At 33.2% G+C, this 121,896-nt stretch overlaps 12 protein-coding genes and 1 long non-coding RNA gene across 16 annotated transcripts; 4 read left to right on the forward strand and 9 right to left on the reverse strand.

The window, feature by feature from the left end:
* Nucleotides 1-5,791: 5,791 nt before the first annotated feature.
* On the reverse strand, nucleotides 5,792-10,003 carry LOC122591202 (splicing factor YJU2-like). 2 transcript variants are annotated; one of them, XM_043763427.1, is made up of 9 exons: nucleotides 9,972-10,003; nucleotides 8,303-8,556; nucleotides 8,039-8,188; nucleotides 7,086-7,220; nucleotides 6,932-6,997; nucleotides 6,756-6,812; nucleotides 6,552-6,659; nucleotides 6,341-6,428; nucleotides 5,792-6,243 (listed from the first exon to the last, which is right to left on the reverse strand). In XM_043763427.1, exons 2-9 carry the CDS (start codon nucleotides 8,498-8,500, stop codon nucleotides 6,071-6,073), a joined length of 975 nt encoding a protein of 324 aa, XP_043619362.1. In that variant the 5' UTR covers nucleotides 8,501-8,556; nucleotides 9,972-10,003; the 3' UTR covers nucleotides 5,792-6,070. The 2 variants fall into 2 exon arrangements, with proteins under 2 accessions (XP_043619362.1, XP_043619361.1); XM_043763426.1 differs by having other exon boundaries at nucleotides 8,303-8,559.
* A 2,526-nt stretch (nucleotides 10,004-12,529) lies between these two features.
* On the reverse strand, nucleotides 12,530-12,992 carry LOC122591934 (splicing factor YJU2-like). The gene is made up of 2 exons (XM_043764157.1): nucleotides 12,795-12,992; nucleotides 12,530-12,673 (listed from the first exon to the last, which is right to left on the reverse strand). Exons 1-2 carry the CDS (start codon nucleotides 12,990-12,992, stop codon nucleotides 12,530-12,532), a joined length of 342 nt encoding a protein of 113 aa, XP_043620092.1.
* A 4,473-nt stretch (nucleotides 12,993-17,465) lies between these two features.
* On the reverse strand, nucleotides 17,466-19,863 carry LOC122591201 (gibberellin 2-beta-dioxygenase 1-like). Its single transcript, XM_043763425.1, has 3 exons — nucleotides 19,359-19,863; nucleotides 18,820-19,174; nucleotides 17,466-17,883 (listed from the first exon to the last, which is right to left on the reverse strand). Exons 1-3 carry the CDS (start codon nucleotides 19,742-19,744, stop codon nucleotides 17,632-17,634), a joined length of 993 nt encoding a protein of 330 aa, XP_043619360.1. The 5' UTR covers nucleotides 19,745-19,863; the 3' UTR covers nucleotides 17,466-17,631.
* Nucleotides 19,864-32,194: 12,331 nt separating this feature from the next.
* Nucleotides 32,195-35,022, reverse strand: LOC122593134 (cationic amino acid transporter 8, vacuolar). Its single transcript, XM_043765493.1, has 2 exons — nucleotides 34,447-35,022; nucleotides 32,195-33,717 (listed from the first exon to the last, which is right to left on the reverse strand). The coding sequence occupies exons 1-2, from the start codon at nucleotides 34,973-34,975 to the stop codon at nucleotides 32,417-32,419; spliced, it is 1,830 nt and encodes a 609-aa protein (XP_043621428.1). The 5' UTR covers nucleotides 34,976-35,022; the 3' UTR covers nucleotides 32,195-32,416.
* A 19,400-nt stretch (nucleotides 35,023-54,422) lies between these two features.
* LOC122591935 lies at nucleotides 54,423-55,658 on the reverse strand. The gene has a single exon (XM_043764158.1). The coding sequence runs from the start codon at nucleotides 55,656-55,658 to the stop codon at nucleotides 54,423-54,425; it is 1,236 nt and encodes a 411-aa protein (XP_043620093.1).
* Nucleotides 55,659-61,270: 5,612 nt separating this feature from the next.
* On the forward strand, nucleotides 61,271-61,964 carry LOC122593194. The gene has a single exon (XM_043765566.1). It carries the CDS (start codon nucleotides 61,352-61,354, stop codon nucleotides 61,811-61,813), a length of 462 nt encoding a protein of 153 aa, XP_043621501.1. The 5' UTR covers nucleotides 61,271-61,351; the 3' UTR covers nucleotides 61,814-61,964.
* A 2,691-nt stretch (nucleotides 61,965-64,655) lies between these two features.
* LOC122594313 (60S ribosomal protein L18a-like protein) lies at nucleotides 64,656-67,376 on the forward strand. Its single transcript, XM_043766791.1, has 4 exons — nucleotides 64,656-64,964; nucleotides 66,313-66,388; nucleotides 66,861-66,975; nucleotides 67,103-67,376. The coding sequence occupies exons 1-4, from the start codon at nucleotides 64,760-64,762 to the stop codon at nucleotides 67,172-67,174; spliced, it is 468 nt and encodes a 155-aa protein (XP_043622726.1). The 5' UTR covers nucleotides 64,656-64,759; the 3' UTR covers nucleotides 67,175-67,376.
* Nucleotides 67,377-78,247: 10,871 nt separating this feature from the next.
* LOC122592462 (glucan endo-1,3-beta-D-glucosidase-like) lies at nucleotides 78,248-80,767 on the reverse strand. Of its 2 annotated transcripts, none has more exons than XM_043764698.1 (5): nucleotides 80,709-80,767; nucleotides 79,256-79,343; nucleotides 79,061-79,089; nucleotides 78,596-78,830; nucleotides 78,248-78,480 (listed from the first exon to the last, which is right to left on the reverse strand). In XM_043764698.1, the coding sequence occupies exons 2-5, from the start codon at nucleotides 79,308-79,310 to the stop codon at nucleotides 78,455-78,457; spliced, it is 345 nt and encodes a 114-aa protein (XP_043620633.1). In that variant the 5' UTR covers nucleotides 79,311-79,343; nucleotides 80,709-80,767; the 3' UTR covers nucleotides 78,248-78,454. The 2 variants fall into 2 exon arrangements, with proteins under 2 accessions (XP_043620633.1, XP_043620632.1); XM_043764697.1 differs by lacking the exon at nucleotides 80,709-80,767 and adding an exon at nucleotides 79,444-79,513.
* Nucleotides 80,768-82,696: 1,929 nt separating this feature from the next.
* LOC122592461 (fatty-acid-binding protein 3, chloroplastic) lies at nucleotides 82,697-84,604 on the forward strand. 2 transcript variants are annotated; one of them, XM_043764695.1, is made up of 5 exons: nucleotides 82,697-82,935; nucleotides 83,053-83,154; nucleotides 83,292-83,447; nucleotides 83,521-83,735; nucleotides 84,260-84,604. In XM_043764695.1, exons 1-5 carry the CDS (start codon nucleotides 82,743-82,745, stop codon nucleotides 84,416-84,418), a joined length of 825 nt encoding a protein of 274 aa, XP_043620630.1. In that variant the 5' UTR covers nucleotides 82,697-82,742; the 3' UTR covers nucleotides 84,419-84,604. The 2 variants fall into 2 exon arrangements, with proteins under 2 accessions (XP_043620630.1, XP_043620631.1); XM_043764696.1 differs by having other exon boundaries at nucleotides 83,056-83,154.
* Nucleotides 84,582-86,803, reverse strand: LOC122592459 (receptor-like serine/threonine-protein kinase At1g78530). Its single transcript, XM_043764694.1, has 5 exons — nucleotides 86,397-86,803; nucleotides 85,935-86,273; nucleotides 85,435-85,686; nucleotides 84,856-84,989; nucleotides 84,582-84,773 (listed from the first exon to the last, which is right to left on the reverse strand). The coding sequence occupies exons 1-5, from the start codon at nucleotides 86,530-86,532 to the stop codon at nucleotides 84,582-84,584; spliced, it is 1,053 nt and encodes a 350-aa protein (XP_043620629.1). The 5' UTR covers nucleotides 86,533-86,803.
* A 606-nt stretch (nucleotides 86,804-87,409) lies between these two features.
* On the reverse strand, nucleotides 87,410-94,088 carry LOC122590743 (mitogen-activated protein kinase 19-like). Its single transcript, XM_043762919.1, has 10 exons — nucleotides 93,602-94,088; nucleotides 92,353-92,761; nucleotides 92,126-92,253; nucleotides 91,974-92,033; nucleotides 91,564-91,713; nucleotides 90,814-90,969; nucleotides 90,524-90,735; nucleotides 90,334-90,435; nucleotides 88,066-88,232; nucleotides 87,410-87,975 (listed from the first exon to the last, which is right to left on the reverse strand). Exons 1-10 carry the CDS (start codon nucleotides 93,626-93,628, stop codon nucleotides 87,599-87,601), a joined length of 1,788 nt encoding a protein of 595 aa, XP_043618854.1. The 5' UTR covers nucleotides 93,629-94,088; the 3' UTR covers nucleotides 87,410-87,598.
* An 18,014-nt stretch (nucleotides 94,089-112,102) lies between these two features.
* LOC122592596 (ribokinase) lies at nucleotides 112,103-116,674 on the reverse strand. The gene is made up of 6 exons (XM_043764869.1): nucleotides 115,998-116,674; nucleotides 114,541-114,726; nucleotides 113,536-113,731; nucleotides 112,961-113,089; nucleotides 112,415-112,458; nucleotides 112,103-112,327 (listed from the first exon to the last, which is right to left on the reverse strand). Exons 1-4 carry the CDS (start codon nucleotides 116,622-116,624, stop codon nucleotides 112,998-113,000), a joined length of 1,101 nt encoding a protein of 366 aa, XP_043620804.1. The 5' UTR covers nucleotides 116,625-116,674; the 3' UTR covers nucleotides 112,103-112,327; nucleotides 112,415-112,458; nucleotides 112,961-112,997.
* Nucleotides 116,675-119,872: 3,198 nt separating this feature from the next.
* On the forward strand, nucleotides 119,873-120,746 carry LOC122594599. The gene is made up of 2 exons (XR_006323042.1): nucleotides 119,873-120,292; nucleotides 120,496-120,746. It is a non-coding gene; the product is annotated as an uncharacterized LOC122594599 (long non-coding RNA).
* Nucleotides 120,747-121,896: the final 1,150 nt, after the last annotated feature.

Genomic DNA, 121,896 nt, shown 5'->3' on the forward strand with positions numbered 1-121,896 from the left:
CCTTTGTAGCTAAATCCAGGGTTGTGGTTTGCAGAATGGTGACCTTGCGTCCCTGCACATATAAACATTTACTATTAGCAAAAATTGCACATGCCATGTGATTAGAACTGTAGCCATATATTGTGTGCTATTTTTAATTCCATAATATGAAGAGAACTTTTTACCCTGATATGGGTCTCACACCTCTTCTTTCAATACTAAGTTATATTCTCTTAAATAAAAAGATTAGCACACATTAAAATCTTAGAATACATGTTTGACAACTTTTGACCAGTTCAACCCATTTGACCAGTTATAAGTTTGCTAAAGAGTTGGTTTAATCCCCATCCCCTGTTCCAAAAAAACGGGTGCATATTGCTCAAAAGTTACCTTTTCAAATTCTTCTTCAACAGCCTTGGCATTTTCATTTTTTTGCTCAAAAGCATCATCAAGGTTCATCTTTGGATCACTGGTCCTTATAACTTTGAAATTAAAATACATGTTGGTGTTTTCTAACAGCATATATAGATCGTGAAAGGGAAAAAGAAATAATACAAAGGTTTTTACCATAAAAAACATAGGCCAAGCTGCCATCACTTTGGCCAGCACCCGCAACGACCACATATTGAACCCGTTCATTAGTTACCACATGTCTCTAAGAAATACAATGACTTTTTTGGAGACCAAACTGCTATCGCTTTAGCGCACCCACAACAACACGATCATCCCGTTCATCAATGGCCACATGAGCATCGACTTTCTTGGAGACTAAGTTGTCATCGCTTTGACCAGCACCTCGTTCGTTAATGACCAGATGATCACCAACCTTTTTTGGAGACCAGGCTACCATGGCTTAAGCCAACACCCATAACGTCACATGATCACGCATCCTTCATCCATTAATTACTGCATGATCGACTTCGTTTGACATCACGGTTCCATCGCTTTGTTTGTAACATGTATCACTATAGAATCACCATTGTTCACTTCCAAGATAGAACCTTGGAAATGCCCAATACGTTTGATGGAATTGTGAGTTTCGCTAGCCACTAAACTTTTGTTGCTTGAACCTAATCAAAAGATAGTTAGCACATTGGCATTTTTTTATATAATGTATCACAATATATAAAAATTAAAAAGAGACAAACGTTTTATCATAAAAATTATAGTTCTAACCTGTGTCTTATGGTTAATTAATAACCCACATGTAGTTCAGAAAATAAAAAACTTTCTATCAAACATTTTATCAAACACCTTTCATGCACTTCAAAAGAAGATTAAGCCAAACACCAAACATAATTTCAAACCTATGTATATCATGAAGTTTCAAAACTAACCACTATCATAAAACACAAACTCCAAAACAAAATATCAAGCAAGATAGATTATCAAAAACATTGGATTAGCTACCGTATACATATCATGTATGTAAAAATTACAAGGTTTATATTGATTACCTCTTTTTTTCATCATTATAAAATAGAACTATGTGTCCATGAGTTCTCTTTAAACATAAAGGATCTCCTTATGCAAATCCATCGAGTGGCTAAACCGGTATAGAGGATCAAAAATCAGAGGCTCAAAAATCAGAGGCTAATATATTTAATGAAAATCAAATTTCTTGGATTTCAACATTGTTTCTCCAGACTTCTTTTTTATTGTCGAATTGAAAAAATAAATACACATAACATACCTTGAAATAAAAAATTGGAAGGGAAAAAGTCAGTGCCTTAAGATACACATAAGCAATTTGAGAGAACTAGAAGTGTTTGGTTCACATGTGAAAATGGATGGATGGTCGATTAGGTCATGATGAAAGGAATAGGATTTGAGTAAGAAAGGGAGGAAGAAAGGGTTTTTTGAACGGGTTGCGTGAAACAATCAGGGCTATAGGTCATCGTGTTTTTATGAGTTCTTATTTAAACGGCTGAGATGAGTTTTTACAATGAATTTGAATGGCTAAGATTAGTTAATAATTATATTATTTTCTCTCAGCTCTGGGAGCCATAAATATATATAATAAGAAGTGAGTGAAAGTCTATAGTGTATTTAGAATTAATAATCCTTAAAACGCCGTATTTTAAGAACTTTAAAAATGGCAAGTGATTTTTTTACGACTCCATCATACTACAAACAATTCAACAAGACTCTTTTGCCCCCCATTAATTATTTTACTACTACAAATAAATATACAATCAAATATGGAACAAAGCGATGACAACTTAGTCTCCAAGAAAGTCGATGCTCATGTGGCCATTGATGAACGGGATGATCGTGTTGTTGTGGGTGCGCTAAAGCGATAGCAGCTTGGTCTCCAAAAAAGTCATTGTATTTCTTAGAGACATGTGGTAACTAATGAACAGGTTCAATATGTGGTCGTTGCGGGTGCTGGCCAAAGTGATGGCAGCTTGGCCTATGTTTTTTATGGTAAAAACCTTTGTATTATTTCTTTTTCCCTTTCACGATCTATATATGCTGTTAGAAAACACCAACATGTATTTTAATTTCAAAGTTATAAGGACCAGTGATCCAAAGATGAACCTTGATGATGCTTTTGAGCAAAAAAATGAAAATGCCAAGGCTGTTGAAGAAGAATTTGAAAAGGTAACTTTTGAGCAATATGCACCCGTTTTTTTGGAACAGGGGATGGGGATTAAACCAACTCTTTAGCAAACTTGAAACTGGTCAAATGGGTTGAACTGGTCAAAAGTTGTCTAACATGTATTCTAAGATTTTAATGTGTGCTAATCTTTTTATTTAAGAGAATATAACTTAGTATTGAAAGAAGAGGTGCGAGACCCATATCAGGGTAAAAAGTTCTCTTCATATTATGGAATTAAAAATAGCACACAATATATGGCTACAGTTCTAATCACATGGCATGTGCAATTTTTGCTAATAGTAAATGTTTATATGTGCAGGGACGCAAGGTTACCATTCTGCAAACCACAACCCTGGATTTAGCTACAAAGGGTCATTGTATGAGCAGAATTTTGTTGGTGTATTATATCTTGCAAAAGGCCTGGACAGCTGGACTACCATCTGTGACTCTATGAGAGACAAGTTCAAGATTTGGCATTTGATGTTGCTCAGTTCATACAGAAGGGCAAATTGCACTTCACTTTTACATGAATTGTTTGTTCATGGTGGACAAATAACTTTTCCAGATACAAGTTAATGCTACAAAACATACAATTCAATTTTTTTTCAACTATGGATTGTGGTGTTCTTAATGATAAAGCTACTAATCATGGGTTGGAACGTCAATATACTTATTTGAACATGTACAATTCAATCTTTTTTCAACTATTCAATGTTTGAGTTTGTAATGTTTTGTGCTACGTCTTATTAATAATTGGGGATTTCTGCACTTTTGTTAGTTTATGACATCTTTATATATAAAGTTGAATATATTTCGTGTACTTTTTAAGTTTATATATATTGTTTTTAACCCGGTCAACGACCGGGTATAGATCTAGTAAGTAGAGGCTGTGAATTGCACGCAAAGAAATAATATATTTGTAACATGATCTTAGCCATTGAAATTAATAAACAAATAAATCTCAACCATCTAAACTAAAAGTCAAATTTGCCTATTCTATATATGGTAACCTTTTAATGTCAAGACTTCTTGATAATTACTTCGTTTTATTTAACCAAACTTCCAAAACGCGTTTTAGATTTCAACCCATCACTCCAAAGTCCAAACTACGTTTACCACTACCAAGAACTATTGAACATTAATGTAATATTTCTTATGTGGGTTTCTATTAATTTTACATGTTAAAAGTATACTATCAAGCTTAAGCATCGAAGAGAAACATGGATACAATATACAAACCATGCTTTACATTAACTGATAATAATATATATATATATATATTGTTGTATTGTTGGTAGAACTAAGAGAAAAAAATAAATATAACTTTTAATCAAAACCATTGAAAATAAAACACAACTTAATCTTAACCATTGAAATAAAAAATCAACTTTGACTATTTTAAATATGGTAACATTTTTAATTTTATTAAATGTATTATTTTTGTAATCATGTTACACAATCTGTATTGGATATCCATGAATAAATATGCATAATACATACTCTATGAAAAAAAAAAATTGTTCCAAGTGAGGTCCACGTTAATTGTGGGTAAAGTGGAAAAGACCGCCTCTTTTTTTTCCCATCTAACTTGTATATTTAATTCAATTTTTAATTTAACTTCCTCAATTACTATTTGTGTTATGTTTAATTAGAAAAGCTTTTCACGGTTATATTTTTGTATATTTGTCTATTAAGTTTACAATTGAAAGTCTTTAATATGTATTTGTATCAAGCTTATTGTTAATTGATAAATATATATATATATATATATATATATATATTTAAAGTGTATTTTAATCCATATAGATTTAAATTTTAAATTATAGCTATAATATAATTATATCAGATTTGGGTGAACAAGTTGACGGGTTAAAAATACTTAACCCGAAGTTAACCTAATATCAAAATAGACTTGAAAATCTCAACCAAAATTTATCAGCCTAAACTGAACCACCTATCTATAAAAAAATCGGGTTGGTGGGTTAAATTGTTTGGTGGGTATTTCAAGTCATATGGTTGGTGCAAATGACAGATTGATTTCAAGTAAATTGGGTCATGGGTTGTAAGATCAAATGAGTTGGTGGGTTGACTGATTTAAAATATTTAAAATTTAAAATGTTTTTGGATTGGCCGGTGCCTTATTAACCCAAAAAGTCAACCCGACACCGACATCGCCATCGACACCTACCCCCACCCATCAATATAATATAATTATACCAAGTTCGGGTAAATGGGTTGACAGGTTAAAAATACTTAACCCGAACCCGACCTAATAGCAAAATTGGCTTGAAAATCTAAACCAAAACCTGTCATCTCAAACCGAACCACCAATCAAAAAAAAAATAGGTTGATGGTTAAATGGTTTGATGAGTTGATTTCAGGTCATATGGTTGGTGGGTTGGCATATTAATTTCCAACAAAATGGGTTGTAGGCTGTTAGATGAAATGAGTTAGTAGGTCGACTTATTTAAAATATTTATATAAATTTAAAATATTTTTGGGTTGACCTATTAACCCAAGAGGTCAACCCGACACTGACACCGACTTCTACCCCTACCCAAAAAAACTAAGTTGACAGATTATCGGGTCAAGATTTTATAACCCTAACCCATTTTTCCCGGGTGTTTTAAGTGGAATTTGAGTAAGGTCAACTATTGAAAACATTGATATATATCAAATCGTCTCTCTCTCTCTCTCTCTCTATATATATATATATATATATATAAGTTAACTTGGTAACCCGGTCACTGACCGGGTATTAATCTAGTTCTATCAGACCATTAAATTAATCTAACTGAATTAAATTCTTGTTTTGATTTCACTCTGATCAAATAAAAACTAATCTAAAAACACTCATCTTTCCCGGCATCCCTCCTTTCATTTCCTATTGAACATTTATCGTGTACATCCTGCATAGATCCGGATCATTTTGTTGATCATGATTGTAAAATCTTAAGATCAATATCTAAATCTAAATGGCCTTGCTAGTTTAGACGGTTTGGCTACGAATGATATCACAAAACCACCTTACAAAATCTGCTAGAAATCTATGCTTCCAACTGGTTAACTTGAATCATTAACAGACCAACAATCCAATACAAGTGAACTAGAACATCATAAAAGAAAGAAAAAAACATGTAATCATTGTTGCTTGTCGATAGAGTCGCTTAACTACTTGATATATATGTATAGAGAGATATAAGATAAATCTAAAACTAACGATGAATCTAAATTTATATAGCAAAACTAATAGTGCTAGCTACAATGGAACAGAAAATACAACTACAGGTTTTTATAAAACTATATGTGTGCTGTGTTAGCTGGTCATATAAAAAGAACCAGCAAGAGAAACCTGTTATGATAAAACGAATCAGCTACGCTATCCAAATCCAACCAGTTACCCCAAGGGCTGATTAACACGGGATCCAGTTACAAGCAAAACAGAAGCAGAGAATTCTGATAGCAAACATGAAACTTGATTACTCTTGCTTATTCTTCATCACTACTGTCGTCATACTGACATAACGATTGTAATCCATTACCACTTGTAGTTTTGGTCTTCTCGTCTTTTTCACTTGCTTGTGTTTTGACCTCTGGTTGTTTCTTCACAACAGAGAATTTTATCGTTGAAGACTTGAGTGCAATAGTGCCACTTGGAACATCTGCAAATTAAATCGAGACAAAATCGTTAGAATTTTGTTGTATAGTAATTAGCAAAACCATGTGTAGGCACGAAGAACCAAACTCGATTCCGAATACCTTTTTGATTATTCAACTTTTCAACAGTACTGCTTTTCGCTAGGTAATCTGTTGGGTTATCAGAAACTCCTTCAAAAACCTTCCGTTTCTGCATGATAAATAATTAAATGATGTTAGATTGCATTACATTCCCCAGATTAGCTCTTTACAAACTTTCTTAAAATGTAAAACAAACATGTTTAAAGGAATTGTACTTGGACTATCATCATACCTTAGAGCCATTTTGTGAAGATTCACCATTGTCACGACCTGAAAGAATCAAATCATCGTCATCATCAAGTTCATGGTCATCAATTCTGCGGATATATTCTCTTGATCCCTGAGTTAAAATCAATAACATGTTTTCTAAATTAGCAGATCAGCTCATAAGTAGGAAATTAGCATAATCTTAAAAAATAGTAGTCATAGTACTAACCTGGAAGAGGGATTTTATAAGGGCTTCATCTTCCTCTTCAAGGTTGTCCTCCTGCTGCTGCAGAACGATCCACAAACAAATGTAAACAACAATATCATGGTATAAAATACTTCCAGACTATTAACATGTAAAGACTCCTTGACTGTAAACTAGAGCTACCGACCACGTCATCATACCTGTACTGGAGCTGATCGCTGCAAGGCCTCGAGCATATTATCCACGCTTACATGTGCATGTCTTGACTGCAAAACAAAGACAAATTGCATGTTCAGCTATTAACTAATTATTAGCAATATGTAGATATGTATGTAGAGATGTTGTAACAAAGACCTTCATAGACTTCACTTCATCCAGTGCTGCAAGGATGTCCATCTCTCTTTTTGACTCATTTGTTCTATTCTCCAATGACTTCATTGCATCTCCCATCTCTTCAGCATCTCGTTTCCTCTGCTCCTCTTCACCTACCTGGAAAAAAGAGCATATTTACATGTGTGAGGATCCATATGTCATTAATCAATGGAAGAGATGGTAAATGGGTGGACCGGGTAGCGGGTTCTAAGTAAGCATAATTATCCAAAAGATCAGAAAGACAATTTAAGAGGTTATGCCACTATGTCGTAAACACAAGCCAACCAGGGTAGAACCCTTTTAACCAGCTATGCAGTAAAAATAAGGCTGTAAAACTCGGCCAAGTAATTGGACTCAACTAGGGACTCGGATACCAGTCAAGTCAAGTTAGCCCGACTCAAACTACAAACTCGGGTCAACGCAGGTAGATCTCAGCCAATTCGGTCAACTCGAGTCAAAATGGTCAATTACTATTTAAGTTTTTTTACATAAACTTTCATAGAATCCTAAGATCATTTCGAACTTTAGAGTGGTATGTTTATTTTTCTAAACAATTAAGTTTGAACTTTGAAGTATTATGTTATGTTAACGTTTCAAAATAATTATATTTAAGTTGAAGTTCCTAGTCTATTTCTAATTTTCTATTACACATATAATTTCAAAAAAAAAATATTATATACAAAAATCCCAATTCGATCACACCCGAGTCACCAAAAACTCTTAAATTGCCCCCGTGTCGTGACCAGTTAAGTCGCGAGTTACCAAACCTAGAGTAAAAAACAGATTTTGGATGACTTTCAACATGTTCGACTGCTTGCAACTATGCAATTCAATCAGTTTGACCCATCAATTTTGAACTAACTTTGTTTATTTGACCATTTTAAAAGATACAGCACAGCCAAAAGTCCAAAACCAACCCCCTAATAAAATCTTACCTCATCTTCTGCACGCCAAGGCTCAAAATTTCTTGCAGCTCCTGACTCAACAGTGTAATCAGAGTTTTGAGGGTCCGTCTTCATGGTGATCTCAGCTGAACATTTGGTGCACTTGAAATAAAATCTGAATATTTGAATTCCAAGATATGTCTACACATTTGAAGCAAAAGACAAATGAATGTCAGTTAAGATTTATTGTTTCCCAAAATGTCATAACATACACTTGTATATTTATATGTATATGTGTGTTTATCAATAACATACCTCTCCAATAACATCTTCTTTACGTGAATTAAATTTTGTGCCCTTGTATATGTAGTTTCCACATGTGCTGCAACGAATGCTCATGGGAAGCATCATTCTAACCTTTATTTGCTGATTCTTGGGCATGCGCCGCCTTGGAATTTTTGCCGGATCGAAATCCGGCGGATAGTACTTATTTAGTACCTTTCGCTCTGCCATCTCTTCTTTCTTTTTTACTGATCAAACTGATGGATATAGGATGGCTATCTAGTAATCTTCTGTCCAGATAGACCAAAAGAAAATGAGAAATCCAATGAGAAAGAAAAAAAAAATTAGTAAAATACCCATTTGGCCATTTCCAACAATATAGAAAAGACGGTATTCAATGGTCAGCATGAGTTTAATAATTCCAAGTCAGAATGGTCCCATCTATGACAAACAAAATGCCGTCACTCAAATATAGGATTGCTAAAACTGATAAGAAAGCAGAATAGAGTGATAGACAATATTACAAGTGATCACAGTAAAAATAACTATAACAATTCCTGAAGCTAGCAAGAATCTTATTAAATAGACACAACCTGAATGTCACACTTATTAAGAATATCTGGCCTTATAGGGTCTCAAATAAGAAGCTTCAACATTATCAAGTCAAAATCATCGCCAGCAAGTTAAGGATAACAATATACTAAGAGAAATAGCAACTTTCAATGTTCAATACAGTCTAATAGCGGCTAGCCTTAAGCTTTACTAGCTACAACAAGTAATTACTTAACAGAACAAAGAACAACGATCTCTGGTAGTGTGTACACTATCTTCAACTTTAACATACACAAAACTATCTAAATATTACGCAGATATGGCTTCAAAAATTGCATTAACAAGCCTTTTCATTATTTTAAAAATAAGACGTAGCCAAAAAACCTGCATTTGTAAGTTGTAACTTACAATTACACTTCTGATTACTCAATTTTATAGCTTTTAACCACCATCCTTCTCCAAAAAGGAAAAGCCCATTACGTTTTCCAAACTCAAAAAAGTCAAGACAACTAAACACGTTTTCAAAATTTTAACCCGTGTTCAAGAGACAAAAATACACCTTTCATTTTTCTAAAACAACAAACATTAGAAAATCAAAGGAATCTTTTCCGTAACTAAACACACCTATAAATTTGACAAGGTGAGATACTGAAAAATTGAATAATGTGGGCACTCTAAAGATACTATCTTTTTGTACAAATAGTGTCAAAATCTGAAATTTTATGTTAACCTTCTTGGCAAAGGCCGGAGGTCCTAATCTATCATTTAGATGGAACCTGGAAGCAGCCTCTCTACCTAGATAGACGTAAGGCCGTCTACATCTCAACCTCCCCCATACACCGTCCAGGTATTGGGACCCAAAACCCGCGGAAGACAACATTGGGTGTTACATTTTATGTTAACTTTCTTGGCAAAAATTTTACTCCTAAACAAATCTTGAAAAAACCTAGCTTGTAATAACTAAGAGCTAGTCTAATGAACATAAGGAAATAGAAGAGCATATTGGTAACCTAAAATTCGAAATTTGACAATTAAACCCTAACTAGAACACGCAATAATCCAAAAATAAATCGAAACCTTGATGATAATAATAACGATAATAAAAAGTAAATTGTAGAGAAAGAAAATTCGAGAAACAAATAAAACTTACTTGATGAAACGGATGGTGCTGATACAGAAATCTGAACCTATAATACTATAGAATACCCGCGAGGCGCTTTTATATGGCAAAAGTATCAACCTCAAATAACCCGACCCGAAAAAGTTGGGTCAAACAAGATGTTTATTCTATAAATGGGTTGTTATTTGGGTTAACTGCAATAACCCAAAACTTAATGGATTTTGGTTATGGGTTGAAATTTTATAATTCAGATAGCCCAAATAAGATATTACTTATTTATCTATACTATATTATTAAAAATAATCCTATGTTAAAAGTTACATGTTTTAAGATACTCTTAATGATTATATTAAATTATCAGTTCTTTATTTTTTTTAAATAATTCTATTAACTCTTTACATCAATTACTTTTACATCAATTATCTACGTCATCTGACGCCGCCTACCACCAATAGTCGTCCCTCACCACCACATCGTCACACTGTGCGGACACCGTGCTAGTTGATACAAATAACAATAATATTAAGGAAAATAATAAATAAAGCTTTTAGGGTTTCACTTAACGTTCATAAAAAGATTTACATATCAAAAGTACACCATGAATTTATGGTAAGCATACAAGCATTTAATATATTTTAACAAAAGTCTTTAAGGCTTCGTTTAACAAAAAAACCTAATATTAAACATAAAACTTGTTAATAGTGTATATTTTTTCAATGTTGGACTTCCATATATAGATCGAAAAATGATATTTTTACAATAAATTTTGGCCAAATACAACAATTCCTACATTATGTAGTTGTCTATTATTTTTTTTTTTAATAAAAGTTTGTATCTTTGTTCTAGATGGCAAAATTTTTTAAAAAAATTTCAATACCCATATATATAGATTAGATAAAAAACATGTAACATTAAATGATAACAAATAGGGAAAATATAAAATGTTGTTAACAGCAAAGCTGCTACTCTCACAAACAGTCCCTGAATTTCCCACATGATAAATTAATAAATAACCCCCTGTGAATGTGAGGGTAACAGGAGGGAATTAATTTTGTTAGTAGCATATTAGCTAACTCCTAACAAATAATGTTTAAAAGATACAAATGTATCAAACAACCAAAAATATGAATAGTTCAAAAAAAAAGAGAATATGAATTTAAAGTTATCTGGCACTTAATATATCAAACAACCAAAAATATGAATAGTTTAAAAAAAAAGAAAAAAAAGAGAGAAAATGGATTTAAAGTTATCCGACACTCAAAATAGATGTGATTGTTTTGGTCTGCTTCAAAGATAAACCATTATTGACTGCACACCTCTTGAAATCACTGGCTCGATTTCCCCGTCAACGATCTTATTCAATTTTTAGATTTAGTACCTTTGTTATAAGTTATAACCACCTCCTCGTTATGCCCTCGCCGTTCATATTTGGAGCCTTTCTTTATCGATCGGCTCTAGTGACTACCAACATATGGCAACAAGCCTTACTATAATAATCTTGTTGAACTTTGTTGGTTCTAACAAAACTGATGATTACAAAGCTTCTACATGATTATACAAAGTTATCAATGAAAAGTTTCCGGAGTAAGTGCTTTACTAGTTCATCTACAGTGAAAATAACATGTAACATACACTAAATAAATGGCCGAGTTGGATTTTAAAAAGGTAACCTATGGTATGTACATGCATAGAAGGAAAACTCCTATTAGTCAATGACTGTTTATCACTACGTATCCACCAAAATCGAATCAAATAATCCATTTATATACAATAATAAATATCGTAAAAGAGATTGATCGAATGCTAAAATGTATCTTGTTTGTTGTTTACTTTTGTCACTTTATATTATGAATTTAACTTCAAACGCCACCGAAACGAAGATAACGATAAGATAATAACGAGTTCTAATGTTGTTGAGCTTTTGGTTTAGCGATCCAAGATGGAGTTGGAAGGTGTTGTCTCTCTAAAAATCTCAAGTTTAAATTTAAGTACTTGTGTTTAACCACTTTGCAATCTTTAGGCTGGTTTAATCCATGTATGTATATTTAGTTGGCTAGCCGCCTTGAGTATTTATCCGGAAAAACACAAGAGGTCCCCTAAAGGTAAAAGCCCCAAGAAACCAACTCATGTGACAAGTAACAAAATTGGAATTGAAAATGGACCAAAGGCAAAATTGATCAACACCACCTCTTAAATCCACAACGAAGCGGACCCTTGGATCTTTACCCAACTTCTATAATAATATCGTCTACGCATAAAAAGTAAAGATAAATTGTAATCTCTCACGTATCTTTTAACCACATTCTCCATCTTACAAGAGTTTTTTGTCACACGAACAAAAAGAGTCCTGCAAGTGCTATATGTGAATCTAACATCACATCACATGGTTTATACTTTTCACTCATATGAGATCGGGTAACTTTGGTCACATACACCGTCACGCCATTATCACATTTTCATAAACTTTTCTTTTTTAATGTAAATGGATCATGTAAAACTGGAGGAAAAAAAAATTTTAATATTTACTAAAGAACTAAACATAAGTACAACTGCACGATATTGATTGATAAGACATTGTCATCTCAGCATCACCTTGTCATAAAAAAAAAATTTCTTGCAGCTCCCGACTCAACAATATAATCAGAGTTTTGAGGATCCGTCTTCATGGTAATCTCGGTTGAACATTTGGTGCACTTAAAATAAAATCTGAATATTTGAATTCCAAGATACATCTACACATGTGAAAAAAAAAAAAACACAAAATGAATGTCAGTTAAGACTTATTGTTGGCCTATATGTCATTATATACACTTATATATGTGCATTATACATGTGTGTTTATCAATAACATACCTCTCCAATCACATCTTCTTTGCGTGAATTAAACTTCGTACCCTTATATATGTAGTTTCCACATGTGCTGCAGCGAATGCTCATCGGAAGCATCATTCTAACATTTATCTGTTGATTCTTGGGCATGCGTCGCCTTGGAATTTTTGCCGGATCGACATCCGGCGGATAGTACTTATTTAAAACCTTTCGCTCTGCCATCTCTTTTTTCTTTTTTACTAATCAAACTGATGGAGATCGATAGGATAGCTATCTAGTAATCTTGTGTCCAAATAGACCAAAAGAAAATGAGCAATCAAAATGAGAGAAAAAAACATACCCATATCTAACAATATAGATAAAATGGTATTTTTAAATTGCAAGTCAGAATGGTCTCATCTATGACTGGTAAAATGCCGTCACTCAAATAATAGGATTACCAAAACTGATAAGCAAGCAGGATAGACTATATTGTAAGTGATCCCAATGATGATAACTAAAATTATTAGCTTCTTTACAATGTTCAGCCTAGACTAATAGCAACTAGCCTAGTTTTACAAGCGACAACAAGTGAATATGAACCTAACAGAACAAAGAACAACAATCTCTGGTAGTGCGTGCACAAAATCATCAACTTTTAACATACACAAAACTATCTAAATACTATACAGATATGGCTTCACAAATAGAGCGAATAGCATAGCATGAAATAAATTGCATTAACAAGCCTTTTCACTATTTTAAAATAGAATGTATCCAGAAAATTCGCATTTCTAACTTATAATTACACTTCTGATAACTCAGTTTATCGCTTTTAACCATTCTCCTTCTCCAAAAAGGAAAAACCCCTTACATTTTCCCAACTCGAAAAAGTCAAGAAAAAGAAACACGTTTTCAAAACTTTAACCCGTCTTCAAACGAATAGCTATACAAAAAAGGAGTAGTGGCGCAACTTGTTGTCCGCTTGCCTTCTATTTCTATATAATAACTTACTATGTTCAATCTAATGAAAATCTAATCTATCTTAAATTATAAACATCAGAAAATTATAGAACTTTTTTCCCTAACTAAACGCACCCGGAAATTTGACAAGGTGGGATATCTAAGATTTGATAGTATGGGCATTCTAAAGATATTATCTTTCATGTCAAATACTGCCAAATTTTCTATTTTATGTTGACTTTTGTGGAAAAAATTCACTTTTGAACAAATCTTGAAAAAAACTTAGTTTGTACGAGTAATAACTAAGAGCTACTCTAATGAACACATGAAATAGTAGCGCAAATTGGTAACCTAAAATTCGATTTTTGACTATTAAACCCTAACTAGAACACACAAAAATCAAAAAATAAATCGAAACCTTGATAATAATAATAACGATAATAAAAGTAAATTGCAGAGAAAGAAAATTCGAGGAATAAATAAAACTTACTTATGAAATTGCTTGCAAAGTTTTTTGAGGGTTTGGTTTATTTTTACGGATATCTAAATCTATAATACTATTGAACTAGATTATTACCCGCGTAATACGCGAGAAACATATATAATTAATGACATATTAAATTTTCATAAGTATTTAACCACGTAAGAACTAAACCACTAAAAAAATATGAAGTTACATTAATGGTTGTTTAGATTCCGGTTAAAAGTGATCAGGCGGTTAAAAAATGGATACATCATATATTAGAGGTCTCGCTAAGTAAAGTTTTCGTTTCCTTGGATGTCTTTCATTCATCCGGATATGTCTGCGTCGTCATTGTACTTGTGCTTTAACGTTTTGCTCGAATAATTTAGTTATAGACTAAAATTAATAAGCAATTAAATTATCAATTTATATATCGCATGTTTTGTTAATCTAAGTTAGAATTATGCATTGTATTATCGCAATTTTCATAAAATTATTATTCTGATATGTAATTGTGATAGCTTATTAAGAAGGCCGATTTAGTTTTCAAAACATTGATTTAATAAAAACGTTATATGATAAAAATCTTGTACAAAAATTCTAATAGCCAAACTTTATTCGTTATATGATGAAAATCCTATACAAAAATATAATTTAATAAAAACATATTTCATTAAAAAAAAAAATTTGTTAGAAAATATAAATTAATTTTAAAAAAGAATGATGTAAAATATAAGAATATTAGTTTTCAAAGTTATATCATTAAAAATATTAATTATTAATTTTTACAAATTTAAATAAGGAAATAATAATATTTTAAATTTATTAATATAAAATTAAATCTTAAAAAGTTAAATAAGGTATATGACATCATCATTTGATCTAATGACTCTAATTAAAAGTTAAATTTCATCTAAGGGTCCATACTTCTCTAATTATGAATTAAGGTTTTTATTTTATATATATTTAGAGATACCCGAGAGGTGCTTTTATATGACGATGATTAAGACCATCTAGATTCACTTCTGTTGAATATAACCAAAGTACCAAACCCGAATAAACCGACCCGGATAGGTTGGGTCAAACAAAATGTTTATTCGATAAATGGGTTGTTATTTGGGCCAACTGGAATAACCAAAAACTTTAAACATAACCATTTACAACCCAACTCACCCACACTATTCATTAAAAAACTATTTTCTCTCTCCTATATCTACCCAACCCAACTAAACCCAAATTTTACACTCCCATTAATAACCCAACCAAACTATTTATTTAATTAATCTTTTACAATTAACATATACTGGAGGGGTGCACGCACAATGTGACGGCTCCGAATAAGTCACGTATTAATTACGATTTAAGTTGTAGAGGTAGGTTGGTTATTTCGCATATCCAAATGTTATACCTTCAAAAAGAGGTATAGATTCTTTATAATAAGTAATAAAAAATGATACCCACGTAATGTGTCGATATTTTCATAATCAAAGTTAAAAATATACAAATTTAATTCAATTATTTACAATAATTATTAGTTTGTGAATCATTCCATCGATTCGTAAGAGTCTAGACAAAAATAAGTCACCTAACGAGTCGACTCTTTTTTGATTTAAATTGACTCGACTCGTAAGAATCGACTCATGACTAGTAAGAGTTTTTAACAACTATGTGTATAAGTGTATAACTAGTTGGCTAGCCGCCTTGATTATTTATCTGAAAAAACACAAGAGGTTCTCAAAGAGTAAAGCCCCAAGTAACCAACTCATGTGACAAGTAACAAACGTGGAATTGAAAATGGACCAAAGGCAAAATTGATCAACACACCACCTACTAAATCCGCAACGAAGTGGACCCTTGGATCTTTACCCAACTACCATAATGATATCGTCTAATCGTCTATGCATAAAAGGTAAAAATAAACTGTAATCTCTCACCTATCTTTTACCACATTCTCCATCTTTTACACGAGCTTTTTGTCACACAAACAAAAGAGTCTTGTGAATCTAACAACACATGGTGACATGGTTTACACGAGCTTTTTGGTTGCGTACACCCTCACATCATCATCACATTGTCATAAACTATTTCCTTTTTCATTCGAAATAGATCATGAAAAATTTGAAAATATTTACTAAAGAACTTAACTTAAGTATAACCGTGTGATATTGATTGACCGGACAATGTCACCCATATATCACGTTTGTCATAAATTATTTTTTTTTAATCCAAAATGAATATCTTGAAAATATTCAAATAATTAGATACATTGAAAAACCATCACCTACAAGAGGTTCAAGTCTATCTATATATGAGGGTTTGACTTGCGTATACTCGAGTTCAAGTCTAAAGGGGCAGGAATTACCCTTATTAATCGTCGTGCCTTCGAGTAGATTAGTTGGGGGTTTCCCCCCATTGGTTATTTGAAATAGGCATTTCTACTTCGATGGAGCTCTCTAACGTGGATCCGGTTAATACAATGTATGCTAGACCTCACGCTGTCGAATCACAACATGAAGTTTCCATCGAAATTCACCTTTAAAAAAAAAACAAACACAAGGCGAGGTTGATCACATTGGCCTAATCACACTGGCTTCAAAATGTTAATTATTATAATGTGAGGATTAGATTATCATTACAACTGTATGATGGTCAAGGGCGGATCTTTTTAAGGACCTGTGGGGGCCTCGGCCCCCTCCATTTTTTTCCCATAGTACTATTTTATGCGTATTTTGTTCAAAACATATTTTTTTTAGTGCTATTTTTCTGTTCCCGTGACTCCCAACCCCCTCTGTGACTTTCCTCAAGATCCGCCACTTATTGATGGAGATACAAGTACGATTTCTGTTGGAAAGTTCAATAACTTCTGTATTCATCAATAAAAAGTTAAAAACCCTTTCGACATAAACATGTTTCGAATTAAAAGGCTATACATATAATTATCAATTTCTAGAACCCCCTAACTTGATACAAAGTGGTACCATTAAGCCATGCATTGTCAAAGGGCATGGACCGGTATTATTAGGCCATGGTCCATGCATGGCATGGTCGATCGAGGTGCATGAACATCGATGACACGATGCCCCATCCTAGTACAGAAATGTGGGGAGAAATATTTAGAGTTTTTGTTGTTGACATCATTTGGTACCACACTGAAATTGTCGCCAATTGTTCGATGCTCATTTTAATTGCTAAAAACCCACGAACATCAGTTCTTAACAAAAATAAAAAATAAAAACTAGGGAAAATGAAGAACACTTTTGTTATCGGTCCATATATCGGCAAACAAAAAGTTACACGAAACAATTTAGACAACACCCGTGAAAGTCACAAAAGAAATATGAACCAAATGCATCAAATAACAAAAGTTATACACCTATTAGCTAATGTACGTTGTCTAGCTACAACTATACTTTGTTTCACAAACAAATCAAATAAAAAGAACACAACGCTAAAACCCTAAGAAGCAACGATTTTTTCGAATAGGCCAAGCCTGTTATCCGCCAATCTTGTGTTAAACGCGGATTTCTTGTATTCAAACCAAGTGAATTCCTTGTACAAACTATGCTCTTCTTTTTGCATAAGTGAAGGCAATGGTGCAATTTTTTCACTCAATGGTGGTCCTCCAAAATAGATCATTGACAGCCTACTTTTGGTACCATTTGCCACCACTCTATGCTTCACACTCTTGAATCTTCCATTGGTCATCACCTGCATATCCAAAATCTTTTTAATAACCAAACCACCCAATAATTGGAACAAAACATTCGGGATTTTACTAAAATCTCTAATGTTATTCTTAAAGGAAAGTGACTTGTTGGACTACTGAAAATGACTGATTTTGACTAAGGAAACAGACGCATCATATGGATGGAGATTCTACATAGATACATTCGACCTTTATGTATTTATATTCGAAAACCAAGACTAATATTTCCATACAAACTTATATCCATATAGATTTATCTTTATCTATATCTATAATATTCTATATCTATATTTATGTATAATAATAATATTAACTAAACTTGTACATATTTAAGGAATAATGATGTAAAGTAACAATAACAAGCTACTTTTCCAAAAAAAAGTTGAACAATTTTTTGAGGTTTTAATTAACCAACAAACATATAATTGTTGTTCCTTTTTTAACCAATTATGTATGTATGAATCGAATACCGGTAATGAGCGTAAAATCATGTTAAGCTAAGTGTAACATTACCCAACTTAGTTCGTAAAATCAGACAGTAATGCAAGAATTTTTTAAACCTTAGTTGAATGATGTCTTCACGAATGTTAAATATAATCCTTATGGCTACATTTAACTTGTATAAAACTATTGTATCTAATATATAAAAGAACATCCATGAATTTTATGGTAATTATACAACTATTTAATAAAACTACAAAACATTATGTATAGCAAGTTATTTTAATAACTCTAACAATATCAAATCATCATTGTAAGCTAAGTCAAGTCATTGTATCTACCTTTACAAGATTTTACCATCTTTTTTCGGTATTTAAATTGCACAATGGTTAAAAAAAAAATCAAAACTTTAAAAAACAGAGGTTAACTGAAACTTAAAAAAAAAAAAAAAAAAAAAAAAACTGCAAAATATCAAAAAATAACTTTAGAATTCATACCTGTAAAGAGTCACCAACATTGATGAAAAAGGAATCAGAATCAGGAGGAACAGGCATCCAACTTCCATCTCTTAATGAAATTTCAAGCCCGGAAGTATTATTTGATCTCAAAACTGAAATAATTTGAGGGTCAGTATGTTCACCAAAACCCACCAATTTGTTGCCATTTTTTTCATTTTCATGAAACTCAGGGCATGGTGGGTAATGGTTGACCCTGAAAACAGAGTCACTCTGTTCATCTTTTAACAGCTTACTAAACACATTTCTTGGCTGTAATTTCATTTCATCTGCCAGTAATTCCAATATTTCACATGCCATTTTCTTCACTGATGTCACATAATCATTCACAACACCCCTACACATACACACATACAAAAGAAAAAACAGTAAGTCAAACTTGGTCAACGCCGTTCAAAAAATAAAAAAAAAGTCAAACCTGGTCAACAAAAACAGACTTACTTTGAAATTTATTTATTTTTTAAACACTTGACATTATTAAATAAAAAAAAAAGAGAGAGAAGAAAAAGCAGAGTACTTACTTGAAATTTTCCGGGTATGATTCGGGTTTGGTATTAAGAAGAAGGTATTCAACCCATCCAAAATCACCATTTCGGCCAATGTTTTTGTTTCCATAACCAAATGGGTTGGGCGGCCCAAAATGTTCTTTAACAGAAGGTGGTGAAGCAAAGAATTTGACAGCTTCTGTTTCAAGTTTATTAATAAATTTTGTTGGAACACCATGATTAACAACTTTAAAGAATCCAAAATCTTGACAAGCTTTAACAAGATGGTGTTTGGATTCAGGTTTAGAGAGGTCAATGAGAGGAATAATAGGAGGAATGGTTAATGGGCTAGTAGTAGTAGTGTTTGGTTTAGTAGCTTTGATAAAGAACTGTTCAATTGGAGGTTTTGGAACAGCCACCATGGTTGGAAGTTGCAAGATCTTTGTAAAGATTGAAACTTTATGATGAAATATGAAATGGGTCTTTTTCAAATTGAAAAAAGAGTTGAAGGATGCGATAAAGATTGAATCTTTTGAAAGAAGGTAGTGTGTAAAATGAAGAGAAAAAGAGCGGTATATATACACATAGGTTGTGGTTATTGCTTGGATATTTCTAGGTGAGAGAAGAATATAGTCAATATTGACTTAAATGAGTTTATTTTGTAAGAAATTTATAAATAAATAATAAAATAATAGTTAAATATAAGTATGGGGAAGCATGCATGGTTATTGCCAAATGGTCAAAATCTATGTGTTTTCAGAACCACCAAAATTAGAATTAAGAAAATGGATTAAAGCTAATAGTACATCTTATGAATAGTCAATGGAGTGTTAACATTTTCAAACTTTATGCTTTCAAGTTTCTCCTAGTGAAGGTGGACTATCATTTCATAGATTCTAGAAGGAATGTAACACAAGAAAGTTTTTATTTTTCTTTGTCAAACATCACAATCTTTGAAAGATTTTAGTGTTTTTCATTATTGGATTAAAACATGGTTTTTGCAATTTTCTTCTTTACATTTCAAGTTACATTCACTACAATAAAAACCCAAAGTCTATTCAATGAAATTAATGACACAATACGTATACAATCAATCGATAACAAATAATTTGTCCCAATAACAGAAGTTCAACAAGTTTGTTATAAGTGTGACGAAGAATATGACCTAAAGATCATCCCAATATAGAAAAAGGACAACATCCTAATCCTCTTATCCACAATTGACATTTTATCACACAAGCAATAATTGGTAACATAATTTTAACCTTTGGTGGTTGGTATAATCCCAAATCTAGAGGGGCTATTAGTTGTTTGTTAGTGAATGTTAGATGAAATGCCAGAAATTAAACACATTGTTTAATCCAAACACATGGTTAACCTTAATTGCAAACATTGGTAGGAGAATCTCACAACCACTCTTTAGCTACCAAACTTCACTACCTAGATAACTAGATAGAACAATGAAAAAAGCACTTTGACTTTTTTACAAGGATAAGGTTAAATATGTCATTTGTGATAAGGATGAACTCCCATCCATCTTTCAAATCCATAAGATTTTCTTTTTACAATTTTACATATATGTACGCGGTACAATAACGATATGTGATTGCAAGAAATCTTGTAGCTTGTTTGAATCTTTTCCTTGTCTTTTAAACATATAAATTATTAGATTAGATAACGTTCGAAACGCTTTTCTGAGCCGCCGAAACTTTTAGGACACTTTATACTGATGCTTATAATACGATATGGCATCTACTAAATTTACTATTTTAGCCTTTGTAAGTGATAAATATATATATATATATATATATTAGGTTTTTTACCCGCTCGATGTGTGGATTTTTTTCAAAGCTATATAATAAACTATATAATAAAACATGAAAAAAATAGTGATCTCCATACACAATGTTCTCTTGATGATAGAATTTTGTAATGTGAACTCCATAACATAGAAATTAACCTAAATTCATATTGAAATTTGGCATTGAAGACTTTGGCTATACTTTAAAGCATTGTTATAGTTGATCAAATACCCGCAACATAGAATTAGGCCAACAAAATAAAACAATGAAGTGTCGACCTACATGTCAAGTTGAAAGACGTGAATTCGATGTATTGGAGCGCCCAAAAAATATTATCAATAATTAATATTTGGACTCTGGACCAACATGTTTTGCTACCTCTACTATCGTTTATTGCTTCATATAAAGTACATTATTTCCAATTCATGAAGATTGAAACTTCTGACTACATATAGATTGACGAATGTTTAACTATTTGGTAAATATCTATTATATATAATACCCTATATAAAAGGTAAAAATTAGATCTCCAAAAAAAATTAATTCATAACTAAACTATTAATTTATAATTGACCAAACCTATTTTAGCACCTCTTTAGACGAAGATAATACATACGTAAAATATTGATTTTTAAGAAGTGTCAATCAGATACCTCGCCCTAAGTCGATCAAGTATATGCAGAACTCTCATATAGTGATTTTTCTTTGCTTCAAACTCCAATTACAGAGAAAATAGTACGTCTATTCAATTTTTCAAATTAATATTCTACAACAGATTATGAAAATTAACAATTACAAACAAATTTATATCAAAACCCAGTCTATTTTTATGAAAAAAATAATACCTAAAAAGTAAAACCGTAAATACATACAATTCTAATAAATATAAGGAATTAGTAATATATAGTGGATTTGTAATGTAATATTGTTACCAAATTAATGTTGATCGACCCATAAATAGATTGTTTTTGGTATACGATCTAGCTTATTTTATATTTTGTATTTTAAATTTTCTTTAATAAGATTAGTATTGTCAAAAAAAACATGGAGATGCCACATAAGATTTATCCCATGTGGCAATATCTAAGCATAGTTTTGAATTGGAAAGAATGGTTTAGAATGCTATGATTCTTACTGTTTTAATATATATATAGATAGATATATATATATATATATAATAAGAAAATGTCCTTATAAAACATTTTTTAGCCATATACAACACTGTATACATTTAAAACTGTATACATTATACAATTGTACAATACAATCAAATAATGCATATATTGTTGTGTAAGGGATCACCTCTAAAAAAACCATTATAAAGAGCAATTTTTCAAACAGGACCGTTACATGTTACCAGTTCAATAATACTCATTAGGCTAGGAATGATCGAATTGGATCACACTAGATCAAATTAGAACCATGCCAGATCGAACTAGGCCTAGACTATAATTGAACCGATTAACATCATTGTTTTTCTTTTCTTGGTTCACCACTATATTATTATTTGAATGTGTTTAACATCTAAATTAATATTATAATTTTTTTTGCTTATGAATCTTTGTGTTAGAACTTGAATATTATTATTATTGGTTTTTTTTTTTTTCGAATGATGTGAAAACTTAATATTATTGGATTGTTATTGAAATTGGGTTATAATTATTTCAACATTATTATGTTAAATGTACATTTCTTTTTACTTATTGCTTTAACCATATCCAAGCAGTAGAATTTTGATGATATTTCGTCTTAATTAGTGTCAATTCATTATTTAGAAGTTAGAACACTAAAAAATTTCAAAGAAATGTTTTATCCTTACAATATACTTTAAGAAACTCAAATATTACATGAATCAGTCTTTTTTTTTTTTAATTAAAATTATTTATTAGATAATTATTTTTTATACTTGTTATGACTATATAATTTTTTTACACATGTTCTGATGTTCATATATTATTTGTGTATATTTGATCATCAACTATTTTATGAATTATTTATTTATGCATGTATATGCTCATAGCACTATTTTATGTACGTATGTTCTTTTAAATCGCGTGTCCATATAATTGTAAAATTTAAATTTGGTCTAATTAAATAACTCAAAATAACCACCATGTAAAGAATTACAGTACAATGGTAAGAAATTGATTTAGAAAATCTCTAAACATTCATGCTAATGTTTAAAGTTTCTAGCCTAACTTTTAACTTAATCATACATAACAACCGTATGGATTTTTTTATTTATATCCAGTTAAATAAATCTATTTTATTGTAAATAAAAGGGTAATTTGCAACAAAAAAAAATAATATCCAACTCTTTTTCTTTTATCAATAAAAGGTATTTAATTTTTTAAAACATAAAAATAAGAGAGATTTACATATATATCCTACTTTTGAGACATAATTACATATCTAACCAAATCATGCTTTAGAGCATTGTATTTATGCATTAATTAAAACTTACATTTTGGGTAGATATATAATTATGTCTCAAAAGTAATATATATATATATATATATAAATCTTCCTAGAAATGAAACCCTTTTTAAATGTTTTTAACTCTGGTTTTCGTTATGTATTCATACATGGAAAAACCATTATGGTGTTCAAAATCATCCATATCCGAGACCGTAATCTGGATATCTAAAAGCTCTAATATCTAAACTTTAAATATTCGACTTTTGGATTCAAATATTTAGATATTAAAATATATTATCCGAAATTTCAAATAAGTTTTAGGTAAACTACTTTATTTTTCCGTGACAATTTATTTATTCATGTTGTGTTGATGTTGAAAAAAAGAACGGTAGTTGTTGAGCATTTACTAAGTCAGATATCAAAAATTCGGATAGTAAATTTCAATATATGAATATAAATCCGAAAAGTTGGATGTATGAAGTTCGGATATCTAAGACTTCAGATATTTGAGTTTCCGGATAAAACCGAATTGGATTACATGGTTAGATTGGGATAGTTTTTAACACCTCAGTGGTTCATCCGTGTATGAAAACTTTGCAAAATAAAACCACCGTTAGAAGATGTCAAAGTTTTTTTTTAAACAGTAAAAGAAAGGGTTTTTTCTATGTTTTAAAAAAGAAATTGCATCTTTTCATCGATAAGAAAATAATATACCTTAATTAGAAAAGAACAAAGTTGGATTATTTTTATGCAATTTTCCCTAAATAAAATATACTGTATTTATATAATTATTAAAACAATAGTTAACCTAGTCTTTTAAAGGCCTCTTCAAATTTAAAGCTATTTTTAAAAATTGCCACATATGTTTTTATCCTATGTAGCATCTCTATAATTTTTGACAATATTTACCTCTATTTTATATATGTATTTTACAAAATTCAAAAGCAAAGAAAAATAAAATCATAAACTGTATAAACTTAAAATATACTTTTAAAACTGGAAAATATTTAGTTTTCAAAATAGTTATATTCAATCCTACGTATTATAAACTCTAACTATATCACATTTATCATTTGATATATTAATTTAGTTTTCTTTTTTATTATCTTTTTCTTGGTGATCATGTAAAAACAATTTTTTTTTTATTTAATATAAGGTTTTTTTAAAAAAAATTTTTTTTACAAACATGGAGGACTTTTCTCTTTAATTTTAATTTTTATATATGTTCTTATTATTATGATTAAGGTTGAAGGAAATGTTCATCAACTTAGTTGATAAAAACCTCCATAATGCCCAATGAACATTTTGAAAATATTCAAGTGTAAACATCAATTGTTTTCATATTTATTTTTAATAACATTTTGATAGTGATATATTATACCCATATTTAACATTGTTTTATTTATATTCACATGCTTACAAAATTAATTAATAGGAATAATCACATTGAACTAATTAAACAAAATATTTGTTATTGTGTATGTCTACATCAAAATATTTAAATCAACACTAATTGAACAATAACTTATAATAATATGTGGGATAAAATACCTAGTATATATATATATTGTTGTAAAATAACTAAGATATACATAAATCTCCAACCAAAAAGAATTAGGTAACGGGTGACGAAAAGGTTTTGATGTGTGAGGGCCAAGCTGGCAATGGAAAGTCATAAAAGCAACAAGTGGCAAGTGGGGATAAAGGTAAAAGCCGACGTTGGAATGGGCGAATGTGAAGAGGCCACGTGGGTGACAGGGACAACGTTGTACCCGGCCATAACACGCGTCCACGCAAGTGTAGTTTGCGTGTCTTGTGTCTTGGCCATTCCTTAAACACGTGGTATTACTGGAATATATATCGTACATTCTCTCTGCATAAAAGCGGCTCCAATAAGTGCTATTTAAATTCAATCAATTTTTACTTTGATATTTTCTCACAAGGCCGGCCACGTTCTCCATTTCTTTTCTTTTTTTCTTTTCTAAATAAACGGATTAATAGATGAAAATCAGGAAGACAAAGTCTCAATAACTTAAATCTACACGGTTTAATCCGATATTACGTGGTTGTATTGATTTATTTTCTTTAATTATGATTGCAAACTAAAAATTGAGACTTCACATTAATTTAATGGGATAAAAAAATTTAGTCAAGGTAGGTCTGAATTATTTAAAAGGTAAATTACAAAAATCATACATGAAGTTTGTTTAAAAGTACATTGGTCATACCTACAATTTAAAAATTACGTGAGTCATACTCATCGTTGTCAAAAACTTACATTGACCATACCTATCACTGACGGCCGTCAATTTGGCTGTTAAGTCAAGTCACGTGTTGTGCATGTGAGGTATCAAAACCGTAATTTCGTGTATACTTCAGGTATCATTTGTGTAATTCACACTAATAAAAACAATTAAGATATTTATATTTATATTTCATTTATTAAAGTGGGTAGATATTCTATATTAAAATTCACACACACACAAATACACACACATATATATATATTTACTTTTTTAAAAAAATCTATTTCAAAATAATTTTAAAAAATTATAGGATGTCATCATACGATACAAGTTTAGGCTTAGAAATTCTAAGATTAGACTAATGATTAACCCTGAAACTTTAAACACAAAATACTACAAATTGCTTACTTTGAGATATACTCTAAAACCGTAACGAGTATTCGATATTGCTTTACCCATCTAATCTGGGGAGGATGTCAACAAACCATACGAAAAAATTATATTGCTTTTTAAAATTATATTTTTTTAAACAACGTTTTTATTAAAAAGAATAAATTATAAATTAATAATAATAATAATAATAATAATAATAATAATAGAAAAGTGAAAATTTTAATGGTTTTGATGGTTCTCATCCTTGTTATATTCACTCTACACGTATAACAAAATATTAATGACATGTTTAATAATAAATGCATTATTGTATCAACTATTTTTCTCAATATACTTTTCATTATAAAAATTATTGTTTCATAATAAATGTCATATGTGCCCAACTTAATAAATGAAGAATAAATAAAACTCTAAAATTCTTAATAATTATTTTTATAGTGAATTACATAGTACCTGAAGTATGCACGAAATTACATTTTTGATACCTCACATGCATGACACGTGACTTGACTTAACGGTCAAATAGATGGTCGCCAGCAATAGGTATGGTTAGTGTAAGTTTTTGACAACAATGGGTATGAATCACGTAATATTTAAATTGTAGGTATAACCAGTGTAGTTTCGAACAAACCTCAGGTATGATTTTTATAATTTACCCTAATTTAAAGTTAGCTTATATTTGACCCGTTGTCATCCTTTCATTTTGATCATTTTAGATTACTATAATAGATACAAATAAATAATAGACACATTTTCATAAATTTGTAATTACAAATTACATTTAGCTAGGTTAGTCAATTTCATAATTAATCTATCGAAAGCAGGTTAGTTATTTTTTTTTTTCCGAACATTCAATCGGTATGTGACGTTAAGGAAATCTCACCGTGTAATGGTAAAACCTTATACGTACCATAGACAACGAGGTGTTGACCATGAGCCGTTACAAGTATTCGAGGGAAAAAACTCCAAGACTTGCCATTCCTAATTAAGGATCGAACTCAAGACTTTGGGTAAAATCTGGGATGCCTTTGACCAGTTGTACTAGTCATTATTGGCTAGGATAGTTATTTTTAGTTTTGAGTAGATATACGATTTTTCATCTTTAGTTATTTGGGGATGTCATACATTAGATTGTGCAGCAATAAACAAAAAACATTTAAGCTTTTATATTAGTAACTATCTTATAATATAAACAGAAATAGTTATCCACTATATCCAACAACACTCGTTTATAGAGATGAAATAATGTAAGAAAATGAAATGGTTGAAACAGGAATTTGTCTTTGTTCCAAACTTTTATAGCTAAAGAAAGTGAAAAATGGTAAACAATGAGGTTTGAATCTTGATATATGTTAATCCAAATATCAACTTTACTTTGAAGTATGGTTTTAATTTTAGAAGACTTTTATCTTCATTTAACTTAATGTATAATTCAGCGGTTAAGATTTTAATATATTAAATAAAAAACTCCCAACAGTTGGTATGTTATGTATAGTTGTTATAAATGTATGGTAAATACAGGATAAGGTTATGAGAAAAGTAGAAATGATGGTAAAATGGTACGGATGAAGCCAGCTAGTAGATAAGGTTAGCCTTTTCTTTTTCTTATCCGTAACATAATGCTTGCATGCCTAAAGGTAGGTGATATTTGTATCATTGTTTTTCATTAATGTACCATAATGTATAAGTTTTACAGCTAACTGTCTAAGTCAATATTACACAAATGTGGTACATCAATCAAAATAGATGATACTAATATCACTTCTCATGCCTAAAGAAGAGATCGAGGTATATATGATACCCCTTCCGTCCTATTAAATTTTTACGCTTTTAATTTTTTAAAGTTAAACTTTACGAATTTTAACTATATATAGTTTTATTTGTGTTATATAATAGTCGATGAAAATTATACCAATAAAACAAACATTTAAAACACAATCAATTCATATAACTTTTATCAAATATTATATAAATATAAATATAAATATTTATGGTCAAAGTTTAGTAGGACGGAAGAAGGAGAAGTAAAATTTATTGATACTGTAAATGTTGATTTGGCTAATTACATATTGACAACACCACATACACACTTCATGATAACGGTGGGTAAGGCCATTATTATTATTATTGAACACGATTAAAGGGTGCATGCATGCATGCATTCATGCATGGGGTCCGGCCTTTGTCTTCATGATCTAGCTAGTTGCGACGTGCGATGTAAGCCGTACAACGTCAATCAATTATATATGCTACGTTTGACCAGACCAATATAGATTTTAGATTCGGTCAATATATATATGACAGTGTACGTACTGCCACGATACACATGTAGTTTTTTTAACTTTTCACTTTTGTTAGACGATGACACGTAAATGCATTGTAAATGGTCTCACTAAGAATCTAGCTCGCTAGCTAGTTGGCGATGGATAACCACTAGCTTCATTAAAGATGACATAGAATGGTATTGAGCGGCGGTAATAAAAGAAAGATGGGGTCCTAGCTAGCACTTTTTGAAGAAATTTTGTTCGGTTTGACTTGTTATTTAGCATTTGAACTTCTTCATATCATTCCAGAGGAGGCCCGGAGGGAGCCGATGCGACCTTATGCCAATTCACATGTTTGAAGGGGCACAAGTTTGTTAATATTAATTTTCTACGTATATTATATAATTATAAGTTTAATGCGTTATATATATAAATATATTTGATTTTAGTAACTAGTTAATGACTAAATTATAATACTATGATTTGGTTATAGTTATAAAGTCTCATTTATTAAAAACAATTGCTTATATATTTGAATTCCCCAAAAGTTAGGGCATATTTTTTTCGACTCGATCTGGGTATTTGAATTCTCAGAGCCGCTATTGTATAATTCATTTGACTATAACTACTTTTACAGAGTAAATTATATATCATGAAATCTACGTGTATATATATATGTCATCGACCAGTTATATTCTATGGGGGTTTGCTAAACACAGCCCTTAGGGCTGCAATTAACATGCATTAAATAGTTGTACACTTACCATAAAATTCAGCGGGTAAAGCTTTTGATACGGAAGGTACAAATTTTTTATGCACGTTAAATACATCCCCAAGGCTATATTTAGCATTTCCCCTATGTTACAATAACTTAAATAACCTATATTGGATACATATGTTTTACCCAATTCATCTTCTACTAGGCGCATACCGAACCAAAGGTCCAAAACCAACCAGCAACCCGGCCCATAACCAACAAGCAACCTGGCCCATAACCAACCCACCCTTTTTTTTTCCGAACATTCAGTCGGTATGCGACATCAAAGAAACCTCACTGTATAATGGTGAAGCCTTGCATGTAACCTAGACAACGAGATGTTGACCATGGGCCGTTACAAGTATTTGGAGGAAAAAACCCCAAGACTTGTCATCCCTAAGGATCGAACTCAAAACCTTGAGTAAAACCTGGAATGCCTCTGACCAGTTGTGCTAGTCATCATTGACAACACAATAATAATAGTAAGAAAACCACAAACTAGGTCATATATCATGTTTAGAGGCAATGTACGTCGACCTTCACAATTCACATAATAACGCCTAACAGCAATGCGACAGCTAGCCATGAGCATGAAAATAAATAAAGTACTTAAAAATAACATGCATGCTAGACAACATTTCTAAGCTCGGGAATAGAGCAATGACGCGGCTGACCACTGTCACTAGCTATAGTAGAGTTCCAGCAATAGGGGTTCCGGGTCTGGGATGGACTTATAGCAAATCAATTATTAAGGTGGTGCGATCATATGGGTTCTGGCTAATTGAGCCATGTATCGAGCTTGACCAATAGAATTAACCATCATACTACCCACAACAACAGGGTGTAGTAATTAAATTAACACCTTGCGCAAATGAATCAGCTCGAATATGAAAATAGTTTGAATTGGTACTAAACATACTGCGAAGATATGATGGAAAATGATCGAAATAACCCGGCTAGACCCACGACAGCTTCCAACAGAATGTTACCAGAAAAATTTTTCTTAATAGAGTTAAAGGCATATAAAAAGGTCACAGCCAACCCTCGACACCTTCCTCCCTCTTCCTCACTGTCACATCAGTTTTTCTCTCTCCTAAATCACTTCTTCCTCACTCACTACCAACCCCACCTCTTCCTCAAATATATATAATATAATCTATATAAAAGCCACACGCACATACATATAATTTATACAAAATTGGACCCACCTCTCCCCGTCCTCACAATTCCTTCCAACGAAGGGCTTTGAGGAAGAGCCCTTGGAAGAGCTTGTTGCCAATGGTGTCCTCGTCGACACGGTTGAGGAAGAGGCTCACGAAGAGCCGTCGTTGGCCAAGGCCTAACCCAATTTTCTTTCAAGTTAGCATGTTCAAAAATATTCTTGTTATAAACTTGTCTATATAAGTATCAATAAAGACTACAGAGAAGTGTATCTCTTTAGAATTGAAAACGAGCAACCAGCAACAGGTATCTCAACCGCGAACTCAGTATAGCAGAAAACAGAAAAGAGGGCATATAAACCCAAAAACAAGAAGAAGCCCGAATCAACCTATGCCTGAGTCCAATCTGGACAGCCTTATGCCTCAGTAGACAGTCCAGCATTATTTCTTGCCTCAAGGCCGGTTATAGTAAAAATGCCAGACCCAAACCCAAAACCAAACCATATTAAATTAACCCAAGTAAGACATTTTTGCATATCATTTTTGCTTTGTTTCTGAACTCAATGAGCCCGGTTTCATTGGATGATCGGCCTAGACACCAGTCACAAAGACAGTATAGTGTTTGGAAGAAGCAGACTTGTAAGAAGTGAAGTTATTGGAAGATGGTTCTGGATAGAAGTCTAATTTGCTGAAGTGATGGTAGGATTTTGGTGGGCGGTTTATGGTGTCGCCCTGTTAGGGTCAAGTGGTGTGATGAGACTGTCCAGATTAGACGTACTCAGGCATAGGCTGATTCGGGCTTCTCATTGTTGTTTTGATCAAGTGGGATAAGGAGAACCACTAGCTTGAATCTAATAGCAATTTTGTTAGATATATGAAGTCTTTTACTGGGAACCTCTTTCCAAGTTAACTGAAGCAAGTAGTTTTTGGTTTTGATATACACGATCTAACTGGTAATCTGGTATTTATGGCCTTTTCTTACACATTTTTCTAGACTATCCCATTTATTTAGTACGAGTAACATTTAAACCAAATCAATTCCAAGACATTCAAGACGTCTTACCACTAGACCAACTTGGAAATAATTTATGTTAAAAACTTGAAACAAAGATATTTTTTACGAGAATGTCTTCAGACTCCAATACACAATCAACATGAGCAAACAAATCATGATGATATTTTGGAAGAATAAACCATCACCAAGTAGTCTAGTGTTAAAAAGTCATGTTAACAAAAAATTTATGGCTTTTGAAAAAGGAGTTTCTTTCTAGCCTGTTTGCCATTCTTCCTTCCAAAAAGCTACACATCATATCCGCTAGTCAACATGCTTGGTGAAGGTCTACTTTCATGACTCAGTTTCTAGTATTAGATCAACAAAATGTTTTTCCATAAAACATCAATCTATTTAAGAGGCTTTCCCATCCATACATAACAAATTAACCATAGAAAATAAATCATTTTAGTCTGTCAGAAGGTGCCAAATTCAAGCGATTTTGATAACCAATACTTAATAAGTAGTATATATTTGCAGAAATGATCTGTTTTGTTGGTAAAACTAGGGGTGTAATTGAGTCGAGCCAACACAATGCCAAGCTTAACTAATACCACATTCTACCCAACTTGTTGACCCAAGAGGTTTTTTAAATGGAAAAGAAACATGTATACGGGTTCAACTTAACCCGATGGGCAATGATCAGCTCTACATAGCTTTGCCCTGAACTGGACCATTAATAACCATACTAAAAATTACATGCATTAAACCTATAGTCAAATTTCATGAGCTATTACTGGTAATGAAAATCTGAAGGACTTAAACATACTTTAGAAAAAAATAAATCAAAACCTAAAAGGACTATATTAAATTGGCTATACTGCCTATACTGGGACGTCCTTGGAGTACATCGTTTCACAAAATCGCTAAAGCTATCTAAATTTTTTTCCACTAGGACACAATGAAGCTAGTTACCTATGCGGAATCATGATAAATCAAGATATGACCAAACCAAAAGGTCAAATATAGTATGACAAGGAACAAATTGCTATTTACCCGTTCGCTATAAACCATCTCCATTGCCATCAGTATTCTTTTTTCCTTTCTCAAGAGTCGATTCTTTGGCTTCTTGATGAGCCAAATCATAAGTTGCATGAACCCCAACAAAGAAATAGTAAACAAGCATCACCGCGCTGCATATAAAGAACCTCTTAAACGCTATAGTACCTAAAGATCCAATCAAAAACACATTCATCAAAATCGACAATGCAGGCAACCATGGAACAAGCGGAACACCCCAGACCATCGGAAGCCTCTGCTTTGGAATCAACGTCATTCCAATAGTACCCGCAAACCAGCACCCACCTGACACTGCATATCCAACCCACCCTTTCACGTTTGCACCCCAAAGTGCTGTTATTCCAATAGACGAACCAATGATAACAAACAAACAAACCATGAACTTTGCCAAATCACGTGTAGACGTTGTGTCCTTCACATAATAGCGCCTAACTAGCAACGCAACAGCCATGAGCATGAAAATAAAGAGCGTACTAAAGGATAACACACTTGACAAAACATCTAGGCTTGAGAACAGGGCTACAATGCAGCTAATTGTGGTAACCAACAGAGTGGCGTAGATGGGCGTCCCTGTTTTAGGGTGGACTAAAGCAAACCAGGGTGGGATCATATGGGCTCTAGCTATTTGAGTAGTGTATCGAGCTTGTCCCATTGACCCAATCAACATACTTGTAAGCATTCCCTTAAGAGCACATAAGCTTACAACATACTTGGCCCATTTCATCCCGATTTTCTCAAAAGCAACTGAATACGCTGCATCTTTATCTATCTCAGTGTACTTCACCATGGCTGTAAGAGCTAATGCCATTAAACAATAGACCACACTAATTGTAGACATTGAACCAACAAGACCCAAAGGTATATCTCTTGATGGTTTTTTTGTCTCTTCGGCCATGTTAGCAACCATATCAAAGCCAGTATAAGACCAGTAAACAACTGCTGCAGCTTTAAACACCCCTTCTGGCCCGTATGGGAAGAAAGGTTCTAAATTTGAGGACTTAGCATGTATAAACCCAACAATTATGATGAAAAGAATGATCAAAGAACTAATTGCTGAAAGTATCATGTTTGAAGTTGATGTTAGCTTTGTTCCTCTCATTGCCACCATGTTGGCAATAAATAAAATTGCCACGGCAATAGGGTCTAATAAGTTGAAACCTTCTGCAAATGATTTAACCCGAATGCGTAGAATATCTGGATTAGAGCTAAACATACTTGCAAAGTATGATGAAAAGGATCGAGCTAAACCGGCTGCACCAGCAACAGCCTCCAGCAGAATGTTACCTGAAAAAATTCATCAAATTAAAGGATTGTTTGGCAATGTGTTTTCAAATTAAGGATATGACATTGAACCTATTAATGACATAATTGAACGAAAAATGGTTCGATGATCTAAAAGGATATATGAAAACGTGTTGTTCGTTATTCCAGGTAATAAACTTTGTTTAATAAACTGTAATTAACTATTTAAGAGATTACATGTAAAATAAGACTTCAAAAAATCCAATTATGCAATGGCTGCTCAAACAAAACAATAGTACAATAACCATTCTAGTCTATGAGTAGATGGGATGAAACAGTCATACGGTTAGAGATATTGCTTCCAGATTAACCTCCGACAAGAGTGTTTGGCAGTCTAATAACAAACTAACTAAATTGAAAACCGATGGTTACAACAATAGTACAGTACATAATTTGAGTCAAAGGTGGTATATGGGTAGGTGGGATGAAAACAATCATACATACAGGTAAGAGTGTTTGGCAGAATAATACTAACAAACTAAGTAAATCAAAAACCGATGGTGCTCCAAACAAAAAACTAAACGAATAATCCAACGGCACCCGGATAAGCATTTATTCTAATAAGCTAAATTGTAATTTGATATAATCCAAAACCCGACCAAATAACCCCAAACCTACATGAGGTAGCTTGAATTCGATGACAAAGAATCCCCCAAATTAAACATCCCCTAATCAAACTAACAAAATATCAAAGTTAATTTAGTGATTTACCAGCAGCAATGAATGCGAAAAAGTCGCCCAACTCAATCCTCAAAAAGGAAAAAGAGCCACCAGCAATAGGAATCTCAACAGCAAACTCTGTATAACAAAAAACAGAAAACAATGCAGACAAACCCGACAAAACATACGACAAAACAATAGCCGGTCCAGCATCGTTTCTTGCTTCAAGACCAGTAATAGTAAAAATACCAGACCCAACAACAGACCCAAAACCAAGCCAGATTAAATCAACCCAAGTCAGACATTTTTGCATGTCGTTTTCGCTCTGTTTCTTAAGCTCAACGAGCTCGGTTGCATCGGTTGATCGGCCTAGACACCTGTCACGAAGACGTGGTAGAGTTTGGCAGAATGCAGACTTGTAGGAAGTCAAGTTTTGGAAAGATGGTTCAGGGTAAAAGTCTTGTTTGCTGAACCGCCAGTAGGATTTTGGGTCCATGGGTGAATTTGGGTTGAGGGGTGTACGGAGGGTGGATATATAAGTGGGTTCGGATACTACTTGTTGTTGATTTGGGATTCTCATCGTTTTTTTCGGACGCCAAAAAAAAGGAATCCAAGTGATGTATGGATTCTTTTCTCAATGATTCATGATTGAGATGAGATAATCTTTTACTTTGAGTCAACTTTTTCCAAATGATATTTTTCTCCCAATATTTTATTGTTTTATTTTATTATTTGTTATTGTTACCTAGCTGTATTTTTTAAGTTATTAGATCACGTTTTTTATTTATGTAGCCAAAGATATAGTATTAAACTTTGTTGATTAAACATCCAGATATGGAGAACGAGTATATCTTATAAGCGTAAATTACAATTTTAGTTTTTTATACGGTTTTAATCATTAAACTAAAAGAATAAAAACACTATTAATTTTATATATTAAAAACTGAATCTGAGCCAAACTTCAGGTGTTTTGTTAGATATTATCTTTTAAGTTATTAGATCATGTTTTATCGGAGAAAAATGAGTAGGTTATTATACATCCAACTTGGGTGAAAAATCATTCACATACAATTTTTTTAATATTTTTAATAAATGTTTGGGCCCCATGCTTTTTATGTCTTAAAAAAAAACTATGTATGGGGTTTTCCACCCAACTTGGGTGCCTAATAGCCTCATATTCCTCTTCCCCGTTTTATATTCATGTAGCCAAAGATATAGTATTAAACTTTGAACGAGTATATCTTACAAGTGTAAATTACAATTTTAGTTTTTTATACGGTTTTAATCATTAAACTAAAAGAATAAAAACACTATTAATTTTATATATTAAAATTGAAACTGAGCCAAACTTTAGGTGTTTCGTTAGATATTATCTTGGCTGATTAGAAAATTTACATATTTTCTATTGTGTTTTGAAATAGTTTTTTTTTAAGTTTACAATTTAATACTCTATTGGTTATAAGGCAGATTCGATTTAGCTGATAAGTGTTGTTCATTTTTTTTTTAATTTTAGTCTTTTTAAATAAAATTAATACGAAGATGATTTTTCAGATTTGGTTTGTTTTTTATACTTTTGAGAAATTAGGTTGATCTTTTTTGTTATTAAAAGATGTGGTATAAAGTTGATGAAAATGATAATGATAGATATATGTATTTGTAGGTATCATATTTGTTAACTCTAAACGTCTCATTTTAAACGTTTAAGTTTGATTCAGCCGGCATTATCCAGTTTCGTATTGTTTGGCTGTTTGCATATTGCGAACTAATTTTTCATGGGCTCTTATTTTGAATGAACTTATGGGCTTTTTTTACATAGCTTAATTTTCATATGTACATGGGCCGAGCCTGAATCTTGAACTCAAAGGGAAGTAGGGAACTATTTTTGACATCAAAAAATTATTTTGACTCCAAACTTGCTTCTTGAAGTCAAAAGCAATGATATATGTTGAATCGCAAATGCGAGAACACGAAATTGCAATGCAATTGCTTTATTGCGTTCTTATTTTGCAATTTCAAGTTCTTTAGTTTTGATATCCGAAATTTAGTGGCGACTTTAGCTATCTTGTTGATCGACTGAAAATAATTGGTTGAAAGTAAAGTTGTATATTATATAACATTTGAAATCACTCATGTTATTTTCATTTATATATATCACTATAGAGAAATGTTTATTTGAAGCTAAAATTCTAGTGAAAATCACAAAACTTATCATCAAATCCACATCATTCCTATATTCGTCTGAATTTTAACCCCTTTATAAATGCCTCGAGTTAGGCTACCGAGAAGAGCAAAGCCCCCTTGGAACGCTGCAACTGTTTGATTAAGGGCTTCACCCATATCATATCACAATTTCTGGCAATGGTGCTGCTGTTAGGCATGTATAAACACATTGTGTTATGTTTCAAATCACAGTGTGTTTGGTTAGTTTTTTTGATTTTCTCATTAGTTTTAGTTTTTATGATCACAACTCTATAGTTATAATAAAAAGACGTAAAATAATGGAAAACTTAAAATGTTTGGTGGCCATACTATTTCACTAATTTACTTGCTCATATGTCCTCTAACTATATATTCCATTGCCTAGCCTCTAACATGAATGTGTATTTCTATTTTGTTTTCTGTGTGCTAACTTAGACTGATTTAGATGTAATGACATATACCAATATTCATATCCATTAGTCATTTGTATATATTTATGTATATTTTCATGTGTATGCATGTTTGTTTGTCTGTCTGGCTAGCTAATTTCCATAAAATAGGAATCAGCATATAAATTCATAAATGTGAGTTCACATGAGACAAATATAGATATCATCCTATCTGTACAAAACCACATGTCTAGTTGATTGATAACAAATACATCGCATTACTTGTTCTCTAATTGTCTTTTGAATATATATAATAATTTCTTTTTTTATAACAAAGTCAACCACGCAATCACCTCGCTAGCTTAGTTTAGGTTGTATCATAAGTCTTGGAGGCTTTATTATTGTCACATAACTTTCTCTTTAAAAAAAAAAATGAAAGCTGTTGCTATAACGATCATTGCCTTCATTTTCGTGGTATTAGTCTTTACTGTTCTGATCACTCTATGTTACAAAGGAGGCGGTGGAAGTGATCACCATGGACGTGTTAGAACGAAAATTCATAAAAGACCGCCAACTACAGGCGGCCAAATGGATCATCATCACATGGAAAGCGGCGGGGTGGTGACAGTCGATAATGGGATGTCCATGGTGGGTACCGCCGCGGTTTTTACCGTCGTAAATAGTGATCATGGGGGAGGAGGTGGTGGTGGCGGGGATGGTGGCGGTTTTGGAGGATAAAGTGATCAAACTAAGAGGTAGCTTGTGTTGTATGTCACTCCGTAAGTTCTAGTTTATATATATTCAAAGTTATATATAGTTGTAAGTAAAGTGTACAAGTTTTGTTATTTGGTGCACATATATATTACTATTTACTAGCATACATCTTCTAATTTGATGTCTAAAATTTAACTTCAAATTAAAATTTGTAATCTTAACAGTGATTCGGGCTAAGATCATGCTATAATGTTACATATACGTACTCTAATGGTGATCAAAACAAATATGCTTTGTTCTTACACTATTGCATTTGAGCATTTCCATCATATGTATTATGTAGTTTGCTCTTTCTTTGTGAATGGCTTGTATACTTCAATTGCACATTGAAGCCACGATAGTTGTACTTGTATTAGTGGTCCAATTTCTTCAACAAATTGTGATGGACACTTATGGGCTTTTAAACAACTTTACTTTTCATGGGCACATGGGCCAAACATTTGGGCTATATGATTGAAGTGAAGTGAACTACTCTTTTAAAGCCGAATAATTAAGTAGAATAACGTCACAATATCTAATTTAATTTGGTGAAATACTAAAGCCAAGCAAAATGATTGAAGTGAACTACTCTTTTAAAACTTAATAATTTTCAAAGAAAATGTGTAGATCATGTACTTCTCCTTGTACTTTTGTCCTAATTATAATTCAAGGACTAGCCGTAATAATTAGTTTTAATTAACTATTGTATTTATGTCCACTTTAATTATTTCAGATGACATATACCAAATGTGTACCTACTAATTTGTGATACATGTGTGTGCATGTTTTGCCTGTCTGCAGGTTGCTTTTCCTAAAATATAAATCGGTATATTGATTCAATAAGTGTAATTTCATACGAGACAAAATTATATATCCCATCTGTACGTACCGAATAACACAGTTACACAACACATGCAGGGCTTATTGACGACAAACACATTGTCATTACTTAATTTCATGTTGATTGATTAATTACGAATGAAATAAGACAAAGTTACCTATAGAAAATAATAATAATAATAATAATAATAATAATAATAATAATAATAATAATAATAATAATAATTTTAGACAAAGTCAACCCCGCCAAGGTTGATAAATAGATCCATCAAAGTTCGAGTCTTATCATCCAAAGTCAATGCATGATTGCATGCAATCACTTGGTTAAGGTTGATTCATAATTTAAGGGTTTTTTTTTATATTATATATTTATTCCAATATTTTAGATGGTGTTCACAGAATGTTTTTAGAGGGAATGGAATCTTTCGAAGGAATTGAAATCTGAAGGAATAAAATTTGAAGGATTTGAAGCTTTAAATGAGGGACGGAATGAAATTCCTTCCCCTATCACCAAGGAATGGAGATTCTATCAAATGAGGGAATGTTAACATTCCAACGGAATGTGATTCCTCCATCTTTAGCCAACCAAACACGCTAAAAAATGAAATTCAGTTCCAATTCTAATAAATTCTATAAACCAAGCGCAACCTAAGGGACTGAAGAGGTGTTTCACATCCTTGAATAGTTGAATTGAACTATTGCAAATTAATTAATTAATTAATTATATATATATGTGTGTGTGTGTTTGGACTACTGCAAATTCATTATGTATTGGGCTGGTATGACAGACCGAACTCCCTCTTAGTCTTTACCTAGTAGGCCTAAGTTATTACGAGTATTGAAAGTTATGAAATAACAATAAATATTCTAGTAATCATTATATATATACATCTTTTAGTCAACATAGATTTGTACACTTAAACTTGAAACAAATACAAACAACGCTACATATATAGAACATTAGCTAACACATATAGAAGTGAATTTTTTGGGTTCATAATCAAATAAGGATCGAAAATCCTATCCTAATTCTTAATCATTCACCAACAAGGAGTATCGAGTACCAAACTGATTATAAACCTTAGGGGTAAAGTTCACTCTAACTAGTTGATCTCAAAGTCATTGTATACAACATTTTTGGCTATGTACAACTAGAGTTTGAGGAATATAATATGATGATAAGGACTGAGTTAGAGTTACCTACGTATCATACTATCATGATATAGAACATATGTGACATTTGGATCATTCAATATCAATATATATGCTTCATATCGGTATATTCCACTTTCTATAAATAAAAAAGGAAAAAAAGTTTCATTCAACATATATCTATGGTAGAAAACTAAGATTCCTGATGGTTTGATGCCAAAAATGAGAAATGCATCGTCAACCCACAATTCATTGATTTATTGTTGGTAAAATGAGAATATATGACAACCTTTTTTGGAACAAGTAGTTCTATCAACTTTTCTTTTTGCAATTCGATGCCAACTTGGGTGGTATGTCGACTATTTTGGAAGAGAAAAGGCAAAAAAGAAAGAAAAAAAAATGGCAAAGAATTGAAGAATGGATGAATGCTAATTTGACTTGTACCTCACTCGCCATTAATTGGAAATTCCCTTACGTACATAAACACCTTATCCCAAACATATAAATTCTTGCTTTTTAAAACGAACAAGTGCACCCATATCATGAACAGAAAGATACTCCGTATATTTAAGCATGAAATAAACAACAATAACGATACCCAGTCATGTGAGAACAGGATATAAAAAGGAGCCATGGTGGCTCGTGGTTGGTTCTTGTACACCATATATAAAGGAAAGGAAAGAAACTGCTCAGTGTCGTCTTCTGTAGGTTTTGAGTCCCAATACCTCGACGGTGTATGAGGGAGGTTAAGTTGTAAGCAAACGTTACCTCTACTGAAGTAGAGAGACTACTTCCATGTTCTACCTAAATGGTAGAAAAGACCCTCCAACCTTTGCATGTGATGAAGATTGAACCCATGACCTTTTACCTCAGAGGCCAGGCTTTGGATATGAGCACATGTGCATGAACAAACATATGAACATCTTTTTCGATTCATCACATGTATGCAAGTATGAGCATATGTACATGAATATTGCAACAAACATATGTATGCAAGTATATTGTAGATGAATATTATGTGATTTAGTTGATGATCACATGTGGATGGACAATACTATGATCATATGTATGCAAGTAATATATAAACAGATTGTTGGTGATCACATGTGCATGAATAGTAATATGTGTATGTAAATGAATTTTTCATGAGCATTTATATTGCAATGGGTGTTTGTTACATACATATATGCAATTACATTGTAGATGAATTTTTCATAAGCATATGTATGCAATTATTTTACAAATGAATATTTTATGATATTAGCAGGTGATTATATGAACATGAATCGTGTTATGATCACATGTATGTTACTATTTTGTAAACAAAGTTTTATAAAATAAATTGATGATCACATGTGCATGAACAGTCATCTTAGTGATCACATGTGCATGAACAACCATGTTTTTTTTTATTAACTTAATTAACCAATTATAAAAATACAATAGTATCCTTGTAAATATTGATGAAAAAAGGTTCTCAAAGGTTCTTTTTTTAAGGGTTTCCTAGAATAACATTTCCATACTTATATATGCCCAAAAATTAGTACGGAGAGTGCTATGAATTGTTTGAAATATTGCACGTTGTGGTATGTTTCGCGACCATACAAATTAAAACGTGCCCTTGTCTGTTGATTAACTTTGTTGTTCTACTCGACTTACTATAGAACCTACTTTTGGTCAGAATAATGCTTTAAGCCCCACAAAAAAAATCTTAATTTATGATTTGATACCCGATATATCATAACAGGATAAATATATTGGTATATACATGCAGGCATATGATGCTGTTCATTTCTACACATGTACGATATGTGTGGGAATATATATATTGAAAAATTATTTTGAGAACTTTTTTTTTTGCGAGAACCTTTGAGAACTTTTCAAATCAAGTCCAACCGATGATTATTCTTTACATGAAAATTGTTTTTTGATTGTTTCTTAAATAACTTATGTGTAATTTTGAAGCTTATAATTGTATGGAGGCATGGATTATCATCCGTTATACAATTATGTGAAGATTTGGATTCTTGATCATATGTGCACGAATATTGCTATGATTACATGTGATCGACTTGCATGCATGTGATCGTAGCAATATTCGTGCACATGTGATCAAGAATCCAAATCTCCACATAATTGTATAACGGATGATAATCCATGCCCCACACAATTATAAACTTCAAAATTACACATAAGTTATTTAGAAAACAATCAAAAAACAATTTTGATGTAAAGAACAATCATCGATTGGGCTTGATTTGAAAAGTTCTCAAAGGTTCTCGCAAAAAAAAATGGTTCTCAAAATAACTTTACCATATATATATATATGGAAAAGAGAATATAAGGTTGTCCGGCACCTAAGTTTAGGTGTGGAACCCCTCACATACTAATATTTTATTATTTCTTGTTTAATGAATAAATGCATGAGTCCCCATGATATTTATGGATTAAAAATACAATATATGAGTGTTGCACACCTAAGCTTAGATATACGACAGCCGTATATTCCCATTCTCTTTAGAGAGTATAGGACAAATATAATTTACTTATTTTAAAGGAAAGATTTCAGTTATTAGTTCAATAAATTTCGTACAAGGTCTCCACGGCTTTGGAAAAAAAAATTCATGACTAGATTGGGGAACGTTTTGGACTTTTGGTAAACTTACAAGTCTTAAAAGAACTGATTTGTCAAAAATGAAGACTTAATATAATAGGTCGCTTGAAAGTTTTGTATGAAATTTAAAATAATAGTAAGCCATCTTACTCTGCTCATTAACTTATAATTGAAGTTATGGTTAACGAAAAACCTATCGATAACTAATGATGGTTAACCAAGTTATTAGCTATAGTTCGGTTTGGATCACAATTCATAACCGAACTATGCAAACCCATATACAAACTATGCAAACCCATATACATACTAAGAGGGAGAGAGTGATCTATCTCCATCTCCCTCAACTTACCCAATCAAATTATTCCATCACATTTCAACCCTCCAACCTTTTTTCTAACCATTTTTATATCATTCCCAACCTTTTTTTTTCATCTTCCTCAACCTTTTTTCCATCTCCCTTAAGTTCCCCCTTTGAAATTTCCATCTCCCCACCCAACCTTTTCTTCCCAGCTTTCTTGAGTGGCGGCTGATCCTCCTCCCATCTCCCCATGACCCATCTCCCTCCCCATCACTCTACACACTCCCTCCCCCCTACGGGATTTAATTGATCCATATCCATTGCCAATGTTTACTACAATTTGAACTCGAAGTAACTTAATTATATCACCGATAAGAGCAAGGACCATGTAGGCATATACAAGACCCAACTATAGTTTAGTAGATATTATAGTTTTTGCTCTATTATCTCTCAGTATGTACGTTTTTGCCTAAAATTTTGGCGAGTATTATAAATTGGCCCAAATAATAAGCCAAAATCATATTAGGAAATGTTTAGCTTGTCCTCGAATTATTGGTGTGATATTGAGACTTAAGGATCATTTGGTCATGGGTTGAAGTCTTCACAAAAAAAGTTCTCATTAAAACTGCTGGATGTGAGCAAAACAATGCTCCACAATATGGAAACAAGGTTGTTTTTTTTTTTTTTTTTTCTCATAATAAGTTTTTTTTTTAAATTGAAGTTGGATATATAAAGAGACATATTGCTAAACTCAAATTTATCATTAAAAAAAAATGTTTACCTTGACTTTCAATTTTTGTTATTAATACTAGATTTGTCAAATTTAAGATAACTAATAAATTTGGCGTATTTAATATGATATAATCCCTCTTTGCCTACTTTCGTCTTTTCTTTGCCCTAGCTTTTGTTATTGTGTATCAAGTTTAGACTTAAGTATGTTTTCATATTCACAATTTACATCAATCTGACCTTAAGTAAAAATTCTATTTCTCGATTTATTTACATTTAAACAACCCAACCCGACTCAATCTTTTATATGTATTTGCAGTCCAACCCGACCTTTGATAAATTTGATGAAATAAAATACTAAAAATAAAAAGAAGCAAATCCATCCACTCATTACCTAGATATATGAACAAACTGAGATTGGAATGGGAGGTGATTATTTCAAATTCATGTTAGAGTAATCTCAACTCTTAAATGAAAATCAAGGCCCAAGAATAATCTTGACCCTTGATTTTCATTCAAGGGTCAAGATTTTCCTAACATAAGTCAAGTTGGGAAAATAACTTGAGAGAATCCCCTCCCACATATCGAGTTTGAGGTAAAAAGAAATTTTTCTTTAACAACACATTTTTGTTGTTTTTCTTAAAGAAAAAAAATGAGTATAAATTTGATGGTAAAATAGCATATATAGTAGAGATTACTAATGAAAAGGATGTCCAAAATAGATTTCTAAAAAGTTGTTTTGTTATAAATTTCTAAGAGGTAGGAACTTCGAATCCTGGTCCAGGCATATTTAGCATGACCATACGTATTTAATTTTCCATATATGATGAGGCATGGGTGAGTTTTTTCGTAACATCTCTGGATGATCGAGTTTTTTTTCTTTGAGGAATTTAAATTGGGGATCTATTCACTGAGAGGATCTCTAGCGCCGGTTTGTGAGTAATTCACACCTTAAAAAAAGTTTATGAAATAAATAGGTAAATTTAGAGAGATTTGTTTATATTTATAATTGTAGAAGGTAAATAATATATATATTCATAACTAATCAACCTAAAAATCATTCTAATTACAAGATCATGACATGTAGCAAGATCAAGAGATGAAATTAGGTAAGAAAATTAGTGGCATTCACATGACAAGTTTTGAAAGTCTTTGGAGGATTTTTAAGATGATTAATCATTTTTTATCAAAAACTTCCACCATAAAGCATCTTGAATGATATTAATCCATTTAGAATGTGTAAAAGTTTTGTTAGTTAATAGGTTAGAACACTCAACCTGTTGCTAAAAATAAGTACCCTATTTATTAAACCAATTAGTGAGAAATTTTGTAGCAAAATTCACTTTTGGTACGTAATGTAATGACAAAGATATGTCATCAATAATAACAAACATCCACTAAAATTTATAGTAGCTAAGGTCATGAGTGTTAATTAATCAACCGATCGTTATCAAATAACCTATCAGTGAATTACATTACATCAGTGAAATCGTTTAACTATCATTATTTCATTAAAAATCGCTTATAAACCTAGTATAGAATTGAGCAATTCTTCATTTTATCAGAAGTTAGGGAATTAATACATTTGTTTCAACCATCAATACTATACTATATATTAATTAAAAAATGCGGCAACTAATTAAGAGTTAAATACCACAACAACCCTCAATCAAATTTTATTTTTTTGATCGAATCAAACTTTTATATTGACTAATAAGCTTTATAACAATCGTCTAATATTGTTTCTTCCCAACTTAATTGTTAACCTTCATTAGTTCCGTCTCAATATTATATAGTTGAATTATTGCACTTTGACCGAGACCTTACGCCTAAAGGTAGACATGCCAAGACATGATGATAACAATGACAACTAAACATGTGAGTATGTGACCATCGTAATGGTACGGATGAGATCTTTAGAAGTTGTTTTAAAGATTATCAATGAAGTTAGGAGACATTTTCAAAAGTCAAAATTCAGAATTAAATTTTAGATCTTGATTTTTAATTTTAATTTAATGGTTATGATCTTCAACTTACTAGTAAAGTTGGGGATAATTTTAAGGGATCTCAATTATACATTCTTAATGACACAATAACATTTTCTAATAGCTTAAAAAAAAAAAAATTTGAAATCGAGGTTTTATTAGAAGGTTGGCATCCCATGTTGCCATGATCCATCTCTTTTTTCACCACTCATTTCTAACCAATTAGCTTATGTCACATCAATTCCACCTCTCACTCGCCACTCATCCAAATGTTGTTGACATCTGACCATTCACTACAATTTTCATTTTATTTAAACATTAAAATTTCATTAAATTAAACATTACATAATAAATAGAAATAAAACATACATAATAATTATAAAACACATAATACTAAAACATTACATAATATTAAAATACATATCACTAACACTCGTATTAGTCTGAATCCACAGTATTATCGTCGTCATTTCGATGAATGTATCGGTAGTGTTCAGGAGACCCGCCAGCGTCGCCAGGTTGAGGAGATACGTACTCCTTCCCTGGGTCAGTATGGTAATTTACATACCAACTACAACCGACACTGCCTTGCCAAAATACCTGGTGGTCTAGCGTGGTTGTCAACGTCGAAGGGGTGCAGTAAGTTGGAAAATAACTTAATCCAGCCAATCGATCTTCTATCGAAAATATACAACATACTCATTTTTTGCGGGGCTACGAATCCGACCAGTAGCTTCAACTTGGTCAATTTCGACTATGTAAGCCGCTTTCTTGTCAGTTATGCTCTGAATGACGTTGTTTACTTCAGATCGGTGTTTGGCATCGTTATTCATGTGGTTTTGCATCGTCATTTTACAACCCCAAAGAGTCATTGAACTGTTCATTGCTATTTTTAGAAGTATAGAAAGAAAGATGTGTGTAGAAATTTGAAAGATATACAAATCAGTCCGTTAGCTGCCTCAATCCTCACGCACGCCCATTATCACTTGCGTGGTCTGACCATGCAATCCCACCCCACGACGCGTGAAAGGGTGTAGACCACGCAATCCCACCCCACGACGCGTGAAAGGGTGTAGGCGAGGGTGTTGAGTGGTGGCGCCGCACCCACCACGCGGTCACCTCCCGTCCGTTGCCAACCCCCTTACTTAGCTTGCAGATTAAAGTTTGAAATCGAGGTTTTATTGCTTTCTTGCAGAATATGGATGAAGAGGCTTTTATCATTTTTAATGAGAAGTGTGAGGATTCAATCTTTCACATAGACAGGTATTGAAATAACTTAGAAGTATAAGTAGTAAAACGACTCAATACAATTTAATTAAAAGTAGTCAATTTTTTTATTTTTATTATTATTATTTTTTACTTGGAGTGCGCCGCACCTCTTGAAGGTGCGTCACACCTTAGCACTTGACAAAACCGAAAACCTTATTTGACACTTGACTCCCCATACATATATTCAAATTTATTATAAAAGACATTACACAAAAATTAAAAATTTCGGCATGACCCGTTTGTAAAATCGTAGTCAAAACCTGTTACGGATTATGAGTTTTTCAAAAATACATTTCAATCACAATCCAACACATTTCTAATACAAAATGACTCAATAGAAATAACCAAAAACTTCTTAACTCTTACATTTGACATAATCAATAATTATACCAAAACAATCAACGTATCATGAGCCAAAAGTTCAAAGGGGTCTCTATGGGTCCTATCAACGTTACCATTTTCTGCATTTAGCTAAAGCAATCAAAATCCATAAAGCAACTTCAAACTTCAATCATTATTACTTAACTTTGCTTTCGCTTCCGGGACAACCTATAAAAAGGGTAAACAACTAAGAAGTAAGCTAAACTTAGTGAATAATCTTGCATACGTTTATACACACGAAGGAGGGCAATGCACAAAGGTCTATTGCATATAGCCTATGACACCGTCGTAATTTACCTATATACTCACCTTTGTACTAACGCATTACATGGATCCATATAAGCAAATGATTACAATCTCAATAAACAATATCAATGCTCCACATGAGCTATATCCTACATGGACTATGGCCACTACTTAGGCCCGTAATCAAAGACGACCACTACTTAGGCTCAATGCCAAATCAATTACCACACACGGAATCCACCATCATATGGTAATTGACCCAAGGCATTATAAAAGTATGCAAGAAAAATCACCTCCTCCACGACAACCAAAATCATAAATCAAGATGACCGCAAGAATACCAAATATGTATGCTTCAACCTAGCAATAAATCACAAACGCATATAGGATCATCAATCACATACTAGGTCGTATAGCCATAATCACTAGCATTTCAACACCCAACCCCTCATTTACAATCTTATATTAATCTTGGGTTGGTTCATCAAACATGTATCTCTTATATCATTTTCATTTGACCAAAACTTACTTTCGTACCAAAATCGTCATTTTCATATTTGACCAAGCAGACTTTAAACAAGCATAACTCAAGTTCTACTTACTTTTTTTACTTGATTCCAATGGCCAAATTTAGATGACACATATACCTACATTTTATCTTTAGTGAACAACATGTGAATTGTCTTTCAAAGGTGGTTTCTGGACGTTTTAAAAACCAACACTGTTGCTGAAAACAGCTTTGACCTTACTGACTTCAAATGACCATAACTTGAGTTCTACACCATATTTTGACCTCATTCCAGTGGCCACTTCTACTTAACACATTTTAGTACATTTTATCTTTAGTGACCAACACAAGATTTGCCCCATATGAGTGTGTTTTACTCATTCTAAAAGCTGATACAGAATTGTTTTTGCTGAAAATTCAAAAAGACCACACTGACTTCAAAAATTCATAACTCGAGTTCTACTCCACATTTTAAACTCATTCTAGTGGACACTTCGAACTAACACATACACCTACATTTTCTTTTTATAACTCAACAAGTGAAACATCTTTTACAGCGGAGTTTTACCCACGACAAGATCAGTAACCAAATCTGTCAAATTTCGTTTTCACTTACAATCATCAAAACTTTCATGGCTAGCCAACTAGAAACCCCTAATTTAGTTAAATTTTAAGAACCCTAACTTATATTAGCAATTAACTCAATATAAATAAAACCCCCAATTTTCAAATAAAAAGTAGTTACATGAACCCTAATTTTACATGATAATTTAGCAAGAATTAAAATTAGGTTAAAGCATCAATACCTCAAATAATGGAAGACATAAGTTTAGGGTTTCAATTTCATACTTTCTTCTCCTTTTTTATTCCTAATTTCAGCCACTACCACCATAATTAAACCTTCACTTTTCAATTTTAAAAGATAAAAGAAGATTATTATTATTATTGTTAATTTTTTTATAGGAATTTCTTGGGGTTGAATTAGAAGTAGTTTGATGAAGAGGAAGGAATTAGAACTTAGAAGAAGGAAGTAGAAGGTGAAGTGGAAGATGACTAATGAAAGAAAAGGTGGGAGTCTGGCACTCTATTGAGAAGCCACGACCCAAATTAAAAATTTGAGGAAAATTCACCCGCTAGCCGCTAAAGTTCTAACTAATTCAATCCTGTATCTAAAAATAAAATACTAGGAAACTATTTTAATGTCAAAACTATAATAAAGCTTAATTTTCATTGGTCATAAAAATTCGGAATGTTACAAGTAGTATACCATTGATCTATTAATTATAAAGAGAGGATTACAATTTACTATCATATTGATCGTCTCTAATATCAAATAAAAGAGGGAATTACAATTTACAATCATTGATCTTCTCCAATATCGAATTAAACGGACTAAACTATATTGGGTATAGTTGCTAAATTTTCTTACATTTAGACCTTTTAGTTTTACATAGATCTAATCGATATGTAAACCCTTTGAATTTTCAAAAGGAAATATACTACTCCGTATTGGTTTTTCAGTTATAACCTTAAGAATAAATAATATACATTTCTTTCTTTTACTTGCGACATAAACAAACTTATAACCTTAAACCACACAATATATTTCTAGCATAAGATGATAAGATTTGATAAAAACTAATGAAGCAATATTATTCTCATATTCGATGTTATCAATTTATCTTGCTAATAACTTAGCTCATAGTTTGTGAGACGCAATAATCGTGAGATTTCAAATTCACATCTCAATAATCTCTAACAGTCTAGTACTCTATGTGGTTTCACATATTAATAATTCGAAAAATGCTAGATTTATAAACAATATACATACAAATGGTTATAAATGGGTAGTGATATTATTACAACAATATTTAACCACTTACAATAAAGATACAAATTTTCATGCACTGAATACAACTGCATGATGCAGCTATTGTTGTATATGACTAAAACTTGTTATAGGAATATCATTTTCCGTTATAAATACATGTGTCGTGGGATGCGGATAAATGTTTATAACATTTCTTAATTCAATTTGTCCACTGTGGCCACGACTAGTATGGTAAAAGGCATGCATCATTAAAATAGGTATCTCATCTCTATATTTGTTTAGTGTTCTTACATTTTGTTACGAACGTATTTATTAAATAAAAGAATTAATTAAGTATTTGTTAACCGCATTTAACGTTAATCATTTTAAATGGGGGGACTCACATGGGGTCGATGGGGTTCCTGTGGGCTGGTTAGCTGTTAGTTATATGCAACAGATGAACAAATCGATTTCACCCAACATGTGGTTTTTGGTGTACCTATTTGGGCAAAACCCCACCCACGCCATGTGCACTTAATTTCCAATCTTGAATCTTATACTACATCATTGTTCTTTATCCTAAAGAAACTGCAAAACAGAAATTGGATGATAGAAATGAACATATGAATTATTGTTCTGGATTATAATTACGAGAATATCCTATTTTTATGATAGAATTTTTTTTTTAGAACGACAAAAAGTTTTATTAAATTAAATAAAGAATATCTTGTTTTTATGATAGAAATTAATGTATGAACATTTTTAGCTGATATATATGTTTGATACAGAACTTTCTATGGTTGCCTTAGACTGTACGGAGCAAGGTTTCCCTTTAAAGCCTCTCCTAGGGGCATTTCGCGACACATGTCAGTCCAGTCATCAAAGAGCTTTCTCCCATATTAAGATGGAGCAAGGCTTTAAAAAATAATGTCCCTTTTGTGGGTCAAGTTTGTATTTTTTTACTTTGGAGGTGACCATTCCATGTGGGCCATGTTAGATTTTTCTTCACATAGCACGCCGTTCATTTTCTCACCCCAACCTATTTTTTGACATGGAATGCCCCTATGGGCAATGTTCCAGGAGTTCCAGAGCAAAAAAAGTGAGAAAAAAAACGTCTTGTTTCGGATAGTTTTAATGAATCAGTGATTTTTGAGGCATCATAGGAGAAAAAATTGTACGAGACTTAAAGGTCTTAGGTTTAAATTCTGATATAAAGAAAATGTTTTTACTATTAGTAATAGAGTTTTTTCAAAAAGAGTTTCTTTTAAATTTGGAGTTGGGTGTCTCAAGAGTCATATCCCTCGAGAAAACATTCTAGTAAACGTACGTATATCACTTTTTAACTTTAATAACATTTGTTTTTTAAAACCTGTGATGCTCTTTTGACCGTATCATGATTCATGTACAACATGCAGATATTGTTTATTATAAAGAGAAAGTTATAACCGTATCTTCATTTAATTTTGTTTTATCTAATATATAATAGATGTTAGTATTGTACATGTGATGTATATATATCAAATTAACAGCACCACGTGGCTTTACGGTATTGTTCTTAGCCTTTTTACAAAAGTTCATGAGTTTAAATCACATAATTACTAGCACGGCATTCACGTAATACAGTGGTGGTCATGACGGTGACAATATAGTGATGGGCGACTGTTAGTGATAAAGACGGCGTCGAGTGGTGTAGATAATTGATGTAAAGGGTTAATAAAGATATTTTAAAAGATAAAAAACTGATAGTATAATTTAAATCATTAAGAGTATTTTAGATAATTCTATTCATATAACTTTCAACAAATAAGTGTTTTTTAATAATATAATATAGATGTACAATATTGGAAGTGGTTAAGAGACAGGTTCGAAAAGGATCACAAGACACTTATCGCTTAAGACATATACATATAAATTTGGCCTCATTAAGGTAAGAAAACTTAACAATTACAAGCTATCTTAGTTAAGCTGCAAATATATAATCTAGAAAAGTCATAAGAATTCTCTTACTTATAAGATAATGACATGAAACAAAATCAATAATTGAGATTAAGATAAAAAGTTAATGAAATGTCATATTTTGGAGGTTTTAGCCTTTTAAAATTTAAGAAGATCTTCTATTATACTAAAACATAGTTGCTCTAATAGCTTATTGACCAATCATATCTCTCGATTTTTTTAAATTCTCAATTTTGACTTTTATTGACTTTTTATTATATAAATTAAATAATAAATATATATCTAAACATATATGTCAATGTCGATCTAACTAAATAAAAAAAATGATCTATATTAGTGATTATTTTGAATTTTGTTCGTTTGAATGCATCAACGATTTTGCAAAAGATGAAAAAGGATATATGCTTCTAATATAATGTAAATATATCACATTGTTTTGCTTTTTATTTGCTTTCATTTGAATTAAACAGTTAATTTTTAGTATATCTTCAACTTTGAAATTACAAACTTTCATAAGTTGAATGTATGAATATTTAATATTGATAATTTCATAATCTTCATGTCCAGTGTTGGACACGGGTTTAAAATCTAGTTTATATTTAAAAAAAAGCCCACTTTGTATATAATTGTACATTTGTACGAGATACCCCATGTGACCTTTCGAACATTGCTTTCTGATATGCTTCCTTGCTTTGTACTAATTATTAGAATTATGAACCGCATTATTTGGTGCATCATTTGGGTGGGTACGATAGGTGAGTTGTATTTAATCGCTATTTCAGTATTTCAGGAAACGAAAAATAATATTCTCACACAGATTTCACGTTTCACTTCTTTATAACATGTTATATTGTTATTGATACAGAGTCCGTGCAATATTGCAATGTAGTATGGGCCTATGGGGTAATTTATTTTCGTTGGTGTGAACTTTTGTAAGAGATAACTGCACAAAATAAAAGCACCATTCGACACCAATTCATGAATATAGCAGTAACATTTAAAAGTTTTATTTTTTAGCAATGAACTTTCATTTATTCCTGAAAAAAGTAACATTTGACAAGCATATATGGTGACATAGACATTTTTTGATTACGTGACATTTTTTGATGACGTGACATTCTTTATAACTACAGAAAATAGAAAGAGCTTTCAACCATTTTTTGAGTACGTAGCATTTTTTAATGACGTGACATTCTTTATAAACTCTCATTTGTTGTCGGATTACTCCAACACCGACGGCGGCAGTGTAGGAGGTGGAGTTGGAATCTTCTCGATTTCTAAAACCAATTTAGAAACTGTCGGCGGTTTATTCGAGTTCGAACTAACCTCTGGACCTTTGTTATCCGAATCTATGTCATCCCGATTTCTAAAACCAATTTAGAAACTGTCTCGATTTCTAATAATTTATGCATAATTTTGTGACATAACCGTGAAAAAAAAATCATAAAGGAAACGTGTACTTTCCCCATGATATCCTATTTCCAAAAAAAAAGTTACTAGAAATATTTTGTGACAATAAATTTAATGCTTTTGAAAACTATACATGTTTTATTTATGGAAAAACTTCCATTATTTGAGACCGTTCCCCATTTTAGAAGTCTTGTGTTCAAGCCGTGAGTGAACATATATAAGAAGTCTCTCTATGAAGGCTTGATTTGTTTATACTCAAGTTCAAGTATAAAGGAAAAGAGTTTACCACTATTAATCGTTGTGCATTCGGATAGATTAGCAGGGGTTTGTCCCCCCCCCCCCCCCCCCCAAAAAAAAGAAAAAAAACCAATTCGGACATTTGAAATAGGCAATTTTACTTCGAGGAACCCAGCTAAGATAACGTATGCTAGATCTCTCATGTTAAATCGTGACACGAAAATTCAAACGAAATTCAACTTAATAAAAAAACAGTTTCTAATGAAAAGAAATTATAGAATTTCTCGGACGGTTTTTTGACGAGGATAGTAAAAGCCTTAGGAACTCGTGAAAAATTAAGGAACTAGTACTTTTTTTTCTCTTCGTTTTTTGCTGCTTTTAGACTATAAAGCCTTTCGTGACAAACTAATTCGAATATTGGTGATATCTTTTCACAGCTTTCCAAAGTATTAGTTTTCTACTTTTCTTCACAGATTGTATTGTAAGTATAGTCAGTTTTGGCATCTTCGTTGCTTCGATTATATATAAAAGACAATAACTTGGTAGGTTCTCTGAACATTTCACATTCTCGAACATATCCAACATTTAATATAAAGTGATTATATATTTAAAAAATAAAATTATTATACGACAAAAAGATATACATACGTACAATAGATATAGTTTAAGAAGCGAAAAATAAGCTAATGCAACTACGGGTGGTCAGAGAGACTTGACCATAACATATATAATTGAGTGGAGCCAAATTAATGCGAACACATAAGACATAACACGTACATGGTACATTGACCCCAACCGTATTTGTAATTTTATAAAGATGTGCACGAATATATGTGTATGTGCGCATGTGCCACAAGACCCACAAAACCCTTCGATTCATACCCGACTACTCTTCCTTCTTAGGGGGTGGGAGTGGTTTCTCCAACCCCAAAATTTCCCAAATATCCACATCACCATCTTCCAATAAAAACTCTTCACCTCAAACTTCCCTAATTCACCCCAAATTATCCCAAAATGGTGGTACCACTCACCTCAACCCCAATTTCCACATCATCTTTTTTATTTCCATTTATTTTTACTTAACAAAATCACAAATTATATTAAAATTAAAAACATACCCTTTTATTATATTAAAACAAAGAAACATTACATAATACTTAAAAAAAATAAACATTACATAATACTTAAAAACAATAAACATTAAATAATACTTAAAAAAAAAAGAAACATTACATAACACTAAAAAAAAAACTAATCATCGAGATACGCCAAACCTTGAGCCCATACGTGCTCCGTAAGATCATATCGAAGGCGATGGTGAAAATCTTCGTCAATCAACTCCGCATACACACTTTCATCGAACACCGGTTGCACTGGCGGGTCCATTATATGGACCGGTGAGATTGCCCTCCTGTCCCTCTTAATGATCATGTTGTGTAAGATAATACATGTATGAACATACTTTCCAATTTTGTCTTTCGTTAGAGGTCGTTGACGAATTTTCCATTTACCTTTGAGGACACCAAAAGCTCGCTCGACATCTTTTCTGGCCGCCTCTTGCAATTTCTTGAATCTTTTTTCCTTAGGGTCGGTTGGATACGGGTATGCTTTAACAAGTGTTGACCATTTGTGGTAGATCCCATCACTAAGATAGTAGCCACGTTTATAATCTCGGCCATTCACGTGGAATGAAGAATCCGAAGCCGTTCCGTTATGCGCTGTGACATACAAATCGGATTGGTTCAACACGTTGATGTCGTTGTTCGACCCCGGGACACCGAAAAAAGCATGCCAAATCCACAAATCTTGCAACGCGGTGATTTCAAGCATAATAGTTGGACCGTTGTGGTCACCCCTTGTGTATTGCCCTCTCAAACGTCTAGGACATGCCGACCACTCGACATGTGTGCAATCGATGCTACCAAGCATCCCAGGCATATGATGTCGAAGCTCGTGGGCCTCGAAGATGCGTACAACGTCGTGTGACGTCGGCCTGCGTAGGTACTCTCGGCTATACAACCGAATGATGGCGTCACAAAAATAATCAAGGGTCTCTCGTGCGGTTCTGGCTGCCATGCACAAGTACTCGTCATGCTCGTCTGGTGCGTTACCCGTCACGAGTTGCCTAACGGCGGATGTGCATTTCTGTATCGCCGTAAAACTTTTTCTTCCTCTTGCATCGTAACGTTCTTGGAAATACGGGAAGTTTGCTTCAATGTCGCGCACGATATCTAAAAACATGGTCTTGTCCATTCGAAACTTCTTTCGAAAGTAATCGTCTTCGTATTTTGGTTGTTGAACGAACCAATCGTTCAAAAGAGTATCAAGACCAATTTCCCGACGTCGGTCCATATACCGTCGAGTTTGAGGAGCACTAGAAGTTGCCGTATCTTCAAGAAAGTGTAATGCGTTAACAAAGAATTCCATAGAGCTATCGTTTGACTTGTCGGGAGAGTCGCTCGAATTATCCAAAATACCGGAAGCCATATTTTTTGGTGTTGGGTGTAAGAAATCAGTGATGAAAAGGTTGGGGTGTTTGAATTTTATAAAAATATAGTGAAAATGAGAGTATTTGTGTGTTGTTTTGGGAAGAAAATAGTGTATATATATAGAGAAAGATGTAAAAAAAAAAAAGGCAACGACTAGTTTCCCCGCTCCCCTCGCCACGTGTCCAGCCACGAGTGGTTCCTTTCCTGCGCGCGGGCCCCACTCCCCATTCTCTCTCCTCGGTGAACCTTCCCCGTTTTCGGCCATAAGTTCCCCACCCCGACCCCCTGGCGGCGGTGGTCCCACGCGGGGCCGGGGTTCACCGCACCTCACACCACATCCACTCCCACCCCCCTTATATCTATAATTGTTAACTTCATGCGTAATGCGTTCAAATGTATTTACTCTTCAGCTCATGTATTTAATTTGCATCTTTTGGTTGTATTATTACTTATTAGATGTTAGAAAATACTTGAGGGAAATCCTGTTTACCTTATTCAACCATTCGTAACTCGTGGCTTGACGCCGTCGTATTGTATCCAACATGCCGAGATCTTGGTGAGTAGCTCTTGTTGGTGCTGCCTCGGTGTAAGTTCTGACGTGTTGGCTTCCTGTTCATATATTTTATTTTCCAATGTTGTGTTAGTGTTTTGGTATGATGTGATACCAATAAATTAAGTTTTTAATATACGGTGTTTGTTAGATTAGTATATTGCTAATGAATCAAATTTTAATATTTGACCAATGAATGTAATTTAATGGTTAAAGTTTATTCAAACTTTACCTATATAATTGGGTCAACTCTAAGAAAATCTCAATATGTGGCTAATATAACATCAACAATTGAGTTCCATTGTAACGTTTTAGTGGGGTTAGTAGTGGTGTATCAATGATAAATCTTTTAAAAGCTAAACATTTAGGAATTCACATTTCAAGGCTTCATATGCGTGTATTATTGATGGATGAAATTCCTTCAAGTTATTATTTAACTTAAGTTAAAGAAAGAAAAATCTTGACTTTTGAATTAAAAGTAAGGGTAAAATACAATGATCATCTTTGAATTTTGGCTTTTGATTATAATTCAAGTGCCATAAGGCCTCAGCCAACAGGTCCTTCGTGACCCCTTCCTCAACCTCGTCGACGAAGAAGGCATTGGCAGCAAGTGTTCGTGGAGCTCGTTGATGGCTCCCCTTCGATGGGACGAACTTGGACGACGGAGGAAAGGAGCGTGCAGGTGGGCCAGCTTCCTTTTTTTTTTCTTTTGAATTTGTTTTGTATTTTTTTGTTTTTCCTTTTGATTTTATTTGTATATGTGTAGTATATATTTATGTATGTGAAGAAGAGAATTTGTATTTTAATGAAAATCAAACACATTTTATTATCACAACACATTACAATAAAAAAGACAATACAAAATAAAAAAAACATAGTACTTGATAAAAACACGAAATACATAATGATAAGATTACTCTTCATCCTCATCATCTTTAATTGACATTTTCCCTAAGCCACAGTAAACGCTTTCGTTTGCCCAGATATGTTGGTCCAAAAAAGTGGTATGGCTTGGTAAGTTAACCATTTCACTTTCGGCTTTCCAACACCTACATAACAAAAGTTGTTCGGATTCACTCCATATTTGTCTGGCCATATTGAAATAAAATGGATTTGAGAAGGATAAAAAATGATTTGAAAGAAGTTGTTGTGATATGATTTGAGTGTGTTAAGTTGAATATAAATAGGGGAAATAAAATAAAATACACTAGCCCTTTTTTTTCAAAATTAAAAATTCAAAATCAGTAACACGGGCCCCACAAACTGATAATAAAATAAAAGTTAATTTATTTTTAAAGTTATATAATTTTGTTAAATATAAAATAAAAATAAATTAAAAGTTGAGGAAGATTTGAGGAAGAGGTGAGGTTGGTAGTGAGTGAGGAAAAGATGTTTTAGGAGAGAGAAAAGCTGATGTGACAGTGAGGAAGAGGAATGAAGGTGTCGTGGGTTGGCAGAGGCCTAATACCTTTAACTTGACCTCTCAAGTTGAAAACAACTAACAACTTGAGAGAATCTCCATCTATTATTGATGGCCTTCGTATTATTAAGATTTTACGATTTCTAGTTTCAAATTACTAATTAAGCTCATTCTTTTAGCTTAACAACTAGTTTAGGGTGTTTTGATTAAAGCATTTATTTGACCATTAACACCTCCTAATATATTGTAAGTAATAAACCATTTTTAAGTAAAAGTTTGTTGTACTTTCCATTATAGCTTACTGGTTGAAAATCAGCTTTACATGTTGTAGGTTTTGAGTTCGAGATATAGTAAAAGATATTTAAAAGAATTTTACAACTAAAGTCCTCCAGTGAAGCAGGTTTGAGTTCTGCAGAGGGAGCATGGTTTTATTCCAATTAAATGTCGTGTCTTCGAGCAGTTTAGTTTGAGGTTTCTCCCCGTATTAGGTATTGAGGGTGAGGAGCTCTCTAGTGGGGACCCGGTTAAGACAACGTAAGCTAAATCCATATTACGAACAAATGATCCACATTTCCACACCTAAATATTTTTTTTTTTGCTTAAGCCCAAATTATTGGTCAAAGAGTTTTAAACAAATCAAATGCTTCGATGAAATTTTGAAGAAGAAAATTGAAAATAAATGATTGTTATAGATAATATAGATAATTAAGTTCACTTAAGGAATATAAATGGTTTGAAAAGCTCATGTATGTGTATATACTATACGTTGGAGAGAGATGAGTTCGATTTCTTTGATACTGTAAAACAAACCAAGGCTAATCCAAATTGCTCTTGTAAAAGATCTGCTACAGATGGAAGAAGGAAAACATCTAAGTCGACTCATGTCGATCTACCATAGATAATCATTTAAGGGTGGTCGATCAGGTATTCATGTGTATATGGTTACAAAAACAGTAATATCAACTTGAAAAATGCCTATATTCTCGTGATATTATTTAATTATTTTGCACACATTTATTGACTTTGTATTTACTAATTACTAGAGTATCATAATGATATTGAATCTACCAGTTTCTCGAGATACCATGAGATTTATTTGTTTGTATAAAATACATATGTGCAAAAATCATGTTACATGTTTTCATCATTTTGTTATTCTCTATATATATCTGTATAAATAGATAAAAATCTTAACTAAACCGAAATCTCTCCTTTTTTTCACGTTTTGAGACCTCATTACGCATTGCTTGATTGGTATACAGCTATTTAAAATTTTGATAAAAGAAATGACAAGAAAACCATTCTAACCAGCTGAAAACTATTCCTTTTAATTGCATATTCGAATATCAATTTAATACACATACTTAAGATAAAATGGGATATATATAGAAAAATGCTAAACAAATCCCTTAGGGCTTTACTTAACGTGCATAAAAAGATTGTACATTTTTATATTAAAAGTCCACCCCCTGAATTTTATAGTAAGTATACAACTAATTAATGCACTTTAACGAAAACCCTTAGATCTTCGTTTAGCAAAACTCATATATATATAGATCAATATTATTGATTCAATTAATATACTAGAGTTATACACTTATACCCGCGCGATGTGGTGTCGACGAGTTGTGGTGGCGCGCAACGACGGTGAGGACGGATGGTGGTGACAGCGGCGGTGGCGGTGCTGGCGATAGTTTAGTTATTGATATAATGGAGTTTTATATAATGGAGTTTTGATAAATTATTGAAACTGATTGAATTGTATGTATTATTGAATTGTAAGAATTACCGTATAAGGCTATAAGCTATATATATTACAATAAATAAAGTAAATCAATAAATATGATAGAAAAAACCATCTCCCATGTAAGAGGTTTTGTATTTAAGCCTTGTGAAAGACATATGAATTAAGTCTCTTTATGAGGGCTTAGTTTGGGTATACCCAGATTCAAGTCTGAGAGGACAGGGTTTACTGCTATTAATCGTCATGCCTTCGGGCGGATTAGTAAGGGGGTTTTCCCCCATCGGGTATATGAAATAGGCAATTCTACTTTAATGGAGCTCTCTAGCACGGAACCGGTTAAGACAACGTATGTTAGACCTCTCGCTGTCGAATCACGATACGAAGTTTCCAAAGAAATTCACTTTTAAATAGATAAATAAATAAATATGATAGAAAAATCAAGTTTCATATAAAAAAAAGTTAAAAGAGTCCGGTGCTCTTAATCTCAGGTGATGATTAGTGGACCAAACAAGTTTATCTCACATAAACATAAATAACAATAGCAATAAAGTACAAGTGTTCAACCGCAAGGCATGTACATATGTTTTGGTTGAAAGATATTTATTACGAGTAGTTTAAATAGATAAGTTATATTCGGTAAAAATAGGTAGTTGTAGTTTGTAGTTTTATCTTTTAGTTGAAGTTGTAAGCTGTATTTTTTTAACCAAACCTATTAGTTAGAGAGTTTTTTTTTTATAATTTAAAAAAGTGACTGGTATGGGAATTATAACTTTAAGAGATATTAGATTAAAAAGTTTTATCGAAAAACTACATCATGAAACGCTATTTCAAGTAGCGTTTCGTTTCGAAGCTTTTTCTTTCATATAAAAGTTAAAGTTAATTATATCCAAATAAAACTTTTAACATAATAGAAAATTTTTATTCAAATTTAGAAATTAGTACTCTCCAAAACCTTTCAAAAAGTTCCTGTTAAATACTTAAATATGTCCATAGTCCATTGAAGGTTTATAGAGAATTTTAATCATAGAAAGAAAAAAAAAATTATTTGCAAAGTGGGGTAACTCCATTAATACACAGGAGATACATAGTTTCCCAACTCAGTTCGACTTTGGTTCTACCATATCTAACACAATCTTAAATGCTCCATTATTTGTCTCCTTTTTTGTGGGCCTTTTTTCCACTTACATCATTCATGTTGGGGGTACCATCTCATACCTAACGTCCCTAACAAAAAAGATTTATATGCGATATTAACAAATATGTTCATCTCTTTGAAATTTCCTTTTAACTTTTTCTTCTTTTTATAATAAATATTAAATTTTACAAAGAAACGAAAAGCAAACGGCCAATAAACTTGCCGTTAACCTTTTATGAATTGTATAAAAGTTATTCAAACTGTAATTAAACATTTACATTTAATTGACTTTCGGTTTTATTATAGGCTTCCAAGTCAAACAAGCTATGGGATAAAAAAGATTTTGGTTGTGAAAAGGTAATGTTGATACAACAGTATTTTCACTAAATGATATTACAATTACAATAAAATATAAATTTGAGTACAGTTGATCATTCGTTGTTAGCCAAAATTTTTATAAATAACAAATTTTAATACAGTTAATTATATGTTATCAAAAAATTTTAATTAAATTAAATTTTGTCGTACAGATGATATACTTTTTGATAAATTGCCGAATTTGATGGACTCGACTATGTTGACATGTGTAGTATTCCAAAGTGGAAAAAATTGGTGATAGAGATTTTTGGGGATATGGTACATCCTACTCAGCAACCTCTATGTTGTAAATCTAAAGATAATTGTACCATCATTACCATGATGGCCCACTAGTTAATTGATTTATTTGTGAAAATTATGCCTATATAAACCCTCCATCTTTCTTTCATTCATCATTGTGTTCTATTCCCACCTCATTTGCAACACTTTTTTCTCATTCATTTTACACCCTTTAAGTTTTCTTAATGGCTTCTTTGATACAAGAAACTTGGGCAACCATCAAAACTCACCAAGAGGATTTTGATGATTTTGAGTCCTTGGAAATCGATGACACCCTTTTAATGTCGTTACTCGACGAACCACACGTCGATGACGAGTGTGACAACGAGAAATTATCGAGTGTAATCCGGTCTTTAGAAGCCGAGATTAAGCCAATTGTGATTGATGATCATGATATGAGTTTGGACCTAGAATGGAATGTTGATTGGGAGGGTGTTCATCAATTTTCAACAACAAATCAAAACTATTCGAAATCACAAGATATAGAATATAATTGGATAGAAATGGATGATATGTATATTCAAGGATACGAAGATGGCATGGGTGGAATAATCGAGTTTGATGGTGTTAAAGATTATTCCCAAATTTCTTATGGAAATAGTATTGAGGAGCATGGTTATGGTGCCTTATGGCAAGAAAGTAATTGATGGAATTCTCTATAGAGGGTATAGTAGTCCATATATATTTTTATTGATTGATGGAACTCTTTTTTGTAAATCAACTTGTAAGGTTTGTTGATTTCAATTGGCCTCTTTTAGTACATCAATTAACTAAATATAAAAGAAAATATTTAATTAACTATTGGTATTAACCTAGTGCCTTTATATATTACAAATTTACAAGGCTTACACTGTTACTTATGGTTTAAACTTTGTTAACTAGTTTTTTCTCTTAGAATTAGATCATCGTTGTTAATAAGATGATGTAAACTCCCTTTAAGGCCGGTGCTCTAATAATTCATCAACTGAACTTTATATGAAGTTCTATTTAAATACTCCTAGATGCAATCTTGAAAGTGTAAGAAAATGTTTGTATATAATCACACGATATCCTATATAAAAAACGCAAACTTAAAACTTCATATAAAAAAGATTCGTCTTTCCTTAAAAATATCATTGAATAAGAAAATCCTTATTCATATACATGTTTTTTTTGGTTTTTTTTTTTCACACAACGAGTTAGTTGCTACCTCCTAATAATCCACTCCTACAAATGTAGGAAGTGAGATTTGAACTATGGTGAATTTCCTCAAGGTCAAAGACCTTACCAATAAGACACCAACCCATTGACATTCATATGCATGTTTTATGTTTTATATAGATGTACAAAGTATCAAGTATGTAAATGACGAATTTGATTCTTCTTTGTCCACCTTCCTTCACGTCAACTAATGCTAATAATATGCAAAGAACATATTCGCATGTCATTCCATATGTTCATGGAAAAAAGTATAGAACGTAATTAAACAGAGTTTCATAGTGTTTATTCTCTTTTTTCCTTATATAAAAAGTCCTCATATGCTGGCTGCTTAAGAAATTCGATATTGGTTCCGATGAAGGGTAAAAAACGACATCTTATGCATTACATCTTTATAAATTACACATATTTTAAAATAGTTTCTTTTACATATGTGGACAAACAAAATCAGATAGAGAAAGAGAAAGTAAATGTTTTAAATATTTTTATAGGCGTGGATTGAATATCACAATGAAAAGTTTAAACCAAGTTTTTTAAACCGGATCCATGTTAGAAATGTCCCTAGTAGGAGGAAAAATCCGCTAATATCACCCAAGGACTCGACAACTTATTAATTAGGGGTAAACTTTCTTATGAGCTATTAACCCGTGGATTTCTTGTTATTAGATCACTTGATACGGAATACCTGGGTGATTTCCGTTAAAAAAAAGTTATATAGGACCACATGATCGATAAACAGAAATTAGGTTTGATTGACACCACACCAAAAGGATATGGGTAACCAATTAGCTAAAAAAGGAAGAGAAAAAGAACCATTACCCAAACGAAAAGATGGATCTTCCAAGATAAAGATCAACACATACTCCACGAAAACAAATCACATCAAGTTTTAAACGTCAACTCTAGCTTAAACCAATATGGACCACTGGTTATTCCTTCTCATATTAGGAAAAGAGTATCTACTTTATGTCTACTCCCGTACACATTAATTTAGTATAATAAATTCAATTTAAAGACGCAACTTGAAGATTTGTCAAATGGGTTCATTATCACCAAAACTTGTCAAAATCAGTGGGTTTATAAACACAAGAATTAAATGTATGGATACAAAATCAATGACTCTATAAACTAAATTATATTAGTAAAATATCCGCGCAATGCAGCGATAAAGACGGTCTAATAATGGCGGCGACTATTGGTGGGGTTGATAACGTCAAATGATATAACTTAATGTAAATGTAACTGATGTAAAAATAACAGTAAATATATTAATAGATAAGATTTTAAGTGATATATTATGCAACTGTTTAAACTTATAGTCTAATTGATTTTACATTGCATTTGAGGTTTTGTAATTCATTTATGAGATTTATATAACTTTGTAAGCAATATTAATTGGTATTGTCCTACCAAATCTTGTATAGGAGCATCAAACATTCATTCACAGCTCGTGGGCTGGTTGATTTAAATGTTCATGCTCATTCGTTTAGTTACACAAACAAAATTCGTGTTAATCTTTGTTTTACTTCACTAATTAAATAAATATATCATTAATGAACTTTCACTCAACATTTCATGAATGATTCATCAAAGGTTCCATTTGTTTACAGATATTCAAGCCAACTAAGAACAGACTTGAAAAAAGTCGGTTTAAATTTGTGTATTCTTGACCCGGTACACTATTTAACCCGCCAATCTGAGCTGTTACATCTAACCCAACACTTTTTTAAATCAAAATTTGAATTAGAAATATATATACATTTTACCCTTTCAAAGTATAAGTTTATACATTAATAATATCTAAAATCTACAATCATCTCGTCTATATTTTTCTTTTCTTTACTTCTTCTTCTCCTATCATTTAAAAAGTTGTTTCGTTACTTCCACTTCATATTTTTCTAACAATCTGACCTGAAATAACCCGTTAAACAACTAAACTGTATGACTTATGCATTAACTAGGTCACTTGGGTCAGGTTGCAGATTGTGAAGATTGAAACTTTTTACCATAAACATAGCTCTAATAACAACCCATCAACTTGATAGCCTGAACCTAACAATCCGTACCCGACTCAATTGCTATAGCCCTAATAACAATCAAACAAAAAACCACCCGGATTGGGCTTGTCCAATTGATTTGGGCCGGTAGTAACATATGTTCCGACAAATCCAACATGGAGTATCATGCAAAGTTAAGGAAACACACGTGTCGGTATCCAATTAGCTAAAGCTGGATTGGAATTATCTGTTAGCATACCCGCGTGTGTGTACTATTTTCCAACGGCGGTGCAATTTTTAATCAAAAGTCCACCTGATCATAAAATCCACCAAAACCACCCTCCAAAAAAAATTGTTTTTTTTTTTTTTGCAAACAAGTACTCATATAATATAATTAAAATGAGTGAAGCATACAAGGATCATACCTATGAAGATGAACAGCAGCAGCAGCAGCCACCATTGCCGCCATATCAGTATGGAACTTTCCAAGGCGTTAGCAACTATCCACCGCCGCAGCCAGCGCCGGTGATGGGTTTCCCGCAGCCAGCACCACCCCCCGGAGCTACTGGCAACCCTTATGTTCATGGTTACCAGGCTGTTACAGGTATTAAATTTTCATTTTCTTTTTATTTTTTGAGTAAAAAATTAAAAAAAGAAAAAGAAAAAAGAAGTAATGAGGTTGTTATTATATAATTGTTGTGGATCTAGTGAGTTACTTATGAATGTGGAAATGTGAATGATCAAAATGTTACAATAAGGTTAAGGGTGTGTTTGGCAAGGACTTTTTAGAAGTCTTTTGGTATTTCTTGTTTCTTTTACTGATCTGTTTAGAGTGGAAACCAAACTGGTCCTAATTTATAAAAATAAAATAAAATAAAATAAAAAAAACCTTAGCTCCAGTTACTTTTGTCAAACATAAATGTATGGTGTTGAACTATAGCATGTCAATTGTTTTGTCACTTGGGTAAAGGTGTTTCTTTTTATTTTTTAATATGGATAGTGTAAAGGTGTTTCTTTTTATTTTTTAATATGGATAGTTTATATGTCAGTATATGTGTGGGTGCAGTGGCGGAACCAGGATCGTATGTGACCCTTAACACAAATTTTTTCGCTAGCTTCGTACCGCTGCAAAGTAACGATAACGTTTAGATTGTTACAACTTTTAGCACTTTATTAAGGATTTTTGTCTATTTTTGGTGGGTTTTAAGAGTTTTTGGTACTTTTGGTTGTAAACTTTTCATATTTATTAGCACAAATACATCTTTATAAGTTATATTGATAAGAAAATCTTTCGAAAGTTTAAAATTAGTTACATTGACCGGTATCCGATATTTATATGACCCGTAGCATTAATAAAAAATACATCATTTTTTAGAAAAATTATACTACAAAATTTTAACGGACCTGTAGCCCGGGCTACCCCTCGTTTCAAGGTAGTTCTGCCGGTGTGTGGGTGCAGCATATGGAGTTGCAGTAACATGTCCTGAGCATCCTTAAAATTATATATTTTTTTGAAGATATAAAATCAAGTTCAATTGAGATGGATCATTAATGTCTAGGCTAAAACTTAGAGGGTTTGTCTAAGTTGTCTTACTTATTAGCCGTATTGGCTTATCGAAAGTTAAAAAAACCATTAAGCCTTTATTTTCTTCTAGTTTTACAAGCTTAATGGCTTTTTAAACGGTAAGCTTAGCTTAATGGCTTTTTCAACGTTGGATAAGTCACCATTAACTAAAGAAATAAGTAGTGATTGAGTTTAGTATTGTTGGTTTAACAGTCAACGAGTAATGGAAGCTTAATACGATCAGAAAGTAGTATGGCAAAATCTTATCATTGTTAGCGAAGCAGGGGTACCTAGGCACATTTCACAGATAGTTTGTTGTCGTAAGTTTTATGAAAGTTTACAATAAGATAGATGTTGCGTATATGAAACTTTTGATATGGTGTACCAGGTTATGCAGTTGCTGAAGGAAGACCAGTAAGAGAAAGGCGTCTTCCATGCTGTGGCATTGGTTTAGGGTGGTTCTTGTAAGTAAACTCGTTAAATTTCAAAAAGTCAAATACTTTTGGCTATTTGGTATTCAATGACATTAGCTAAATGGCATTTCAATCTTATATGTTAAAAAAAAGGATAATGGAAGGAACCCTATCCCCAGTACCACAGTTTGATTCCCATGGACTCGCCCCCATATGAGCCATATTATGTCGTTACAATACATCCATCCTAATTCCGACATGTAAATTGCATTTGTCAATTACATTGACAATTTTTTTCCGCTTGATCATAAATTCCCACCAAACTTGATTAGCATTGTTGTTTTCAAAGGTTTATCATTTGTGTGAAAAATTCTATGTTATGTTGATGCCCAATAAGCTATACTTTTGATACAATACGTTGCTAATTGGTACTCATTAAGCTATTATATATTACTGTTTAACTAATTGTGATAAAAAAGACAAATGTTTGGTCAATTTGATCCTGGGCTGATTCTTCTTGAAGGTTAATTCTTGGTTTCTTCTTGGCTGCTATACCTTGGTATATTGGAGCATTCATTTTAATATGTGCTAGATATGATCACCGCGAGAAACCTGGATACATTGCGTGCTTAATTGCTGTAAGATATTGCCCCTCTCTGCCCTTGCATTTGTTCGAAAGTTTCCAGATAATTTATTTGGGTTTTAAATCTGATGTTAGTAATAAATTATACGCATCATTTCTTTTCTCTCTTTTTTTTTTGGCAGGCTATTCTTGCAACGATTGTTGTGTTATTTGGAGTTACAAATGATGACTGGGACTGGGACTTCGACTGGTAGAGTCTACCTAAGACGGCAAAGTGGGTTGTACAGGGTTATGAAAAGGGATTGATGCATATATGGAATCAATTCCGTTAGAGGTTCCCCCTCAATTTCTGTTGCAATTGTGGTGTATTTCTGTGTGAATCATGAAAATAAATAATTACACTATTCGTTCGACCATGATTGTTACAGGTAATTCCATGAAATTGTGTTCAGGTTCTGCCATTGCATCTTTAGCTTGTACATGTATTAGTAGCCTTCACTTTGGTATACCTTTTAATCAGTGTATGTTACTACATGGCCGATTGTTAGTAGTTATATGAGATTCAAATTCCAGTATGTTCAACACCTCTTCTCCAAACAGCTCTTGAAAGCTGTATATGCACCCCTTTGTTTTAGAATAGAAGAGAGTAGCAACTCGATAATGTATAACAAAATAAGAAGTATCCATCATTCTGCGGTTTACTTTTAACAGTCAGCACCTCTGGGCTCTACCATTTTTACCTTTTTACTACTCATTTGCACTTACGCAAATAGCAACACACTCATCCAAAGGTCGGATATTGCTTAATTGCTTTCAAAAGAACCCGGCTATAAAATTATTCAAGATATTAAAAGCCCTTAAAAGCCACAAGTAAAATACCAAGAACTCTCATTTTAGGAGCTTTTCTTAAGACATCATCAAATGACATGGAATAACCAAAAATTCAACATAAGGTGTGATGGCGTTGTCCAAGGTTGAGAAACTCGGGATCGGATCGGCGAGGGGGAGAGTCGTGAGTTTTTAAATACTCGGATCGGAATCGGGGAGAACCCGAATCAGGTTTTTATATAAAAAATTTATAGTTTTTAAAATTATATGAAATAAACTTCAAACTAAAAAGCATAATTGTTTAAAAACTTTAATATAATACTTCAAAGTTCAAACTTCATTCATTAGAAACATAAACTTAAACTAATTTAGGATTTATACTTAAAAATTTTTTTTGACCAAAGTTGACCCGAGTTTTGATCCGATCCGGTCGATTCTTGACCGATCCGACCAATTTTTGACGAGTTTGACAGAGTTTTACAAGCAACCAAATCTTTGACCGAGTTTTCACCCGATTAGAGCCAACTCGACCCATTTAACCCAGATTCTGATCCCGAGTTCTTGGCCAAGTTTTACAACACTGGCGTTGTCACATTGCTCTGTGTGTGTGCCAAATACATAGAACATGATTAAAGCGCAAACTAATCTAGTTTAAGTTCAAAGCAATGTAGCAAGTTATTATTTCACAATTTATATGGTCTACCATAAAAATCCACCAGATATGACTCCAAACTTGAAAGCAATGAGCCATCTTAAGCCAAACAAGAGTAAAAAAAAACCCCATGTACTAAGAAAACAATGATAGTTTACCATCATTTTTGATATTTATACAATTATACCAATATACTTTGCATTGAACCGTTTATATAAAAGTATAAGAGAAATGTTAAACAAACAAATAAATTACAAACATAAAATTACAAATTGATTCTTTTTTCTCTTTCATGCTTTTCTCTCTAAATTCTATTAGTCACACCTAGATTTGTAAATTTTTGTTTGTAATTTATTTATAACTCTAGCATCACTCAAAGTATAAAAGGTTAAGTATCCCGTAAGTAACTTTACAACTTTTTTATATTATGAGTATGCATAAAAAATTTTTAAACATTTCATGTAAGTATCTCGTGTTTATATAAAAATATATACGTGACAATTATATGAGTTGCCCACATAGAAATTTTTGATTGGTCAAAGAAAAATTTTACATTAAGTGTTCAATTCAACGAGATACTTATATAAAGTGTTCAAAGTTTTTGATGTATACACATTAAAAAAAGTTGCAAAGATGGTATCTTGATACAAACATACTTACATTTACTGAAAACTTCCAGACTGTTTATAAATATATGAGAAAATGTTATACGAGTATGATCTTAATAACACTACATTCACACCAATTTTCATAAATATTTAACAGCCTCTTGAATTTTAGGCTTCTCAGAAAAACATAGTATATAATATTATTATCATATAAATTATCTCTGGTCTTTGGCTTTAATTGTTTATGAGGTATACCTTATACAAATGTAATGTTATCTCTGGTATCTTTGTTGTATATGGCACAATTATGTTGTGAAAATATCACTCTCATCACCACCTTATTAACTAGCCCAGCTAATTACAGTTGAAGTTATTCCTTGTTCAGTAAGAGTAATTACATTTTCAAATTAGGAAGGGGTGGCCAATGTTCAGGTTTCTTAAGTTAGATGCCTTTTCATGCCAAACTGAAAACCAAAACATATAAAACAACTACTATACCCAGCATTTAACAAAACCAAGAACTTTTTTTCTTATAACATCAGTTCAGTCTTTCAGAGAATTGAGGCACAAAACAAACTTCATATAAACAAATTTTGACAAACCCAGAATTTTTTTTCCTTTTAACTTTCCTCTCAAAAAATTTCAAGGAATTTTCTATAAACAAATATGTTAACAATAACTTAATATGAATGTGTAGATACATATGGGGGAGTTCCCTGATTTATTAAAGAAAAAAACAAGGGACACAACATAAGAACAAACCCTTAAAAATTAAGAGTCTGCCCTCCCATATAATAATATCAAATAAATATAGGCCGGGTGAAATAGAGATCTTATATTTATCACAAGACCTCATTGGATCAGCCATTTCTTTCATATATTAAAAACCAACATAAAACTGTATTATATTAAAATATAAAAAAAAACCCATTTATTTCTTATATATGTAAGACCTTAATTTATGAGAAAAAGCAAGAAGGAAGCTTGCTAATACAGAAAATAAACCAAGGACTGATTTTGTTATATGCCGGCAACGGAACTCAAACGTCATGGCGTCGTACGTTTGGTTCTCTCAAAAGGCAATATCTCAAGTTCTATGGTTGCGTTTGTGTTCCCAATTTATAGGGTCTTCTTTTCATAACCCTAATATTTCATGGCCCATTTGATTTTTTTTGCAGTTGGGCTGGGCTGTTACACCACTTTTTGGGCTTTTGAATATCCGTTTACCTATATTAGATTTTGAATATGATAATGATAATCGTTTATAAAAAATGTTCATTAAGAATCCTCTTTTCCAGCAAGTCGAGTCGAGCATTAGATTTATAAGTTAGCTCGTTAAAATTTCAAGTAGTTTTATTTTTCTTTCTCATTTTTTATCTAAAAGTTCGATTTAGAGGAGAATGTTTGTTGGGTTAATTTTGAGTTCGGGTCAACAAGTCAAAGTGACATTTAATTAGTACGAGACTACGAGGCAGTTAGTTTGCAAGTTGTTTTAGTATGGTTCTGTTTTGCACGTAGGTAGAATGTGGTCATTGTTTGACCAGGTAATTAGGAGTCAAAGAAGTGGCAAATGCATAGCCACGTTTCTAGGAAGTTAGAGTCAGTTATTTTCTTCTCTATTTAAACATGTATTATTCTCTTTTATGAATGCAGCAAGTTTCCAACCTAGAGTTTTGTTTGTAGCACCATTCAAGAAAACAACAATATTATTGAAGATACATTCGAATTACAATAATAAAATTACAAGTAAATTAAGTACTACTAAACTATAGAAGAAAGCAAAATAAATAACAGAACAGTTGCAGAAAGAAAGGCAAAAACAGGCTGAGGATGTGGTTAAACCAAGGTCCCTTAAAACTGATTTCGGGCCACCCAAGTGAACCCGACAATTTCTCAAGGTACAACAGCCAAAGCAGATTGTACTGCCGGAGTCAACCACAACCCGGAATTATACCTTCAAGAACAATACGAAATGAAGAAAGTGAAAGAAATTCTGGTTGATGATCTAGATTGAGAGAGTGTTTGTGTTGTTGAACTACCAAAAAACACCACTAAGTATAGTTTATATACATATAAACTGGTTAGTGGATGTTTTAGTGGGACACATGTTGGTTTGCATGGTTAAACAACATGTGTTACACTTAAGACTAACTTAAGTGTCCTGCCAGGTGCAAGGCCGAGCCATAAACGACACTAAAACGCCACATTACGCCTCATCGCCCCCGGTCCCGGTCTCGGGCGCGTCGGGTGCTTCGCACCCTCCTAGCCCACTTCGGGTGTAGCCCCTTATAAGGAATTATAATTCCTCTAATACTCCTTCTTATAAACACATTTAATGTTTATTCTTCTACCAATGTGGGACAAACTCACATTAGTTAATTACACTTTCAACTCCTTTTAACATATCTATTAACTTGGATATTCTATGTTATTACATAAAATTTCCAACAATACCCCACATTAATAGATATGGTTATTATAGATAAATCCCGACAGTCAAGTATTGCAGGATAAGTAGGTGTTACCCTTTGAACTTTCCTTTGTGAGTGCACTTAGTCTCTTAGCAGTTAGTAGAACTTGATGTCTTTGAACTAACTCCTTTTACGTAGACGTTATTGCACATCACACAATACTTTCCCTAGTCTGGTTAACCCCTCACTTTCGTGTCCGTTATGGTCATGGAACACTATCCTGGTTCTGCGAGAGCTCTAGGAATTGCGCCCCCACAATTCCATTCGAAGCGACCACACTTCTCTCTAACATAGGTGATTGCTCACAATCATTAAAAGCTATAAGCTTAACCTCTATGATATCACTGATTTGAGATAGGAATGGGCTAGGAAAATTTGCAACTCACTTTATTGTGGTGGGTTCTCCCCCCACAGTGACTATAAACTCCCTTTGATGTTTGGGGTGCTCCCCCATAATGACCTCCTTTATTCGTACAATTAGGTTGTCCTATTGAACCTAGATCATTGGATCTCCATTTACATCTAGGTTAGGTTTTCCTTCGTACAAATTTACTCAATGGGCTTTAGCCCCATTCCTCTCGATGACTTATAAACTGCCTCACTACTTAAACCTTTAGTTAGCGGATTCACAAAGTTATCCTTTGACCTCACATAGTCAACAGTGATAACCCCTGTTGTGAGCAGTTGTCTTATACTATTATGCCTACGACGAATATGTCTTGACTTTCCATTATACATTGTATTTTGAGCTCTACCAATAGCCGATTGGCAATCACAATGTATACAAACAGCCGTTAACGGCTAACGGCTTTGGCCATCTTGGAACATATTCCAAGAAATGTCGTAGCCATTCTGCTTCTTCTCCAGCTTTATCCAATGCTATAAATTCAGATTCCATCGTGGATCTAGCAATTAGTGTTTGCTTGGACGATTTCCAAGTTATAGCTGCTCCTCCAAGAGTAAATACATATCCACTTGTGGATTTGGAATCTTTTATATCGGATATCCAATTAGCATCACTATATCCTTCCAATACAGCTGGATCTCGACCAAAATGCAGCTCATAATTCTTTGTATATCTCAAGTATCTTAGTAACCTAGTCATAGCCTTCCAATGCCCCGAACTAGGATTACTAGTATATCTACTTAGCCTACTAACAACATAGGCTAAGTCAGGCCTAGTACTTGTCATGAGATACATTAAGCTGCCAATTACCCTTGAGTACTCCAATTGAGCAACATCTCCACCTCTGTTTTTCGATAGGTGTTGCGTGGTATCTATTGGAGATCGAGCGACTCTTGAGTCCTCGGGACTGAATTTCTCAAGGATCTTGTCCACATAGTGAGATTGACTTAACACTAGACCATCTTGGGTTCGAGTAATTTTCATTCCAAGAATGACATCTACTAAACCCATATCCTTCATGTCAAATCTCGCCTTTAACATGTCTTTGGTAGATTTGATCATACTATCATCACTACCCACAATGAGTATGTCATACTATCCCTTAGATATGTCTTTGACATAAACACATTTATCACACTCATTAATCCTGAAACCATTGTCGAGCATGACTTGATCAAACTTTTGGTGCCATTGCTTTGGAGCTTGTTTCAATCCGTATAAAGACTTGACAAGTTTACAAACTTTGTCCTCCTGGCCAGGAGCGAAAAAACCCTCAGGTTGTTCCATATATATTTCTTCATCAAGCTCACCATTGAGAAAGGCGGTTTTTACATCCATTTGACGTATTTCCAAATTTCTCAATGCTGCAATCGCAAGCATCAATCTGATCGAAGTTACTCGAGTTACAGGCGCATATGTGTCAAAGTAATCAAGATCTTTCTTTTGTCTATATCCTTTGACCACAAGTCTTGCCTTGTACTTATCAATAGAGCCATCAACTTTCATCTTTTTCTTGAATATCCAACGATGTTCAAGTGGTTTACAACCAGGTGGAAGACGAACTAATTCCCAAGTATGATTCTTCAAAATAGAATCAATTTCACTCTTGATGGCTTCTTTCCATTGAGGCGCTTCTTGTGAAGTAACCGCTTCATGATATGTTTGAGGTTCACTCATAACCATATAAGAAACAAAATCAGGCCAGAAAGATTTTTCAATCTTTTGCCTTTTGCTTCTTTGCGGTTCTACTTCTTCTTCCTCTGATTGTTCTTGATGATCATCTGGAACAATCTTATCAACCGGAGTTGATGTAGAAGCTTTTCCTCGATCCAAACGAGGAAAAACATTTTCAAAAAACAAAGCATTTCTTGACTTAAGTATACTGTTTTTGTGTATTTCTGGGTTCTTAGACTCATGTACTAGAAACCGATATGCACTACTATGTTCAACAAGATTTGAGGATTCACAATCGCTACCATGCTTAGCATATCCTATGAATACACAATCAACAATTTTTGGTCCTATCTTTTGAACTTTAGGTGGTGGAACCACCACCTTTGCTAAACACCCCCACACTTTCAAGAACTTATAGGATGATTTTCTATTAAACCATAACTCATAAGGTGTAACATCCTTTTTTTTTAAAGGTATTTTGTTCAAAAGATAGTTTGCTGATAAAACTGCATCTCCCCACATATCTTGTCCTAAGCCCAAGCTTATTAACATGGCATTCATCATCTCTTTAAGAATTTGATTTTTCCTTTCAGCAATGCCATTTTGTTGTGGGGGATAAGGAGCTGTTTGCTCATGGATAATACCATTTTGAGCACAAATTTCAGCAAAAGGAGAAACATATTCACCTCCTCTATCGCTCTTTAATCTTTTAATCTTTTTGTTGAGTTGATTCTCAACTTCATTTTTGTACAAGATAAACTTATCTATTGCTTCATTCTTGCTCTTTAGCAAGTATACATAGCAATATCTTGTACAATCATCAATAAAGGTAATGAAATATTTGTTACCACCTCGAGTGGGAATCGATCTAAAATCACATACATCGGTATGGATTAAATCAAGTGGCTCGGTGTTTCGTTCAATGGATTTGAAAGATTTCGTGGTTTGTTTAGCTTCAACACAAGTTGGACATTTAGAATTAGAATCAATGTTAAAAGATGGTATACAAATTAACTTAATTAAACGACGCATTGAATTAAAATTCACATGTCCAAGACGATTATGCCAAATATTAGAAGACTCAATCAAATAAGCGGAAGTAGAAGCATTTTCATTCACTTGCTTAATAGGTACAACATTGAGCTTAAACATCCCAGTAAGGGCATAACCTTGACCAACATACAAACCACGTTTAGTTAACACAAACTTATCACTTTCAAACACTAAACGAAACCCATTCTTGTTAAGCAACCAACCCGACACAAGACTCTTGCGCAATTCGGGAACATACAACACATTGGTTAACTTGAGCTCTCTCCCCGAAGTCCACTTGAGGATCACATCGCCTTCACCCTTGATATCGGCGATGGCGGCATTTCCCATATACAACTTGTCTTCACCGGATACTTCTTTCAAGTTATGGAACATAGTCTTATCCGGACACACATGACGGGTTGCACCCGTATCAACCCACCATCCTTTGATTCCATCGGTGGCAAGATTGACCTCTTCCAACTTAGCCGTGAGGTCGAAAATCATAACAGCAAGAGGCATGTCATCTTCGACCATATTTGCCCTTTCCTTCCTTGGATTCTTGCATTGATCAGCTCGGTGACCAGATTCACCACAATTGTAGCACTTCCCTTTGAACAAACTAACCTTCTTCTTCACACCACCATTCTTTGGACTCAAATCCATCTTTTTTCCTTTGTTCTTCTTAATAGGACATTTCCCTTTACCCTTGAAATTACCTTTTTCTTTGGAACTTTGGCCATGCTCAACAAAGTTGGCCTTAGCAAGACCTTCAATATGACCACCATTTTGAGCAACTCTATTGTCTTCCTCAATTCGAAGACAAACAACAAGCTCTTCAACGGTCATAGGTTTTCGCTTATGCTTAAGGTAATTTTTAAAATCCAACCAACTTGGGGGCAACTTTTCAATCATGGAAGCAACTTGAAATGTTTCACCAAGAACCATTCCTTCTGATAAGATTTCACTGATTATGATTTGCAATTCTTCAACCTGTGCCATAACAGTTTTAGAGTCAACCATTTTAAACTCTAAAAACCTTGCAACTATGAACTTTTTAGTTCTGGCATCTTCGGTTTTGTATTTCTTTTGCAAAGACTCCCATAATTCTTTGGCAGTTGTTATTTTGCAAAATACATTATACAGTGAATCAACATGGCTATTTAACACATAGTTTCGGCATAGATATTCAGAATGCTTCCAAGCATCAACAGCACTTACTGATTGAGCATCAGTAGAACCTTCAGGAATTTGAGGTGCTGTTTCAGTTAGGAATCTCGCAAGATTCAAAGTGGTCAAATAGAACAACATCTTTGGTTGCCACATCTTGAAGTTGTTACCAGAAAACTTTTCTGGTTTTTCACAGTGGTTGGCCATAGTTTGGGCAGCTTGGGTACCTACTAAAGGTCCCATGCTTGTAGAGACAGTATGTCCTACAGATTGAGAAACATTTGCACCAACGGTGTTGGTGGTGGTAGAAGAAGTAGTTCCATTAGTAGAGGAGTTCATTTCAGTAGCCATTTCTGAAATAGAACAATCAAAGTTTTACTAAAAAACTTGCAGAAATTAAAGACTAATTAAATGAATAACTTTACAGAAAAGTATATAACAAAGTTTTGGAAAAACATATTTATGTAATTCGAATTAACAGAATGGTGAAGAAAGAAAGTTCAGTTTTAAGATTGTTGGAGCACCATTCAAGAAAAAAAACAATATTATTGAAGATACATTCGAATTACAATAATAAAATTACAAGTAAATTAAGTACTACTAAACAATACAAGAAAGCAAAATAAATAACAGAACAGAAACATAAAGAAAGGCAAAAACGGACTAAGGATATGGTTAAACCAAGGTCCCTTAAAACTGATTTCGGGCCACCCAAGTGAACCCGACAGTTTCCGAGGGTACAACAACCAAAGCAGATTGTACTGCCGGAGTTAACCACAACCCGGAATTATACCTTCAAGAACAATACAAAATGAAGAAAGTGAAAGAAATTCTGGTTGATAATCCAGATTGAGAGAGTGTTTGTGTTATTGTTGAACTACCACACCACTAAGTATAGTTTATATACATATAAACTGGTTAGTGGATGTTTTAGTGGGACACATGTTGGTTTGCATGGTTAAACAACATGTGTTACACTTAAGACTAAGTCAAGTGTCCTGCCAGGTGCAAGGCCGAGCCATAAACAACCACCCACTGAGCCATAATCGAGCCATGTAAGCCATAACCGAGCCACACCGAACTAGCCAAAAATAAAGACGGCTCAATAGCGGCTCGCGGCGATGCGAGCGCCACTAAAACGCCACATTACGCCTCATCGCCCCCGGTCCCGGGCGTGTCGGGTGCTTTGCACCCTCCTAGCCCACTTGGGGTGTAGCCCCTTATAAGGAATTATAATTCCTCCAACACTCCTCCTTATAAACACACTTAATGTTTATTCTTCTACCAATATGAGACAAACTCACATTAGTTAATTACTCTTTCAACTCCTTTTAACATATCTATTAACTTGGATATTCTATGTTATTACATAAAATTTCCAACAACCCCTCTCTACAATTTTACATATATATTGAGTGAGTTTCCGAATGAATTTGGGGCCTGAAATCCTACAATGTTAAGATCTTAGCATGTTCATACACTTAAAAAAAAATGCATATACGAATTTCACAAGCATGTACTAGACACAAGGGCCCACATACATTGCTAGTATGACTTGTAATTTTTTTATAAAAGTTTTATTGACCAGAAAGCAAACCCATAGATGTATTTTCAGGTGCCGCCTCTGCATACATGTAAACATCATATATTCATACATTGCTAGCATGACAAATAATAGGGGGTCAGTTGTTCATTCATAGACTAAAGAGTGGCTTTTTGGATGAAGTCGTATATTATCAGTGGTTTTACCAGATAGAGGTAGATATGAAGATTTGTCAATGCATCCCATAGTCACACCTTGTTATTCAATCAAATACTGATTCTTAATAAGGTTGTTGAGGCTGTTTGGTCAGGGCTGTGTGGGGCTTCTCGGAGCTTAAAAGTTTGAACTTTTATAAATAAGTCCCTTTCAAAATGATAGCGCTATTTGGATATGCATTTAAGATAAAAAGCCCAGACCCAAAAAGCTCCTAAGAGCCCTGCAAGATCTATACGATACAGCCCCAGCTCTAATCTTTTGTGCCAAACATATCCATTGTTTTCAATTGTTGAATTCTGTTTTCTAGATAAACTTTTATTTTTGTTAGCTTTTTTAGATACCGCGCACATGAGACTTCAGTTTAGTGAAACCATGATTGCGAATAAGAATGACAGGATTCAACTTTTATTCCATTATGCAAAAGAATGATCTATTATTAACCGTGATTTAGAGGTTTCATTTTTAGCACGTGATCTTGAATTCTTGAAAAGTTATTAGACAGACACGACATTCTCTGCGATAAAGAGATTGACTAGATTTTGTGACATATTGAGCTAGGCATATGAGGTACAATTGTGCAAATCTGCCACCCCAGTTTATGTTTTTATATGAACTACAAGGTGCATCATGGCACTTTATATCAAGAATATGGGTTGCTCTTATTCTACTTTTATTCAGTATGATATCAAGAATTTATCGTGCAAAAGAAAAACTTAAGTATACAAAGTTCTGAATTCTGAAGCTTGCGATTGAACAGGGCAAACAGCTTAACAATAAAACCAAAAGTTAATTAGCAACTATATCTGAAATTAAATAGAAGTATTCATAAAGCTTACAATTTTGATTTCAACCCATCGTATTCTTAGTTAATTAGCAACTATATTTGAAATTAAATAGAAATATTCATCTATTGTAATAACATCTTTGGCGTCTTTCAGCTATACGTGCAGCCTCCATAACCTGCAAAGACGGTGCAGATCTTAATGATATGACAAGTTAAGAAATTTCTAGATATATATTAGTAATATGAAATTTGGTTTAACTTTTTTTGGTTGAATTGAAGTTGGTCACTTACTTGGGTCACTCATTGTAACGAGACCGGAGTTCTTAAACTGACAGTTCCAACTGTTTCTTCCTTGGGACTGATAGTATAAGTTCATGGCTATGGATGCATGATTGACCACATTATCCGGCGCATAACAAGACCCGCCTCTTTGCAAGATACTACAGTCCACTTTTGAGCAAGCATAGTTAATATTCTCTAATAGAGTCGCCTCGCTAGATGATGGTTTTGCCACACACCAAGTTTTCTGTTATGCCATTAATTCAACAAAATAGCCAACTTTAGTTACACATTACCCTACATTAATTTTTAGCTTTTTATTGTGCTTAATGTAGTTACAGATGCTTTAGGCTTTAAGATTTAGATAGAAAAACGTCGACATGTATAAAGCTAACCTTTTTCGGTCTAATGGGATAAAAAATATTACATTTTGATTAATGACATAGTAACAAAAGAAATCTTGAATGTTTAAGTTACCTGTGCTTGACCCATTCTTAGAAATCCAACTGCAAAGCAAGATCATTCACAAGAAGAAACAGAGTTAAACTTTAATCAAGATTCATGGGAGTATATTAGTTTATCTAAAAATGTGTTCAAAAAATGATAGATTCAAGAAAGCTGAGATGGGTTCCCATAATGCAATTGTGGAGCAGGGGCAAAAAGGTAAATTACCTGAAAGAATGGAAAGCAGAAGGATGAAAACAGAAGCACATAATACTCTAGCCATTGATGAGATTAGGATCTCCTATTGTAGTTGTACCTATGTGAGCAAAAAAAGAGGTATATAAAGGAAGTCTTGAGAGGTTCTTGCATAAGAATTATAAAAAAAAAGAAAAGAATTTGTAGATTTCAGACTTTACAGCTTTATTTGTACCAATGGTCTTTTATGTTGATAATTTGATATGTAACAAATGCATAAAAGAACTGGTTCTTAATGTGGTATTTTATCTCATGATCTCATCACCCTTGCAAGTTGTAAAAAAGAAGCTACTTTTAACATTGTGTATGCATCACATTTAATTTTTATGGGCACATGCAGGTCATGATCCATATCATGGATGTTAGTCTACATATGGTAACTTTATTTGATTTTGTACAAATAATAACATATATTTAAGAAATTCCTAAAAGGATATTGAAGTGGGGATAACATTAGAATGGACCAATGACCGAAAGAAAGGTTTCATGTTGGGCCATGAGGTTTCCTCATGATCGGATGAGCCAGTGACCCATCAGTAATTGTAAAAAATATATATTTTTTTAAAGAAAACAACATTTGATTGGGGTGTAAAAAACCAAGGCAAAATGAATTGAGATCCACAATAGAATTGGTGAAATTGAGGTACTTTAAAAGGAGAAAGAGATTAAGGTACTTTAGGTCATGTGAGTTAGGAGATCTAAAACAACTAAACAAGCACTAGTTCAAGCCATGTGACTTCTACATCAATTTTCATAGGAGGAGATTGGATTCTACATCTAATTTTATGATTTTTGCATAACATTTGTGTAGGAGTATTATTCCTAAAACAAATGCATCGAGTCGATGAACACACACAGGGCGTGTCTTTGGGTAACCCAGAATCCACTTTAGACCCGTACGCCCCTTTCCCAAAGATAGTACACATGTAATACTGATCAGCTACCGAGCTAGGTTGCTCGCTAAGAAAGTAAGAATCAAAGCCATGACTTGATTCTTAAAGGTCCCCATTAGAAACTACAAACATCATTGACTAAAACATAGGTTACCAAAAATTGGTTTGCCTAAAACCGTTCAATATTCACGTAAGGATGAAAAACGTAAACATGCTAAACTTTTTTATCACGAGGGGCGATTGCTAAAAAAGAGTTGGCCAAAATAGTAAAATCTCACGCTATGTATGCAGTTTAAATTAATCCTCTGACTTTAGAGGCACTTGGTCGTCTTTGAGTTCTTATTGCACTAATTGATTCGAATTCAATCGAACAAAAATTATTCATCTTCATTGTATCGAACCTCACATAATCTGGTACCCTACACAATCGATTTTCTCATATTGGAAAGACAGCCTTAATTACGACTTGAAACATATTCTTTAAAAGCAAATATATAAACCATTACTTGATATATTTGAGCTTAAAAAGTTACCTTAAAACTCGCAACAGCAAATGCCTCGGCCTTTAGCTCGATCAGTATTCTTTTCGAATGTATGGTGTAGAGGTATTTATATTAGCGTGTAGATATAATTATGGTATGTATAGATATGACTCCGTATTAAGATCAATGTATACCTAGTCCTAAAATAGTGCTAGGAATATGTAATGTATTGAGTTTGTATAGTTTTATACTAACACAACGCAAAATTGGGCCATCATATCAAATTCTCAACATCCAATCTTTGATATTAAAATGTATGTATGTGAATATTGTGATTTTTTCTATATTTGGATTTTTCTAATATATGTTCTAATTAAAGAAACTTGTTCCATGTATTTAATAAATTTAAAATTTTCTAACGAATTTAAAAGCACCTCTTGTATTGACAACAACAATAATAATATGGAGTATATTACTATATATAGTGTTTCCTTTTTTTGAGAACCATTTTTTTTAAGAATTATGAGAACTCTTAAAATATGTATTTGTTCATTCACATGTGAAATAATATAAACATGTATGTTGTAAAAGAAACTTTTTTAAGAAACCTTCAAAATAGCCTTTTGTGAACTAGTGAGTGCATTTGATCACGTTTTTTGTTCACATGTGATAAACGACTATATATAAGGTTTTAAAAAAAAAAATTATTCTACAACATATGTTTTTATGACGTTTCACATGTGAATGAACAAAAAAAAAACATGTGATCCAATAAGAAATTTAAGGGTTCTTACGGTTTTTACAAAAAAATGCGTTCTCAAAATAAGGGTCCCTAGTGTGTGTATATATATATATATAATCTCTTTTTTTTTCTTTTTAATGACAGGGTTGAATAACATTGTCTCTTTATATAAACAAATCTAATTCTAAAGGAAACCTTATTATTATCAGAAACCTTGTTTCCATTTTAGGGGTATTTTAGTCCCACTTAGTTGCTACAAGTACCGATCCATCATTCAATTCATAGAATCTAATCTTTCGAAAGTCATAAAGGCCAACGATTATGAATTTTACTTACAAATCCCATTTGGTTCTTTCTCTTATGCAAATTCAATATGCTTTAAAATAATGTTAGGAAGTAAAACTGTTGCAAATTAAATGTAATTTGGAAATGTGTATAATTGAGATTAAAGCTGAAACTTATTCCCAAATGCATATGGCAAGCTCAAGATTTGCGATTTTGGAACAATAACCTGTATTAAAACCAAGCACATGGTCAAGATGATCAATGCAAAGTTTATGTTTATAAATAAGACAAAATCAAAGAAGTTGTTGGCTTGTTAATTACCACTCGTATAGAACTTTCGTCTTTCCCTTCAAAGAATGTTGAAAAATAAATTTAACGAACCATTATATTTAAAATCTTTTTTATTTTTTTGAAGGGATTTTACGCTAATTGGCTTATTATACTTAAATCTTTACTAGCTAGATTAGTAAATGAAAAAAGGTTTAAGTTTATCTCCCTAGGTAAATTAGGAATTCCATGTTCTTTGTATTGAACACATAAATGATGTTGATCAAGAACAAACTTTTATACATAAAAGCAATCATAACCTTCCCATTTCCCTTTACCTTGAATCTTGATTTAAATTTTCTTAAAAGGAGTTACCGACCCATTATCGGTTTTCCACCCACCACTCCTCTTCCATGACCAACATGAGATGAGAGAATGTAAATCACGTACCACTATGATTAAAAGGGACATGAGGTGAAATTTGATCCCTCGGTCTCCGTTTATATGTACATGTCATGATGTCCCACACCACTCGGCTCATCCCAAGATCGTCTCCTTTGCATCCCAAAAGAAGACCCTTTTCTTTTTTATAACTACCACACTAGTATTTGACAGCAATTTTGTTTTATCATTAAAAGATTTGAATAAAAATAAAAACAGAAAACCATATCCACATATTTAAAATCTTGGGGGCCCTGTTAATATAGATAGGAATTGAAGTGTTGAATATTTAACTAGTACTAGCATATATATAAATTTTTTGTACTGATCGAGAAACTAACAGAAAGACAATGACGGCATTAGGCATTGGAGCAATTCCCAGATCAATGTGGCTTCTGCCACACAACAAATTTGTATTTCCAAATCCAAATTCAAACACTAGAAATACTGCACATTTTCCTGAAAGAATCAGAATTCCATCAAACAATGTCTCTTTGCAAAAGTTTACAGCTTCATTTTCCACAAAGGCTGCTGCTTTTTCAGGTTAGTTTACTTTTTCCTTTATCTTCTATGCAAATTGTTCAGAAATGCATATGCCCATATGAAATCTTGACAAATTTGTTGTGTTTTGTGTGTCTGTTTGTGATCATGTATGTATAGTAGGAAAAACAGAATATGCAGAAGAGCCTGCTACTAATGTAAAATTTCAGACATTATTGAATCTTCCTGGTTGCTCAAGTTCATTATCTTTGATTGGAACAGGTTAACCTCTAAATCATCATTTCCATTTTAGGATAGGTGTATGAGTTAGCAATGTACTTATGCAGATGTTCCATATGTGTCATTGTACTTTGTTATTCCGATATGATCGTTAAAAGTAGATTTTGTGTCCTCCATAGGATTCAGAGAAAAGGTTTTTGCGATAATTGGCGTTAAGGTCTATGCGGCTGGGCTTTACCTGGATCCTGCTATCTTGGATAACTTACAGGAATGGAAAGGACGAACGGCATCTGATATTCAAGACGATTCGTCTTTGTTTGACTTAATTTATCAGGGTAATATAAGTTTGTTTGTGTCTTAATATTAGATAGTTAAGATTGAAATGCTTACATGGTTATGGAAATGCAGCTCCTCTAGAGAAATCATTACAAATAGTTCTAGTGAGAGATGTTGATGGAAAAACATTCTGGGATGCATTAGATGAAGCCATATCGCCAAGAATTAAATCGCCCACTTCTGTTGACCAAACAGCTCTAGCTACATTCCGTGGTATCTTTCAAGGACGGCCATTAAAGAAGGGAACTTCCATATTCTTAACTTGGGTTGACCCCTCCAAAATGCTGGTTTGTTTGACCATACTTTACCTTTACTAAATGATACTAGTTGGTGATGAACAACTGTTAATGCTGGTAATGGAGTCCAGATGGTGGGGGGACTGGGTAACAGGCCAAAACAGGTTTGGGTTGAAATATACTCCGCATCATTTTTTTTAAGTAGATATCAAATGTGCCGAGCCAGGTTGGGTTGATCCGTGAAAAGGTACTTTGTTCAATTTTGAAAATAAGTTAGCAATAATGAATAGGATATGTCTTACAAAACAGTATAAGTGTATAACTACAAGAATGATTTGAATCTTCAAATACAGATGAATTAGGCATTGGAGGTTTAATGCATTACAAACAGTATTTGGGCAACGTTCATACCTTCTGCATTGTTCAACTTTGCCCGGTTCTACTTTTAGATTAAGAATAGTTTATCTAACCCGTTTAATATTAAACACATTCCAACTGACCCATTTATATTTAAACGGGTTAAAACTGTTACCACTGAACACGAGTCGTGAACTTACAATATGGTGTGCGCACAGATTCACTTATCAGCCGAAGGGATTCCATCGGCTTCAGAAGCTACAATTGAGTCACAAAATGTGACACTCTCTTTATTTGACGTGTTTTTTGGACGGGCTCCCGTTTCTCCTACCTTAAAAGCTTCAGTTAGCAAGGGCTTGGCTTCAACTCTAAAATGAACTCGGGGTAAGCGGCAGATATCTACACTTAGCTATGGCTTGGCTTCTTTCAGCTACAGCTTGACTTCATGAAACGAGTCCTTTTATGTTTTCTTGAATAAATGTAACTTTGGCTTCATGCTTGTAAAATTTCCAACATAAAAGTCGTGACCATGATAATGAATCAAACAATGTGATCCGGTTTAATCTTTTCTAGCATCTTTACAACTTCTGACATGTTTGGTCTTTGGGATGGATCTGTTTCTAGGCACATTAGTGCTATCATAAATACATCGTTAATTTCATCTATTGGGTAGCACTCTAATCTGTTATCAAGAAAATATTCTTCCTTCTTATCGTTAACTACTGCTTTCACCTGTCGTGACATAATACTTTAGGATTACTAAATCACTTAATACATATAAAAATACGCAAGAACATTGACTTTAAAGACTTACCCATGTTACAAGCTTAGTTCCCTCCTCGATAAATGCTTCATCTGTTGGTCTTCTCCCAGTTAAAAGCTCCAGTAAAACAACACCAAAACTATATACATCCCCTTTTGTTGTTGCTCTTCCGGTGTCAAAATATTCTGAAAGCAAAAGTATTCCCTTAAATAAAAACAGTTTCAACTCATTTACTTACGACTACGTGCTATTTCAAATGGGTTAAATTTAAATTATATACAGTTAAAGAGGGAAATGGGTCCGATGGGTTGAAGACTTCAAACCATCCGAAGACAAGTTTTAAAATGCGACAACCTGCCAAATCATTTTATATATCTATAGCTGGATTGCTATAGTACAAATATTGTTTTTTGTAACTATAGATAATTACGAATTAGTCATTCATAAAAGGAATCTAGAACTGTTTGTGGGTCAACCTCGATCATCCAGCCTATTTCGGCCGTTACCAATATATGACTTGTGCCTAACCCCTTTTGACCTGTTGACTAACCCGCCCGACCCAGCTTGCCTCCTTTCATCATATCCGCACATAGTTTTTACGAGTTGATGATAGATTTATTGAGATCATACCAGGGGCTAAGTATCCAAAAGTCCCGGCTACTAAAGTGGAGACATGAGTCTTGTCTTGCTCCATTAGTGTGGCTAACCCAAAATCAGAAACTCGAGCCTCCATGTTTCCGTCTAACAAAATGTTGCTCGATTTGATATCTCTATGAATAATATGAGGAATACAATCATTATGAAGATATGATATTCCCCTTGCAGCACCTACTGCTATTTTGTATCTTGCATCCCAGTCTAGGACCATGTCCATCGTTCTTCCTACATCATTCATTATCAATGTAAACAATCAACACATGCCTATTTGACTTTTGAAGTCAAAGAACTAAACTTAACTTCAAACTTCAAGTAAAATTTTACATTACTTGAGAGATTACGATGACAAAATCAAAACTAGTAACGTAGCATGATAATAGAAAACAAAATTTTACTTATGCAGGCATAACTAATTTCATATGATTCACAATTAGAAAGTTAAAGATTTGAAGTCAAACTGTATAGACCCATACCATGTAGTAATGAGTCCAAACCTCCATTAGGCATCAACTCATATATCAGCAGATTGAAATTGGGCGCGCTGTAATAACCATAAAGACTAACAATATTACGATGCTTTATATCTCCCATGGCTTCCAGCTCTCTCTCAAAACCTCGATCATGCTCTGTAGTGTCTCTGCTTAGCTTTTTCACAGCAAAAGACATCGAGTCGTTTATTGTCAGTCTATAAACTGTGCCATACCCTCCAGATCCTATTCTATCCTTGCTGGTCAGATTCATAGTCTTTTTCAAGAAAATGTTCGATTTTAGGGACTTTATCTTTGTTGATCTAAACAACACCAATTTTCCACCTGGGTATGCATGCACATCAAAATATGTCAAGCTGAAAACAGCAAAAATACATATAAAAGAAAAAATGTATACTTATATAATGATACAGCAAAAAAAAAAAAAAAAAAACAAGAAGGTAATACCAGAGAAGCTATCTTGAATCACCAACTGCTTTCGTTTCCATCGTCTATAGCAAAGCATTGCTATAATGATCTTTGAGATAACAAAAGCTAGTACACATATTGTGATGTATAGTCCCAGAAACCGAGAATTACCCATGTCGTTTTGGTAGCACCAAGATAAATATTTTTAAGCAGTATCAACCAAAACAAGATTATGTGATAGGCATGGAAATTTAAATATTATAGTATGGCTCATGAATTCAAATGTGGGACTTAAAACTCATTTTTTCTGACTTTCGTCTAGTTTCAGACTTCAAAGGGTCCCATTTGTTATCTTACACCTTTGACACTAGAAATTGGATGAACTTCTTATGATTTAAGAAAACTATTTGTTAAAGAGAAGGTGAAAACTTGCTGAGGTATATGTGTAAATGATGTTGCATAAAGAAAAAGGTAATGACCTTATGTAGTTTCACTGTATACTTATTTGACGTTTTTGTGTCACATTGTGGCTTGTGGGATCATGTTAACCGACACATGTCGGGTCTGGTCACGAATGAAGTCGAGCCGTATGGAACTATAGTACTAGTTGATGTTGGCATTAACTTTAATCATATAGATGAAAGTGGCCCTTTTTTTCCAATAAAGGGGGGAGTACTTGAGACATGTGAAAAGCTTCTAGTTGCTGGTTGTTTACATATACTTTTATTTAAAGAACAGCTGTTGTTTTGAAGTGATTTTGGTAGAAGTCGGGTAGGATCATTATATTTGCAACAAAGTTTGGGCTTTTTTGTCAACAAAGCTAGTACTTTCAATGACTTTCACATGTTTCAAACTTCTCTCCTAACATGTCTGGCGAGTTGACATTTCTTTATCAAGTACGAGTATTTTCAATGTTCTTGATTATTAGATCAGTAACCGGTATAGATGGTTAATGTGCGTGTAAACATATTTTCAGCATTTGATTTCCTCTTTAGTTTTCATATGCAACTATTTTAAAGTTCAAAAGTTCAAAAATAAGGATGGCTCTTGACTGGTTTTAAAGATAGACTTTTTTAGCCAACAGTAGATCACTCCATTCCATGCGTTGATACAAACAATTTATTTCAGTATTTGCTTATTTCAAAGCTAAAAAACAAGTACAATATACAGCAACTAAAACAACACTTTAAACTAAAATGTAAGAAAAATCAAGAAAGTGGAAGAGCCGCAAACGATCACCTCTATGATAATCCCATATGAACAACACCAACTTCTCTATGAGAAGCAACAGCAACTGCTGCTGCTCCTGCCACACCAAATTGAGATTGGGGCTGCATGAACTTGGCATCAATTGGCTGTTGACCATGTGGTTGGTTGTAATACGGGTTACTGTTGACCAGCCCTGGTGACAACTTCCCTGCTGTTGGCTGCTGTTTAACCAAAGAAGATGAATCCCTATCGCCTTCTGTCCCATTAATCTTCCCTTGATTCCCACTGTTGCCCCTATATGCATAATGTGGCGAAAGACCGACTGTGTTTCTAACCACTACCCGTGGATCATACTCATCTTTCATGTCTCTGCTACCTTCCAAGGGAAGAACCGGACCCACTACTCTTCCTGATCGTATTTTTAAAGAAAAACAATACATCAACACCCAGGTTTCACATGACTTGGTATAGCTCGAAGGCAATTGAAAACATTACTTACCTTTGGGCATCCTAGGGGGTGGTCTAGCAGCGGCATGAAAAATGTTTCCAGTTGCATCTGCAACCCTACCACCACCATTCGACACGCTCTCCACCATTGGTCTGTTCTCAAATGCAGCCAAACATTGCTGCAGCTTGGGAGCAGTCATACTTGAAGAAATTGTAGACCTGAGTGTACAAAAACATAAAAAGGTTAATCAATGCCATTTAGAATCTAAGAAAGCAAAATGCAAATCTGATTTTGTTGCAAAAAAATCAATATGTTTAAAGCAAAATACACTTTTAGCTTAGCCATGTCATCTTCCATATCTATATTCACCTCTTTTGATATTTCCTGAAAAATATCTTCTTTATAGGCCCTGGATGGCTAGATGTTGTCAAAGGCTTAATAATGTTCACTTCACTGTGATTCTCTTACAACAAATTTACATATAAAAGATGCAAACTTTATAATAGAAGGCTCGAGTCGTACATCAGTGATTCAGTGCACCCAACTACAACCCTCCAAACTTCTAGGTGATCTACATCTAAACAATATTCTGATGTAAACAATAATGATAGTCGAGTGAAATAGCAAGTCAAGTTGAGACCCTTATACCTCAAAAATGAAAATGGGATTGGGAGGTACTTCTAACTATGCATGTCATGTTTCTATTCACTAACTTCAAAATCCATATTTTCCAATACAAAGAGGATTTGAACATACAAGATAAATCTGCAATTAAATTAGTAGTCGATGTCTAATTTCTTCATTTCGTAGGGAGGTCATGAGGTTTGTGCAAAAGCATAGTTGTCAAAAGCGACGGCGAACTCAAAGCGCAAAGACCCTAAATGAGGCGAAGGCGAGAGGCGCAAAAAAAGCGCACGCCCGGAAAAAAAGGCGCACTAAAGTAAAAAACGAACCAAATGTCTTTCAAATTAGTAAATACCATCTAAATAACCTATAATGCATTCAATCAAAAAGTTTACCACAAATTGTTTAAACCTATGTTACCAATGACCGAAATTTCAGTGGGATTTTGGTATAATAATTTATAATAATAATAATAATAATAATAATAATAATAATAATAATAATAATAATAATTTAATTAAAATAAAAAATAATAATAATAATAATAATAATAATGTGAAAGGTCAAAGAGTGGTTGTAAAGTGTAGAAGAGAGTAATAAATTGCAATATCTAGTTGTTTATGTACTCTGTTAAAAAAATAATAATAAAAAAAAAAGAAAACAAGTTGCCCAATAAACGTCCCAAGAAAAAAAAAAAAACAGTACTGGCTATTTCCAAGAAAAAAAAACAGTTGGTTGTCACTCTCCCTCTCTCTCACTCTCTTTATTCTAGTATCCCTCTTCCTTGTTCCATCTCCCACATTCAAACCCTAACAACCATATTATCCACAACAGCCACCATCATCGATGACCGGCGACCATCCACCACCCTCTCTCGCCACAAGATCCGATTTCCAGACCTGTTGTGAGGCAGATCCGGTCAACTTTGACCGTTGACCATCGTTTGACCGGGTAAGATTAGGTTTTTGAACGCCTGATTTGCATGTACGCCTGTGCCTAGGTTTTCAGGCGGCCTAGGTGCGCCTCGCCGTCGCACTGCACCTAGGCGGACCAGGCGAGCGCCTTTGACAACACTGTGCAAAAGCTAATCTCGACTCAAATCAAACCAAACCGGCAAACCAATACCCATTATATCCAGCCATGTTCTTAGTTGTAACTTGTAAAGTTATTTAGAAACCAACTGTTCAGGCTATTTGCAGAAACTGATTATCGTCAAGAACCAAAACTGGACCAGATTTTCCTAGAAATAGAAAGTACTTTCCATTTAAGGCTAGCAAACTTGCACACGTATACCACCATTCTCCTTGAGCATTTGGTTTGGGAGCAACTTAAGATAGACTCATAGACCTTAGATAATGCTGCTAGGAAACGGCTAACATGTACCCAGGAGGCCAGGATTATCCTAATTTGAGAGACTTGATCCCAATTAATGAAAGTGTCACCATTAATCGCAATAACCTTGGTTTTGGTAATGTTCTATATTTTCCAAACACAAACGCATCTGATTATCACAATTTTAAACATTCTACAGCATATTCTATTACCAGCTTCTCATTTGATACATCATTCAGTTAATGAAGATCATATCCTCACTTTCAAAATGCACATCCAAACAACTAATATGGACCAAATAAAATTCAAGAATAGATCCTAATACCAGCAAGTTGATCGAATGGTAAACTATAGCAATCTTACCTAGGGACGGAAACATGCTTCCTCTCAGGAGGTATAACAGGTCCACTTTTCCCAACATTTTCCTCTAAATATGCAAACTGCCTCCTAAATTGACCAACGGCACTGCACAAATCAAAAACATGTTAAACCAAAGAAGAACCCAATAGAAAAGATAGCTAACAACAAATAAAAACCGAATACTATTAAAAACCTGGGATAAAGAAAGTTTGTGCGATCGTTCCCAGCCATATAATCTTTAAGCAACTGAGGGTGGTATTCAAGAATCTCTCGGAATATCAATTCTCTAATGTCCTCCTTTGTTACTCTTCGCCTTTCAAACTCAAACTCCAACTTTGAGAATGACTGGCATGAAGGCTCCCTCTCGACCTTCGAAAGTCCCTTGAAGTAAGGATCAGCCAGTGCCTAACAACACATGCTGAATAATTCAGCTAGCTACTTAAAGAGAGAACAATTAAGCCTTGAATCAACAATAAAACATACTTGCTCTGCAGTAGGTCGATCCTTTGGATCGAACGCTAACAGCCTTTGCAATAGCCGTAATGCCAACGGATCAACATTTACAAACTTCTCAGAAAACGTCACAGGTTTCTTTCTACGCATATCGGTCAAGTATTTTCTTGCCTTGTCATTACGAACCTGCACAAGGTTATATATACGGTAGTTAGATTTTTTTTTTTTTTTTTTTTTTTGAAACCGAGTAGGAGCTGGTAAATCAGAATCAGGACATCAGTAGAATATAAAAGGCTGTTAGAGATGTGTGTGTTTACTGTTTGACATTGTAATAATCAGATAATTAGCTGTTAAGCATATAGAAACTCTTGTTAACTTAGTAACCACAACAATAACCACCAAAAAATTACTCTTCTACGATCCTAATTTACAAATTTTAAAAGAAAAGAAAATCTGTTTTCTATCAACTATGATAGTACTTTTTATAAATTGTTTGTTAAAACTTCAAAAACTAACATCAATGCATCTTTGTTCTTGTCTTTCTTTTCATAATAACATGAATAGCATATATTGACAACAGTCAGAACACTTAAAATAGTGTAAGAAAAGAGATCCAAAATAAGTACTTTTTAGTCGAGGAATAATAACTATCAACTAATAATCAGCATTAAGTTGCAATAACTAGATAAAAAGTTTCAAACAGCTTTTAACATATAACTACATTTTATAAAACAATATATTATTGACTTTATAACACAGAGAGGATACAAGGAAACATACTCTAGAAATGGTATCTGGTGACGGTGTCCCAAGAAGATCGGTGATAAGTTCCAACTGATGAACTACACTTTTGCCAGGAAAGAGTGGCTTTCCGGTCAATACTTCTGCAAATATACATCCAATGCCCCAAATATCAACAGCAGGTGTATACTGCAATCAAGATAGCAACAAAAAATGAGAAATATCATAGGGGCAATATTAAAGATAACAAACAAACCGACTACAAATTGACACAGACCCTGATACGGTTACCTGAACAACCGAAAACTCAACTTCCAAGAGAAATTGAAAAGATCAATTCAAGGAACCCAAAATCTAAAGCAATAATACGTGAAACTCTTGGTCATTTGTCATAAAATATTTTATCTTTGATATTCTAGGAGAAGACTCTCAATATAGTCTAGTTATACCTTTGAATAAAAAGATCCGCATAGCTCAGGAGCCCTATACCATCTTGTTGCAACATAATCCTATAATGTTATTGAAAGAAATAGATAGTAAGATGACATATTAAAGTACACTGTTGAATACATAATGTGTAAAAAATAGATAAATAACCTACCGTCCAAAATATTGTTGTTGGGGTATCCGTAAATGCAGCTCTTGCTAACCCAAAATCGCATATCTTGAGTTTGCAATTTGCATTTGCCAATATATTCTTTGGTTTCAGATCCCGATGATACACATTTGCTGATTTTATATAACTCGCATCAGTTTTGGTTCCAAAGAAAATGGTATAGTCTAGCATAATTCCACTCACAAAATTACATCAATAGGAGATCTGGTTACCTGTATGCATATATTTCAAAGCTCGTAGCATTTGATATAAGAAAAACCGATGGTGCTCATGTGTCAAGTCATCATTGGCCTTTATGACTTGGTGAAGATCAGACTCCATGAGTTCAAATACCACATAAATATCTTTGAAGTCCCGTCTTGATGGTGGCATCATGATACGCTTAATTTCAACAATATCAGGATGGCGTAGAAGCCTAAGCAATTTAATCTCACGCAAAATTCGAATAGCATCAGATGAATGTTCAAAAATGTTGGTAATTTTCTTTATTGCAACCTTCTCTCCTGTTTGTGTATCAACGGCTGCACAAACAACTCCATAACTTCCTTTCCCAATTATTTCAATGATCTTGTATCGGTTTGATTCGCCATACTCGGTAAAGAATTCAATGTCTTTTGGACTCTGCACCGCATTCATCGTGAGGTCAGATTACACATGTCATCAAGTCAAATAAAAGTGGTATGGATCTCAAACACAACAAATTACTATAAACAACGTGAACAAAACAAGAAATACAACCAGAATATGCATATATGCACCCCTACTTTTCGGGCAACACACACACACCCATCTGACAGCACACCCTACACCTTAAATGCCACTAGTTACCACACAAAAAAGCAAAAGATGTCCACATTGCTCAACTACCAGTTACTTAATAAGAAGGCAAACTAATAAAAAGTATGGATCTTTACAACCCCATAACAATATTGAATTAACATATGAAACAGAAACATGCAAAGAAACAAAAAGGAAAAAAAAAAAGTGTTCACATCAAAAGTTTCCCCGAAACTTCTATAGTTCTATCGAATTGAAAATCATAACAATCCTGAAACTTGTCAACCCCATTAAATCTAAATGCTCCCCCGGCTTTTTCTGATACTTAGATCACTATGAAACAGAGACTCATAAACCAATTCCCCTATAACCAGCTAGAATTTACTTAAATATACATTTAACCCAAAATTGAGCTAGTTGACTGCTATCTAATCTAAGTTCTAAAAACACAAAATCCCTTAACAACCTTAACTAAAATAATACAAAAATAATAATCTCATCCTTAATATCCCTAAAGATCAAAACTTTAAGCAAAACTCAATATATACATATATACATCCATATATATAACACCACATAAAACAATAAACAGCTATAATAATATAAAATATATATGTATATATATATACATATAAGTAGAGCTAAGCTACTTATAGATGTGTATATATATTATAAATTATATACCTTTCTTCGCCGATCTTGCTGCTGCATCTTTACTTTGTCTTTTTACAAAATCAAATTTAGAAATGAATTTAAGAAAAACTCACAAATCAAAAATAGAACCCAAAAAAGAAAAAAAAAAAGTTAATTTCTTTAAATATCAAGAAATTAAAATTTTAAAAAAATTATCCACATTTGCCCCACCTACCGCGACTACGAATAAGCAAACTAAAATCCTCAGAAATGTCTAGATAATATTCACTCATCCAATTCTCTTAATTTTTATCAAAAATGAAAAAAATAAATAAAAATCAAAACCCTAACCCTAATTTAATTTAATTAGATTAGTGTTTAATTAGATATCGCCACCGACAAAGCTTTACTCCAAAAATTAATTTTTTATTAATTAATATCAAAAACACTGTTATTGTTATTATTAGATCGATTAATATATTTATAAGTTGAATTTTGAGTAAGGCTAAAATAGGTTACTGATGAGATTTTGGATTTTGGATTTCAAGATTTTTTTATTTTTTATTTTTTGAAAAAAAAAACGAGTAATAATTTTGGCCGGCTATATATTTATGTGGCTGATTTTTGAAGAAAGAAATGTAAAGAGAGAGAAGGAAAGAAAGAATGTGAATAAAGGGGGTGGGGTTTGCTTTTATAGATTTAAAATTTTTTAAAGTAAGAAGAAATATTAATATGATAATAATAATTTAATTAAATTTATGAAGTGGATTTCCAATTGTTTATCCACCGATGATGATATTAAAATAGAAGTCATAGAAGATGAGTTTGCAAATGGAGTACGGAGTTTCCTTTCTTGTTTTGAACCTTCCTTTTTACTACTACATATTTTAATTATTTTTATAAAAAACAATTATAATCGACAAGGAAAATTATATCACGTGGTTTTTCATTCGTTTGGAAATGCTTTTTTTTTATATATATATATTTATTAAAGAAAGTTGATAACTTATACGCAACATTAATATTTTGTTGCTTTTGTGAATTGCGTATCTATACTTCATTAATAAGCAAACTACCCCACCCCCTTTTAACGCTTCTATCTTTAAAATGTCTTTTATGTCCTCCTAATTTACACTACCTTATTTTTTCTCCATCACGCTCATTACACACACATACGTTCATCCGATCTCCGATTTTCTCTCTCTCCCCCCTTCTCTGATTTTCTCCCCCATAAACACCATCCACCACCGCCCCAAATACCACCATCCACCGCCGCAATCCACCTTCTATGTACGCTATCCCCCATAAACACCATCCACCACCGCCCCAAAAACCACCATCAAACCACCATCCACTGCCGCCGGCTTATTTTTTTTTCTTTTTCATCGCCGCCGCCCCACAAACCACCGGCGTTTTTTTCTTATTCCCCGCTGGATCGTGCGGGTACAACGCTAGTTTAGTTATAAGGATATATCTATACGTGAAAAGGTTATTTGAAAACTTTATTTTTTTTGAAAACCAAAAAACTGATCCTAGCCATCCATCCATCATGATCCACGGTTCAGATTAAAAGTTCCTCCATAAAAAAAATTTAACACGGAGGGGTATATCCGTCTTTTCACCCCGCAAACAAAACCCCCAAAACACATTCAGCTTCTCATTCTTTCCAGAGCTCAACCCTAATTTTCTCTCTCGCCCTCTTTCCTCTCCGCCCTCCCTTTCTTCCCCGGACTCCTCTTTTCTCCAGCCGCCGTCTATAATCCGGCGTACTTCGCGATTAATCATGTTTAATCGATTCATGATGAGTTTCTTATGATCATTGTAGGTATATTCTCTTTGAATCTATATATATATTTGTATCTATAGTAATTTTGCTTGTTTAAGTAATTGTGTTAGTTTAATTCTTCGATTTAATGCTATTTCTATAAATTCTAAGTCTCTGTATCTGTAACAATATCTATACATAACTCTTTGTGTATTTGTTTAAGTAATTGTGGAATTTTATGTTCCTTAGATTTTAACTGTCACGATTAATTCGATGTCGTTTGGTTCAATTTGATTATGTGAGTGAATCAATTTTTGTTCAATATCTGATGAATTTGATGTTTTCGAGATTGTGATGTTATTATAGATCCGAAGTCATTTTTGTCATTAATTGATATATGTGTGTGAATTAGTGTGTGTAACTGCGTGTTCTTAATTTATTTTTTTTGACGCCATTTTTGTTTGATCTGAATCTGAATATGGGTGTGTGAACCATTGTGTGTAACAATGTGTGCTGAATTTAAATTTTCAGGAATGGAATTCTAGATTTAAGTGTGTGTAATTGCGTGTTCTCAAATTTATTTTTTTTACGTCATTTTCGTTTAATCCGAATTTGAATTAGTGTATTTTTTTTTATGTCTTTACTGTTGACTTTTAATAAGCGTAGTTATTTGTTTTACATAAGTCGAGTTGCTCTTGTTAGGAGTGATTTGTGATCAAACTAATGTTAAGGGTTGATCAGAACAGGCTCCATGGCTTTTGATTCAATGGTGTAAATTAGTCAAAATATCTTGCAGTTAGGTTGGAGCTGCTATGGCAACGGTGGTTAATAGTGGTGCTACCTTATTGAGTCATATGTCGACTATAGTTTCAGTTATCCAAATGGTATCGATTCTTGCCGCCCTATATACAAGGAATTAAAGATAAAGTTATCTCAACCACTTGTGTAGTTTAGTTTTAGATGGTACTGGAACAGATTTATGCTTCTTCTTTTCTTGTTGCTGCTTTAGTGTTGATGTTTAACAATAACAGATTTATGTTCATGACGTCTATTCAGCAATCTAACTGTCGTAGATGAAAATACTACACAGTTTTAGAGAATGTTGTGGCATTCCTAGGGCAAATCAAGCGCTAAGGTTGGATATAATCAGACATGTTTTAGATTACATTTGATCTATTGTGAGTAGAGGTGGCAATATGGATAAGTCGGGTAATGGGTCAAAATGGGTAGTTCACAATACACCATGAAACGAGTTGGGTCAGGCTGGCACGAAATACTTCTCCAATTTTTATAAGGAATATTTGTATCAAATATCAATACATGAGTTTTATTATTACATCTATATTAATTAAAAAGTAGACTTTGTATCAAATATCATTACCAGATGCTTCAGTGGGTTGAGTAATGATGCCTATACTTCGGTTGGAGTGCATGTTAGGTAATTTCTTGTTACGAAACTACATTGCACCAAGAATTTGGACGCAGCGGTATCTTCTAATTGCTATTAGAAGCTTTGTATAGTAATTGTATGATTTTGGTTTGTTTTTAGATCTTTGTGCATGTTTAGTTGTGCGTATGGTTAGGGATGGAATTGGTAGAATCATGAAAGGTGTAACTATGTAAAGTATTTTGGGCTGTCTAACGTTCCAAACAATTAAAAAAAACTCTTACAAAAAAAGCTAATTTGAAAAGCCCGAAAGCACCTGACAACCAAGAAACTAGATCAAGAAAGTACTATTTTCACTCTACAAGAAAGATACTACTAACTATATGATTACCCCAAGGAGCAACAATTTGTTACCATTATGTTTACTGGTCTGCTATTTGAGTTTGAAATCTGTCAAATTCTAGTGAATATTATCTTCATTCTTACAAACTAATTGTTTCAAGCGTCTAATAAGCAAGAACACAAGTTTTCAACCAGTGTCACGGTATGAAACTGATTATTTAACCCCTATAAATCAAATATTTTAGTATGAAACTGATTGTAATGCTCTTTAACCCCTGATTATTTAACCCCTATAAATCAAATATTTTAGTTCAAGTTTCCCATTTCAGTAAACCTTGATTGTAATGCTCTTTAATACCAAAATTAAGGTATAGCAAGCAACACACGAATATAATTATTTGATCACTAACTAAAGCTTATATGTGGTTTATAGGTGGCGGCCATGACAAATAGAATTGCATCAACGCAAGTTCCGAACTATCTGAACCTTCTTTCTCAGCCATTGTGCAAGTTCTAAACACCACACTACATGTATTTCATCTAAATTTCCATGAAAAACTGCTTGTTTCTTTTTTCAACTTGTTTTTGGCACTAAGTTATCTTTCCTCCGAAATAGGCAGACAAAGACATGGATGAACTTTAAGCATAAATGAGTCTTCAACCTCTGAACACTGTAAGGTTTTTCAAGTTTTTATGGTATGTGGCTTGAGAGTTGCCTTATCGTATTTCTGTAACATCTAATGTGTTGCAGAAATGAGCTTCAACCTCTAAACACTGTAAGGTTTTCCAAGTTTGTTTCAATCGTGATAAAGATGTATACATATAGAAAGGCAGTACAACTGCATGATAAAGATGTTTGCACAACCTGACCTGAACCATTTCTCACTATACTATGTATTATTTATCTTGACCTGTTGCCCAAGTTGCCTATGTAATAACGTCAAACTTTATTTTGCTCATTTTGACAGTTGGAAGTTCATCAAGGAGGTCTCTGGTACTGGAAGTGTATGTTATCGGAATTACTTGAAGAGACAAAGACATTTCGCACATGTATTCGAAATTGCCGTTGTAGATTTCTTGCGATCTTGACTCATTGTGTTGTAGTAATAACTAACAAGAAAGTAATGTATTTGATACCATGTCAGGATGCATACCAAGAGTTTCTGTTCTTTTCTTTTGATTGATGTAGCTCTTTGTTTTCTCCTTTGGAATATTGTAACTTTTCAGGCTATACTTAATAAACGAAAGTGTTGCCATAGTTTGTTTCAAGTGTTGCCATAATTGTTCAAATCATTTCATTTGAGCATCTAAAGTGTATGGCCATTTTATGAATTCTCAAAACCAAAACATATGAAACATCTTGTGTATGGCCATTTATGAATTCTCGAAATAAAAACACAATGTGTTTTGGATTTGAAAAATCTTATGTATGGCCTTTTTATGAATTCTCGAAACCAAACACAATGTGTTTTCAATTTGAAACATCTTGTGTATGGCCATTTATGAATTCTCGAAACCAAAACACAATGTGTTTTGGACTCGAAGCATCTTGTGTATGGCCATTGCAGGAACCCTGAACCAAAACACAATGTGTTTTAGACTTGAAACATCTTGTGTATGGCCATTGAAGGAACTACCTGAATCGAAACACAATGTGTTTTGTATTAGAAACACCTTGTGTATTGGGCCTTTAGCCCACTCTAGCATTTTAATCTCCATCAAATATGTAATCTTCATCAGATATGTAAAGACTATTGGGCCTTTGGCCCATATATTTTAGCCATTAGGGTTTAGATTTTTTCCAGGCTGGCTAACCCTTGACCTTTAAACCCTAAACCCTAGAGCGGGAACCCTCATCCTCTTTAGGTTTTAGGGTTTAGGGTTTAGTATTTATGGTTAGGCTAACCCTACGACTCCAAACCATAAACCCTTAAGCGTACTGTGACTTCCGTCCCCCTCTTGTAGCCTTTAGCATTCTAGGGTTTAGATCTTTCCAATCGGTTTTTAATGGATAGCTTAGGGTTTAGGGTTTGAAGTTGTAGGGTTAGTCGTACCATAAACCCTTAAGCGTACCGTGACTTCCGTCCCCCTCCTGTAGCCTTTAGCATTCTAGGGTATAGCATTTAGGGTTTAGATCTTTCCAATCAGTTTTTAATGGGTAGCTTAGGGTTTAGGGTTTGAAGTCGTAGGGTTAGCCGTTAGCTAACCCAACGACTTCAAACCCTAAACCCTTAAGCGTACCGTGACTTCCGTCCCCCTCTTGTAGCCTTTAGCATTCTAGGGTTTAGATCTTTCCAATCGGTTTTTAATGGGCAGCTTAGGGTTTAGGGTTTGAAGTTGTAGGGTTAGCCGTACCATAAACCCTTAAGCGTACCGTGACTTCCGTCCCCCTCCTGTAGCCTTTAGCATTCTAATCCAAAACTCATACAATTTCCATACACAATGTGTTTTTATATATTTTACCTTCTCAGTCCAGTCCATTGGTTTTATTGTATTTTATTTTTTTATTATTAAATAAATAGAAATTAACACAATGTGTTTATACTCGAAACCGAAACACAATGTGTTTTAGATTAGAAACATCTTGTGTATGGCCATTGTAGCAACTACTCGAAACCGAAACACAATGTGTTTTGGATTAGAAACACATTGTGTATGGCCACTGTAAGAACTACTCAAAACCAATACACAATGTGTTTTTGTATTAGCAACACCTTGCGTATGGCCATTTTAGGAATTATTATGGCCTTTGAAAACATACTTTACCTTTAATCTTCATCAAATCTGTAATTGACACGTCATGTGTTTAAACAAATGATCATATAAACAACATTTTATATAATCAACACTTTTATAACTAAATGTAACACTTTTAAAATTAAGAGCAACACTTTTTATACTATGATGCAACACTTTGTATGACGAAATGGACCACTTTTAACAATTAAAAACAACATTTTATATAATCAAATGCTACACTTCCAGCAAACTATGACAACACCTTCATGCGCCATCTGATCTCTATTCTGTATACTGCAAGTTCCAGAGTACATCTTCAAACGATGACCGGTTTCCTGCATCAACTGAGATGCACTTGTTCGTGATTCATATCACAATTGATAATGATTCTTGCAAGGAAGTTGTTAAGACTACTGGATCAACAATTCTTTACCTACCATCTTGGCTTCCAAAAGATTTATGTTGCATAAATGACAAAATATTGATATTTATGAATAACTTTTTAAGGAAAGCTTGATCTTTGTGAATCTTTTTCAAAAAAACCCTAGCAATGAGATACAGTTTACCATTTCATACAGCTTCACCTTTCCCTGTTACAATCGGGCCTACAAGTGTTTTCGAGCAATATGAACCCGAAGTCGTATACATCATCAGCCAACTTCTTCATATGCCTGCAACATTTTGACTCCATCAATAAAAATAATATTTACACAGCCGTAAACATAATTGATAGAGGTGGTCAGTTCAAATGTATATAGAAATGGGTAGCCTTGGGCTATATTTATCTCTAACGGTTAAGTTGAGATATTTAATTAAAAAGGAAACATGTCAAACAAGTTAAAATTCATCCAAAAATGTATTCAAATGCATAAAACCTTCAATGTTGCTCTTTTTATTTTCCCTCTTAAATGTATACATTAACGTTGTAATCATATGTATATGTAAGTTACATGACTTAACCACTTACCCAACCCGCCCAAATTGCCTATTTTTCCATCCTACAGGCCCACAGTACTATAAGACATGACAACCAAGAACTGGTTCATTACCATGATTTATGACCGTCTCCCTTTGCCTTTGGACCGTCACCCTTTGCCTATATCACAAATATAATCTAAGTCACGAAAGCCAACAATTAAAGAGAAAGAATGAAGATTAGAGATAAATAACCTCAAGTTGTTCTATATCTTCGGTGATAATGGACATTCCATAGTCACCTAGCTTTGCAATACGATGCTCATCAAGTAATATATTATTTGTTCTTAATCGATTGCTTGAAGAAGCAGGAATTACACCAGTATGCAGAAAATGTACTGCCTTGGCAATTCCAATCAGAACTGCTAAGCGATCTGACCATTTGAAAATCTGATTTGGAGAGCACTCGGCAAATATCATCGCAAAAAAAATAAATGAAATTGCTAAAATGGTCAATATGATACAGCCTAGGATCCTGATCTTGAAACCTAACCAAGTTAAACAAAAACAATTGGACATAAAAGAAACATAATTTCAATACCAACGTTTTAATTTTAAGCTAATACCTCAAATGCTTATTGTAAGAGACTAAGAGTATGTTTCCTAATACTCCGTGATATAATCTTATAATTGGCTAAAAGGACTATTTTAGGTACAATATTCCAAATCATATATAATATATTGATTATCATTTCATTATGAGCGGACTAACTTGAGAGATGAGTACGGAAATTTCCATTAGCTATATACTCATGTACTAGAAAGACTCTGCTCGAAGTGGAATCTTCTAAGCCAGCATCATGAATGCAATAACCCAATATAACAGTGTGTAATATGTGGATCTGAAATTCTATACTGCAACATATACAAATGTATTCAAGCAAGATTTACAGAACTCTAGCAATAACATGAGGTACACAGATCACAAGCATGTTCAGAACAAACCTGATAAAATAGGGCCTTTACCCAAGCAGTTTGATCTATACCAAGCCAGGTGGGTGAGAACCATGATAACTTGGATGCGGAACTCTGCTCTCTGATGGCAAGATCATATACCCTTGCAGCATCATGCAACGATTGGATAAGCACACTGTTATATTCTTCATTTTGCATTGTATCATCAATCTTGACCCTCATTTCTTCATCATCACCACTAGTACATGCTTGAGGATTCCCATTAACTGTTACACCATCATTAGCAGAAACAAACAACACAAACTATCTTGTTCTTCTCAATGGTTCCTATTGGACATGTTTTTAAAGAAAACACAATCTGAGGTGACCCAAAATCCGTGGAAGACGACATTCGATGTTTCCTTACTTTACTTTCTAAAATACGACTACTAACTAAAAGTAATCGTACCGAAGACGAAATCACATCTAAATCTAGATCCCAATAATCAAAACCTAAAACTAATCTACATCTAAATCATAACTATTAACAGGATGCAATGAACTGAAGCGAAATCACAATCAAAATCACACATTATTATAACGAAGAGAAAGAAAGCATCGTACCGATAGACGAGTAGTGGTTGACACCTTCAAGAGTAATAACAGCAGTAAGAATAAAAGAAAAAGGCAGTAAAAAAGCCAGGATTAATATCATATGAAATATATTACAAACGAAATATGTCGATTACCATATGAAATATATAGGTACAAACTTTTGTATGTATATATTGGTTGATTGAAATAATATATCTTCTAACAATTTCTGTTTCATCGTTTATCATATCTTCTTCCTCTATGGATTAACAAAACGAAATCAAAAGTTAGTGTTTTGATTGACGGCGGCGAGGTTAATTGAAATGGAATTCCGGCGGCGATTAACAATACGAAATCGAACAAATAGAACGAAGGAAGATGAAGATGACGGCGGGGAGATTGTTTGACGGCGATTACCGACTGCGAGGAACAATTTTGGATGATGAAGAGGATTTCCGGCGGTGGTTTGTGGCGGTCTAGGGTTTTGGATCGCCGGAGGAAACGGGAATGAAGGAGGAGGACGTGTGTTTTTTTTGGTTTATATAGTTCTTGCATAATTACCATTTTGCCCCTCCGTGTTTTTTTTGTTAAATGATCCTGACCTTAGATTAGATCTAATCCAACGGTCCAGAATCGTTTCCTGGTTTTCACAAAAAACCTTATTTTCTAATAAATACAACTCTATCTATACTTCATATTAGAGCAAACTACCTATTTTCTTTTCAATTATTCTACTTTTGAAATACCTATTATACCCTCCTACAAACAAATATTCTTCCACTCTTTTAAGTGATTTTCCCGTACTACCATTCCATCTATTTCCCAATGTCTATCCCTAATCCCCTTCTCTCTTGCTCTCGCCTAAACCCTAATATAAAAATTAGTTTCATCTCGACGGCAATCAACATCAACCTACAAAAAGATTGGTTTCATTTCTCCCTTGCTCTCTCTGTTTAACTGCAAAAAGATACCGACACATTTAACCATCACCTTTTCAAAGGTACCGCCGCCTCGCACGGGTACCCATCTAGTTACTTTGAAAGTATTTCAATTTATCTTATGATTTTTACAATTATTTTTTTATATAATCTTATCTTAATCTATCTATAATATAACTAAAAGATGAGGTTGGGGTACACTTGGCACCCCTAATCTCCCTTCTTTAGCCTAATTCTCCATCATTATTAATCCTCTAGTTTTTTAATATTAATCTAAATTAATTTACACTTTTTGATTTTTCATCATCAATTTACACTTTAACCCAATCTAAAACAATTAATTTACACTTTTTGGTTTCTCATCACCAATTTACACTTTAACCCAATTTAAAAATAGTTAACTTACACTTTTTGATTTTTTACACTTTAACACAATTTAAAAATAATTAATTATAATAACGAAAAATCAAATGAGAAAGACAAGTTTTAATATATATATTATAAAACAATTGAACTAATAACTTATTAACCAATCAAATCGCTTATTTTTATCAAATTAACTTTCGTTTATGTCATCATTGAATTTAATTACAAATTAAAAATTTCAATAATCATTATACAAATATATTATTATATTAGTATTTATCAAAAAAGTCTCATTAATTTACACTTTTTGGTTTTCCATTAATAATTTACACTTTTTAACCCTTAATATTTAATTTATATTTGATTTTAGCCATCAACTTGAAAAGATTTTTAGAAAAAAATTTATCATTTAATTAGTTAAAACAATTTCAACATATGAAAAGATGAAATATAATATAGGTGTTTAATGTTTTAGAAGTATATTCTTTTAAATTTGTTTTACTTACATTTTTACATTTAAATTTATATATTTAATAATTTATCATATCTTTAAAATGCTATAAACAATCCGTGTAATCATATCTCTCGACTTTCTTAAGATTTCAATTTTGACTTTTCTTGACTTATTATTATATAAAAATAAATATAGATTTACACATATAAATATCAATGTCGGCTACATGACTAAAGATAAATATTTTTTATAAAAAAATATTATAAATTGATACCTATAGGAATCACAGAACATGGGACGATCACAGAAGAAAACACGATTTACAACAAAGGGTTATTTGAATGCTAAATCCAAATTAATATGAACTCCATTAAAAATTCATTCCATTTCTCAATCAAAAAGGTATAAAATTTTCTTTTTTTATATATTAGTTTTGTGTATTAATGTTTAAAGTTACTATTGTCACTCAAATCAAGAGCCCTAATTATTATCAAAGAATAGGGAAACAGTCTTAATTGTTATCTAAGTTATCATAGAACAAGTGATTGAAATAAACTTCTATGTGTTATGGCCCCACATCATAATTAAAAACATTTACTTGAATGTCAAGTACGAGATCATAAGTATGTTTATATTTTAATTCTTAATTATCTTTCATAATATTACATTATTGGTGCAACTGCTTTAAAAAAATTCAATAATAGAGAATGACTACGGCAAACAATTCCAACAATATGTCTCAACTAATAATGGCAGTGACGAACCTGTGATTATTGTACTATTACTTGCAAGCAGGATTATACACGAAAGATCCTTTTTTGGCTCTCTCTTTGGCCCTATGTCTCTTATCCCTAGGAGGTCTTCCTCCACTAGAAGGTTTTTTCGGAAAACTCTATTTATTCTGGTGTGGATGGCAGACAGGCCTATATTTATTGGTTTTAATAGGACTCCTTACAAGCGTTGTTTCTATCTACTATTATCTAAAAATAATCAAGTTATTAATGACTGGACGAAGCCAAGAAATAACCCCTCACGTGCGAAATTATAGAAGATGTGACAGCTTCATTTAAGTGACAATTAAGACTTTTTCTAATTTGTCTATTTGTACATAAAAGTCTCCATTTTAAATTGTTTTCGAATCAAATTTGATTGGTTAAGCAAATCAAACTTGATTTATAAAAGGCAAACATTGTGGTACCTTCTCTAACAAAGCATCTTCTGGTGGATACGGTACGGGATAGCCCTTAAGGATGAATATAAAGAAGTTGGAGATCGGATGTATTTTGGGAATGGTTTGGATTATAGGACAATTCAAGAAATGGTGGTTGTTGGATACGACACGGGTTCCGCCTTAACCATCACTGGTGTCGTCACTGTTCATTAGAGAGGGTGAGAGAGAGAGAGAGAGAGAGAGATTGTATGTGTATCAGTGTTGGTGGTTGTGTAGGGTGATGGTGGTGGTGGTGGTGGTGGTCGGTGAAAATGACTGTGTATTTGCGCTATTTTAGGGGAAGAAGACCGGTTTTAATGAGTTACAAAACAATAACCCGATCAACATAATAGTGCTTACAACCAATAGTGTCAATTAAGCGATACTTGTTGATGAGAACCAACGACCCCGTTGGAAGTCTCCTAAGAATCTAAGACCATCCATAAGTGGTAGGGTGGTGGAATAGGTGACGTAATTGTTATGTGTTAAAACATGTCGCATTCCAAGCATGCAAGCATAAAAATATACTTTTGACCTAATTAAAGGCATCACTTTCCTTCTAAATTCTTAATAACCCTTTAGCTTGTGGTTTCTTTACGTAATTGTTTTATTATTATTTTGGATTACTAGCACGTTACCCGCGTAATGCGGCGGTAGTTGTGGCAGCGACGATGTGGTGGTAGATGCGACTATTTGTGGTAGATGAGACGTCGATTGATGTAGATTATTAATGGGGATACTTTAAAAAATAAAGGATTGATAGTATAATGTAATCATTAATGTTAAGGGGTAGTGTAAGTAAAAATATTTTAGTGCTAAATAAAAATATTACATATCTTAAGGGTGGTAGATGAAAATATTACATGGAAGGGCATTTTAGACATTTCCCCCCATGTAACCTTCAACATGAGGGGTATTTTCTTTAATAAGTAGTATAGATATGAAATCAAAATCAGTTTATATATTTTGATGCAAATATGCAAATATTGTACAACATGGTTTTCCTTCATTATCTCTAATCTATAATATAACTAAAAGATGAGGTTGGGAGTACACTTGGCACCTTAATCCCCCTCATTTAGCCTAACTTTCCATCCTTATTAGTCCTCTAATTTTTTAATATTAATCTAAATTAATTTACACTATTTGGTTTTTCATCACCAATTTACACTTTAACCCCAATTTAAAACAACTAATTTACACTTTTTGGTTTCAAATCACCAATTTACACTTTAACCCAATTTAAAAATAATTAATTTACACTTTTTGGTTTTCCATCACCAATTTACAATTTCATTCAATTTAAAAAATAACTAATTTACACTTTTCGGTTTTATTGGTAATCTAAAATATAACTCTCGTACGAAAACAAAAAAAGAAGCTACGATCAACTACAAAAGGGTTTTTATTTTTATATACTTTGCACATAATTAATTATTATTATTATTATTTAACATTGAATTCTTATGCTATTGTTATTATTATTTCTTTTAATTTAGTTTGTTGTCCGTTATAGGTTCATTATGGTTTTTTCTTCAACAACAAAAAATATGACCACATTAGTTCATTTTGAAGATCTTAAGGCAACACATGTTAACCCTCATTTACGACTCCGTGTTGTGCATGTATGGACGGTTTCGGAGTGGAACAACCTGAAAAAATCAAAACGTTCAGGATGGTCTTTGTTGATGAATTGGTATGTATTTTTCAAAATATATAGTTTACACTTTTAGAATATAAGAAACTGTAAATTTTTTATTTAACTAAAGTTGAAAAAAAGAGGTAAACAGGAATCAATATTTATATGGAGTTAATTTTTGTATGTTTCTTCTTTAGCATTCGTATTGATTAAGTTATGATATATGACTTAACTAATCTAAATATTATATATTAAATTTTGTATTGGTAAACTCTTAAGATTTGCGATTATATCTTTCCATAACCTTTTAGATATAAAGTCTAAATTTGCTATGAGTAGGTTTCTGGTTACTTTAATATATTGACTTTGATTATTTTGATATCGTTTTGAAAGTAGCTCATTAATGGTGTATACTTAAGATTTACGATTATATATTTCTATAAGATTTTAGATAAAAAGTCAAATTTTCCACATAGAAACACCCTAAGAGAACTTACCAGTTTTTTCCATGTTTTTTTTGCTATTTGCAGGGAACTATCATACATGGCTCGGTCAATGGTGAATGGGCGGAAAATTTTAGGAGTATTTTGACCGATGGAGTGACTATTCAGCTAGCAAATTTCCAAGTTGATTTTGGTATATTTATTTAATATATTTAAATTCTAATTTTTTAGCTTTGATTAATATATTTTGAGACTATTCGTCCATTGGACGGGCTTGAACACTAGTTATATATAAAGAAAAACCATTATGTAATGATGATGATGTCAAATTGGTAATAATTTTGCTTCGTATCAGCATTAGGGATGGCACCCGCGGGTAACGGGTGCGGATACCTCTTTCCCGTCACCATGCCCGCACGTTTTTCTTGATCCGTTAATTCGCGGGTATCTGCAAATGGGTTAAATATTTGATCCATATCTGTCATCCGTGGTTATACAAGTTCATGGGTAGATCCGTGGATTCTATATCACCTTAAAATTGTGATAATGGTAGAAAGAAATGATAATGCTAAAATTTAAAAAATTTTAAGCGAACGGTCAAATTAAAGTAATAATGTTATGTAGATTGAAAACAAAATATCTACGGGCTATAAATTAGGAATGAAGCATTAAGATTGGAACAAAACTCTAAACATCATACGTAAAGGATTTGATATTTTGAGTTTTAAAATTTACTAATATGTATCATATATAATTTTAATATAAAACTAAAAATAAGATGCATCTTTCACGGGTTATCCTACGGATATATCAACAGATCTTACTAATGTGTATCACGGGTTCGCGGGACGAATACATCTATGACGGATATGGTATATCCATTACCTGTCCGCGATCCGCAAACGGTACATATTTATACCCGTTATGTATCCACGGATGAAATTCATTGAAATTACTCGTACATGACAGATAGATATCCGCGGATTACGGATTTTTTTTAGTCCGTTGCCATCCCTAATCAGCCTAGTGCGGATTCTATTAGACAAACCCATATAATTAACTACATAAAAGCGAACCTAACTATTTTCTTTCATGGCCCACGATTTCCACCTTTAACATCATGATTAAGCTTTTAGAATATCATTTTAAAGTATTCCCTGTCGAGGGACCGTATACTCAATTAACCATCCTTATCAGTTATCAACATATTATATATGTTACTCCACGACAAGCATATATATATACACCTCAACTTTTCAAGAGAGCATGTTCTATACGTATCCAACATAACATTTACAAGGTGGATTAATTGCGGTTTTAATAAAATAGTGAGTTTTATCCCAAAATGGTTTCATTTTAATACAAGCCCAATATGAAAGTCTATATCAGACATGACATTAGGAGTGCTCTCAAGAGCTAGCTAATAAAAATGATAAGAATTAATAGAAATCATTAATATAACTTCTTTTATTATTATTATTTTTTTATTGTTTGTGTCACGGGACGGCTAGCCGTTACATCCATACAGGCAGGCAGTCACTAGCGACCGATCCACGGAATCAGGAAACACATGCAGTGGCGGCTCAATCAAATTGGAGGCCTAAAGCAAGTTTTTATTATCGGGGACCTTTTCAAATAACAAAACTATTGATATTCTAAACAGAGTTTACTTTTTTCAACAATGCAAAAGAAATTAACAAATTTCAAACACTAATTTGAAATGATAAATCACTCCTAATCAATAGACATGTTATTTCATTTAAAATTTTATGTGATATCTAACCATATAAAAATTTTTCCATAAGCTTTGAAAAACTTGTCTACATTGAAGCAATTATCACCTAATTGATAAAACTTATTTATCTAATCCTCGTTTTCACATAATTATATGCATAACTAGAAAAATATGAGGCCTTAAATACTTGAGGCCTAAAGCCCTTGCTCCACCCTTGAGCCACTAATGACCACATGAGAGAAAAAACTCATCAATTTAATCGTTACAGAAGGCACGACGTTAAACTAGAGGTAAAACCTCACCTGCTCAGACTCAAACCTTGGTCTCGTAGGATCCAAACATCATTTCAGGACTTATATATTGGTTATATTAAATGCTTCCAGTGTGAAATCATCTTTGTAACGTGTAGTGACATGGTAATACAGGTGACATGTCACATTGAAGGGGGGTCAGCCCTCATTTTTAATCGACTATGTAGACAACATGTCACATTGAAAGGGTGGGTGTACTGTCCACGGCACGGGGGAAATGGTCTTTATTTTATACTCTTTAATTATTTTATCTATTTATTACATGCACACATTAAAGTGATTATTAAACTAGAAGCTAAATTACATATGCTTAAATATATCTTGTTTAATTCATAAGGATATATAAAACTTTGGTACATTATGTCATTTTATTTCTTTATATATGATTCGATTTCTTAATTAGTGGTGAGTTTGATACGACTAATAATATTTTTAGGTATGATTAATTAGTTACTAATCTTGGCATTCATATATGTCTGCTCTTGAACGAACAAGCTAGGATGTTGAATTGTGAACCTAGCTAATTGTCTAATACCCAATCAAAGATAAGCTCCACGATTAGATATATATACCATCTCCTGATCATATAAGGTTGATTTCTGTTATCGCGAGTTTGTGGCTAATGAATTAGAGACTCGCATTCAAACGTTATTTTTGTTATCCTCAAAATCTAACCAACTTTGCCAGCAAACTAATCTTAAAGTGATCTTAAAGCGACCATTCGTTTTGCAGGTCGCCCAATGTCGTCGCAGGTGCTCCATGGCCATAATGGGGCATTTTTATTCTTTTTTTCTCTTATGATTTAAACTTAAGACTTTCACATATATTCACTCTCAATAAACTAAATATTTACCACAAGGCCATGATTTCACGTTAAAAAGTGGATATGTGAACTAACACCCCTTGGCGGGCATATAATATGCCTAACATAAATGAGTATGATACCCTACTTGCATCCAAAATCCAATAAACAAAATAAAGGTCAAAATTTTCTATTTTCAATCCTATAAGCCAAACACATTCTTGTTATTGTGTCTATTTAATGATCCGTAGTCTGTCACACCATTTTATTTTTTTTTTAATTTGATTTTGTAAAGTGGGTTATATAGTTTATTATTTTCTAAATAGTCAAAGCTTGCAACCCAAAGCACCCCTTTCTTTTCCTCACGTCATGCTGTCTGTCGATTACAAACGTGTTTGCAAGCCCTCAAAACCCCTATATTTTAAAAACAAACATGTAACGATAAACTTTTTCGCTGATAAACGGATCATAAAGTGAATTAAATCCCCTTAATATTGTGATTTGCGTTATAAACAATCACGCTTCTACTAGGTTAAACAATTATGTTAACTCTCTGGAGTAAAAATAAATGTATAACCATTGCATGATTGGCAACTCACTAACCGATTCTATTGCCAACATAAAAGAAGATAAATCACGTAACTCTATCGTTAAAGGACATAGGGGTTAAATTTCACCATAGGACATGGGTCAAATTTCACTCGCTAGTAATTGTAGATCTGCATTAGTATTTAAGCGTTAAAAACATGTTTTCTTGCACAGTTGCAAGCATCTTTTGTAAAAATCGGCATTACTAATGTAATTGATAATGCTAATGCTGTGATCGATACAGACATTATACAGTAATAATATCATTCAGCTAATAGAAATGTAGAAGGGCAAAGGAAGGAAGATATATATTATTCATCATTTCCCTGCAATTGTTTGTGGCAAATTTGTTATGCCATGGACATCAAAGACTTCATATTTGGCATTTCTTTTAGAGAATGGGTATTAAAATTACCCTAATGAAACACCATGACCACCATTGTAGCATGATCTTTATCTGGAAATTATTCAAAATATAAAGTTAACTAGTTCCAACTATTTGCTTTTAAAGATTCTTTTGACCAAATTTCAAAGGTGACGTTGAAATAAAGAAAATCTTGTCCCCAACAAGATTTAATAGAAAACATCTGTTGCTCTCTCGGCAGAAATTAACTGAAAATAGTACACCCTGAAAGAGCGGTCTGTTAGTTAGATATCCTATAGGCAGGGACGGAGATAGCTTATAACCAGAGGGGTAAAATGACCTTCCAAAGTGACTACCGGTATAATATATTGTTCCGTTAAACTTAGCCTTGATCAATGGAAAATACTTGGCCGACCCCTGTCAATCACTAGACCGACCCCCTCATTCCAATCAAATTGCAAGCTTCAGCGGTGTTCATATTTAATGAAAACAGGTCGCCGGCCTTTTTATTTTCCAGGTGTTCTGCTACTAAGCATCATAGTCTCAAGTTGACTAACACAGTCATATTTTCTATAGGTAGGTCGATCTTAGGTATGTATCTTAATCTACTGTTTTATTTGTTGAAGACATTATGAAATGTTTCCAATTTATGGTTGATTCAAATTGCATTCATATATTTTAATGACTCCATTCATAATATTTACTATCTCTGTCCCTGCCTAAAGGTGCTAATGTACTATCAATTCTTATGAAGTTACGTGGGGAATCGGCAAGAAAGAGTTTACATAGCTTAGGCCAGGTGAAGAAAGATTCCAAACACCACGATTATTTTATATAAACAAAAGACGGCTTATTGTCCAAGGGAACCGCGAAAGTGACACGATTCAGGCAACTTTGCCAGTTACGGGTCTCAAGCAGTGCCTTGCAGCCGCCTCAAAGGCCTTAAAATCATGTTATAACTTGTTCAAATGCTAAATTACTACATTCTATGCAACACCAATCTTAATTGATCATCTAAAAAAGAATCAATTTAACAGAATGGCAAAAGAATTGTTTATTTTATTATTGATATACGCTTAAGAAGAAAAAGGAGGGTTAAAAAAGAAAGTCAAGGAGCAGTTTGTAAGTTTATATCAGGGACCTCTTCTTTGAAGGAATTACTGTCGGGGTTTGGCCCTGAATGTACCTCATGCAACTCCAACCTTCGGCTACCGCTGTCCTCTATAAACGACTATACATGGGGGGAAAAACTATAATTAGAGAACATCGAGTGTCAAGAAGACAAAAAAACAATGAGATTGTAAATAGAATACTTTACCATGTCATTTGGATTTAAAGCACTGGCCTTGCCAATCTCGGCATCTAGTAATAAGCCAAATTAAATTGTCAGTAAGCAGAAACATTTTGCAAGTGAAAACAGCGTATAGAATATAGAATCTTAACCTGCAAGTTTTGAATGCAGAGATAGATGAGTCTGTAGAAGCATAAGAAGAAAGATGAAACACAACGCCATGTTCGTTTGTTGAAAAAATCGTCAAAACTTGGAAGGTAACTTTGTATTTGTAATAGAATTATCTACACTAGTGAAAGTAATATAGTACACTAATAATGCTCTATAAAGGGACATTCAAAAAAGTTAAAGAAAGAAAAAGGCCAATACATAGTTACTTTTCTTATTTTTTAATTAATTTTTTTCTGTCAAAAGAATTCCAGGCGTTGTGTAGGTCAGTGTGTGTGTTTATTGGGCACAGCATAAGACAAGAGGACAGTTAGTTGATTGAATAGAGTGACATGCTCAATTCTTAATTAGTTCTAACTATTCATGCAAAACAACAGTGCCCAAATGAGAGAGGCCGAACTATACCTTATTTATGTGCAATGCTAAGAATTCTTTATATTCCTTAAAAAGATTGAAGAAGATCCAAGACTGCTTTCCTTCGAGGCATGCTCGGAATGGCTCCCTTCACTTGGACACATAAAGAAGCTGCCGCAGCTGTCACCAAAACAAATCATATTAACCCCAAATCTATCGAAAATAAATTATGAAAGAAAGTAGAGTTGGGAAAATAGACGAGGTTGGCCGATTGCATAACAGGTCAAGAGAGGTAGCTTTGTGGTGAGTCAGAATGGGCTGGGTTGACCCGACATACTTTCTATCCAATATTTAGAACTTACTATGAGTAATTGGTGCACCAAACATTATCACTAAAATCATAATAATGTAATAACGACGACAATAATGATCTAATTTAATTATAGATTGGGTTGGAAGGTATTATATATTAAACTTCACTTTTGGGTGTTTTTGACAAGTCGGGCCCATTTGACTCAAATTGACCTGTTGGAGATCAAACCTAACTGAAATCAACCCATTCTTAAGTAAATAAATCAAAAGTGCCACCTATACTAACAAGAACAAGTTTATCTGAGTATGCTCACCCGCAAATCTCAAGCATTCAACTTTGGGTTTCCCTTCCACTAAAGCAACCGCAAAAGCAGCAGTGAACGTATCACCTGCACCAGTTGTGTCGAGGACTTTTTCAGCCTCAATAATGCCTTGTTTAATTGGTTCTTCTCCTTTAGTGAATAAAGCGGATCCTCTCCCACCAAGTTTCACAAGGACTTCCTTAACACCCTGGTAAGAAATTTCATAGCAGAAAATCATTCAACTAATGCAGTTTCAATCTTTTTGCACATAACACAAACAAGGAAGAATGGAAAATCTATCAACATTGATTGTAGCACCCACAAGGCCACAAGTGGATTACAACACGGTCAACACCTATATGTTTTAACTTTTAAAATCAGATTATGCTTCGGATTATCTGAGCATTTAGGGGTCAAATACTCACTTTTACATCTGTTCCATATCTTCCATAATATTATCTAGAAGTAAATAATATTTAGGTGTACCGTGTACACCCCTTCTTTTGAACTTTCAATCACGTTTCACCCATTATCTCTTCCGTCAATCCTAAAAATGTTTTTTTGGCCATTAATCATTATACCTATTACTTCCTAGAACAGCTAGAACTTTTCAAACACTTGAACATCTAATTTGTGATTAGAGTTAATTGCACAAATCATCCCCGTGGTTTACACGAATTCATTGTTTTCATCCCTCAAAGTTATTTTTAGGGGATTTCCTCCTTCATCTTTACTTTTTAGCACCTTACATCCTTTTGAAGGATGAAAAACACGAAAAGTGTGCAGACTTTTTTAGCACCTTACATCCCTCAAAAGGAATCAATCCCCTAAAAATGTAAAGATGAAGGACGAAATCCACCAAAAATAACTTTTGAGGGTTGAAAACCATGAAAGTGTGTAAACCACGGGGATAATATGTGCAATTAAATCTTGTGATTATTAATATTTCAAAGCCGCGGCACATATTATATTTTGACTATTCAAATATCACAGGATCACTTATATTTCAAAACTCACCAATTCATGACATTTAGCTACAGCCAGGCTAATCTCTTCAAAGGTTTCAGTTTGCATTCCTGTCAAACGAGCAAGTTCGGTTTCATTTGGACTTAAAATATCGACATGCTTTAATAGTTCCACGGGAATTGGAGCATCCATTCCTCCAGCATCCAAAATCACCGGAACACCTGCACTTCTTGCAGCCTGTAGCCATAGTAAAGCTGTAAAGTATTATAACAATATTTATATAGCAGAACTCAGATGTATATAACTTTAAAGTGCTTATATCCAACAAATACTTAAATTTCATGAAACAAAACTATAAAGTAATAATTCACCTACATGTTCTTGGTTCCTAATTCAGTATACCTAATAGAGTTTATAGCACAAAAATGAATCAAATTTTCTTAAATCTTCATTATATGTAATGAAATTTTCATACCTCTTGAAGTAACAAAATTTATTTCCGTACCAATGTTCGTAAGTAACCTTGAAAGAGATGCACGTCACCACATGCTGTATAAGGTTACTTACATACATCAGTCAAGAAATGCAAGCTTTTTACTTCAAAAAGTATAAATAGTAAGTTCATTACATACAACCACGATTTAGTGAAAGTTCATTAAAATTTTATTGCAATAAACCCTGTCAAACATCAATCTGAATTAAACTATACAACATATAACAATACTATAATATAAAACATTTAGCCTGTGGGACCTCCAAAGTTAAAGACAATGGACCACCTGCAGATCATTGTGTAGGAAACTTAAATTAGTTGGATCTATTTAGAGCATACTATATTGTGCTTGGCTCATACACCTCTCACACTCCTGCATCAGCATCACACTCTCCTCACTCAAACCCACAAAATATCATGACATAGTGCTAAAAGAAACTTAGAAAGTGAAGTGGGGCCCACATTAGCACACCCTTCGACTAGGTTGCCACCGGCCTCACTCCCTCCCTGTCAGAGGACTAGGCATTAAGGTAGCTCACCAGGCCCTCTGCTCTCACACCCTTTATGACTACCATGTCTTATACAATAAACTTAAACACAAACACCCTCGTTCCCACTCTCAAGGGGGCCTTGACCTAGCTTTCTTCGAAAAGCAAGCTTATTCACTTTTTTTAGCCTCTGCATTATCATCATTAATGTAGGAGATATTATTTGGATTGACTTATTACTTTATTAGCATAAGAACCTTATAAAGTTAAAAGCAAATGTAAAATAAAGCTAGCCAGCCATAGCTACTTAACTGGGGCGCATTTGGCTACGACAAACCTACTACGTATTAAACTTAAGTTGTTTCGCAATACATATATTAACACAATAAGCTAAAAAGCTAGACTAAACAATCACACAATTTTCAAAACCACATTACACTAATACACTCCTAAAGCACTAATTCACAACCCAGAACATAAAAAATAAACATAATAATCATCATAATAAAATAAAATACATTCTATACCTTAGCAACTCGAATGTTAACAGAATCTGGAATCTCTCTTTGCAGCAAAACAATCCCGGCATTCTTAACAATCTCGAAATCATCATCATTAACATCCTCCCAACCCAACATATTAGCACCCCCAACAATTATTATAGAATTTTGTCCATCACATTGTAACATGACAACAGCATGTCCACTTGGCACTTTTTCATCCTCAACTTCATTTAAATACTCAAGATTTACACCACCTTTTTCAAGTGCATCAATTATCAATTTCCCATGTGCATCTGACCCGACCCGACCCATAAAGTAAGTCGGGTATGCCAACATTCCACCACACACTGCTTGGTTAGCTCCTTTCCCGCCGGCTAACGTTTGACCTGTTTTCGCGGAGATTGTTTCGCCTTGTTTTGGGATCCTGTCGATTTCCACGTAGATGTCGGCGTTGGCTGATCCAACCACCACTAACGGCGGCGGGTTTATGGCGGCGGTTGAGTTGGTGGCGAAAGATTGTATTTTTTTAACTGGGGTGTTGGAAGTGAACATGGTGATGAAATTTGGGGGCGGTAAGATGGTGGATTGGTGGTGGTGGTGAGTGGTGGTGATCGGAGAATGTGGAGGCCATGACGGTGATATTGATGACATGTTTTTTTTTTTTTTGAGTTAGTGAGATTCACGACTCTTCTGTTGGTAGTTTGTTACACTTTGTGATAGAGTCAACGCTATGTCAACAATCGTTATCACTTATGAATCAATAAAACCGATAAACTGGATAAGTTTAATTTGTCAGGACATGTTTAAAAGTGTTGTACATTTCATATAATCACTTCCTGAAAATATACGTAAATATCAGAGTACAACAATATCATATATGTTTAAACAAATTAATTATAGCTCGGGGCTACACTTAACATTTCATTTTTTTTAAACAGTAAATTGGACTCAACATGTTTTTTAACTAAAGAAAACTCATTGTTTAAAAAACTCTTATCAACAAAATTTAAACTCAAAACCTAAAAGATTATAGATGTTTAGGTTGATAATATAAAAAGTACTAATAAATCCTCCTAAGATTAGCATAAAAATCATCTTAAAACTATAAAAAGGTGACATGTAATCTCTACTGATTTTCTTTTCTAATCTTGCACCTGATTTTTCTACGTGTCATCATCTAATAGTTAGAAAGTGACATTTGGACCAAATCTCAACCATTTCATTTTTCCCTCTCTTCTTCAAATTTCAACCACTCATTTTTTTTCTCACTCTCTCTCCTCCCTCCTCCCTTCTCATTCCTCTCTAACACCACCTTCATTTCCGTCCACCACTATCACCATCATCTCCGACCACCACCATGATCCTCCAACGACGACGACAACCACCACCACGACGACCATCACAATCTGCTGTCTTTTTCTTTCCTTATGGCCACGGTGCCGACAACGGCAAGGGCGGAGCCCGTACCGTATCCAACCACCACCATCTCTTGGATCACCGCCATCAAATCCATACGATTCCCATATGCGTCCGATGACAACCCCGTTAGAACGGATAAGGGCAACGTCCGTACCATATCCATCGGAAAACGAAACTGATTCTCGCTGAAAATGTTGCCGAAGATGTCGCCGGATTATGGAAAATGAGATTTGAGATTTGAGGAGAAAGAAAAAATGAATGATTGAGATTTGGCCGTAATTTAAAAGATTGTCCTAAGTTAACCCATCCATATATATATGTGTGTGTGTGTATCTATAATATTGAATTTATTAAACTGTCTTTATATGAAATATTATATCAATCATCTTCTCTGTTATCATTTAATCTTTTGTGATTATATATATTATTCTAGCTTTTTCTCTTTTAATATCGTTATGGTTCCTAACTATAAATGTTGTTGATCTATTATGACTTTCTAATTTTCTAATTAACTCTTGATCTAACATTTATGGTATCGGGTTTTTAAATTAATCTTAATTTTTTTTTGTTTTATAGTTTTTTATTTTTAGATAAAGAATATGATATAAAGTACTTAGAAGGGTGAGGAGATAAGGAATTTAGATAAAGAGACTCGGAGAGAGTGAGTTTTAGAATGTCATAAGCCCATAATATCTATTATCTATTACTCCTTTATAATGATTATTCCCCTTATACTTTTAGTAAATGTTAAAAAATAGTTAGTTGGTAAAAATACTATATTACCCTTCTCTACCATCTATTAATTAGCACGAGAGTAAGTACCCGCGCGTTGCGGCGGTGAGATGGTGGGGGTGATAGCTAGGTCAGAGAGTGTGATAGTCAAATGCCTACGGCCTCCGCCCTCCGCCCTCGGATTTAAAAATTCGTTGAAAGTATATCGAATGACATCTCTAATGAAAGAGCATGAAATTTTATGAACACCCATACAATTTTTATAATTTATCGACGTATGATTTTTGAGATAAAAGATTTTGAATGAATTGGAGGAATAAATGATTTATGGAGGAGAGAGAAAAAAGATGATTGGTTGAGATTTGAGAGACAAGGGTATTATGGTTATTTTAGATAAATATAGAATAGATGAGAGGGGTATTTTGGGGATGTACTTAAAATCAATATTGAAAATCTGAACTTAATGTTGAAAATCTGGAAGGAATCTGCTTTATAATATAGTATAGATAAGTGAGGGCAGTCCCGGTATTTTGTCAAACTGAAAACAGGTAGTTGATTTTAACGCACACTCTCCTCGGGAATTTAAAGAAACACTTGTGCATCCCTTCCTCTTAAGTTTCAAACGAATGAAAATTGATGTTGATGATTAAAAAGCTTTAACAAGCCGGATGGAACAAGAGGATTGGTGAAAAGGTGAATCAGAAAAAGGTGGGAATTATTTATATAACTTCTTTTTTATATTCTCAATGTATCAAATACGAACTCTGCTTTGGGTTTCAAATCAATTGTTATTGTTTAGAGCTTAGCCTTTTTATTTTGCATGCTGGCCAACTGTTTGATGAATTGCCTTTACACCTTACTTGCTTACTGACTTTATATAGTTTTAAGTATAAACAAGATCAGATTTTGTGTTGTAACTTCCTGCGTTTGCGTTTCTTGCTATATTATGGGTCATTTGACCGCGTTTAATTAGGATCATCTGTGTATAGAATTGAAATGATCCCGATAATGGTGTGACACAAACACGAGAAAGCAATAGAACTGTACGTTTGGACAGGCTGCTGCAGTATGTGATGGGTAAAATAGCGTGTATCGTTTTGTTGCAACATATATCGGAAAGTTACATCACTGCTGCTTATCATTTACTATATGAAAACCCCATTTGTTCATACAACTCTTTGTTTCTTAACAACAAAATTATCCTCATGAATATGATTTATGAAAAGTTACACTATAAAACTTTTTCCTGCCTCTGTGTTTAAATATTTTTTCCGTATATGTGCTAAGAGTTTTATGCGTACGAAAATATAGTCATTATGAAGGTTTCTCAAACTGGACATCATATTTACTTCGTTTATGTATTTTGGTTACACTGAATTAAATCTCTTTTGGTACACTTACAGGCAGGAATAAACATTCCACTGAAAGCTCACAGTTGATGGCTGGTGGCAACAAATTGAAAGTTCATTTTCATACGATCTCTGCATTTTGAGGTTTGAATAGCATTTGAGATTTCCCATAGTTATAATTAACTTGCTCAATCATTATATATTATTACAAGTGGGAGGGTGTGTTATGTTTGAAGTTCAGTTAATTGTTTTAGCAGGTGGTATGAATGTAGTCTTAAAAATGCATGTGATTAGTAAAAACCAAAATGTCGAGTAGTTTTTTTTAAGTTGAATTATAGAAAATTGAAAGTTGCGGCATTAATTTAAAGGTTCTGGAATACTCCTAGGCCGAAGCCGTTTTGACCCGTTACCCGCCTGGTTAGCCCATTATACCACTTCTATGTAATATATTATGGTCTAAATAGTTTATTAAATGAAGACAAGATCATTGAATAAGACTCAAATTTGTTTCTTGAGTTTGGTGTTTAGATGGGAAATACACAACGGAAGTTGACAGAGTTCTTAGATCAGGTGGCTTTTGGGTGCTTTCCGGTCCTCCAATTGATTTGAGAAATAATTACAACTCATGGCAACATCCAAAGGAGGATATTGAAAAAGAATAGAAGAATATCAAAGAGGTTGATAAGCTTCTTTCCTAGGAGAAAATATTTGAAGTGAAGAAACAAATACTTTTTGCAAGAAACTACATCCCCAGTAATGTCGTGTCTCAGAAGATGCTCCTGGAGTTACCTATTGCTCCCAAGATCTGGATGAAGTCAGGTATGAATACAATGATATTTGATTATATATCCATGTGTATTAAATTCTTAGGTCCCATAAATGATTGTGTGGGCTGCTTTTAGGCTGTTCTATATATACTGGTTGCAAACCTAGATGTGGCACTTTCAACCCATTTGGATTTGGATGGGTTGGTTACGGTTATTTCTTTATAACCTCTTACATTGTCTTATAATAACTTTCAGGTGAATGTACTGACACGCAGAATCTGTTGGTCATCATCCACAAAGCCCAACACGCTTAAGATGGGGGCATTGAAGGCATGGTGACCTGGATGAAGGTTTAGGTTATAAAATAGGTCTTCAAACAAACGATCATTAGCAACATGTTGCTGACTATGGAGGGAGGTGCAATGGTAGAATTTTGTCTTGATGGTTAATCAACATGTACCATGGGATCTGCCGTAACGCGCGGGTACCATGTTAGTTTAAATTAACAAACTTGTTGCATTGAAAATTTTCAGGGTACTTACAACTGAGAACATGAAGGCCTTTTATAGAGCCTTAAAGATACACGAGGCTACAATATTTTACATTATTTTGACTATATGATTACAACAAACAAAGAAACAATCACTACAAATTTGAAATGATATGAATATTTACAATAAAATATTTATTGAAATGAAAGGCATCTTCTTTATTTCTTGTCAACAATTATTGCTTTTGATATCGTCATTACTTACGTCTTTAAGGCTCTATAAAAGGCCTTCATATTATATTCTCAATTGTATATATATTGATATGATATATATAATATAACTACTTATAAATCAAGCTAGATATTTTATTTTTAGAATCTCTTATTTTCTTAAAACATTTATAACATACATCTTTTATCTATTAAATTACCTTCATTAACTCTTTAAATCACATTAATTATTTTACATCAATTATCTATTTTAGCCGTCGTGTTACCACTACAAGTTGCCACCGCCACTACCGACACGCCGCTGCTTGAACTGTCGAGTATTCGTCTTGATGCCAAAACTACCTAAAAGCGCAAAAAATATAGCTTGCCTACGACAAACTGTTGGTTTACAACTTTGGGCAACTTTAGGTTTACATGTAGCTTGGTTTTTGTTTCTCGTGTCAGATTATTAAATGGTTACGAATTTGTTTGTTTTTGTGGTATAGCACGCTTGCTAAAATATTGGATCCTTCAGTTTCCGTTTAAATTATAACAGTATATATGTTAAAAAACTTAAGATGGGGTAAGTGAATAATAAGTTTCGGCCTTCATGTTTGGACTTTGGGTATCTAACCGTGACCTGCCTTCATCATCATTATAATAGACAACATCTTGATTCCTCGCAAACGTTAGTAGCAAACTAGCAAGTCCAAGGCATATTAAGAGTCAACATTTATCCAAATACTTTAATCATTAACTCAGATTCACAATCAATTCTTCTTTAACTTAGAGATTACGTCGTGAAGATGCAGCAAACTCGGTGCCACGATGAGGGGGACGACAAACACTATACAGTGCACGAGAGAATGCAAAGCATTGAAAAAGGGAGAATAACATCATCTGAAAAACAACCAAGTGATTGGATTTGATTACTCCCATTACCACAAGAACCTTAA

The sequence above is a fragment of the Erigeron canadensis genome, chromosome 3 (genome assembly GCF_010389155.1).
Source record: "Erigeron canadensis isolate Cc75 chromosome 3, C_canadensis_v1, whole genome shotgun sequence".
NCBI lineage: Eukaryota > Viridiplantae > Streptophyta > Magnoliopsida > Asterales > Asteraceae > Erigeron > Erigeron canadensis.

What these genes read in the sequence shown, in the direction of transcription:
- LOC122591202 (XM_043763427.1), bottom strand. Translation starts at nt 8,500, where the DNA reads ATGGCAGAGCGAAAGGTACTAAATAAGTACTATCCGCCGGATTTCGAT. An exon ending in ATGAAGTGAAGTCTATGAAG is followed by an intron (nt 6,998 to 7,085) that starts GTCTTTGTTACA and finishes TTTGTTTTGCAG; the next exon opens with TCAAGACATGCACATGTAAG. An exon ending in TTATAAAATCCCTCTTCCAG is followed by an intron (nt 6,660 to 6,755) that starts GTTAGTACTATG and finishes ATTTTAACTCAG; the next exon opens with GGATCAAGAGAATATATCCG.
- LOC122591934 (XM_043764157.1), bottom strand. Translation starts at nt 12,992, where the DNA reads ATGGCAGAGCGAAAGGTTTTAAATAAGTACTATCCGCCGGATGTCGAT. An exon ending in AAGAAGATGTGATTGGAGAG is followed by an intron (nt 12,674 to 12,794) that starts GTATGTTATTGA and finishes TCACATGTGTAG; the next exon opens with ATGTATCTTGGAATTCAAAT.
- LOC122591201 (XM_043763425.1), bottom strand. Translation starts at nt 19,744, where the DNA reads ATGGTGGCTGTTCCAAAACCTCCAATTGAACAGTTCTTTATCAAAGCT. An exon ending in TCATACCCGGAAAATTTCAA is followed by an intron (nt 19,175 to 19,358) that starts GTAAGTACTCTG and finishes GTGTATGTGTAG; the next exon opens with GGGTGTTGTGAATGATTATG. An exon ending in ATGTTGGTGACTCTTTACAG is followed by an intron (nt 17,884 to 18,819) that starts GTATGAATTCTA and finishes TTGGATATGCAG; the next exon opens with GTGATGACCAATGGAAGATT.
- LOC122593134 (XM_043765493.1), bottom strand. Translation starts at nt 34,975, where the DNA reads ATGAGAATCCCAAATCAACAACAAGTAGTATCCGAACCCACTTATATA. An exon ending in TTTCGCATTCATTGCTGCTG is followed by an intron (nt 33,718 to 34,446) that starts GTAAATCACTAA and finishes GAATTTTTTCAG; the next exon opens with GTAACATTCTGCTGGAGGCT.
- LOC122591935 (XM_043764158.1), bottom strand. Translation starts at nt 55,658, where the DNA reads ATGGCTTCCGGTATTTTGGATAATTCGAGCGACTCTCCCGACAAGTCA.
- LOC122593194 (XM_043765566.1), top strand. Translation starts at nt 61,352, where the DNA reads ATGGCTTCTTTGATACAAGAAACTTGGGCAACCATCAAAACTCACCAA.
- LOC122594313 (XM_043766791.1), top strand. Translation starts at nt 64,760, where the DNA reads ATGAGTGAAGCATACAAGGATCATACCTATGAAGATGAACAGCAGCAG. An exon ending in ATTGGTTTAGGGTGGTTCTT is followed by an intron (nt 66,389 to 66,860) that starts GTAAGTAAACTC and finishes TTCTTCTTGAAG; the next exon opens with GTTAATTCTTGGTTTCTTCT. An exon ending in ACATTGCGTGCTTAATTGCT is followed by an intron (nt 66,976 to 67,102) that starts GTAAGATATTGC and finishes TTTTTTTGGCAG; the next exon opens with GCTATTCTTGCAACGATTGT.
- LOC122592462 (XM_043764698.1), bottom strand. Translation starts at nt 79,310, where the DNA reads ATGGCTAGAGTATTATGTGCTTCTGTTTTCATCCTTCTGCTTTCCATT. An exon ending in TAAGAATGGGTCAAGCACAG is followed by an intron (nt 78,831 to 79,060) that starts GTAACTTAAACA and finishes ATGGCATAACAG; the next exon opens with AAAACTTGGTGTGTGGCAAA. An exon ending in CGTTACAATGAGTGACCCAA is followed by an intron (nt 78,481 to 78,595) that starts GTAAGTGACCAA and finishes CCGTCTTTGCAG; the next exon opens with GTTATGGAGGCTGCACGTAT.
- LOC122592461 (XM_043764695.1), top strand. Translation starts at nt 82,743, where the DNA reads ATGACGGCATTAGGCATTGGAGCAATTCCCAGATCAATGTGGCTTCTG. An exon ending in ATTATCTTTGATTGGAACAG is followed by an intron (nt 83,155 to 83,291) that starts GTTAACCTCTAA and finishes TGTCCTCCATAG; the next exon opens with GATTCAGAGAAAAGGTTTTT. An exon ending in TTGACCCCTCCAAAATGCTG is followed by an intron (nt 83,736 to 84,259) that starts GTTTGTTTGACC and finishes GTGTGCGCACAG; the next exon opens with ATTCACTTATCAGCCGAAGG.
- LOC122592459 (XM_043764694.1), bottom strand. Translation starts at nt 86,532, where the DNA reads ATGGGTAATTCTCGGTTTCTGGGACTATACATCACAATATGTGTACTA. An exon ending in TTTGGACTCATTACTACATG is followed by an intron (nt 85,687 to 85,934) that starts GTATGGGTCTAT and finishes TGAATGATGTAG; the next exon opens with GAAGAACGATGGACATGGTC. An exon ending in GAACTAAGCTTGTAACATGG is followed by an intron (nt 84,774 to 84,855) that starts GTAAGTCTTTAA and finishes ATGTCACGACAG; the next exon opens with GTGAAAGCAGTAGTTAACGA.
- LOC122590743 (XM_043762919.1), bottom strand. Translation starts at nt 93,628, where the DNA reads ATGCAGCAGCAAGATCGGCGAAGAAAG. An exon ending in AGCAAGATCGGCGAAGAAAG is followed by an intron (nt 92,762 to 93,601) that starts GTATATAATTTA and finishes AATGCGGTGCAG; the next exon opens with AGTCCAAAAGACATTGAATT. An exon ending in AAGCATGTTTCCGTCCCTAG is followed by an intron (nt 88,233 to 90,333) that starts GTAAGATTGCTA and finishes TTGTACACTCAG; the next exon opens with GTCTACAATTTCTTCAAGTA.
- LOC122592596 (XM_043764869.1), bottom strand. Translation starts at nt 116,624, where the DNA reads ATGTCATCAATATCACCGTCATGGCCTCCACATTCTCCGATCACCACC. An exon ending in TTAACATTCGAGTTGCTAAG is followed by an intron (nt 114,727 to 115,997) that starts GTATAGAATGTA and finishes CTATGGCTACAG; the next exon opens with GCTGCAAGAAGTGCAGGTGT. An exon ending in TGAATGCTTGAGATTTGCGG is followed by an intron (nt 113,090 to 113,535) that starts GTGAGCATACTC and finishes TTTTGGTGACAG; the next exon opens with CTGCGGCAGCTTCTTTATGT.